Consider the following 144,179-nt stretch of genomic DNA (forward strand, 5'->3'; position numbering starts at 1 on the left):
TGATAATAAAACAGCTTCGCTTCCAGCAACAATAAAGATACTATAGTTAAAATAAACACGTAGCTGAGTAAAGAGATCTGCATCTCATTATAAATTTCAATCCTGAAATTTAATCTTAACTCTTGGGACTTAAAAACCTCAACTTCTTCTATTTAGCCTCACCAAATTCTAAAATCATCACAATGGTGATACTCAGATTAACATGTCTTGGGGCAGTTATTGATGCAAAGAAAAGAAAGCTGTTTACTCTGGCAGATACAGACGCAGAGAATGCAAATGAAAAGGGGGAGACACACATATAGAGAAAAGCAGGAGGGCAGAGATGAAAAAATGGCAACACTGGAAAAGTAAAATTCTGAGGGAATGAATGAAAGGGACACGCATACAGGGAGACAAAGGCGAGGAAGAAAGAGTTGAAAAGACAGAGAGACAGAAGCACAGCTAAAGAAAATGGAAGGAAAAGCACAGACAGAGTTAAGCCAGAAAGAAAAGTGAACAGAAGGGAACTGATGGGCAGACGAGTAATGAGGAAACGGGACTAGACAGACACAGGACAGCTAGTTGAAGAAAAGATCATGTTTACCCCAGAAGTGTTTCAAGTTGCCTATTTTTACTGCCATCCTCCCAGTGCGCCACTAAAAAGGGGTCAGACTTTTATTTCTGTAAAATGGTTAACAATATCTGATTTACTGTGAGAAGCATAATTTTTGCCATCATTAAGGTTCATACAGTGGATGTGTTAATAACTTGATGAGAGGGAATTTTACAATGTATGTAGCTATCAAATCATCACATCGTACACTTTAAGCGTCTTACAATTTTGTCAATAAAATTCCTCAGTAAAGCGAGGTAAAAGGTCATATATATAAATATACTGGGGAGAGATCCCTAATTTTACACATTGCTAGTCTTTTTTTAATGTTTCTTTATTTTTGAGAGAGAGAGGGAGAAAGAGAATCAATCCCAAGCAGGCTCTGGGCTGTCAGCAAGGAGCCCGATGCAGTGCCCGATCTCACAAATGGTGAGATCAAGACCTGAGCTTAAATCAAGAGTCAGACACTCAACTGACTGAACCACCCAGGCGCCCTGCTAATTTTTTTTAAATTTTTTTCAAAGTACAAAATGATACTACCCTAGTCAGGGCAAATTTATCCTAAGGCAAAGACCTATAGAGCCATTTATGATTACATATTATAATGGCATACAACTCCACTATCAGACTAAAAACACATTCTTAGTTGAAAATAACTTACCATTCACAGTCAAAAATCCAAAAAATTTTGTCCTGTTTCCATTATTTGCCCCTTTTGCTTCAATTGACATGTTATGCTCTATCTCTTGTCCTATGCAGAATCTCTCAGGAGCCATCGATCTGAAGAATTCCTTCTTCTGCTGCCACCTACCAGTTTATTTCTCTGCTGCAGCAGAAGGGTATATAGAAAAAGTTCTTGCTTACTATTAAGGTTAAACTGAAAAGTTCCTTTAACATTTCATATTTTCACATGTGTATAAGCTTCCTCACTGTTTCCCCAAGACCTCCCCACCAAAGTCAAAACAACAAAAGTTCCAATCACAGAAAATCAAACAAGTATGATCAATATTCATGCTAAGCTGGGAATTCTTTTTAAGTGGAAAGACTTAGATGCTCAGCAGCTGCCATCTCAAGAGCCATTTCTTTGGTTACACTTAACTTCTTCACCTCTCTCTATAATCTTATGAGTTAAGTGTGCAACTTAAAAATTAACTAGGTAGTTACAACTCCTACAAATTTTAAGTTCAGAAACTTTCAAAAGAACTGTGGAAGATGCAGCAATAAAGAAGTTTTTTAAAGTAAATTCTAGAAACTAAAGGTGTTAGGTGGTTTACCTGCATGAGTTTTCAATGTTCTGGACTGCTTATTGCCCAATGGCTCTGAATACATTAAAACACGAACACATACGCCACCTACATTTAAAATAGGGTAGCATTTGTATGCCCATATAAGCACTGGGTGTATCTTTTGCAAAAGAGTAATAAATTCATTAAGTCCTTTTAAAAGGACTAATCACAAATGCACATTTCCTAAAACTGTATACATACATAAAAAAAAATTAGGGCGAAAAAGGGAGACAGAGTGACAAATGTAATAGCAGTTGCAGAACTGGAAACTAACACAACATAAATGTTTTCTGTTTGTTAAATTCCTGAAATTCATTTCTATTCACATTTATGTCACTGAGGGTCTAGGTTGAAAGTTTATTCTGTATTAGCTACTAAAGAACAGTATCCAATAATGAACTAGTAATACTAGTAATCTATGGCTTGTTTTTTTCCCACCCTCCCACTACCTTTACCCCAAAATACAGGTTTGCCAACATAAAAAATGAAACAAACAGACATAAGCACCAAAGGCTAGTCAACAGTGGCACTGTAGCAACATCGTTTCTACGTTCTCATTCCTTCCCCCAATCTCAAACCCCACCCTTTGACCTCTGTATATGGGATGAGCCTGAGCAGAAGAGTTGGTGATGTCAGGACTGCGCCGTTCCCACGGATGCTCCTAGAGGCCTGCTGTGCTTCTGGGAACTGGGGCACAGTGATGTCTGTCTGACTGAAACCTAAAACAACAACAATTCACCCCACCCCCCATGTTCCCAAATCCCACAACAGCAGCCAGGTATATACGCTATATAAGGCCCAGCTAATAAGTTTGTATATGGTGAAATCTGAAAGCAAGATCATTCTTAACAAGTCAGTGATCTTCATGGGGATAGCAGAGTGGAGACTGTTAAATTCTCCACGTCCCATGTAATCCCATAGTCCACACATTCTAATGCTGGCCATTCTTACAGCAAGAGAACAGAGTTCTCTGGTACAAGTCTTTTTAAAGTATTTATAGATCATAAATTCCTGCAGGAGGCAGTTGAGATTCCTCTGTTAGTAAATTTCAGTTCAACAGATAAATACTTTTCCCTTAAGATGTTTAGGGGAGAGAGTGATTCTATCTTAGCATGAGTTAACTGAAGCACAAAACAGGTTAATGATTTATTTTATGCCTTCAGCTATAGAATGCATTACAAGCCAGAATTTTCCTAACAGCTAACTAGTGAGCTTAAAGCCTCTTCAGATATACGTCTAAAGCCACAGAATAAAATTACACAGAAGTATATCTTGAAAAGGTCCTGACCGCTGTCTAGTAAATGAGGATTTTCTCCCCAGTGATAATAACTCATATTCGTACTAAAACTTACGGCAAGACAAGAGAAAGGAGGAAAGGGTAGGTGGACTGGGGTAGGCAGAGAAGGGGATACTACATTAGCTACTGGGAAGGCTATTAAAATGGAGAAGTTGTATTCCTATTCCTGCACTAAGTTTGTTTTATAGCCTTGGTTAATGTGCTTAATGATTTGTGCTTCAGAAATGCCCTCCAATGTGTTCAAATCTGTAAATTTTTATTGTTTAAACCATTATGAGAACCTCAAACTGCTCATATCTATCTTTAGAACTAGCATCTTAGAAATTCTAAAATGATTAGTTCTGAGATTACACTGTTCCTAAAATAACTGAAATGCTTTCTATTACCTTTGTCTCATCACTCCTTTTCGCTTTTTATAATGATGTCACAGAAGGAGAAGCACTAAGACCAACTCAACACTATGATGAAGTTTTACCATATATATAACCTAGAACCTAATTTTTACCTTTTCAAAACTCTAGTTTTCCATACCTGGCAACTCCTAATTGATGTCTTTATACTGTGAGCTCACTGTGTATTCGGAACACCAACCCCTGAAAAAGCTTAAGCCAGAGGAGCACAATGGGAGAAACAAACAAACCCAAAACAAAAACAAAGCCAAAAAAGTCACACTCTGAAATACTTCATTATAGACACATATGCAAGGAATGGAGTTATCTAAATGGCTACAGTAAATTCCCAAAGAAAGTCCTGAGTTCATCCCAACCAACTCAAACTTTACCCCCAAAGTTCTTCTTTAATCAAATTATTTGTTAGGATACGTGTTTTCTTTTTTTAAACAAGATATTTTTTTCCTTATAAACCCACGATTGCTGTTAAAGTACACAAAGAAAATTTTTTAAAAAGAAAGTAAGGTTAGCCTTGCGATGGAAAGAAAGGAGAGTCAAATTACCTGCAAGCAGGCTGGGGCTGTGCCTGAATCCAAACCGCTGCATTTACCATTCATTATACAGCTGCATTATTGGGGGAAGGGGAGTTTACAAGGGCACTGACCCCGAAAGTTCTCAATACTTCTCACTCATCATCAGGAAGGGGGAAGAAGGAAAGTTTTTTCTCTGGGTATTTTTTTGTTTGTTTGTTTTTGTTTTTTTGGCTCCTGAAAAGGCTGGCAAAGAACAGTAACAGTGCAAGCAGTTAGAATATTTCTTTAAGAACAACTTTTAAAAATGCAAAACATTAAGGAATTTAAAACACCAAACTTTCGTTAATATAGAAAGAATTTTCACTAGAGTTAGGCAGCCACCCCAAAACAGCATGGCAAAAGGGCACTGATAAAGGAAATAAAATACCACACAAAAATCCAAAACAAAACTAAAAACATTTCAAATTAAACCTGGAAGACTAGAAGATTCCAACAGCAGATTTCTGTCCACTACTGAAACATTCCAAAATCCAAGCTTCAAAGGCGCCTAAATGTATCTTAAATGAAACTTTGTTTTTTTTTTTTTTAAGAAAAAAAAAAAAAAAGAAAGCAGTGAACCTGGTTATAAATCCTGCAATATATTACATTTTAAAATATCCTAATACAACAAAAACAAATTTTAAATGAAAGTAAACAAACAAACAAACAAATAAAAACAGTAGCAGCAGAGGTTACCTGTCTGAGCACCTACATTTTCTTAGGAGGGGATCGTGTCTCACCAGCCAAATAGCCCATAAACCTTCTCAAAAAGAGTGAGCCAGGAGAAAAATGTAACACAAGATTTGATTTCGCAACGTCTCTAAGCTCCCCCGACCCCAAACTGGGGATTCACTGAATGAAGAGAATCTGTTTTTCCACTGTTTTCTTCTTGAGAAAAAGAAGAGATGATTTTGAAAGTCAATTACTTCTTTCAATGCCTTCGATATCTTCTCAAAGTCTGATAAAGTGCTTGATGAAACCAAGTCTCTTGATGGATTTTTCTAATGTTCCAGCATATTCTCTTATTGATAGCATACACACAAAGATTTCAAAGTTCAGTGGAGTAAAAGCCAGCAGAAATAACCAATTATTAGGCACCAAAAAAAGAAAAAAACTATTAAAAATTTTAAATAGAATAGTTCATATTTGTATATTTGTGTGCATGTGTGTGTATAGTCCAGTTTTCATCACAGGTAACAGTATCAGAATTACTTTTAAAATACAATTAAGAATTAACAATTTTAACAACACATAATTTTACAATAATTCAGATTTGAGCATGATAAGAATTATACATATTTAATAAATACATTTTTACCTCTCATAATAGCAATGAAGATAATACAAAAGTTGTTAAACAATAGGAAAATATATTTAACTTTCACGTAAATATCTGGGATTTTCATTTGGGTTCTTCCAAAATGATCTGTTCATATTCTTTACCTTAATTTTTAAATGAGTTCAAGAAGATACCCATGTTTTTAAAGTCTAAGATGACCATTCCTACCCTTTTCCTTTTAACATGTGAGTGTATGATCCAGAAATAGGTCAGTAAAATTGTTTTACTATAGTGTGAATGCACAAAAGATCAATCAGTAGTGAATAAAATTAAAGGTGAAATAATCTCAGATAATTCTTATAATACAGTGGATTAGTTTGGTAAAAAATTTTTAAAGGGTATCTACATTTTTCCTAGTGACTTACCCCACCCAACACAAACCCTGAGTTTTTCAAATAGGGTGTTCTTTTTATGTTATAAAATTAATAAGTCTATAAACATGTGATATGTAAATATTTAATGTGTCATAATTTATGTGATAATCAGATGGTCTCTACACAAACATGAATAATGACTTAATTAAGCAGTTCTTTCTCTCTCATTTATTTCTCTATCCCAAATATTATGCATCCTCCAATGGTCATTCAGTGAAAGAAAGAAGTACCATGTATTTCTTTTCGTTAAAGAGACAGAGGTACTTATATATGTATGTAAGGCCCAAAATAACTCTATGTGAGTCAAATTCTTTTATAGGAGATTAGAATATCCTAAAGTAAATTAGAAAATCCTCTTATCTTTTTCTGAGGTGAAATAAGACACTGCACAGATTAGAGGTACTATTCTATTTGTCAACAATCAACCTTTCACTCAATTTTAATATTATTTAATTCTATGGAAAAAAACAAATTTTATTACATTCCTTTTTAAAACGGGGAAAAACTGTACAAGCATGATCAAACCTCTGTTAGAGCTGGTTAATACTGATCTTTATTATTGCCTCGAAGTCTCTCTAGTAGTGTCCAAGAAATTATGTTTAAGGTCCATCTGAAGGAAAAAAGCACTGGAGAGGCAAGAGAGGACTCGGGTAAAAGCTTCAGAGGGTTGTAGTAAGATGGAACTTGCTGCTTAAAAAAATTACGTTGAGCTCTGGAGCATCTCCATTTCTTAACACACTTTCCAAACCCATTATTCAGATTTACCCCTGTTTTAAAGGCTCCTATTAATATGCCATTTTGGGGATTTTATAAATTCAGAAATTAAAGGAGTATAAAGAATGGACAGTATTGAAGGCTTCAGAGTTGGGCTATAAGAGACTTAATACTGCTAAGTCCCCAAACAAAAATGTGCAGTCCACCCCACCCTCAAACCTATGACGTGAACAGGAGAAAATGCACAGCCGGAAGCATAGAAAAGCATGTAGCCTTGAATAAATCATACACTGAACAGTCTAGAACCAAAGAAAAAAACCAAACAACATACATATACATAAAAAGGCCTAAGAAGCATCTATTTTCTTTATGTCTTTAGAGAGTACCTCTACCCCACTGGAGTATAGTTATTAAAACAACTTATCTGTTTTTTAAAGTAAAAACTGTTGCCCCATCATGCTCCATTTTCTATAATCTATCCTTTTTTGATTGGTGTAAACAAAAAGCAAAACACATACACATGCATGCGTGCACACACACACATATATACTCCCTCCTAAAATGTGAAAAATGCAAATATATAACGCTGGTATTATAAATCACTTCAGCTTTATACTAAAGAACTTATAGACCCTTGATTTGCCCCCCAAAAAATATTTTTCCTTGTCCTTATACTTTAAATGCCCAACCACCAAAAGAAAAAAGGAAAAAATAAAAGGCTTTAAATGCACATGTTTCAAGTCAGTGTCTTGTTAACAAAAAAGGTAGCACTTTCTTCACTTTGGCTATTGTTAAAGATGCAGGCATAGATCAGGGAATGTTAGACTAGCATGTATTAAAAAAAAACTGCAACATTAACAGAGCATTATCTTTCAAAAAAGATTAAAACACTAACAAATACAAGTCAATGCACATATTTTAAACTAGTGTAATTTTATCTACATTGGAGTAAATGTCATCTTGTGTACCAGAATTGCAATACTGTTCATTTCCCTTTTATCATGCAGAAATGCCAATTCTGTCATTAAAAAAAAAAACCTTTATTGGGTCATATTAATATTGCCTTCCCACCCAAATTAAGGGAAAAACCAAAACACAAAAATTATAAATCCCAATAAAAGAGCTCTTCAAGATTTCATAAACTATGGACATAAAGTTGCTAGTTTACATGGTAAAGGCAGAATTTTCAGATTTGTGTGAAAAATTCCTATCATTTAGGTATCTTCCTCGCCCATCACAAATCTTTGCAACACAACGTAAAGTTATCCTATTCTAAATTTTGTAGTAACTATACAAAAACAAAAGGGACCATGAGAAAAAACTGTATGTTCTTCATGGCCTGAGAGTATACACATTTTTGAGTAACTTAACAGGTTAACTTTAAGGGCCGGACATTTTTCTGCACCTCCTCTCTTCTGCCTCTCTGCAGTATTCTTAAACAAGCCAGTAACATACCAATAGCAGAGGTCTACCTATATCCCTCATCCTCTCTCCCACCTAATCCTACTCCATTTTCTCTCATCTTCCTGAGTACCTTCCATGAACAGCATTGCAAGTTGGTGAGGAAAAAAAAAAAAAAAAAGGAAAGAAAGAAAGGGGGGAAAAGAAGGAAAAGAAAGTGAGTTTTACACGGGTTTTGTTGGTTAACTATTTCCCAGTGGAGTCACTCCACCAGGAGTTTGATCTCATTGGCTAGCAGCTGGTTCATGTTGAACAGGCCCCCTGGGAGCTTGGTGAGCAGCTCTCGCTCCGTGCTTTCAGGGTCACTGTCAACAGAGCTGGAACTTGCGCTCATGTTGTCGACAGCAGTGCTGGCTGGAGGACCCAGCTCCGGCTCACTAGTCTCACTGGCCGTGGACACCACGGAGAGCAGGGACATACGCCGGGTGAGCCGGCCAGAGGGCAGGAGGGAGGCGGCATAGTCCGCTATGATACCAGCTACATCTAGATTACAAGCCTTATCAAAGGCGATGAAACCTACATTTGCATTGGCCTCGCAGACACAGAAGGAGCCGTCATCTTTCATCAATAGGTCAATGCCACACACATCCATCCCCAGGATATTAGACACTTGGATAGCTAGCTGCTTCCCTTGTTCACTCAATGAGCACATCATCCCCACTCCGCCTGGCAAAAAAAAAACAACAACCAAAAACAAAATAAGTTACCAAAATGACACATTTCTGGAGTAAAAATAAAGCTGGCCTCTAACACACCACTTTGATGTTGTTGTTTTTTAAAATTTATTTTTGAGAGACAGAGACAGAGCATGAGTGGAGGAGGGGCAGAGAGAGGGAAACAGAATCAGAAGCAGGCTCTAGGCTCTCAGCTGTCAGCAGAGAGCCTGACAGGTGGCTTGAACCCATGAAACTCGAGATTATGACCTGAACCGAAGTCAGATATTAACCAACTGAGCCACCCAGGTGCCCGAGAGAGAATCTTAAACAGGCTCCACACTCAGTGCTCAGAGGTCAAGCTACAACACAGTATTTTAAATCAGTAGTGAAAGCAAAGTGCCATTCTACTGTAAAATTGGGACTTCAAAATCTAAATTTCCTTCATTAGAGAATCCCTGTCTAATCCAGTCTCTCAAAGAATTGATGAGTTAGTACTTTTTTGATATGCTATTTTTTTCTGAAAATGGCATTCAGCATTCACAGAAACCAATCATACTTGCAATAATATAGATAGAGGTGAAAGTATTCCACAGACTTCAGATTTTTATCAAGGCAGAGAAAAGTAGAAAATATCAGAGAAAATGGTTCTCCTATCAGAAAATATGTGTCTGATGTGAACACTGGGAAAGAGAAGTTAACTATTAATGGATGTAAAACCACAGACAAGCATCCAGACTGAGTTTGGGAACAAGGGTGGAAATGTAATTAATGGTACCTTACAAATCCACAAAAATTAGAAAAGAAAGAAGAGGAAGAAACGATTTAAATAATAAACACAAAATCAAACTGAAGGAATTAAATGAACTGTATGAGCGATAACACTAAAAACAAACTTAAATTTCCCATGGAAAAGGTGGAAACTGGTCAGACTGGACTGAAAGACAAAGTTTAACCACACTTTCTGCTGTACTAAATGAAAACATTCTGGAAAACTAAAGAGATGGACAAAGAGATAAGGGACAAAGGCAAAAACACCTGACTTCATAGCCTTGTGTCTTTTATAATTTTTTAATGTTTTTTTTTTCTTTTAAATTTATTTCTAGGAGAGAGACAGCATGAACAGGGAAGGGTCAGAGAGAGAGGGAGACACAGAATTGGAAACAGGATCCAGGCTCTGAGCTGGCTGTCAGCACAGAGCCTGACGCAGGACTCAAGCCCATGAACCGTGAGATCATGACCTAAGCGAAAGTCGGATGCTTAACCGACTAAGCCACCCAGGCGCCCCAACTGTATCTTTTAAATATAGTATATACCCATGTACATATTTTTTTCCTTTATCAAATATAATAAGCAATCATTTGTTTGCCTCAAGAAAGAACCTTAATAAATTTTAAAACAGTTTTTACAGGCAACATTCTCTGACAATAACCCAAGAAAAACAGAAATTAGAAATAAATGATTTAAGTAACCAAAAGATTTATCAAGGACTTAGAAATTGCACTGATCCCCTAAATGAAAGGAAAATGAACACATCTATAAAATCACTTCATACCAAAACTTCTATTCTGATTTAAAGAAATTACTTATAAAATAAGAAACTAAGAAGAGAGATTTAATAAAAATTGAATGAAAAGAACAGAAAAAATACAAAGGACAAAAAACCCAAATGTTACTTTTACAAGGTTATGGATGATATCAAAACAATACTGCAGACAAATAAGCAAATGCAATCATCTCATGAAACCAGCAAAAAAAAATCTGAAACCTAAAACAAATGGAAATTACCAACACCGCTCCAAGAAGAAGCAAACTTAAACAGGCCAATTATTATTATGGAAGAGACTGGGAAGGTGATAAAAGAGACTACAAAAAGAACTAAGACCAGATGGGTTCAAAGTAGAGTTTGTTTACCTATGTTACTTTACCTACAGAATAATGGAAGAGAAGGCTGAAAATTCCAATATGTCAAATGAAACCAAAATGTTATATAACCTTGATCAAAAATGATTAAGAATTTTTTTCTTTAAATTTTTTTTTCATTTATTTTGAGAGAGAGAAAGAGACAGAGCAAGTGCATGCAAGCAGGGAATGGGCAGAGGGACAGGGAGAGACGGAATCCCAAGCAGACTCCACACTGTGAGTGCAGAGCGTGACTAGGAGCTCCATCTCATGAAACATGAGATCATGACCTAAGTTGGAATCAAGAGTTAGACGCTTCGGGACCCTGGGGGGCTCAGTCGGTTAAGCACCGACTTCAGCTCAGGTCATGATCTCGCACTTTGTGAGTCTGAGCCCCGAGCCGGCTGCCCCGGGTTCTGTGACTCCCTCTCTCTGCCCCTCCCTCATTCATGCTCTGTCTCTCTCAAAAATAAATAAATTTTAAAAATCTAAATGTTTACTTACTTTTTTGAGAGAGAGACAGAGACAAAGAAAGAGTATGAGCAGAGAAAGGGTGACACAGAATCTGAAACAGGCTCTAGGCTCCATGCTGTCAGAACAGAGCCCGACTCTGGCTCAAGCTCTTGAACTGTGATGTGAGATCATGACCTGAGCCAAAGTTGGACACTAAACTGACTGAGCCACCACTCAGGTGCACCCCAAAAAATAAAATCTTAAAAAAAAAAATCAATGAAATGTTTTGTAGTCAACAAAAACTATTCATTATGGAAAAAACAAAACAGTCCTTGAAAAGAAATAGCTTGAAAGCTGATTTCCAGGAATAACCACAATTATCTAAGATATATGTATGTAATTTCACATAACTGAGATATTGTGTAACTGAGTTTATTTTATTGAGATAGTGTGTGTGAGTGAACATGAGTGAGGGAGGGGCACAGAGAGTGTGAGAGAAAATCCCAAGCAGGCTCTGCTCTGTCAGCAGAGAATCCAACCTAGGGCTCAAACTCATGAACCCTGAGATCATGACCTGGGCTGGAATCAAGAATCAGGTGCTTAACCAACTGAGCTACTCAGTCACCCCTGAGATCATATTACTGTTAAAAACACTAAGAATACGGAGGCACAGCGCTTAACAGTTTTTTTTTTTTTTTTAAATGTTTTATTTATTTCTAGGAGAGAGAGAGAAAGACAGCGTGAGCAGGGGAGGGTCAGAGAGAGAGGGAGTCACAGACTGAAACAGGCTCAAGGCTCTGAGCTGGCAGTCAGCACAGAGCCCGACGCGGGGCTCGAACCCACGAACCGCGAGATCATGACCTAAGCGAAAGTCGGACGCTTAACCGACTAAGCCACCCAGGTGCCCCTTAACAGTTTTAAAAAATGGATAAATTCATGTCCTGTACCTGAAAATCTAGATATCTGCAAAGCTTCCATGTAATTTTCCAATTCTGGAAATCAACAGATTGAAGAGTAGTTACAAGGACAACTCTGGAGCCAAACAGTATATTTGCATCCTGGCTGCACCATTATTAGATCTGTTATCTTGAGCAAGTTGCTTAACTATTCTGGGCCCTCCTCATCTGTAAAATGGGAACACTAACAATATCTAGCAATATCTAAAGAAGTTAATAGTCATAAAGCACTTACTACTGTACCAGCAATGAAGAAATGGTAGTTGCTATTACTGTTAAAACTGAATATATGAGGGGCGCCTGGGTGGCTCAGTCAGCTGAGCTTCCAACTTCGGCTCAGGTCGTGATCTCACAGTTCGTGGGTTTGAGCCCCACATCGGGCTCTGTGCTAACGTTAAGCTTAGAGCCTGGAGCCTGCTTCGGATTCTGTGTCTCCCTCTCTCTGAACCTGCCCTGTTCATTCTCCCTCTCTCTCAGAAATAAATAAAACATTTAAAAAATTTTAAAAAACCTGAATATATGAGAATATTCATATAAAAAAGGCCTCTGAACAATCTGGTTGCCAGAGGGAAGAGGATGAAGGTGGATAAAATAGGTGAAGGGGATGAAGAAGTACAACTTCCAGTTATAAAATAAAAAAAAAGTCATGAAGATGAAAAAGACAGCAGAAGGAATATAGTTAGTAACACTGTAATAACATGGTGACCAATCACTGTGTTGTACACCTAAAACTAGTATGTCCATCATACTTTAATATTAAATAAATATTTTTAAAAAGTGAGATAAACACACACAGGAATATTATTCAGCTATTAAAATACATAGATAGGGGCACCTGGGTGGCTCAGTCAGCTAGGCGTCCAATTGCTGATTTTTGGCTCAGGTCATGATCTCATGGGTTCGTGATATTGAACCTGGTGTATTGGGCTCTGTATTAACAGTACAGAGCCTGCTTGGGATTCTCTCTCTCCCTTCTTTCCTCTCTTCCACTCTCCCCCACAAATAAATAAACAAACATTTTAAAAAATTAAAAACAAACAGGGGTGCCTGCATAGCTCAGTCAGTTAAGCGTCTGGCTTCGGCTCAGGTCATGATCTCACGGTTTGTGGGTTCAAGCCCCGCGTTGGGCTCTGTGCTGACAAACAGCTCAGAGCCTGAAGCCTGTCACTGGATTCTGTGTCTCCCTCTCTTTCTGTCCCTCTCCTGCTCACGATGTCTCTCTCTCTCTCTCTCAAAACTAAATAAAACATAAAAAAAATTTTTTTTAAATTAAAAACAAACAAACATGCCTGATCCAAAACCAAGTCAGAGGCTTAACCAGCTGAGCCACCCAGGCACCCCTAGGAGAGTATTTTTTTTTTAAGTTCTCACCACTCATACACACACATACACACACATACAAAATATAAAGTAACGGATGTGTTAACTAACCTTATTGTGGTAATCACTTTGTAATATATCATATATAAAATCACTGTTGCGCATTTTTTAAAAAATGTTTGAGAGAAAGAGAGAGAGAGAGAGAGAGAAAGCGAGTGAGCCTGTGTGCACTCATGAGCAAGGGAGGGGCAGAGAGGGGGAAAGAATCCCAAGCAGGTTCCACTGGCAGAGCTTGACTCAGGGCTTAAACTTGTAAACCGTGAGATCATGACCTGAGCCAAAATCAGGAGTTGGATACTTAACCAACTGAGCCACCGAGACACCCAACTATGTTGTACATCTTACATGCACACAATGTTGTATGTCAACTTATATCTCAAAAAAGCTGGAAAAATAGGGGTGCCTGGTTTTGGCTCAGGTCATGATCTCACAGTTTCGTGACTTCAAGCCCCCCACACCGGGCTCTGTGCTAGCAGTGTGGAGCCTGCTTGGTATTCTCTCTCTGCCCCTTCCCCACTTGTGTTGTCTCTGTCTTTCTCAAATAAATAAAGTTAAAAAAAGTAACCTCGCTGGGGCACTTGGGTGGCTGAGTTGGTTAAGCGTCTGACTTCGACTCAGGTCATGATCTCACAGTTTGTGGGTTCGAGCCCCGCGTCGGGCTCTGTGCTGACAGATAGCTCAGAACCTGGAGCCTGTTTAAGATTCTGTATCACCCTCTCTCTCTGACCCTCCCCTGCTCACACACACTCTCTCTCTCAGAAATAAATAAAACATTAAAAAAAAAAAAGGAACCTGTAAAAATAAAAATCAAGCTTACCCTCCCCCCCAAAAAACCTTCCCTGAGGATATTCGATTTTGAACAATAAGGTAGAGAGGCTTTGGCTTGATCAGATATTTAAGCATAACGCTGGAGGAATTAAGATTAATATAGGTAATGAATAGTATATAACAGACCAGAGGGCCCTGAAACAGACCGATGCATTTATGGAAATTCAATACATAAAAAAGACAGCATTACAAATCAGTAATAAACAGACTCTTCAATAAATAACGCTGGGAAAACTAGTTGTTATTCATTTGGAAAAAGGAAAATGCAATCTCTATCTCAAACTTAAAAACTAAATCAATTTCAGGGAGCTTAACAACCTAAACATGGAGCACCTGGATGGCTCAGTCAGTTGAGCATCCCACTCTTGATTTTAGCTCAGGTGTGATCTCACAGTCGTAGGATCAAGCCTGCTTAAAATTCTCTCACTATCTCTCATTGTCTCTCTCCTCCTGCTTAATATGTGTGTGTATTCTCTCTAAAATAAAAAAATAAATAAAAATTAAATAAGGGAACTGGGGGGTGAAACACATTGGGAGGAGGACTTAGGAGTTCAGTTTTGGACAAGATGAAAATGTCTGTTGGGGGACGCCTGGGTTGGCTCAGTCGGTTAAGCGCCCAACTTTGGCTCAGGTCATGATTTCACAGTTCGTGGGTTCCAGCCCCGCATCAGGCTCTGTGCTGACAGCCTGGAGACTGCTTCTGATTCTGTGTCTCCCTTTCCCCCTCTCATGCTTTGTCTCTGTCTCTCAAAATAAACATTATAAAAAGAAATTAAAATGTCTGATAGACAACTACATGGAAATACTGAGTAGGCAGTTATTTATATGTACTTGGAATTCAGGAAGAAAGCCTAAATTAGAGAGAGAAATTTGAAAATCATAACATTATAGACGGTATTAAAATCTACAATCCAGATCAGAGGAATAAGAAAGTGAAGTATAAAAAAGTGAAATAGGGGCGCCTGGGTGGCTCAGTCAGTTAAACATCTGACTTCGACTCAGGTCATCATATCATAGGTCGTTGAGTTTGAACTCTACATTGGGCTCTGTGCCAAGAGCATGAGACTAAAACCTGTTTTGGATTCTGTGTCTCCCTCTCTCTCTGCCCCTCCCCTGCTTACGCTCTATCTCTCTCTTTCCAAAATAAATGAACATTTAAAAAAATCTTAAGTACTGAACCAAAACAAACATAATCTTAAAAAAAAAAGAAATAAACAGAAATAAAGAAAAAATCCAGACAAAACGCTGAGACACTTCAACAATAAGAGATCTCAAAATTTATGATTCAGAGAAATCCAATTTTACTACTAGAAAAACAACTCAAAAGTATATTTATTACAGTCAGGGTAAGTCTACTGATCATAGTTCCATGTGAAAGATAATATTTTTCAACTTATTATGTAAAAAGATCTATAATTATACATGGACACTCAGTTGGCAAGCTGTAATAATATTACATATACTAGAAAGACACATGCATTGTTTTTACCTAGTGAGCAGTTACTCTGCATCCTTCCATCAGTTGAACAACGTAACATGGTACCGACCACACGGCCTCCCACGACAATGACACGCACATCCCGTCCGTGAGACTCTTTAACATACTTCTGGAACAGGTATGGAGCTTCATGGCGAATAAGATGGCTCAAATCAGCCAAATGGTGTTTATCTCGAGCCAAGAAAACAGCTTTGCCTATGATTGAAAAAGAATAAAAAATACATTTAACAAATTGTGAGCAGTTGATGTATTACCTGCATTTTGGGTCCCAACCTGCTCTTTCAGAATCTATTAATTTTTAACGAAAGTAAGTTATGGTAGTTATTGAGACAATGCAAAAATGCAAAAGTGTCTTCTACCATTCCCTTAATTCCTACAGTAATCTAGAATATCAGTATATGTTGTGAAGTAAAAGTCCAAGATTTGTAGTCCTCCAGGTGAGCCGCTACTGCTGGCCTCATTTATTACCAAAACTTCCTTTTGTGAAAAAACATGTCTGGGTGGCTCAGTTGGTTAAGCATCAACTCTTAGTTTTGTCTCAGGTCATGATCTCACAGTTAGTGGGTTCCAGCCCCACATCAGGCTCTGTGCTGGCAGTGCAGAGCTTACTTGGGATTCTGTCTCACCCTGTCCCTTCCCTGCTCTCTCTCTGAAAATAAACTTTAAAAAAAAAAAAGTTTTTTAACCATGTCTTATAGATTATTACACAATATATACAAAATTTTGCATAGGGTAAACCAGCAATGTTACTACATACCTAGTTTTATTTCCAAGTTCACTAGTCCATTCCATTGCTCTATTTGTCAATTTTTATGTCAAAGGAAGTAGCTGTCTTTACTTATTTTTTAATGTTTGTTTCTTTTTGAGAGAGAGAGACAGAGTTGGAGCAGGCAAGGGGCAGTGAGAGAGAGTAAGTGGCAGAAACTGAAGCAGGCTCCAGGCTCTGAGATGTCAGCACACAGCTCGATACAGGGCTTAAACTCACGAACTGTGAGATCATGACCTGAGCTGAAGTCAATCGCTTAATTGACTAAGCAAGCCAAGCACCCCAAAAAAACTACACATTTCAACTGATAAGACGATTATCTAGTCAATAACTATGAGGAAATACAAAGAAAATAATAAGAGCATTGTTCAGATTAAGAAAAAAAAATCTACTTGGTATAATCACCATTATTAATTCTCAAGGGTAGTTTCAAAATGATGTACCATAGTAACAACTCATACACACACCTCTATGACCCCGTGTATTCTTCACTACCATGGGAAACTCCAGGACTTCTGCTTCATCAATCATTTTAGCAAAATTTTCATGACCACCTGGTTTGAGTAAAAAAGAAATTTAAAAAGAACAGTAACAGAGGTGTTTTGTGGTAGATGTTATCTATGCTAAAGTCAGCAACACAGGAGGTACAAGGTAAGAACCTGATGGCTAAATTCTGTTTTTCTTAGAGGAAGTAATAAATAAAAGTTGAAAGTACAGTTAAACATCAGTTTAAAACAACAGCTTTTAAAAATCAAAGTTTCCTAATTCTATACAATTTTTCATATTTTTATCCTTTATTCTTCCACTATACAAATAACAGAAGAACCAAGATCCGGTTCAGTGTATTTCCTGTTTAGACTAAGAAACTGAGGAATGAGTCTGTTTAAAAGACTCACTCAAGGAAGAAAAGATGCTACGTGTGGTCTATTCCTCTCAAAGAGAGGAAATAATCTTTCTTATCTCCATTATTAAACAGAGTTCTTTCTACACTAAGCCAGTCAGTACTCATAAGTTTTGTTCTTTACTGTTTTTACTGCCCAGGAACAAGTGATATGGTAACAAAATTAGAGCAAAAAGGAATTGTGATATCAGCTTGGTGATATAAAAAAAATTAAACCAGGAAAAAGTTCATTAAGCAACTAGAGTATCATACATTTGCAGCTTAGAGAAATTAAGATGATTCAGTCCCCAAATTTTAAACTGTGAACATTAGAACATAGGTAATATTTGTTAACTGGGCTAACACTTTTCTCCTCTCCATTCTCTTGAAATCAGAAGCATAGACCCATGATATAAGCTGTAATATTCCAAAAGCATCTGACAGAATTCTCAAACTATTCATATCGTCTCTTCTTGTGCAACTGCTAAAAACAGTAACTGTACTGACGTATGTCACACAGACTTGGGGAGTTCCCTTCTTTAAAATATTAATGGTAAGAAGAGGATTGGGATTTTTTTCACAGCTTCGTTAAGTCTCCAAGCACACTGTGGGACATTTATTTGAACAAATGTCTTCACCTCCACCAGAGCCTGGAAAAGACTCACCGCCAGCCAAGTGAACAAATGTCTTTATGAAAAATTACACTGATTTACAGCACACTTCACCCTTTCTAATCTAAAAGGACTGGACAGGCAGGAAATACATTAACATAATATTGTTTATGGCAGTGTTACTCAGAAGTGTCCAAAAACCTGTGCCTGTCTGTGACTTCTCTGCTATATGCAGCCAGGTAAATAAACAAAGACTGAACACTGGAAGCTTTTATAACATTCTGGCATTTCTCTGACATTTTTTATCGTATTTTTATAAGAGTATTGATCCACAGCATATTGGTCATTAAAAAAAAAGGATCCTTTACTTTTACCAGTTTTAGAAGCACTGGTTTTAAAGTATACCTACTATAGTTTCATTTTCTTAAAAAATAAGAAAACCAACTCCAACAAAAAAAGAAAACAATTTATGGAGAATTATCATGAAAACGCTAATAAGGATAATCAGATATTAAACAGAGAGGTCATCAGGTTGTATATTATCTTTTACCTTCGAGTCGGCAAACTAACGCCAATGAGACAGATTTGGCTCACTGCCTTTTTAAAATAACAGTTTTATTGGAACACAACCTCAATAATTTGTTTAAGCACTGTTAATAGCAGCTTTCATACTAAAACAGCATTACTGGGATCACAAGAATGAACTTATGGCCTAGAAAACCCAAAATAGCTAAAACCACTCTATCAGTATCATGGAACTAAATCTTAACACGTGATTCACAATTCTCCTGCCTAGTTTGTTAACATTGAAAATCACCTCTATAAGAAGTTCCTTTATGTTCACAAATTTCCTTATATCACATAACCCTACTAATTTAATTTGCCTTTCAAAACTATCAGTGTTGTAAAACTTAAGACTATAAATTCTTGTTAGCAAACTTACCATAAGAGAAAGTATCTGGCAGAGGAACACCATGGCCAGCCAACTCTTGAAATGTCCAGAACTTATTAACACAGTTCAGGATGGCTTGAGGTCGGTTCATCAACCGGCATCCCATCTTCTCTAGATGGCGCAAAACAGTGATGTCACTGTCACTCTGCACCCAAGGGGTGGGTACTCTCACTACCACCACCTGGGGGTAGGCAGTAATTAGTTCTCCATTGATCCGTAGACCTGAAATACACACCAATGAAGGCAAAATCATTAAAAGGGATTATACCAAAATATACTAGACCTTGGCTCACAAAACTAAATGTATCATTTTCAACAGATTTCACCAGAACAGAGATACATTCCTCCTTAAATTATATTCCTTTATAAGAAAAAAGAAAATTTAATGAAAAGAATTTCTACAGTGGTTATATAAATTATAGTATATGTCAATACAGTGAAAAACTACATACCTTTACAAAAGACTAAAAAAGTCGGTAGAACATACAACTCTTGATCTCAGGGTGGTGAGTTCAAGGCCCATGTTGGGTGGGGAGCTTACTTATTAATAAAAGTTAAAAAAAAGAATGTCATAATCTCTGTGTTCAAAGATGGAAAATAGGTCCAGATACATAATGCTGAGTTTAAAAAACAAATCAAATCTAATGTATGGAATTGTTGAATCAATTGTACACCTGAAATTAATATAACACTATATGCTAACTACACTGGAATTAAAATAAAATAAAAATAATTCTGTATTAATTATGTTTATTATGTGTTCATTTCAGATAAAGCAGGAAATAAGAAGGTTGCCTTCTTTTATATGCCCAGGCTGCCTTCTGCTTATATGTTCTACTGCCTAGGTGTTACATTTTATTAAACACCTGTTTACCTTTATTATTTTTTACAATAATTTTTGTTTTTTTAAATGTTTTTTTATTTATTTCTGAGAGAGAGAGACAGCGTGAGCAGGGGAGGGTCAGAGAGAGGGAGACATAGAATCTGAAGCAGGCTCCAGGCTCTGAGCTCGCTGTCAGAACAGAGCCTGACGCGGGGCGCGAACCCACAAACCGTGAGATCAATGACCTGAGCTGAAATTGGATGCTTAACTGACTGAGCCAGCCAAGCGCCCCTACATTTATTTTTAAGGAAAAAAAAAATCTGAAAAGTTTTATATTTATATATTCATAGAAAATGTATTGCCCAATAAATAATATAGGCAGCTTTCTCTAAGTGTGAGTGGGTGGCAGTTCAGGAAGAGAAAGGTAGAATGGGAATCTTTACATTTTGCTTCATGCAATTCTCCATCTTCTTTAATTTTTTTTCAGTGAGGACACTTATAATAAAAAAAAAATTTTTTTTTTTTTTTTAAGTTTTGGGGCACCTGGCTAGCTCAGTCGGTAGAGTATGCAACTCTCAATCTTAGGGTTGTGACTTCAAGCCCCACATTGGGTATGGAGATTGCTTAAACATAAAATCTTTAAAAAATAAATAAAATGAGAAGTGTTTTGGATTTTATACACTATCATTCTATTTAAGAGGTCCCAAATAATAAAGGACCAAAGTATGTATATGAGTTGTTCCTTAGACTCTATTTTCTTTGGGGTACCTGGCTGGCTCACCTGGTATGTAGCGTGTGATTCTTTACTTAGGGGCTGTGAGTTTGAGTCCCACATTGGGTGTAGAGATTACTTAAATATAAAAAAAGAATCTTTAAAAAAAAAAAAACTGTTAAAAATAGCATATGCTCTTCAGGGGCACCTGGGTGGCTCAGTTGGTTTAAGTGTCCAACTTTGGCTCAGGTCATGTTCTCGCAGTCTATGAATTCGAGCCCTGCACTGGGCTCTGTACTGATAGCTCAGAGCGTGGAGACTGCTTCGAATTCTGGGTCTCTGTCTCTCTCCCATGCCCCTTCTCATGCTTTCCCTCTCTCTTGAAAATAAATAATATATAAATAGTATATGCTTCTTTAAAACAAATACAAAAACATGTGATGTATTCCATTCCCATCCAACATCCTAAGTTCTCAGTGTTAACAGTATATATTTTCCCCACTGCTAAGTATGGAAAAATATTTAGATACTGTCAAACGTGGTGGAAGTTCTAATATAGAAGAGATCAGTGAGTAACAGCTGAGTTAGGGCATAAGACCTAGGAATGTGTGTATTTCAAGAAAAAAGGAAGAAAACTTCACATATAAGGAAGTTGGAGAAGTCACAGAGCAAAAGAGCAGTAAGAATAATATGTCTTTCAACTGAAATTTGTATTGGCAGAATGTAAAAGATAAAGCCGGCCACTTAACGTGTCAAACAAGCAAAGCCACAAGTTTTTATTAATATATAACTGGAATATAACACTGCATTAGGTTTAGGTGTGCAACATAATGATTTAATCTATGAAAAATACTGAGAGATGATCACTGCAATAAAGTTAACATCACCTCAGAGTTACACATTTTTTCTTGTGATGAGAACAGTTAAGATCTAGTCTCCTAGCAAATTTCAAATATACAATACAGTATTGTTAGCCACAGTCACCATGCTGCACATTACATCCCCAGGATTTATCTTATAACTTGGAAGTCTATACCTTTTGACCACCATCTCCCATTTCCCCAACCACAACTCTGTGTCCCCCCACAACTCTGGCAACCACCAAACGGTTCTATGATTTGTAACTACGAGTTCGGCCTTTTTTAATTCTACAGATAAGTAAGATCATACAGCATGTCTTTCTGTCTGACTTATTTCTCTTAGCTTAATAGCCACAATATCTACCCATAATGCCACAAACAGCAGGATTTTCTTTTTAAATGGCTGAATAATATTCAAATATATGTAAATACATCACACATTTTCTTTATTCATTCATCCATCATGAACAATTAGGTTATTTCTATATCCTATCATAAATAATGCTGCAGTGAAGCACTGGGGCAGACAGATCTTTGAGCTGGTAATTTTTTTTGCCTTCAGGTAAATTCTCAAAACTGGAACTGCTGGATCCACAAATTCTGAGCTAAAGAGTTTATATCTGTTCTGAGGAAGGGAACTGAGGGTAGGTGCCGCATACTGCCTGCTGACATTTCGTACCATCCCTATTTTTTAATCCCTCCTGTATGGCAGGATCTAGAAGCATCTCCTATAATCCTTTACCAGCAGGATTCTACTGTGAGAATCTATCACCAAGAGACAATAATATACAATTTCAAAGGTAAAAGAGATGTACTCTTCGTAATTCTCCAGGGGCAGTGGCACATAGGTATGCAGTAACCTGCACACGTGTGGTGCCAGTGGCTTCAGGCACTCTCACCATCACTCACCACGCTGCTACAGGCATCTTGAGATCAGCAGCGCTCAGGTTTCCGCAATCCCGCACTTTCCCATTTCTTACGCTTTTGCGATGACTTGCCTCTCAAATCTAAAGACTTTTTTTTTAGTCAAATAAAATCTATTGACCAAATTGGGAGTTACAAGTTTTTTATACTAGCATATGGAGAATGAAGAAGTTGAAAAGCAAAGCCATTTGAGGGCAGAAGATGCTGCATTTGGATACAGATATAAATGAATTGTGATAATATGAGGACATCAAAGTGGACCTATTCTGTAATAGCTAAACTATAGATTGAAACTATACATAAACACCGTATGTACACATAATTCATATCAGTAATATGGAGTGTGTGTACACATGTGTGTATTTATTTGTTTACTGGAATCTGCTCAAGACATAATAGCTAAAGAAACAGGGATACATAGACAGAAAAAAATAAAAGGAAAAAATGGAGAAACCCAAGACCAAGACTTGATGGGGCTCAGTAAGAGACAGAAAAGGAACTAAAAACCTGAGGAAAAATCAGTCAAAAACTAGAAAAATCTAGTTTTAAGTACTACTGCAAAAAGGTCAGTTTTATCAGGAATGATCAAATTCATTAAATAAAACAGAAGAAACAAGAAGAATGAGTTTTGAGAAGTTTGATCAATAAAGACATACTGTCACTTGTCAAGAGAAAATTCAACCATTATTACCTTTTCTTCTCATTTCCCTAAGCTGGAGACATTTTTTTGTACCTTTTAAAAAAGGTGATCAAGAAAGTAAAGGAAATGTCCCAAATGTAGTCCCATCACCAGCAGAAACCCTCAATCTGTTTCCACTGGAAACTGAGAGTATGGGAGTACATTCCCCAAATTACAGTCAGATCTGCACACTACACTATACGGGTATTATTGAGGATAGAAAGAAATTCAATACCTCCTGAAGGGAAACACTTTGTTATTTTATATAAGCAGAAGATGAACCAAGGCTAGAAAGAAGAGCAGGTACAGATGAATTTTAAGAGCAAAACAAAAATCGACATCTCTCTCAATTCTGCCTTAAGTGTTCCTGATCTCTGGGGCACTCTTAGTAAATGTTACTACTATCTTTGATGTAAAGCTTATAAATCTGAAATAATAAGTGACTGTTTGCACCTTAGATCCCTGTTATCAGTATATACATGCAAATAAATGTGTACAGAATCTTTCCCACAATTCCACTACACTTGTTGCAAACACAGGTAGTCCAGATGAATGTATTAATACCACTCAGCTTTGTTTTCAACTCTACTTTACATATATATACATATATAGTCTTTTTTACTTATCTTAAGCCTAAATTTGTGAAACTGTTCATCTAACTATATTTTGTGCTGGGGTGAAGATTTCACTGCAAATGTTATAGATTTCACATCTTAGATTAAGTATATGATCAAGTATCAACAACCAAAAGTAAGATAACCTTAGTATAGCAATGGGGTGTGGGAACAATTTTTGTTCCTATATTTTCAAGATAAAAGCATTATGGAGAAATGACAAGTGCTGGTGAATATGTGGAGAATAAGGAACACTCTTTCACTGTCGTTGGGAATGCAGACTGCTGTAGCCACTGTGGAAACAGTATGGAGCTTCCGTAAAAAAATTAAAAAGGTGGCTCAGTCGGTTAAGTGTCCAACTTTGGCTCAGGTCATGATCTCACAGTTCATGGGTTCGAGCCCCGCGTCGGAGCCTGGAGCCTGTTTTGGATTCTATGTCTCCCTCTCTCTCTGACCCTCCCATGCTGATGCTGTCGCGCTCTCTTGCTCAGGGGGAAAAAAAAAACCGCATTAAAAAAGAACTACCACAAGATCCAGTAACTGCACTACTTGGTACTTACCCAAAAACTAAAAAACATTAACGCAAAGGGATACATAACATCCCTACATATACTGCAGCACTATTTACAATAAGCAAACTATGTGTAACCATCACAACGTCCATCAGCTGATGAGCTAATAGAAATAATGTGGTATATACACACAATAAGTTATTCAGTCATTAAAAAAAAAGAATGAAATCTTCGTATTTGCAATGACACGGATGGAGCTAGAGAATATTATGGTAAGTGAAAGAAGTCAGTCAGAAAAAGATAAAAAACCACATGATCTCACTCATATATGAAATTTACGAAACAAAACAAATGAACAAAGGAAAAAAAGAGACAAACCAAGAAACAGACTCTTAAGGGGCGCCTGGGTGGCTCAGTTGGTTAAGCATCCAACCTCGGCTCAGGTCATGATCTCACGGTTTGTGGGTTCGAGCCCCGCATCAGGCTCTGTGCTAAACATTTGCTCAGAGCCTGGGGCCTGCTTCGGATTCTATGTCTCCTTCTCTCTCTGCTCCTCCTCTCCTCACACTCTGTCTCACTCTGTCTCTCAAAAATAAATAAATGTTAAAAAAAAAACACTTTTTTTTTTTAAATTTACAAAGGAAAAAAAAAAGAAACACACTCTTAACTATGAAGAACAAACTGATGGTTACCAAAAGGGGGACAGAAGAGGAGGAAATGGAGGAAACAGAAGGAGGATTAAAAAGTACACTTAACATGGTGAAAAATAAAATGATAAAAAAAAAAAAGTATTATGTATTAAAAGTCTGTTGCTGGTGTTAAGTCAGAGGGAGAAGGTGCTATGGGCCAATTATTATTCAAGTTGAGAGATTCCTTTGGGATATTAACAATCTCCTTGCCAACAATTAATTAGAGAATCTCTCGTGTAGCCCTACAGTAAATCTGTGCTTTCTGAAAGTAGAGTCTGGTTACACTGTTAAAAATAAGTACTGGGTGGGGCGCCTAGGTGGCTTAGTCGGTTAAGCGTCCGACTTTCGCTTAGGTCATGATCTCGCGGTTCGTGGGTTCGAGCCCCGCGTCAGGCTCTGTGCTGACTGCCAGCTCAGAGCCTGGAGCCTGTTTCAGCGTCTGTATCTCCCTCTCTCTCTCTGACCCTCCCCTGCTCATGCTGTCTCTCTCTGTCTCTCTCCTAGAAATAAATAAAATATTAAAAAAATTTAAAAAACAAAACAAAACAAAAAATAAGTACTGGGTGAGGCACCTGGGTGGCTCAGTCGGTTACGCATCTGATTCTTGATTTCGGCTCAGATTATGATCTCAGTTTGTGAGATAGAGCCCCACGCAAGGCTCTGCACAGATACCATGAAGCCTGCTTGGGATTCTCTATCCTCCTCTCTCTCTGCCCCTCCTAAGCTCACGATCTCTCAAAATAGTAAACAAGCATTAAAAAAAAAAAAAAAAAAAAAAGAGGGGCACCTGGGTGGTTCAGTCAGTTAAGCGTCCGGCTTCAGCTCAGGTCATGATCTCTCTTGTGGGTTCAACCCCACGTTGGGCTCTGTGCTGACAGCTCAGAGCCTAGAGCCTGCTTCGGATTCTGTGTCTTCCTCTCTCTCTGCCCTTCCCCTGTTCATGCTGTCTGTCTCTCTCTCAAAATAAACAAACATTAAAAAAAAATTTTTAATAAAAAAAGAATGTCTAGTGTTTTGGGGGGAAAAAAAGAATAAGTACTAGTGTTTTTGTCCTCAGGAAACAAGAAACTTGCAACTGATAGATTCCCTGCTGACTGGCAATAATTTTCTTCCATCTTCCAGTGTTTCAGGATTCTTCAGGATTTCTGGGATATTGAGTTTTAACTAAAAGTTTCAAATAAAAAAAACCCACATAATCTCTGTGCCAGAAATCAAGGAAGCGCTCAAAGACTAAGGGAGATATGCCACTAAAACACAGGAGAGAGTATAGGAGGGTTCCTATTAGCCAAATTTCAGATGACCTGGCCATCAAAAACAATAATTAACCAGTAACACAATGAATGTAAAACAAGTTCTTGAGTTCATAATAATTACAGAGAATGGGCAAAAAAAGTCTCATTTGCTATCACTGAAGGAAATACCACACAATTCCTTTTTCTAAAAACTAGTAAAATAATGAGGAAAAATTATATTTATCCCACCATCTGAATAGGAAATATAGTTTATCATTAGTAGGAAAAGCTTTTCTTTGGAGATAAATGTCAATTAACATAGAAGGAATAAGAAAATTTGAAAACCACTTTCTAAATCCCAATGAAATCAGTGAATGAGGCAAGAATCATCAAGATGCTAAAAGTATTATGAAAAGGTTGAAGAGATATTTGTACAGTACCAAAATATCAGAGGTTTTCTAAACCGAAAGTAAAAATAAGTTTTTGTAACAGACCATATAGACACTACTTATCTAATGATCAAATTTAGCATCACTAATAGTGGCACACACTGTCATTTTGTGCCTCCGGGTTGAATGCACTAAATGACATGTCTACCATCACCTAGGCAGTAATTTTTTGTTCAAAAGGCATAACCTGTAACTAATCATGCCAGGTCACAGGAAGCTTCAGAAAGCAGGTATCACAAGGAAACTCTTAGGCAATCCCAGAAAAAAAAAATTGTTTTGATTACTTTAAAAAGTTGATGTCACAAAAAAAAAAAAAGGTTGATGTCACTGAAGAAGTAAATATGGGAAGACTGTTAGAGTTGGGAAGACTAAGCAGACATTACATCCAATACCCTTCCATAAACCCCTGCAGAACCTGACTGGAAAATACTGACTGAAAGATCTCTCTCCGAACTCTCTGCCCCTCCCCCACTCTCTCATTCTCTCAAAATATATGAGCTTATAAAAGAGAGAATGACTGAAAGACATTTTAGAATCAACTGTGAAAGTCTGATTCTAGAGTATTCATTAAATGAATATTAAAGAGTTATTCATTTTTTAAAATGTTTATTTCTTTTTGCGACAGAGACAGGGACAGAGAATGAGCAGGGGAGGGGCAGAGAGGGAGACACAGAATCTGAAACACGCTCCAGGCTCTGAGCTGTCAGGACAGAGCCCGACGTGGGGCTTGAACCCATGAACCGGAGATAGTGACGAGCTGAAGTCGGTCGCTTAACTGACTGAGCCATTCTGGTGCCCCAAAAGTTATCATTTCTAAGGTGTGCTAGTGGTATTAAACTGTAAGGGACAGTGTCCTTACTTTTTGGCTACAGATACTAAAGTATTTGGGGGTAACAGTGACATGAAGACAGCTACCTGTTGTGAAAGTCTACTAACCCCCTCAAATGTGTAATGTATAAAATATTTATACATGTTAGGAGAAAGACACATGGAAGAACAAAAGGTTACTAGTGAACACTCCATCTAGGTGGCAAGAATATAGCTATTCATGATTCTATTCTATACTTTCAACTTATCTGTTCACTTAAAAATGTAAATACAAAGCTTGGAGAGGCAAGCAGAAACCAAGACATACCAAATTCATCTGAAGAAAACTGATGCTGGTCATTCCTACTTCAAAATCTCCAGGGTTTGTTGCTCAGCTTTTCACTCATTTTTTAATGGTCTCTCATCCTTTCGCAAATACCAAAACCCCATTTACTGTTCCACTACTATTCTACTTCCCTTGCCATTTATGTTCCAAATGTTATTACTGCAGTAAAATAATTTATTAGGTCATCTTCAAAGGAGAGAAAAGGAAAGAGTAAATACAAGCTAGAATAACTTACCGTAATCAGAGCTGTATCTAGGACCAGAATTCGAACATGTTTTTTTCTCAGTCTAGTAAGTTCTAGCTACAAAAAGGTGGCAGTACAAGAGATGAATAACTTCTGAGCTCCATACTCCCAGCCGAATTCAAGTAACAAAATTTAGTTGGTTTAGGTCAACAGTTCAGAAAAATGATTCATTACTTAATTACAAAACTATTGAAACTTCACCACCAAAAAATGGTATTTCCCACACTGCAAAATCTCAAAAGTCATATGACCAAAAAATGAATACATAATTCTGAACATTTTAAGATACTCACCCCATTATACAACTATTTCCAAATTAATCTATTCTAAAAGTTTCAGCAAGAGGGTTAGGTCACACAGAATTAATGTCTACCACAATAGGCATTACATAAATGCAAAACTGCAATTCTGTCTTTACATATATCTAACATATCAGAAATGTCCTTTTATAATTTAATTACTGGCTTGTATTCCCCGCCCGCATCCCCACCAGGTTCCAAACTAATCAAAATGAAGTAGGAAAAGTAATTACCTAAATTTTGAAGAGAACAAGTGGACAATGGGTATTTTTACAGTATCAAAGGTCAGATTATTCTCAAAAAAGTAATACAAAACACTAAAAAATATTTTTTAAGGCTGGGTAAGAATTCAAACAGCTACTACTTATGAAACACCAAAAACAAGTATAATACTAAGAATCCATTCTTGAGCTGCCTGGGTGGCTCAGTCAGTTAGGTGGTTCATGACCTCAGTTGTGGGATGGGGCTCCTCTGCACTGGGCATGGAGGCTGCTTCAGATTCCATCTCCCCCTTTTCCTCTGCCCCTCACTGGGCACGCGCTCTCGCTCGCGTGCGCACTCTCTCTCTCTCAAAAAAAAGGAAGAATCCATTCTTATAAGAATATATAAGATGCCTTTCCTATCTGCTTAGTGGCTTCTTAACAAGATATATTGTTTCCTATCAAACACCCTTCTTTAACCCCCTCAGCAACCCTTTTTCCCTCCAATTTGTTTCCAAGTCTTTTTTAGCTAGTAATCCCTGCTAGAGACAAAATGTTTTTCCTCAAAGGTGAGCCTTTTTGTGGATGATGAGGCATCAATAAAACTCCTTTCCAGATCCCTCATCAGTGGCATGGAAAGAAGCCAAAGGAAGAGTACTCTAACAGTGCGCCTCATTATCACTGAGCTCTGCTGCACTGCAGCTGACAGTCATGTGTTTTTAAAAAAAAAAAAAAAAAAAAAAAGGGTGAACTGTTTTTTTGCTGGGGTGTTTTTTTTTTTTGTTTTTTTGGTTTAAATAAATTGGTTAATATTAGTGAAAAAGTACCTGGCGCATAATAAGCACTTAAAAAACTCTTAATCATCACTGTCATTCATCATCCCCTCATGCAGCTGGGAAACTGAGAGAGAAAGTAGAAAGTAAATTTCATGAGAGTAGGATTCTATCTTCTTTGCAGCTGTATCTTATAGCACTCTCTAGCTCATAGTAAAATGTTCAATTACTATTTACTGAAATTCAAGCTATCTCACAATTTTTAAGAAGGAGAAGAGAGGTATGAACTCAGGTCTGTGTCTAAAGCTATACTGCCTAAAACAAAATTATCCCTATAAATTGCTTTAGAAAAGCCAGCAAACTCAAACTCAAAACATCGAAGATAAATCAAATCATATTAACATCCCAAAGTAGAAGGAAAAATGGGTCACAGGAGTGGCTCAGTAGGTTAAGGGACTGACTTCAGCTCAGGTCATGGTTTCACAGTCTCTAAGTCTGAGCCCAATGTTCGTAGGGCTCTGTGCTGACAGCTGAGCCCCGGAACCTGCTTCAGATTCTGTGTCTCACTGTCTCTCTGCCCCTCCCCCATTCATGCTCTCTCTCTCAAAAAATGAACAAACAGTGGGGCGCCTGGGTGGCTCAGTCGGTTAAGCGTCTGACTTCTGCTCAGGTTGTGATCTCGAGGTTCGTGGGTTAGGGTTTGAGCCCCATGTAGGGCTCTGTGCTTACAGCTAGCTCAGAGCCTGGAGTCTGCTTCTGATTCTGTGTCTCCCTCTCTCTCTGACCCTCCCCTGCTCATGCTGTCTCTCTCTCTCAGAAATAAAACATTTAAAAATTTTTAAGAAAAATTAAAAAGTAGAAGGAAAAATGTTTAAAAGAGCAGAAATTAAAGACAAGCCAAGCTAAAAGTTTGCCCCTAAAAAAGTAATAAATTTGTTAAAACCCTGATGAGAATGATCTAGAGAAGGAAAAAATAAATAAAAAAGGCAAGAATGAAAAAGGAGCTTCACCATATCCTACAGACACTGAAAAGATAACAATTTATGAACAATACATCTGAAAACTCAGATAAAATGTACCATTTTTTCTAGAAAAATATAATTTACAAAAACTGCCATAAGAAATATAGAATCACTAAGAACAAAAAACATTTAACTGAACATTTCCACAAAGAAATCTTTAGACATAAGTAGCTTTCAAAAGTGAATTCCATCATTTAAGGAAAATGTAAAAAAATATTACTACACTTTTGTCTTCCAGAAAACAGTGAGAACAGTAACAACAACAAAAAAAACCCATTTCCCAGCCCTTTGTATGAGGCCAAACACAACTTAGCAGAAACTGACCGTAACAAATTCCCAACAGGAAAAGTTATAAACCAATTTCATTCATGAACATAAATGTAAAACTCTGCAACAAAATATTAACAAATTAAACCCACCATTATAATAATAATAATAGTAACAGTCATAAGCAAGCTGGGCTTATTCTAAAATGATTAAGCTGGTTAAATTATAAAAACTGAACTAGGTAAAAATAAGTATAACCATTCAATAGATGTATAAACACTAATAAAATTCAATTCAGGATTTTAAAATATCTTTAGCATACTCAAAGAAGAAAATGTCCTTAACCTGATAAAGGATATCTTAAAAATCCTATACCCAACATAATTCTTAATGGCTTAATGAAAGCTTGAGATCAGGAATGAGACTAAAATGTTTACGATAACTGGGGCGCCCGGGTGGCTTAGTCGGTTAAGCGTCCGACTTTCGCTCAGGTCATGATCTCACGGTTTGTGGGTTCGAGCCCCGCGTCGGGCTCTGTGCTGACTGCCAGCTCAGAGCCTGGAGCCTGTTTCAGTCTGTGACTCCCTCTCTCTCTGACCCTCCCCTGCTCATGCTGTCTCTCTCTCTCTCCTAGAAATAAATAAAACATTAAAAAAAAATGTTTACTATAACTATTTAATCCAACAATTGTCCAAAGGTCCTGTTCTGTGCTGTCAAGAAAAGAGAGATATTAAGAATTAGAAATGAAGTATGAAATTGTTACTATTTGTAGATGATACAATTTGAAAAATAGGCAATCCAAAATAATCTCTCTTAAATTACTGAATAAGTAAGTTATTTGACTATCATTATATTAAACTCAACCAGCAATGAATTAGAAATGAAAAATTTTTAACTGTTATCATTTACAACAGCAGCATAAACATAAAATTCTTAAGAATAAAATGCATCTAACAAAAGATGTGCAAGATCTTGGAGGATAAAATTACAAAATGTCATTAGAGAAAGTAAAGGCAGAGAGAGAATGAGCACATGCAAATGTTTGCATATCAGAAGGTTTAATGGTATGAATGTGTCATTTCTCACCAAATTCAATATAAATTGAACATATTCAATATAAATCTATAAATTCAATATAAATTCTAATTAAAATTCCAAATGGCATTTCTGTGGAACTTGCCAAGCTGATTAGAAAATTTATGAATAAATGCAAAAGAACATGAATAACTAAACAATCTTTTTCTTTTTAATTTTTTTTTTTTTTAATTTTTGAGAGAGAGAGAGAAGAGAAGAGAAGAGAAGAGAAGAGAAGAGAAGAGAAGAGAAGAGAAGAGAAGAGAAGAGAAGAGACAGTGTGAGCAGGGGAGACACAGAATCCAAAGACAGACTCACAGACTGTGAGATCGTGACCCGAGCCGAAGGGGGACACTTCACCGACTGAGCCACCCAGGTGCCCCTTGGTAACTAGACAATCTTTAAGAGAAAGAGAAGACTTGCTCCACTGGATGTCATGACTGTAGTGATTAAGCTACTGTCATGCTGGTGAAAAGAATCACAATTAAGCAAAGGAGCAGAACAAATCACTTATGTACAAGTATTTGATTTATTATAAAGGCTTATTTACCAACTGAGCCACCCAGGCGCCCCGATTTTTTATAAAGGCAACACTGGAGAGCAGTGGGGAAAGGTCAATCTCGTTAGTAAAAGGTGCTGGGACAACCAAACACTCAAATGGAAAAAAAAACCCTGAAACTTTACCGTTACCTATCACCACACACAAATCTCAACTTTAGATGGATTATAAATCTTGACGTGAATGGGGGGCCCCTGGGGAGGCTCAGTCAGTTAAACCTCCAACTTCAGGTCATGATCAGGTCATGATCTCATGGTTCCTGAGTTCAAGCCTTGCATCAGGCTGTCAGCACAGAGGCTGCTTCGGATCTTCTGTCCCCTTCTCTCTCTGCCCCTTCCCGACTTGCTCGCTTTCTCTTTCTCTCTCTCTCTCAAAAATAAGCATAATCAATCAATCAATCGATCGATCTACATGTGAATGACAAAACTCTTTGAAGTTAACTCCAAAAACTCAAAGTAGGAAAAGATTTTTTTCATGCAGGGTACAGAAAGAAATCATCTATAAGATATCATTAAGAAGTAAAAAAGCAAGCCACAAATGAGGCATTTACCAAAGTAAAATAATCAAACAGTCAACTCAAAAGCAAATGGAGAAGAGACTTGAACAAGAAGCAGTTTACAAGTAAGGATACCCAAAAGAATATATAAAAAGATGTTCAACCTTATTAGGAAGCTGGGATATAAAGCCACAGCTGGACACCATTTCATACCCACCAGAATAGTTAAAACCAAACTGACTATAAATAAGTCTTGATGAGTATGCGGTTTAAAAAGAAACACCTCTTGGGGCGCCTGGGTGGCTCAGTTTGTCAAGTATCCAAATTCTGCTCAGGTCACGATCCCAGATTTCATGGGTTCAAGCCCCACGATGGGCTCTGTGCTGACAGCTCAGAGCCTGGAATCTGCTTCAGATTGTCTCCTTCTCTCCCTGCCCCTCCCTCACTCATGCTCTGTTTCTGTTTCAAAAAGCAAACATAGAAATATATATATAAAGAACACCTCTTTCATCTCTAGGAAGAAAAGGGAATTTCCTTAACCCTGTAAACAGTATTTGCCCCAAAAAAATTTACACTAGGTATCAGGTTTATTTACTAAAACAAAATTATAGCACTCCCTTTAAGATAAAGCCTAAGTCAAGTGCACTCATTATCATCATTTTTATTCAACATTATGTTGAAGGTCCTACCTAATCCAGTACACTAAGAAGTAACAGGCACAGAAACTAGAAAACTATCATCATTTGCAGACATTATTTGTGTAAGATATCCTGGAGAATCTAATGGAGGGAAGAAGCCGCAGACAGAATAATATATATAGTATACAGTACTATAAATATACATTTATTATTATATAGTATAGTATACTATAAACTACATAGTACAGTATTTTGTACATAGGAAAAAGGGACGAAATATGAATATATTCAGAGCTTTGAAGAAAGACTGCCTGATTCTAAATCTTGGCTCATCACTTAATAGCTTTATGATGTGGAGTAAAACATTTAACCAATTGAGGATTCCCTTTTCTCATTTGTAAAATAGAGAGCGTAACAGTACCAACCAAATGGGACTGCTGCCAGGATCAAATGAGTTAATATTTGTAATAAACTTTGAATATTGTTATATAAGTATTTATGAAAGAAATATAATTTTAAAATTTGAAATCTAAGACCTCAGACTAAATTATCGTTCTTTGCCTAACACTCAGTTTAGTGACTACACTCACTACTATTCTAAGTTCTGTGGTGACCTGTCACTTGGGCACCTCTCAGAAACTAGTCTTACGATCATCCAACTTCACAACTATCGAAGGTACTGTGCATAAGGAGCACCTGGCTGCCTCAGTCCATACAGCATGCAAATCTTTATATCAGTGTCATGAGTTCAAGTCCCAGATTTAGTGTAAAGTGTACTAAATAAATAAATAAGCAAGCAATAAAGTTTAATTTTTAAAGGACTCTGCATAAACAACAGAACATCATCAGGTTTTCCTGTCAACAATTAATAACAGCATCATTTACTGAATATTTACTATGTGTCAGATATCATACCAGGGAATTTTATACACATCTCAAGTAATTCTGAGCACAACATTACAGAACAGGCATTTTTTTCCCTCGAGTACACCTTTTTAATTTTTATTACTACTTGTTAGAAAACCTACCAACAGATTTAATTTCATAACAAGTAAATGAAACCAGACAACCGGTCTGACCAACTGCAAAGGTATCGTTTAATAAGTAGATCAGCCAGGACAATTAGGTCTAGCTAGTTCCAAAGCCCAGTCTCTTTTTTTGTGTTACATGAATTCCCTCCAAATCTCTAGCTGTGCTAATTTCCTAAGCAGCATGGTAGCTTGAAAAATTCTTTTCAGCAGGAATATACTCTAATGGTTAGGTTAGACCTATATACCCAAATACTAGAAAGCCCTGAATTCTATTATTTACCTTGAAAAGAGAACTTAGAGAGATGTGAACTCATTCGTTCCTTTGAGTTCCTCGAATGCCTTCAAAAGGCCATTCTACCCTCTTACTTTCAAATTCTCTTTCTTTCTTTTTTTAAATATTTACTTAGTTTTGAGAGAGAAAGGGAGACAGAGAATCCCAAGCAGGCCCCATGCTGCCAGCACAGAGTCCAACATGGGACTCGAACCCACAGACTGTGAGATCATGACCTAAGCCAAAAATCAAGAGTTGGAGGCTTAATTGACTGAGCCACCCAGCTGCCCCCATCCCCCTCATATTTTTAAAACAGGTTTTATCTGGCAACACCTACCATTCTCCTGAGCTTTATTCTCAAGAAGACCACGGTTCCAAGTAAATAAAGTAAATAAAGTAAATAAAGTAAAAAAAAAATTACTTAATCATCATTTTTAACATTGTGTACCACAGGTTATTAGATTACCTCTCTGGAATAGTTCTAATCTAATTGGACTTCTGTCTTACTTTTGCCAAGTAATCAATTCTCTGAAGGTCTACCATCCACAATCTGCTCTCCAGAATTAACTTCTGTATTGGTTAAGGTTATTGGATTTGTAAGCAACTAAAATATCTCTAGATAACTTGAGTAAGAAAAAAAAAATTAATGGATAGAAAAAGGATTTTGCTTAGAACTTTATTTTTTTTTTTAATTTTTTAAAAAATGTGTATTTAGGGGCGCCTGGGTGGCTTAGTCGGTTAAGCGTCCGACTTTCGCTCAGGTCATGATCTCGCGGTTCGTGGGTTCGAGCCCCGCGTCGGGCTCAGTGCTGACTGCCAGCTCAGAGNATAAATAAAACATTAAAAAAATTTAAAAAAAAAAAAAAAATGTGTATTTATTTCTGAGAGACAGCATGAGCAGGGGAGGGTCAGAGAGAGAGGGAGACACAGAATCTGTAACAGGCTCCAGGCTCTGAGTTAGCGGTCAGCACAGAGCCTGAAGCGGGGCTCAAACCCACGAACTGCGAGATCACGACCTGAGCCTAAGTCGGACGCTTAACCGACTGAGCCACCCAGGCGCCCCAGAACTTTAAAACTAAAAAGAATGATGACAAAAACAGGCTCAGAAAAAAAGACTATGGCCATTCTTGGAATCTGGGAACCAAGAAACAACGTAGAATCTCAAGGTGCCATACCAAAATTATTAAATTCCAAAGTTTTTCCTTTTATCCTTGAGTCAAACTACTCAAATTCACAGGGAGAAGAGAATTAAAGACAAACTTCCAACCCATAGCCTAGCTTGACTAACCAGGGGTAGGGCACCATAAGTAACACCCCCACCAAGACTGTACAGTGTGGAAGGAGGAATTTCTCAAAAGGAAATCAACATGCTGTTTAGTGAAGAAAGGGGATGTGGGAATGGAAATAAATATTGAAGGCAAAGAACCAGGAATGTACCACAGGCGAAGAACTGAACTAGCAACTTTATCTACATTATATTTACTCCTTGCAATTTATTAATATTTGGTAGGATAGTTTTGGTTATCTTTGATAACTATTTCAGGGGCAGAGGCCAGGGATACTCAAGGTCTTTTAATAATTCATCACTATCCCATCCTATGTCATAACCAAGGAAATTATTTTGACATGGTATTTATAGTTAAGAACGTGCTTATTTACGGACATCTGAGTGGCTCTTGATTTCCACTCAGGGTATGATCTCGTGGTTTATCAGTTCAAGCCTAACATTGGGCTCTGCATGGACAATACAGAGCCTGGTTAGGATTCCACCCCCCCTTCTCTCTCTCTCTGCCCCTCCCCTCCTGTGCTTGCTCTCTCTCTCCCAAGAAAAAATTCTAAATTAAAAAAAAAACACATCAAAATAATTAACTAGGGGCGACTGGATGGCTCAGTCGGTTAAGCGTCTGACTTCAGCTGAGGTCATGATCACATAGTCCGTGAGTGTGAGCCCCATGTCAGGCTCTGTGTTAAAAGCTCAGAACCTGAAGCCTGCTTCAGATTCTGTGTCTCCCTCTCTCTCTGCCCCTCCTCCACTCAGGCTCTCTGTCTCAAAAAACAAAACAAAAAAAAAGTATAAAAAAATTTATCTCACTTGTCTATAAATTATCACTGTAACTTTTATTCATATGAATTTTCACATATTTATATTCATATCTTAATTTATAACATTCAACATCATATATAAAAACTGCAGCAATTTCCATGAACAATTTGATCCCTAAATGCTTTAACATTTAAAGTATTAAAGGGGCAACTAATCCAACTTCCTCACTTTCCTCAACTATTTTGGAAAGGGATAGGCAGTTGCCATAAGACTGGTAAAGGCACTTGGTGGTAGACAAGATAAAATTTCATTCAATTATATCCCTTAAAGGGAGCCTGGCTAGCTCAGTAGGAAGAGCCTGTGACTCCTGATCTCAGGGTTGTGAGTTTCAGCCCGACGCTAGTTTATTAGCATACAGACTAAACATAACCAAAGCTCAATACTATTTTGATAAGGTCAGGGGCTGGGGACAAAAGGCCGGAGTTCATAAAAGAAATTTCTTTCTGATAACTGAAGACATTAAAGGTTTTTCCACTGAAAAACCAACAACTTATTTTTAAAGTTTATTTGAGAGAGAGAGCGTGTGCGCGCTCATGGGTGAGGAGCAGAGAGGAAGAGAGAGAATCCCAAGGAAGCTGTCAGCACAGAGCCTGATGCAAGGCTTGATCTCATGAACCATGAGCTCATGACCGAAGCTAAAATCAAGAGTCAAGAGACAAGCAACCTACTAAGCCAACCAAGAGTCCCTTCCTTCCTTCCTTCCTTCCCTTTCCTTTTTTCCTTCCTTCCTTCCTTCCTTCCTTCCTTCCTTCCTTCCTTCCTTCCTTCCTTCCTTCCTTCTTTCTCTCTCTCTCTCTCTCCTTCCTCCCTTCCTTCCTTCCTATCTTAGAGAGAATATCTTAAACAGGCTCCACACTCAGCACAGCACCAACACAGGGCTCGATGCCATGACTCTGGAATCATGGCCTGAGCTGAAATCAAGAGTCAGATGCTCAACTGACTTGAGCTACCCAGGGCTCCCCCAGACTGTCATTCTCACTGTCCAGCTGGGTTGGGAATTACAGACCAAGTTCCTAAAAGATTAAGCAGAAAACTGACTCAACCTGTGCCGTTCCTTGTCTAATTAACATTAAAATAAAAATATTCGCACTGGAGACAACACTGGAAAAGGACACGTTAGTACAACCTTTTTGGAGGACTGTCTGTCAAGGAACAGTGATTCCTCCTCTAGAATTTATGGCAAAGGAATACTTACTAAGTGCAATGCATAAACTCTTCCTCTCACTGTATTCATGGATAAAACCTATTTATCCTTCAGGTTTTAGTGTCACTTCTTTACAGAGGCCTTCTCTCTAACTCAATCTAAATTGGATTCCAGTTGGGGCACCAGGCTGGTTCAGTCAGTAAGCATGTGACTCTTGGTCTCAGAGTTGTATGTTCAAGTCCCACACTGGGTATAGAGATTACTTTTTTTTTGTAATTTTGAGAGACAGAGACAGAGAACAAGTGGGGGAGGGGAAGAGAGAGAGGGAGACACAGACTCCGAAGTAGGCTCTAGGCTCTGAACTGTCAGCATAGAGCCTGCCACGGGACTCGAACCCACACACTGTGAGATCATGACCTGAGCCGAAGTCAGATGCTTAACCGACAGAGCCACACAGGCGCCCCTTAAAAAATCTTAAATTAAATTCCATTAGTGTACTCTTTCATATCATACTACATGTACTTTTCCTTTATACCGTTTAGTGTATAACTATTTCTTTTGCTTGTGTATAATGTCCTTGTCTGCCAATTAGTTTTAAGCCATGAACCAGTTGGAATATGTCTATTTTGCTATAAACTCTGTATCTCCAGTACCTTGTATCTTGACAAGCAGAGGACACTCACTGATAAGTGAAAAAAAAATTGAAGGACAGTATATAAAAATTCATTTATGTGTGTGTTTAGCAGTGATAAACCTATGAATGGTAAAATTTCAAATGACATTTGCTTTCATCTTTATATTTTGGTACTGTTTGTGTCACTTTATAATTAGGAAACATATAAACCTATTACTGCTCTCAAATTTTTTCTCTTTCCTTTGCAATTAACTAAGAGGAAACTTCCAGGGGAACATTTAAGGAAAATGCTCAGAATAAATAAAATGTTTTAATTATATGAAATAAAATATAAAATATAAATAAAAATAAAATAAAATATAAAATATACCAAAAAATAACATATAAAATAATATAAACACAAAATAAAAATAAAATGTTTTAATTATATGAAACAATTAAGTGTTATTTGGGATAGGTTTATCTACTAATGCAACATGGTGGGGTGAGTGCCAAATAGTGAGGATTAGGACAATGAATAAGGACCAGCTCAGCTGTCATTAACAAAAACTATTTCAAATAATTGAATCAACTTCATGAGAGCACTATTAACATTAAATAGGGGGAGTAGGGAACAGATTATATGCCTCTAATTAAAAGTAGGTAATTGGTAAATCTAGAAATTAAAACCGAAATACCAAAGTAACATAGTATATGTAAAAGCAAACTGAATTTCCTCTTATAAAACCATTTTTAAAAAGAAAAAAAGGGGTGCCTGAATGGCTCAGTCAGTTAAGCATCAGACTCTTGATCTCGGCTCAGGTCATCATCCAAGTTTGTGGATCGAGCCCCGTACCGGGTTCTGTGTTGTCAGTGTGGAGCCTGCTTGGGAGTCTCTCTCGCCCTCCCCCACTGATGTGCTCTCTCTTCCTCTCTCTCAAAAATAAATAAAAATTAAAGAAAAAAAAAAGACTGAAATTTCCAAACTCAACAGCTTTTCAGAGACATAAAAACATGTGAAAAGGAGATTACAAATTGTTTCAGGTATGAAATAAGTTTCGGACAATATGAATCTGAGTTGTTGCCATTTCTCCCCTAAAGACAACAAAGGTCTTCCCTGGTAAGATATTAAAAAAAATCACAGGGCCCCTCTAAAAGGCTAACAAGTACATGACATAAAATTTCTGTTTTATGAAAGATACAAATATATAAATATGTATTATACATTCATAGAAACTAAACAATAAGGCCTATTATAAATCAAGTGTAATGTATGCCTTTACTCATGACCTTTTGTGATCTTTTCAAATCAATGTGTATTTTCCGGTGAATTTGCTAGAATAAAAGAGAAAGCTTTAGTTTAATTCAAGAAATGATTTTGGGAGTAACAACTTTTCATCAGGTCAAACTTTCTCTCCATTTATTTTACACCTAAAAAAATTTTTTTCATGTTTATTTCTTTTTGAGAGTAAGAGAGAGAGAGAGAGAGAGAGAGAGACAAAGAGAGGAGAGAGGGTCAGTGCAAGCAGGGGACGGGCAGAGACAGAGGGAGACAGAGAATCTGAAGTGGAGTCCAAGCTCTGAGCTGTCAGCACAGAGCCCAATCCGATCCAGGGCTTGAACACAGTGAGATCATGACCTGAGGTGAAGCCAGATGCTTAACTGACGGAGCCACCCAGGCACCCCTATTTTACATTTTTTATCATAGAAACTTCTAAACAGGAAGTATGAGAACATTACAATGAATTCAATACACTATCATCCACTTTCAAAAATTATCAACACATGGCTGACCTTGCTTTTCTCTATTTCCCCCAACCACAGATTATTTTGAGTCAGAGAAGTTTACTTCATCCCTGTCATCGTCCACCTTTTCTCTCTTCCCTAAAGGTAACCATATTTTTTAAAAAATTATGGTTTATCTATCCATTAACTAATTCTATTTTTAAAAGTTTTATTTTTTTAAGTTATCTGTACACCGAACATGGGGCTAAAACTCACAACCCCAAGATCAACAGTCACACGTTCTTCTGACATAGACAGCCAGGTGTCCCTCCATGACCTACTTATAAGCCAGCAAAGGTAGGGGCACCTGGGTGGCTCAGTTGGTTGAGCATCCGACTTCGGCTCAGGTCAGATCTCATGGTTCATGGGTTCGGGCCCCGCATCAGACTCTTTGCTGACAGCTCAGAGCCTGGAGCCTGTTTCAGATTCTGTGTCTCCCCTCTCTCTGACTCTCCTCTGCTCATGCAGTCTCACTCTCTCTCTCTCTCAGAAATAAATAAAACATTTAAAAAAACCCAACAACTTTAAACAAGCAAAGTTATAATCACATATCACTCTCCCTTGACAAAAAGATACCATATCTTATGTCCTTTTCCAACATCATAAATTCACTTAACAATGTCATATTTTATCAAGTATTTCAGTATGTATCTCAAAGAAATTCTTTAATTTACTTACTTATTTTTTATTTGAGAGAGACAGAGGGAGGGAGAGAGAGAATGTTAAACAGGCTCCAAGCTCAACGGACTGAGCCACCCAGGCGCCCCTTAAAGGAATTCTTGGCTCTATAAATATTTTTTAATAAGGACACAAAAGCACTAGCCAAAAAAATTATGAACTCTACTTAATTAAAACTGGCAACTTCCATCCACCAAAATATTCCATTAACAGAGGAAAAAAAAAAAAAAAGGCAAGCCACAGAGTGAAAGAACATATTCACAATACCTATATCTAATAAGATACTTTTTCCCACAGAAAATTACAAAACATCAGAAAAGGGAAAATCAGTGAAAAATGACCACAGAATTGATTCTGGGTAGGTGGTGGATTTGGGTGCACCAGGAATCTGTCTCCCTGCTACCACACAATAATTGCACTGGCACAATAGATCAGATAGAACTGCTTTAGAACTCCCAAGGTGGTTGAAGGACTGCAACTTTCAGGAAATGACCAAGAATGGTAAAATACAGTGAATTTTGGTCAATTTCAGCTCTTAGCACAAGTATCACTACCCATCCCCCACCCCTCAGGCACACTATGCATCTGCTCCTGGCGCAGCTAACACACCTTGTAGGAGCCAAGGTTGGCTAAAAATCCTGTCCTCTGAATACTGAGTACCTCTCTTCTGATGGCTGATTGCAGCTTCTGATCATACAATTGTAGACAAAGAGGTCAGTAGCCATTATTGTTATATTACCCTCATCCACTGTTATAAGCCCCTACCCTTCCAGGTGAAGAGTTTTCCAGGGTATTTATTTATTTATTTCCTCAAATATCATCTCTGCCCCCCTCCTCTCTCTGTCTTGCCTTTTCTCCCCTTCAGGAGCCAGACATTAAACACCAGGACATTAAAAAACATAAAATAAGTTAAAAAAAAAAAAAAAAAAAAAAACCCTGCATATTTGGGAAAACTATAAAGTACCTGTGCATGACTAGGGAATGGTTTAGAAAAGTCCTGAGAAGACATTAAATTTATACCCCCCAGCTAATCCTCAGTACAGAGAAAACCTACAACAGTCAAAGAAGCAAAAATGAAAATAGTAAACAAAAAACACAAATTCTGGGGAAGGAAGAGAATCTGATTTCCGGAGTTACCACATTAGGGGGTTCAAATATGCAGTATTCAGCAAAAACTCACAAAGCATACAAAGAAACAAGAAAGTATAGCTGTTCAAAGGAATAAATCAACAGAAACTGTTCTTGAAAAAAGAGACATTAGACTAAGATATTAAAACAACTGTCTCAAAGGGCTAAAAGAACTAAAGAAACATGAGTAGAATATCCAGAAAACCACAGGTGAGCAAAATGGAAATGCCAATAGACAGAAAACAACACAGAAAGAAACCAAGAGTAATTCTGAAGCTGAAAATAAAAAGTTAAAAAATGGAAATGAAAAATTCACTAGAGGGATTCAAAAGCAAATCTGAGCAGCCAGAAAAAAGAATCAGTAAACTCGAAGAGACATATATATTGTAGGAGTCCCAGAAATGAGGGAGAGAAACAGGGTGCACAGGATAAGGAAAGGGAGGGAAAGAAAAGGACAGAGAAAATTTGAAGAAATAATGACTAAGGGGCACCTGGGTGGCTCAGTCAGTTAAGCATCTGACTTCGGCTCAGGTCATGATCTCACAGTTTGTGGTTTGGAGCCCCGTTCTGTGCTGACAGCTCAGAGCCTGGAGCCTGCTTCGGATTCTGTGTCTCCTCTCTCTGCCCCTCCCCCGTTCGTACTCTGTCTCTCTCAAAAATAAACAAACATTAAGAAAAAAAAAAAGAATGACTGAAAACTTCACAAATCTGATGACAGACATGAATATCAACATCCAAGTTGTTCAACAATCTCCAAGTAAGATGAACTCAGACTCATGCTGAGACATACTATACTCAAGCTTTCAAAATCCAAGACAAGGAGAGAATCTGAAAAGAAGCAAGAGAGAAGCAAATCTTTATATACGAGGATCCTCAGTTGGCAGATTTCTTACCAGAAACTTTGGAGGCCAAAGACTGGGGGCCAATAAATTCAAAATGCTAAAAAATAAACTATCAACCAGCAAAATCATCCTTTAAAATGAGGGAGAAATCGAGAAAGACAGTCCCAGAAAAACAGAAGTTGAAGGAGTGCCTGACCACTAGACCTGTCCTATAAGAAATGTTCAAAGGACTCCTGCAGGTAAAAATGCAAGAACACTACCCAGTGACTCATACCATACAGAGAAATAAACCTGTCAATTAAGGCAAATACAGGAGGAATTTTAAAAGCTAGTATTACTGGTACAATAGTTTGTTACTGTACTTTTTGTTTTCTACGTTTAAGGAAAAAATAAAAAAGGTCATTAGAGTAAAAGCGAGTATTACTATAACTGGTTTGTAACTCCAATTCTACTTAACTTAGGAGACTAATGCATTTTAAAAGATTATTTATGTTTTCTAACAAAATGCATAAAGATATAATTTTGTGACATCGACATACAAAAAAAGGGACAAAGCTGTTAAGGAGCAGAATTTTTATGTTATTGAAGTTGAGCTGGCATAAATTCAAGACAGAGCACTATAACACTGAATGCTAAATATAAGTTCTATGGTAAACCCAAGGAAAATAACTGTAATATACACAAAATTAAGAAATTTAAATATTTAAAATATTTAAAAATTTAAATATTTCACTTAAAAAGATCAATTAACATAAGACGCTAATATAGGAAATAAGATACAATAAACACTATAGGGTATAAAAAAAACCCAGAACAATGACAGAAGAAATCACTCCTTAACAATGATTGCTTTCAAGGTAAATAAATTAAACTGTCCAATTAAGGGGCGCCTGGGTGGCTTAGTCGGTTGGGCGTCCGACTTTCGCTTAGGTCATGATCTCATGGTTCGTGGGTTCGAGCCCCGTGTCGGGCTCTGTGCTGACTGCCAGCTCAGAGCCTGGAGCCTGTTTCAGTCTGTGACTCCCTCTCTCTCTGACCCTCCCCTGCTCATGCTGTCTCTCTCTCTCTCCTAGAAATAAATAAAACATTTAAAAAAAAAAAAAAAGATACAATAAACTGTCCAATTAAAAGAGAGATTGGTGGGGCACCTGGATGACTCAGGGGATTAAGAGTCCAACTCTTGAACGCCTGATCTCCATTCAGGTCATGATCTCAATCGTTTGTGAGAAAGAGTCCCATGTCAGGCTCTGCACTGACAGCGGAGGTTGGGATTCTGTCTGTTTCTGCTTCTCTCCTGTTGACATGCTGGCTCTCTCTCAAAATAAACAAACTTTTTAAAAAAATTTTTTCAAAAATAAATGAAAGAGAGACTGGTAGAAGTCTTCCACAGAAAAGTAGTCCATAAAGACTGAGAGTAGTGGCTGTTTTTTCAAATGTCCAAATACCAACAAAAAATAATAAAGGCCACAGAGAAACCAGGAAACACAGTTCAACCAAAGGATCCAAATAAATCTCCAGAAATGACCTTAAAGAAACAAAGATATAACGTTACTAACGTAACATGAGAATATCAAGAAACAGAAACCATTAAAAAGAATCAAACAAATTTTACAGCTAAAGAGCACAAAAACTCAACAGAAAATACACGCAGCAGTTTACCAGCAGAACTGTTCAAAGAGAAGAAAAAAATCTGCAAACTCAAAAAGGACATCTGAATTATTTAGTCAGAAAACTTTAAAAACAGAATGAGAAAAAGAGAAGAAATCTGATACACAGTTGAAATATCAACAAACAGACCTATATAAATGTTATGGAGGCAGAGAGTTTATTTGACAAAAAAATAATGACACATAATTTTCCAAATCTGATTAAAGAAAGACATCCAAATTCAAACAGCTCAAAAGATGCTAAGTATGACGAACCTAAAGAGACTCACACAGAGACACAAAATCAAACTCAAATTTCAAAGACAAAGAATCTAGAAATCTGAAAGAGAAAGGCAACTTATTATAAACAAGGGAGATCCCATAACATCATCTAGTATTTCTCGAAGAAACCATACAGAAGAGAGTAGGAATACATTTTCAAAGTGCTGGGGGGAAAAAAACCCTGGCAATTGAGAATAATATACCTAGCAAATCTATCCTTCAAAAATGAAGGAGACATGAAGGTTTTTCCCAGATAAAGAAAAGCTGAGGAGTTCATCACAATAGCCTGGCCTGATCAGAACAGCTAAAGAGAATCCAAGTTGAAAGAATATCCAAAGGCAGTGGAGTGGGGGTACTCCTGGCTGGCCCCATCAGTGGAGTATATGACTCCTGTTCTTGGGATTGTGAGTTCAAGCCCCACATTGGATGTAAAGATTACATAAATATGAAAGCTTTTTTTAAAAATTTAAAATTAAAAAAAAAAAGAACGCTAGAACGTAATACAAAAGCATAAAAAAATAAAGCTCTTGGATAAAGTTAAATAAATAAATACATAAAGAATCCTAAAATATTCCAATGGTAGTACACAAACCAGTGTTATTCCTGGTATGGCATTTAAAATTAAAGGCATACAGGGACACCTGGCTGGGTCACTTGGTACAGCACGTGACTCTTGATTTCAGGGTCATTAAGTTCAAGCCTCATGTCGGACCTAGCGTTTACTTATTAAAAAAAAAAAAAATCGCAGTGCCTGAGTGGCTCAGTCAGTTAAGCATCTGACTCTTGATTTCAGCTCAGGTCACGATCTCACAGTGGGTGGGTTCGAGCCCTATGTGAGGTTCTGCCCTGACAGTGCAGAGCCTGCTTGGGATTCTCTCTCTCCCTCTCTCTGACCCCACCCCTCTGAAAATAAACAGGTAAAATAAACCTTAAAGAAAACTTAAAGCAGGGGCACCTGGGTGGTTCAGTTGGTTAGGTGGCCAACTTCGGCTCAGGTCATGATCTCACTGTTCATGATTTTGAGCCCAGGTTTGGCTCTGTGCTGACAGCTCAGAGCCTGAAGCCTCCTTTGGATTCTGTTTCTCCCTCTCTCTGCCTTTCCCCACTAGTGCTCTGTTTCTCTCTATCAAAGAAAAAATAACCATTTTTAAAAAAAATTTTTTTTAATGTTTTATTTATTTCTAGGAGAGAGAGAGAGAGAGAGAGAGACAGCGTGAGCAGGGGAGGGTCAGAGAGAGAGGGAGTCACAGACTGAAACAGGCTCCAGGCTCTAAGCTGGCAGTCAGCACAGAGCCCGACGTGGGGCTCGAACCCATGAACCACGGGATCATGACCTAAGCGAAAGTCGGAAGCTTAACCGACTAAGCCACCCAGGCGCCCCAAAAAATAACCATTAAAAAAATTTTTTTAAAGGTAAATGGAAGAAACACCAACAATAAAAAGATACAGAGAGATAGAAAAGATTGACAAAAAAGACCTAACTATATGCTATCAACAAGAGATTGATTTTAGATAGAAGGACACCCAAAGGCTGAAAGTAAAGCACTGACAAGATACTCCATGCAAACGGTTACCAAAAGAGAATATAGGTGGCCATATTTATGAGACAAAATAGCCTTTAAGAGAAAAAGTGTCACAAGACATAATCATCATTATAATGATAGAAGAGTCAATTCACCAAAAAGCTATAACAATTGTAAATATGCAGACACCTAACAGAGTACCCACATGTATGAAGCAAATAGTAAGAGACCAAGGAGAGAAATGGACACTAACACAATAATGAAAAATTTCAAATACCATACTTTTATGGTATGGAGCAAACAGACATAAAATCTTGTAAGGAAACAAGACTAAAAGGCACTAAAGATCAACTAGATCTAACAAACATATCAAAACACACCCCCACCCCAAACAACAACACAATCCAAGTTCTTCAAGGGCAAATGGAATTTTCTCCAAGATAGATCACATGTTAAGCCACAAAACAAATCTTAAATTTAGGAATACTGATATCATACCAAGTAGCTTTTCCGGTTTCTATGGACTAAAACTAGAAATGAATACGAAAGGGAAAATGGAAAATTTACAAATACCTTGCAATTAAATAATACACTCAAACAAATAAGACAAAAGGGGTAACAAAGGGAAATCAGAAAATAGAAGAACAGGTGCCTGGGTGGCTCAGTTAAGAAGCATCTGACTCTTGATTTCGGCTCAGGTCATGATCTCACAGTTTCAGGAATTCAATCCCCACATCATGCTCTACACTGACCCTACAGAGCCTATTTAGGATTTTCTCTCTCTGTCTGTCTCTCTTGCTCTGCCCCTCCCCAGCTCACGTTCTCTCTTAAATAAACTTCAAAAAATTATTAAAGTTTAAAAAAAGAAAAAAAAAATATTAAGACCAAAGTGAAATACAAGATACCAAAACTTATGGGATATGGTCAAAGTACTGTTAAGAGTGAAGTGTACCATGGGGCACCTGGGTGGCTTAGTCGGTTAGGCGTCCGACTTTCGCTTAGGTCATGATCTCGCGGTTCGTGGGTTCGAGCCCCGTGTCAGCTCTGTGCTGACTGCCAGCTCAGAGCCTGGAGCCTATTTCAGAGTCTGTATCTCCCTCTCTCTCTGACCCTCCCCTGCTCATGCTGTCTCTCTCTCTCTGTCTCTCTCTCTCCTAGAAAAAAATAAAAAAATAAAAGAGTGAAGTGTACAAGTATAAACACGCACATTAAAAAAAAAAAAAGAAAATCTCTGGAGTGCCTGAGGCACTCAATCACCTAAGTATCCAACAGGTGATTTCAGCTCAAGTTGTAATCTCACAGTCGTGAGATGGAACCCTACATCAGGCTTTGCACTGTGAGCACTTAGGATTCTCTCCCTCCCTCTCAAGCCCTGCATGCATTCTTTCAAGAGAAACTAATTAATTTTTTTTTAAAAATTGGAATACAAGGGGCGCCTGGGTGGCTTAGTCGGTTAAGCGTCCAACTTTCGCTTGGGTCATGATCTCGCGCTTCGTGGGTTCGAGCTCCGCGTCAGGCTCTGTGCTGACTGCCAGCTCAGAGCCTGGAGCCTGTTTCAGTCTGTGACTCCCTCTCTCTCTGACCCTCCCCTGCTCACGCTGTCTCTCTCTCTCTCTCCTAGAAATAAATAAAACATTTTAAAAAAATTAAAAAAAAAAATAAAGTAAAAAAAAAAAAAATTGGAATACAAATAACCAAAAGAGAAAAGAGAAAAAAAAATAGAAAAAAAATCAACAAAACAAACTTGGATTTTTGGAAAGGTTAACAAATTAATAAACCCTTAGTTAGACAAAAAGAGGAAAGGAAAGGAAAGGAAAGGAAAAGGAAAAGGAAAAGGAAAAGGAAGGAAAGGAAAGGAAAGGAAAGGAAAGGAAAGGAAAGGAAAGGAAAGGAAAGGAGGGAGGGAGGGAAGGAAGGAAGGAAGGAAGACTTAAATAACGAATCAGAAATACTGATTTCTGATACTGGAGACGTTACAATGGACACCAAAGAAATAAAAGGAATTGTAAGAGACAACTATGAACAATTACACACCAACAAATTGGATAACTTGGAAAAAAATAAATTCCTAGAAACCTACATACAACCTGCTAAGACTGAATCACTGAGAAATTTAAAAAAATCTGAACAGACCTACTGACTCAGTATTCCGAAGTCTCCATACAAGGAAAAGCTCAGAACCAGATGTTTTCACTGGTGAATTCTACCAAACATTGAAAGAAGAATTAACACCAATCCATCTTCAACTCTTCCAAACATATGCTGTCATTCCTCTCAGGTATATACACAGCAGTGACATGGATCCCACTCCCACAGAGCATATGGTAGCTCTATGTTTAACCTTTGGTGGAACTGCCAAACTGTCTTCCAAAGGGACTGCATTTTACACGACCATTAGTATTGTAGGAGGATTCCAATTTCTCTATATTTTTGCCAACATATGTTGTCTTATCTTTTTCATTAGAGCATCCTACTAGGTGTGAAGCAGTGTCTTACTGTTGCTCATGTGGGTAACATTTATGCTATAAAAAGTGGACATGCAAAAGTATGCTTAGTAAAACTATATATATGTTCAGAATATAAATTAATAGTATTTATGTGGTCCATATGATACAAGTAATATATAATAAAGTTTATGTACATGAAAAATTGAAAGTGCAAAATGAATACAAATATTGTATACAAAAAAAGACTACATAATTGTTAGTTGTGTTGCATAGGCATTACCCACATTGAAACTTCGGGAGATATCAGTCAGTTAAAAATTTACATGAATTGTGGTAAGACCAGGGAAGACATTCAGATGAAGTGACAAACAGTAAGAATAAGGAATACTGAGCTTCCACAGTGAACATACTGATGAAAGGCAAAGAAAAATGACTAATGGAGAGAAGGTTGGACAAATAGTCTCTTTTCACGAAGCAGCAACAGGGGCACCTGGGTGGTTCCGTCAGTTGAGTGGCTGACTTTGGCTCAGGTCATGACCTCACAGTTCATGGGTTTGAGCCTTGTGTCAAGCTCTGTGCTGACAGCTCAGAGCCTGAAGCATACTTCAGATTCTGTGTCTATCTGCCCCCTCCCCTGCTCATGTTCTGTCTCTCTCTCTCCCTCAAAAATAAACAGTAAAAAAAAAATTTCTTTTAAATAGGCTTTAAAAATAAATAGATTGAACAATGCAGGGAAATAGGTTTCTGACGGTTCTTAGAAAGATGATAATAAAACTGGTGTTTAAGGAATGAGAAAGAGCTAGAGAGGAAACACTGTAGTTAAAGATAACAGGCTATAGAAATGTTCCAGTTGTTAAAACTTGGGGACATTAACAGCTTGACTCAGGATACTGAAAAGCAGAGCAGTTGGGATTTAGAAGGAAAAAGCAACAAAATTTTGTGGCAGAAATGGCTCTTAAGAATAAAAGAGAAAGGCAGTGCATGGCCCAGTCAGTTAAGTGTCCAACTCTTGATTGTGGCTAAAGTCACAATCTCATGGTTCATGGGATAGAGCCCCGTGTCAAGCTCTGCACCGATAGCGCAGAGCCTGCTTGGGATTCTCTCCTGCTCTCTCTGCCCCTCCCCTGCTCTCACGCACTCCCTGTCCCTCTCTCTCTAAATAGAAGTAAATAAACTTAATATATCTATGTTTTAAAAAAAGATATGTTGAAGGTAATACCAGGGCAAAGGACAAAATGCAAACCGAAAAGCTGAAATTAAGAGTTTCATGGGGAAGAAGTGAGTTCAATTTTGACCTACTGGCATGAAATGACAGTTGAGGACAAAGAGTGTCCAGTAGGAAACAGAAACAAATCAAGAGTAATGGTTTTCAATCTTAGATATTTTTCTTTGTTTTAAAACATTTTTAATGTTTATTTTTGAGAGGAAAAAGAAAGACAAAGCACAAGTGGGGAAGAGGCAGAGAGAGAGGGAGACACAGAATCTGAAGCAGGCTCCAGTCTCTGAGCTGTCAGCACAGAGCCTCACACCGGGCTCGAACTTACGAACTGTGAGATCATGACCTGAGTTGAAGTGGGACACTCAACTGATCGAGCTACCCAGGTGCCCCAATCTTAGATATTTTTCAACCTATGAAAGGTGTTTGAAAAGAGATGCCCATTTCCATTTCCCACATCTTATAGTAATAGGTCCATGCGACAGAGGCTTGGTCTAATAAGGAACTGTGACTTCAGAGGACTCTTGGAATGGCAGCTTTTGGTTTTCCAACCTTTTAAAGCATAGAGACATACACCATAAGCCTGTGAAAGTGTTTAGTGAACTATGTACACTGGCATTTAAACCTCTTCTCACACATACTTCAAGAGCATGGTTCCTAACACAATGCTGTGTCCAGATTTCTGACTCCAATTTCAGCAATTGTACATGCACTTATTTTGAAAAGCTCCAAGTTATAAAGGCAGGTAATAAATTCTGAATTCTAAAGAAAAGATTTATCTTGATTTGATCAGGCTGTATCTGTCATAGCTACAGGACAGGGGGGTGCAAAGTGACATACATTCCTTTTATAATTTATCAAAGTTATAATAATTTTACAGATATGTGCAATCACTTGATCTTTATCTTGGTCTTTAGAATATAGGGACTATATCTCATTTTGCACACCATACTAATTAACTAACACCAAGTAAGTGCTCAAATTATACATATGAAAGAATGAAATGGGCTCTATCCCAAATCTTCAGAATTTGAGTAAGTGCTGGAACTAGGTATACACATTTAAAACCTGAAAATAATGTGCATCTTTCTTATAAAGGTAGTAGCTACTTAAGCACTCAAGCGAAACGATCTAGTAAGAGTTCAGTTCTTTACTAAAGAAGCTATTTCCAAAGCAACAATAACTGCTGAAAAGTAAAGCAAATGAAATAAATGTTAAAAGGACACAGAGTAAAGAGCAACTGTCTGCTAAGAGATTCTACCTACTTAAATCTACAGTATCAGGTTATTAATCAGGTAAGGCTCTGGATCTATTAACTACCCTACAAATGTAATTACCCTAATAGCAGATTTATGTTCTGAATATTGTTAATTCTCACAATAACCATCTCCCTCCATTTTATTGATGAAAACACATGTCCTCATTATGACTCTACTCACAAAGCAAGTTAAGTGATGTAAAATCTATTTTAAGTGTTTGTCTCATATCTTTACTGAATACTATCACTAAACTATGATGTCTTTTCTAAAAGTTCATCAACAATGCCACATATATGCCACCATATAATGCTCCCTAACAGAAATCACCAATTTACCTATGTGTCATAACTTTACAAAATAAAGACATAAAGATTCCTAAGTTAGTCCTAAAGAATTTCTATGTTTCTAACATATCTTCCCCTTGTGACCCTAAAACAAATATGAAATACAGTATTAGAAATACTAGACTTATCACCAGTTGAGTCAAATTATTCAGACACTTTTATCCAGTAAAAAGAAAATAACTATTATTATTACATAATATATGTATAAAATATTTTATAAGGGAAAAAAAAAAAAAAAACCAGCCTGGGTGGCTCAGTAAGTTGGGCATCCAAGTCTTGATTTCAGCTTAGGTCATAATTTCACGGTTTGTGAGACGGAGCCCGGCACTGGTCTCTGAGCTGGCAACGTGGAGCCTGCTTGGGATTCTCTCTCTCCTTTCTGCCCCTACCCCATTCACATTCTCCTCTCTCTTTCAAAATAAGTAAATAAACATGTTTTAAAAAGTAGATAATATTCTAAAGCTTTTAGAAAAAAAGAAAATAAGAATCACATGTGGAATTTGACGAATTTACTAAATTCATTACTGAATTATACCTTGAGGTACAAATTCTCTCAGGAGCACCTTATAAACAAGGTATTTTAAAATTAGAAGACAATAATAATGGGGAAATAATCAGTAAATTTTCTTTAATTTCTCTCCCAACTATTTCTTAAATAATAACTTAAGAGGTTCAATAAATACTTGTGATTCCATTTCTTCCATAAAACTTGCTACATTTTAAGATCAGATGACAGTAGCGTAAGGCTGTTAACAACTCCTTCATCCAAATTATTCCTAGAAAATTTGGATTCAACATATTCTAAGAAAAAAATCCATAAAATTACTTAGTATAGACTTACCCAGGTTTCCTTGCTCGATTGTCAGTACCACCTCATCCATCACCACAGCTCTAAAGTCCAACTCTTCCTCACAACATTTGGCCTTTAATGCTCGTAAAATCTCTTTTTGGGGATAGTCTTCCCTGATTCGACGATCTGTCAAAAACCACAACTTGGCCGCCACAGAGCTACACATCTTGATCTGCTTGTTCTTCCTTTTCCTGGATTATTTCCTCCTGACTGCCGATTCTTTCTAGACAGAAAAACCAAATACACATAGAGGGTAAATAAAGAAATCTACTTAAGGACTTTCATGTCTGTGTGGATCCTCCATACAGATGAAATTAAACTTTATTTCCTCCCATTAAAAAAAAAAAAAAGGGAAATTTATTTGAGGCACCTGGCTGACTCAGTCCCTCGTGTGTGACTCTTGATCTTAAGGTTACTTAAGGTTATGAGTTAGAGCCCCATATTAGGTGTGAAGATTACTTTAAAAAATATATAGTAAGAGGGTGCCAGGATGGCTCAGTTGGTTAAGCAACCAAAGCTTGATTTTGGCTCAGGTCATGATCCCAGAGTCATGGAATCAAGCCCGGTGTCAGACTCCAAGCTGGGCAAGGAGTCTGCTTGAGATTTTCAATCTCTCTCTCTCTCTCTCTCTCTCTCCCTCTGCCCCTTCCCCCACTCATGCACTCTATCTAAAATTAAAAAAAAATTAAAAATTTTTACACCACTAAATTTAGAGGAACTCACAACCTCCTCTGAAACAAAATTCCTCCATCTTCCACTGGGGAAGTTAGCACTGCAGTTTAATAATTACAGCAGGTCACTTAATAAAAGTGCCATTTTCAATATTATATATTCAATGACATTCCCTATAATATATATGGTCTAGAAATATACTTTAATCTGATCATCTACTTTTGACTGATTTATTGCCTCCCCTAAAATGCAAACACCTTGACATAAAATAGACGAGGCTGTAATCATTAGTGTATCCCCATATCTCCTATCATGGTAAACTCCATTTATATATGTTCATGTTTCTGTAGTTTTTATTCAATTGTCTTCCCTTGTTTTGTCATATGTATGTATATTTTCTTACCAACATATTTATAGGAATGTTTTAAATGAGACAGTGACACCTTTGTTATTATATAAGTATCAACACCGAAGTCGTTTATGTAACAACTTTAATCGAAGTAAATAGCTTGAGAATATGGAAAAAAAACTTTTAAAAGCCAAAATAAATGTTGGGGTCCATTCACTAGAATTTATTTAAGTCAGAGGACAGCATGCTCTTACTCAATGTTTTTATGCTTACTTTAAATAGAATTTTTTAAACAAACTCGGACTGTTTACAGGAATACAAAAAAGGACTTTTTTCCACAAATAGAGTGCTGCTTCTCAGAGTTTGCATCATGGGCAAGAGCTTGTATCATGAGCAAGACAAGAGCTGAAAATTATTTTCCTGAGAAGAAGCAAAAAGTTACACATTTTACTAACAAACATTAACAGGGGATTTCAACAAAAAGACTTTCTTTTTAATTGTTATTTTTATTTTTTTTATTTTAGAGAGAGAACATGGGCAAGGGAGACAGGCAGAGGAGGAGAGAAAGAATCTGAAGCAGGCTCCAAGCTCAGGACAGAAAGTGACACAAGACTCAGCTCAATCCCAGGACTCTGGGATGGTGACCTGAGCTGAAAACAAGAGTTGGAGGCTCAACCGACTGAGCCTCCCAGTCACCCCCACACAAAAAAAACACTTTTTACAAAAATAAAATTACTGGGGCATCTGGCTGGCTCAGTCAGTAGAGCATGCAAATCTTGATCTCAGGGTTGTTAAGTTCACGTCTCATGTTGGACAAGGAGCCTACTAAAAGTTTTTAAATTCCTCATATCACCCCAGATGACACAGCAAACCTAACAGAAAAAAGGGCAAGGATAAGAACTAGAGGAAGCAAAAGCCATACATAGAGCGGGCTTTCAGCATCACGGCAACTGGAAGTGGCCCCTCATGCACCATCCACACACTCTCTAAGGTCTCAGCCTGAAGGCACACAAGACTAGAGTATCATGAGCCAGCAGCACCACCACACACACCCACGTGTCCCACAGCGTGGGGTCTAAAAGGCATCAATCACAGGAAAGCAGGGAAAGAATAAAATAACATGGGACATACAAAAGTTGTGACTTGTAGCTTAGGAAAAGCAAGGTTAAGAGCTCTGTTATGGTGATGCATCAGGCCAAGACCCAAGGAACCAACAAAGGAGACGCTTGATGCCCACAACCTTCTAGCCTGCTGTGCTCTTGATCCACAGCTGTGGTCAAGAACATGCCCTCTGAGGGGCACCTGGGTGGCTCAGTCGGTTAAGCTTCCAACTTCGGCTCAGGTCATGATCTTGCCATTCGTGGGTTTGAGCCCCGCGTCAGGCTCTGTGCTGACAGCCAGCTCAGAGCCTGGAGCCTGTTTGAGAATCTGTGTTTCCCTCTCTCTCTGACCCTCCCTTGCTCACGATGTCTGTCTGTCTGTCTGTCTGTCTCTCTCTCTCTCAAATAAAACTTTAAAAATAAATGGGGCGCCTGGGTGGCTTAGTCGGTTAAGCGTCCGACTTTCGCTTAGGTCATGATCTCGCGGTTCGCGGGTTCGGACCCGCGTCGGGCTCTGTGCTGACTGCCAGCTCAGAGCCTGGAGCCTGTTTCAGTCTGTGACTCCCTCTCTCTCTGACCCTCCCCTGCTCACGCTGTCTCTCTCTCTCTCCTAGAAATAAATAAAACATTTAAAAAAAAAACAAAAAAACAACTTTAAAAATAAATAAATAAAATGAAATAAAAAATAACATGCCCTCTGAAGCCTTAGGCTAGATGTAGTAATAATTCAACTTACACAACAGGCAGATATGGTCACTAGGGAGTCTCAGAAGACAAGCTCCAAAGAAAAATCGTACCAGAGTACCTAATGTAAAAGATCCCGTTTTCTTTGAGACAGGCACTAATAAAAATGATCTTAATTAAGACTGGATAGTTTTGGAAACCTCTGTCAATGATCTCCATTATTCCAAAGCCATCTTGGTGCCTTCACTTACCCTGAATTGTTGAATGTCGTCTGTTCACCGATATGACTAAATTTCACCACATGAAATTGTACTGAATGAGTACAGCAGTTGTGGCCCCAAGAGAAATCAGGATGAGATGCTACAGCCACTGGCAACTGGGAAGCAGAACTGTTCTGCCAATACTGATATGTCAACTTGTTGAAAATGCTCAGGCCATACTAGTAAGACTATATGGTGTTTTCAACGATTCTACAATCAGATAATAAAAGCACTCCAAGCCTGCAATCTCACATAGTTGTGCAACTCCTGACAGATGGTGTATGTGAGCATCTCCATGTCTGGCTTCATAGCTGCAGCTCTGATATCCTTGCGTAATCTTTGGGTGTTTCTACACTGGTATGCAACCAACAACTGAAAGTTCAGATTAGCCTCCCTATCTCCTTTCATTCTTTTGATGAACTCCAAATCCTCTTGATCCTGGGATTCTAACAGAGAAAATGGTGCTCAGTCTCTGTCTTCATGATTTGAAAACAAGCCTAGAGAGCTCATCGTTTGCCACAACTGGACTACATCCTTTCACACGGAATACCTGCACCCCCAGATCTGGAACTGGAGGAATGTTCTCACCCTGCAGAAGACTATGAAAAAGACAGACACTCTCTTGAAAAGGTCCAACATCAATGTCAATGGTTGTGGTTCCTCAAAGTCCACACAGTGGCAGTCAATATGGCAAGACCTGGGGATCATCACCTTGTCCTGCACCAAGGTATTTTTGCTCAGATGGAATATATTTTCCTTATCAGCTTCAAAAGAGTCTTATGTTATGTCTTGCTTTTCATGGAAAGAATCACAGAGGTATGGCACACCGTGTTCCAACGCATTCTTCCTGTAGACCAAGTACATGACATCCCTTGAAAAGGGCAAGTCAGCTTAACAACCTCTAGCTTGTCACTTACTGTTTCACTGGTACTGATATTTTCAAGTGATACCTATCCAATTTTTCAACTTACACAGTATAATTTTACAGTAATCTCCAAAGTCCAGTTTACTGATAGAGAAAGAAAGAGCACAACCTCTCTTCCACCGAATGGTCCACTTCTATTTCAACAGCTCATTGAGGGGCCACTGGTGGTCCCCAGGTACCCAGGGTTGCTTGACTTCACCAGGTTGCTCCACTGGGATTCACATATAACAATAACCAGGAAACAATCAGGTAAAGATTCTCTAACCTTCAAGGTAGAAGCTTTGCATTCCCTCCCCCTTCCCAACCCCCCCACACTGGCCCTCCTGGTCTGGGAGGCCTCCAAAACCTTCCTATGGGCCAGGAGGAGACCAGTAGGCCAGGACCCCCTCCAACAAATCTACTTTCCCCATCCATAAACATCAGGGAAAAAAGAAAAAACAAAACTGCTGATAAAAAAGCGTTATGGTAAATCTACACAGTTCAGGAGACCAACAGTACACAAATGTGTAAAATGATAATCCTGAGTCCTTTAAAAAAATTTTTTTTCAGATTATATTCACTATTTTAAATGTCATAAAAGCCCAGCATTGGGCTCTGTACTGACAGTGTGGAACCTGCCTCAGATTCTCTGTCTCTCTCCCTCTCTCTGCCTTCCCTCCCCAGCACGCTAATTCTGTCAAAAAAAAAAAAAAAAACTTTAAAAAAGTTTCTTCTCCAAAAGTGTTACGATAAATACAGGATTTGCAAATGTCCACATAAGAAAAAAGAAAAAAGAAAAAGAACATTATTTCTGCACTGAGAATGTAAATTCAGATCAACTAATTCCTGTCCTCAATTTATTTCCCCCACAGTATCAAGGAAAACAATGTGCAAATATCAGATACCAAATAAATGCCACTGATTAACTATGAAAACAGGTGTGTTTCTTGTCTTTTGTTTTTAATAAGGAGACATTCAACAGTGAAAATTCAGTTTTATATGAGAGATAGTTTTCCCATGTAAACTTCTGGATATACAAACCAATTAAAAAAGTCACTGTCATCTGTCAATAATATAGTTAAGGTTAATTAAATGGGAATAAAAAATAAAGTGCTTCATTCATTTTTCTCATAAGGTCACATCCCAATGTTATTTTGCTAGGGAAAAAGCAAAAATCACAATCTACCATTTGAAGATCTTAAGGCACCTCTTACTACAAAGAAACTTACTTATTCCAGATAAGACATAGCATATGAACCTAGAATCAAAAGACTGAAAAAAAAAATAAACGTTAGATAAGAAAATATAGAGTATGTGTATATGTAATACACATACACAGAGTGTGTGTGTGTGTGTGTGTGTATATATATACATAATGTACAAATAAAAATTTACTCCATCTGGCAATTACTACAGATGTGTTTTCAATGACATAATTTCTGTCTGGGATGGGGAATACAGGAGTTAGATCAGGCATGTACAGAAAAATAATAAATTTGTAGATCTTGAGTTGTAGACACTCCTTCAGTCTACTTTTATGTGACAGCTCTCTTCTCTGTACATAATCCCCTGGGCTTCATTCTTAAACCCTTCACTCCTTTCTCTAGAAATGTCATCCTCAGTCAGGCTTTAACTATATCATTAAAATGTGAACATATCATTGACCCACCAAATATCTCTTTCCAACCTGGAGTTCTCAACTGAATTTAAGATCCTATTTCAATCTGCCTCGTGGACATCCCTAACTAAATGCCAACAACAATGCCTCAGTTGAGCAAGTAAAATTCTGAGGTATTTTTAATTCACATACCTTCTTCAACACTTGATTTCCCATTTTAATAGTTCAATATTATGCATCAACCTGGCTAAACAATGGTGCCCCAACTGTTTGGTCCAAACCCTAGTCTACATGTTGCTATGTAAGTACTTTGGAAACAGATTAAAGTCTATACCAGTCGACTCTGAATGAAGGAGATTACCCTCTATGATGTGAATGGACTTCATCCAATCTGCTGAAGGTCTGAACAGCAAAAACACGTTTCCAAGAGAAGGAGCTCTGCATCAAGACTCTAACACAGAAGTTCCTGCCTGAGTTTCTAACCTACTGGTCGGCCCTACAAATTTCATACTTGCCACAATCACACTAACCAATTCCTTAATTTCTATTTCCTTCTTTCTCTCTTTTCCCTGCTCCTCCCTCACTCCATCCATCCCTCTCCCTCCACATATATACAATTTCTTATTGGTACTCTTTCTCAGAAGAATACTGCCTGATATACTCATCCTAATTTTAGCATTTAATTCAGGAACTCTGGCATCATTCTTACTTCTATTCTTCCTTCACTACTTAAACATACAATTACAATAGTAATCCTATTTTCTAAATATCAGTTGAATTTCCTATTCATCCCTGGTATGTGCACCATTTAACACCTAAAAACACTAAAAACACCTCCAAACTAAACTTCTACCCTCTATTCTCTCTCATTTACCAATTTCCTCAACATATTGTATTTTCTCATGCTTCCTTTTGCTTAGAATATACATCCGAGGGGCGCCTGGGTGGCTCAGTCGTTAAGCTTCCAACTTCAGCTCAGGTCATAATCTCACCATTCCTGAGTTCAAGCCCCACATCGGGTTTCTATGCCGACAGCTCAGAGCCTGGAGCCTGCTTTAGATTCTGTGCCTCCCTCTCTCTCTGCCCCTCCCTTGCTCTCCCTCTCTCTCAAAAATAAACAAAAAAAAAAAAAAAAAAAAAAAAAGAATATACATCCTACTAGACCTACCTTAGTGAATACTGGGGTCACTAATACATCTGTTAGGTTTTTCTGACTTACAAAAATCATCCTAAATCTGTGAATCTACATTATCTTATTATACACATATTTTAGCAATTATCACAGTATGTTGTAATTAATTTTTTTAATACTCTGACAGTGCTATAAGATGAATTTTTAAAGGGAGTCATCTGGGTGGCTCAGTTGGTTGAGTGTCCAATTTCAGCTCAGGTCATGATCTCCCAGTTTGAGTTCAAGCCCCACATCAGGCTAAGAACCTGCTTTCCATTCTGTCTCCTTTTCTCTCTGTCCCTCCTCCATTCATTCTCTGTCTCCCACTCTCTCTCAAAAATAAATAAACATTCTCCCTCCATAGGGCTCATGGCTGCCTAGGGGAGAGACCGGATTCTACTGATTTTTAAAGACAATTTCTCTTTTATAGGGCTAACTCATAATTCAAAGGTATGTTTAAGTTGGTGTTTCTCAAACTAGGGTCCTGAAACATATTTGGGGGCTCTGAACATTTTTCCCTTTATTATAAACCTGGAAAAGTTCATGGGCCTTAATCTTACTCTTAATTATAATCTTGTTTATTAATCTGAATCTTACTGAACACAGGAGTTAAGTCTTCTTATCCTCAGAATCAAGCATTTCTAAAATACAATATGCCTGGGCACCTCGGTGGCTCAGTAGGTTAAGTACCTGACTCTTGATTTCAATTCAGGTTATGATCCTGAGCAGTTCATGGGATCAAGCCCTACATCAGCCCCACATCGGATTCAGCACTAAGACCATGGAGCGTGCTTGGAATTCTCTCCCCACTCTCTGCCTCTCATGCACTCAAATGTGCATGCTGTCTCTCAAAAATTTAAAAAATACATTAAAATCTTTAAAAAATAAAACCTTTAGAAAAAAAGAAGGATGGGGTGCCTGGGTGGCTTCAGATTCTGTGTCTCCCTCTCTGTCTCTGTCCCTCCCCTGCTCATGCTCTGTCTCTCTCTCTCTCAAAAGTAAATAAAAATTTAAATAAATTTTAAATTTTATTAATTAAAATTAATAAATTTTAAAAAAATTTAAATAAATTTTTAAATAAATAAAAATTAAAAAAAAAGAAAGAAAAAAGAAGAATGGGTGAAAAGGAAGAACCATACCATTTGGGGGTAGGAGATACAGAAAATGACTGAATGATACACTGAAAACCTCAGAAGAGTCTCAGAAACAACCAAATAATAGTCTTAGTCCAATTAGCCCATTACTCATAACATTCATCAATAAATAATCTTCAAAAAAAATGTCCCTCTGAAACCTGGGTAGTTCCTATAAAATCTCATCCTTTACCTAAGATGCCACACAAAATAAGATCACTGTTTAGGTGTTCTGAATTTATTTTAAAAACACCATTTTCTTTGCCACATTAACTTTAACGTAGACTGGAATGCTTTGAAAGTAGGAGCAGGAGGCTAGATATCATTCAAAGTAGCTATGACAGAAAAGAAATGTACAATAGCCCTCACAGTCATCTCCTTATATTCAAAAGGATATACCTCAAAGATAGAAAAAACAAATAAGTTCCTAAAGGTTACATGACATACTAATTCATACTCTCCTTTTTATAGCTTTTACCTATGATACATTTTTTTAAAGCTACATATGTGATTATGGGTGAAAAAAGAGAAAACAATGATTTTCCTATCTAAACTCAGTATGATACCTTTATCAAAAGACTGGAAAAAAAAAAGGTAAAACATGAGTGTTGAAACAGAAAAACCCATGCTTTGAAATATGTAGACAAGTGTCTACAAATTCCGTTTACTCATACAAACAAACATAGGCAGGACAATGGCAAAACAATGCACACAGATAAGGTTAAAAATAGTCTCTATTTACAGCTCATGAGACACATTCCACATATATTTCCTCATTTAATCTGCATATAATTATGTGAGGAATATAGACATATATCTTCCATTTTAAAGAAACAGCCTGCCCTTTTAAGTTGTCATTAAGTTATCAGAATAATGGAGGCATGACTAATTTTCAGGTTTTCTGATCTCTTTCTACTCTATCATACCTAAAGACACTGAAAGGAATTTGGACAAATATAAAACAAACAAACATTATACCATGTTAGGTGATTTGTTATCTTCTCATCCAATCCTTACAACCATCCTTTGATGCATTACTGTCTTCATTTGGCAGCTGAGTATCTTCTAGCAGAGATTAAGTGGTAGAGCCCAGAGTGAATTCAAATTTCACACACTCCATGGCAAAGACTGCCACTTCCTTCCCAATATCCATTTTCTAATGACTCCTTAGTAGTAAGATATCCAATATCTAGCTAAGCATAATGCCATGTAATCAAAAGACTGTATTCGCTAGGCTTTTTTTGCAACTAGATGTGATCATATAAGTAAGTTTTACTCAGTAAGAGCTCAGTGAAAGTACTGCATTGAAACTTTCAGAACACATAATTAAGAGGTACACTATTCCTTGGCCCTTCCTCCACCTTACCTGGAATGTAAGTGTTATGGCAACAGCTCAGCTCTAACAACCACCTGGACTATGAGGACAGAATTGAAAAGTCAACCATAGGAAAAACACAGCTACATGTTAGAAGCTGAATGCCTGACAACTGTGTAGTGCCGTCACCTTGGACTACCTACTACCTCTTTTGCTTATGTAAATGATATTTGGGAATTCTTTATTATAGGCCATAAAACCTTACCTAAGCAAGTATAGTCCATCATACCTTGTTCAAGTCTTATAGGAAAATATTCCCTTGACATTAAAATTTTCCTATGTTAGTAAGTACTGGTAGTGCGTATAAGACGGTGGTTCTTTTTACACTAACAAGGTCATCATCTTACATTTCATCATTTCAGTTTTACATTTATTTTCACAGCACCCCTGGAGACGTATTTCTTTATCCCTCCCTCCAAAAAGAGCAAACTGTTCAAAGTCAAAAATTAGTCATAATCTCAGATCAATTAAGAATCTAAGTACTAAAAACACTAAGTGTTCAATTAAATATATTTAACTTATACTTCAGTGCCTACTATGCACTCTACAATATCATGGTAAACAAAATAGACATACTCCCAGCCCTCACAGATCTTTTAAAAAGGATCTGATATTACAATGTCACAAGAAAAGATGCTCAACATCACTAATCATTAGGAAAATGCAAATCAAAACCCACAGAACTAACTTACACACACTGGAGGTCTACTATCAAGAAACAAAATATAACAAACGCTGGGGAGGATGTAGAGAAAATGGAAGCCTTGAAAATTGTTGGCTGGAATGTAAAATGGTGCAGCTGTTATGAAAAATAGTATGGCAGTTCCTCAAAAAATTAAAAATAGAATTACTGTATGATCCAGTAATTCTACTTTTAGGTATATAACCAAAAGAACTGAACGCAGAGTCTTCAAAGAGGTATCTGCACACACATCTTCACAGCAATGTTACAACAGCTAAGAGGTGGAAGCAACCCAAGTGTTCACTGACAGATGAGTAAGTAAGTAAGATACAGAAGATAAATACAATGCCTTAAAAAGGAGTTAAATTCCAACACACGCTGCTACATGGATAAACCTGGAGGACATTATGCACCAGCATATAACATAGTGAATTCACAGAAAGTAGAATGGTGGTTGCCACAGGCTGGGGTTTTGGGGAAATGAGGAGTTAGTTTTATGGGTCTACAGTTTCAGTTCTGCAATACATAGAGTTATAGAAATGAATATGGTAGTTGCACAAGAATAGAAATATATTTAATATCATGAACCTGTGTGCTTAAAAATGATTAAGAAGGTAATGTTACGCTGTATTTTACCACAATGAAAAGAAAACTGAAGAAAAACAAACATGATATCATAAGCATATTAACATGCAAATTTTTACACATATTCAACTAAAAGATGAGAAAAATGTTACTTTTACTTAAATTATCTGTAGCTTTGCTAATCAAAGCTTTGTTATTCAAAGCTACAGGTAATTTAACAGTCTGGTGTATAAAAATAGTCTGGTGTGGGGCGCCTGGGTGGCTTAGTCGGTTGGGCGTCCGACTTTCGCTTGGGTCATGATCTCGCGGTTTGTGGGTTCGAGCCCCGCGTCGGGCTCTGTGCTGACTGCCAGCTCAGAGCCTGGAGCCTGTTACAGAATATGAAACACACTCTCTCTCTGACCCTCCCCTGCTCACGCTGTCTCTCTCTCTCTCTCCTAGAAATAAATAAAAACCTTTTAAAAAAAATAAAAAAATAAAAATAAAAAAATAAAAATAGTCTGGTGTATAAAACTAAACTTTTAAAAAAGTTTTCTCTGAATGGCGCACCTGGCTGGCTCAGTTGGTAGAACATATGACTCTTGATCTCTGGGTTTGTAGGTTCAAGCCCCACATTGGGTATAGGGATTTCTCAAGGAGTGCCTGGGTGGCTCAGTTATGCATCTGAATCTTGATTTCAGATCTGGTCATGATCTCAGGGTTTTTGAGATAGAGCTTTGGGCTCTGTGCTGACAGTGCAGAGTCTACATGGAATTCTTTCTCCCTCTCTTTCTGTCCTTCCCGCACTTGTACTCTCTCAAAATGAATAAACTTTAAAAAGCTTTCTCACAAATAAAGTTTTCTCAGTAACCCAAATAAAATTTCTAATGATTTCACTTAATAGAGGAATGTTAAATCAATGTATCTCTTTCTGGAACATGGCGCAAAATTTGCAAAATCTTCTGAGACGCAATGCGTAGTATGGGTTACTCAAAGCTCATCATCATGTTTAGGGGCACCTGGGTAGTTCAGTCAGTAGAGCGTTCAACTCTTGATTTCGGGGTTGTAAGTTCAAGACCCACACTGGGTACAGAAATTACTTTGAAAATATAAACAAAATCTAGGGGCGCCTGGATGGCTCAGTCAGTTAAGTGTCTGACTTTTGCTCAGGTCATAATATCACACAGTTTATGTGAGTTAGAGCCCCACATAGGACACTGTGCTGACAGCTCAGAGCCTACAACCTGTTTTGGATTCTCTCTCTCTCTCTCTGTCCCCTCCTGGTTACACTCTCTCTCTCAAAAATAAACATTGGATGCTCAGTCCATTGAGTGTCCTACTTGGGCTCAGCTCATGATCTCACAGTTCATGAGTTTGAGCCCTGTATTAGGCTTGCTGGTGTCAGGGTAAAAGCCCACTTTGGATCCTCTCTCCCCCCACCCCCTCTCTGCTCATGCCCTATCTTTCTCTCTCCCTCTAAAAATAAATAAATAAAATCTTTATTAAAAAAAAGTTTATCATGTTTAACATGTTAAACATTGGGCCTTCCTTCCATATTTTCTTTCTGGACATTAACTTGAAAAGTGAGTTGGGAAGCTATTAATATATTCAAGTTGAAGGTTTTACAGATATGGCTAACTACATCACTTGTCAAAGGAATAAGCTAGCAATTAAGAGCCACAAAGAATCAGGAAAGATTTCAAAGTTCCTGTTTGGACAAACCTGGATGACTTTCCAAAATGTAGCTTTCTGATAAACTATCAAAGTCTAAAATGCTGCCAAATATGCGAGAGTGGAGCAGTAAGACAGTACTAGTGTGATCTAATATAGCAAATCCGGGGCGCCTGGGTGGCTTAGTCGGTTAAGCGTCCGACTTTCGCTTAGGTCATGATCTCGCGGTTCGTGGGTTCGAGCCCCGCGTCGGGCTCTGTGCTGACTGCCAGCTCAGAGCCTGGAGCCTGTTTCAGTCTGTGACTCCCTCTCTCTCTGACCCCTGACCCTCCCCTGCTCAGTCTCTCTCTCTCTCTCTCCTAGAAATAAATAAAACATTAAAAAAAAAAAAAATAAAAAAAAAAATAATATAGCAAATCCATGTTCTATTTAGGAGACCTTATTTCTATATTTCTAAGAACATGAAGTCAAGAGCTAGTATCAGAAAAGGCTGGGGAGGGAGAGAGGGATAGGAGAGAGAGAAAGAAATGAAAAGTAAGGAGCTGACTAGAGTAAAAACATTTAAGTAAGGGGTAGGTTTTGGATTTTTTTTTTTATTTTAATTCCAATGAGTTAATATACAGTGTTGTACCAGTTTCAGGTGTACAGTACAGTGATACAACAACTGTAAATTTTGTCTTGGTTACAACTTGGTGATATACTGCCACTTTTGAAAGAAAGGTAGTAAAAGTTAATTTAGCATATGTTTACTTTGATATTATTTTATTTGTTACTTTATCAATTCATAAATTGATACACATTTTACAAGAATCTAGCGGATCCCTCCAAACACTGCTGGAAGAACAGACTGCCAGATGAAAACAAACAAGGATCAATGAAATTAGACTGTGAACTCCATGAAGACAGAATCCTTACTTTACTCTCTATTATCTCCAGCAAGCTGTTATGTATGACAGCTAAAAGTTAAGCATTAGGGGTTAGGAATTATTTTAAAGGGGTTTGCTACATTGAATCATAAGGCAGGATCAAAAAACATAGCTATTTTCAATATTTAATAGCAGGCAAATGTGTACTCCATAAGAACTAAAAATAGCTGTCAAAAATTCCTAATTTATCTGTACAGTTTCTCATAAAAAATGAACTGACTTTGGCTCAGGTCATGATCTCATGGTTCATGAGTTCGAGCCCCACATCCAGCTGTCCCTGCCTCTCTCTGCCCCCACCCTGTGTTCTCTCTCTCTCTCTCAAAAGTAAACATTTAGGGGGGAAAAAAAAAACAAAAAACAAGCCTAATGCTACTTTTCATCACCACTATACATCTCATCCCAAAATAATTAGCTTTGTTAACAAAGTCAGAAGGAAAAAAACCTGTAATTTCAGCAAAAGGAGTTAAAAAAAAAAATAAGCAGATTGGGTCCATGCAGACCAGGCTCTATGGGAGTAAAGCTGGCTAGCTCTGTGGCTTTTGTCCACCAGGCCAATTTTGAAAGGAAAAACACACTGGAAAAGAAAACATTGAAAAAACACCATGGCATAAGTGATCATGAAGCCAGAAAGTCAGTCCTTTTCGGCAAACCTAATATGTACACAGACACATACTGTACACAAATCTAAAATACATCATGTACAGATATTTTGGGAGGGAGTATATTATTTCTTAACAACCCTTAATATGACAAGAAAAATTCCCAAATAATGAAAGATAATTTCCCCAATATCTGTACCTAATCTCTCCTACTCAACCTCTCTTGAAACAACTGTGTACACAGCCAGTACAGTTAACATTAATATATTTTGGGGTGCCTGGGTGGCTCAGTCGGTTGAGCGTCCTACTTCGACTCAGGTCATGATCTCACAGTTCGTGGGTTTGAGCCCCACGTCAGGCTCGTGCTGACAGCTCAGAGCCTGGAGCCTGTTTCAGATTCTGTGTCTTTCTCTCTCTCTGACCCTTCCCTGCTCATGCTGTCTCTATCTCTCTTTCTCTCTCTCAGAAATAAAACATTTGAAAAAAAAATTAACATATTTTTATTCTTCGTATCACAATCTACTCCCAGACTTTAAAATAACAGTATAATTTCAAAGCTCTTTTCCAATATGCTTCTGACTTAATTCCACTTGCAGATTACTTTTTGTAAACTAACCTGCCATAAACTCTCTACAAATCCACATCATTAAATTAACCTCCTAAACAGTTGTAAGCAACACACAAACTGCTTCCTTACTTAACGTTCGGTTTTCTCTCACCTTCCCATGTTGTTCTATGTACGGAGGCTCTTCCTCCACCCATTTTTACTCAGTTTAGGTCTCTGCCCAGTCCCCAGAGGAAGATGGAACTATTTCTCAACCTGTGTATCAAATGGCTCTGTTCTGTCTCCTTCCCCAAATGCCTTCCAGTGTTATGATGTCTTTCAGTTCACAGAGAGGGGAGAAGTTTTGAAAAATCAATCTAGTGACTTACCCCCATAATCCCAGGTGGAGACCAACTGAGGAAAAGAATTGGGAGATATTTTTTTTTAAAGCCATGTTTCATCCCATGCCTGCAACACACGAATGCCTGAAGTGTGGCTGGCATTCATTGGTCAGATGTTAAAAAAAAAAAAAAAAAAAAAAAGATCTCTTTAGTGTATTTCTTCATTATACAGCTAAGAAGGGATAGAGGATTTATGAAACATTGCTAGTGATTTCCTTGTAGAGAGAGAAAACGGGACTGAATGAGAAGGGAAAGGAAAAAAGGGAAATTTCCTGTTGTCACTCTTCCCTCCACCCTCAGATGCTACGGATACTCAATAATGAATCTAAGAAGGTGAAAAAGATTAAAAGCTACCCACCAGCAACTAAGTGGAATTTTAGGTGGTAGCCCAAGGTCTAAAGGTTAGCTCTACAGCTCCTTACCCCCCTGCAGGGGGAGTGGAGGAACGGAAGAAGGATCTTCACTGAGTGGAGGATTCTATGTGACTGTATTTGATGTTCTTAGCACTCTGTCGTCAGAATCAGAGTGGCCCCCTCCCCAACAAGCAGACTCCAGCACCTGGTGGGGGTATAAGAAAAGAGGCGGGGTGGAGGGGGGAGAAGTAGAAAGAGAAAGATAAAAACATCAACAGCCATCTTGCCAAACTAACAAGTAAATCTATGACATGAAAGAAGGAAATTCACTGCACTAACCAAGATGGAAAGGAATAAACAAAAGATTACCTCCAAACAAAATAGGCCTCACGCTCACCAAATAACCCACAGCAACCATTCGAAAAGAAATTTAACTATGACTGTTATTTTTCAAAATTAGAGGTTGTCATTCTAAAATAAATGTTCAATCTCCACGGCTGGAATCCAGAGTGTTTTATTCCAAATGACTATCTTAAAGGAATCTGACAATGAATTCTTTATAAGAAACAGGGGAGAGAGAGAAAAAAAAAAAAAGACGTTTAAACTGCCCAATAGTGTGTGAAATAAGTAAATAAATGTACATAGTATTTAAATTTTCACGGTTGCAGCTAATAATTAAGAAGGTTGGTAAATACAAAAAACATTAAGCCCACACACAAAAAGAGTATCTTCCATATTAGGCTGCCTCGTATACTTTCCATACAGATTTAGAATTAAACCAACTCCCCCAAAGATGTGAAGACAATGTATGCAATTAATGGGAAAATCAACAGCACGCTAACAGAATTTACACTGAAGTCACATTCAACACATACAGTGAGCTTATAATAACCTCACTCCTAGAATACAATTAACGCCCCCTCTCTATTCACACCTACAAGTGGGATGAAATACGGGGATTACAAACCAGCAATCCGAGATAAGGACACCTTAGTAACGCACATCTGAACTTATTATTTCCTAACTAATTTGGGGTATTTTTTAAGGGAGGGGTGGGGAGGCAAATTTTTGGAACACGGCCAAATGCTTTTTAAAAAAATCGATTTTTTTAAATCGCAAATAAGACAAGCGATTATTTGTTGCCCCATTCTGATTCCCAGGCCTGTCACAGGAAAAAGAGCAATGACTGTCACACTCTCTAAAATTTCACACGCAAGGAGGAAACCGTGGAATTTAAGGCACACTCAGGGCAGACCAGCGGCACAGCCGCCTCCCGCGGTCACACCACAGGAATGTGTCCGATGGAAGCGGGCGCAGGAGGCATCGCCACCCGCGGGGGGACAGGTAGGCACGACGCGCGCCTGACTCGGGCGAGCATCCCCAGGGTCACCACACCCCCTCGCGAACGCGGGGGAGACACACCTCACGCCGGAGGTCGCCGCCTGTCCCCGACAGTTCGCGCCCGTCACACGCACACGGCTCCTTCGGTCCCCCTCCCGGCACACCGACCCAACCGGGGCTCCCAACCGCCCCCGGCGGCGTTGCGACCCCCACCCCACGCGGCCTTCGCAAGCCCCGGCCGCCTCCCCGGGCCGAGCCCCTGCGGGTCGCCGAGACCCTAGGGCCGCAGTGACCATTTGGGGGAGGAGCGCGGGGGGCCAGCGCGCCTCCGCCTCTCGCCACCGCACCGGAGGAGGAAAGCGAGCGCACGGCTCACCTGGCTGCGGCGGCTCCTCCCTCGCTCTGGGCTGGCCGAGCCGGGCTGGGGCCTCCGGGAGGGACCGCGGGCTGCAGGGCGGGCTGGAAGTCCGCGGAGGAGAGGAGGGGGAGGGGGCGGGATGCCGGGAGCCGCCTCCTTTCTCCGCCGCCGCCGCCGCCGCGGCTCCCGCAGCCAGGCCGGGCACCCTCGCCCCCTCGCCCACTTTCTCGCAGCCTCGTGGTCGGTCTGGCTGACCCTCACCCCCACTCACTCACTCACTCACACACACACACACACACACACACACACACGCGCGCGCGCGCGCTCCCACCCCCACCCCCACACTCACACCGGGCCGCTCCTCGCTCCCTCACTCGCCTGTAGTGCGCGCACGCGCGCGCGCCCCCGCTCACACACAGCGCGCGCGACGCCGGCGGAGACCGCCCCGCGCTCCCCCAGACCAAGGCGCCGCGCACCGCCCGCCCGCGTGCGGAGGACCCTCGCGCGCCCCGGCCCCGCCCTCCAGGCGCGGCGGCGCGGCGGGCAGGGGGCGGTGGCCCGCGACGCAAGGGGACGGGCCCGCCGCCCGAGCCCGGCCGAGCGCATCCGGCACCTGCGGCGAGCCCCGCCCTCTGGGCTGCGCATCCCCACTCGCGGCCGGCGTCGGCCTCCCGGGTGGGAGAGAGTCGGCGGAGCGCGCGCTGGGAGGGAAACGGGAGCGCGAGGGCGCTTCGAGGACGCGCTTTCCCCACCCGCCCCCAAACCGTCCTTCCTAAGGAAGGGAAATGGGGAGGGGGAGTTGGTTTGTTTCCAACTCGAGACCGCGAGATTGATTCCTTCCGTTGTGCACCCTCCCCGCCCTCACGTTCCCTCCTCTAGCCGCATTCACGCAGTGCCTGAACCCCGGCACCAGCCCACCAAGCTCCTTGGGGGACCGTGTGCGGTCGGCGTGTCCACGCCTCTGTCTCCGGCCCCGCCCGCCCACCTCCGGCGCGGCCTTTCCGGCGTCTCGGCCCGAGCCCCCTCCAGCTCTGGTCTCTCCCCTCCCGCATTCGCAAAGATTGGGAACAAAGATCAATACCTATGAGGTCCTTATCCGTGTACGGAATAAAGACATTGCCTCTGTACATTGTAAGGCGAATTTGTAAACTACAGTACATCATATATGCTAAGGCTTTAAGCAGGTTAAAAGATACAGACAGGGTAGGTGGTACAGCAGCTCTGCCACCTGGAAAGCAATATAAACCTTGGGGCACATGAGTTTCTTAACTTCCTCCAAGCCTTTGTTATGAAAAGCTGAGAGTGAATTCCAAGGTTGCTGTGAGAATGGATATAAATATATTCAAGTGCATTACTCCAGTGTTAATTTTCCTAGGTCTTAAAGAATGAAACTACAGGTAACAGATGACCGTGCTACTGTACCTGGCAGATTCATTTCCAAATAACCTTAGTCATTCATTACCCCTAGAGATCTCATATGTGAAATACAGCAACGTCCTAACTAGTTTGCCTTCTTACAAGCCGTATTCCATCCTCAGTCACCTAAGCCAACAAATTATTTTCCCAATCATTTTGTAAAAGGCGAAAGATTTATACGATCTCAAGAGAGAGAAACCAGGGTATATTTTATCCCAATCATTTTGGTCTGCCTTTTTTGCTGATATTGCTCTGCACTTAGTCCTTTAAGAGATCCAGCAAAAAGTAGGGTGGTAAAACTTCTGGACTCCATCAGAGTTCTAGTTCCACTCACGTACCTAATTTTAACTTCATATCTGAATCTGCTCAACTAGGAAAGTTGACCATAATAGTATTTTGCAGAAAACTCAAAAGTAGTTACCTCATTGGGTTGGTATAAGGAGTGAATTAGCTAATAAGTGCATAAGACTTAATGTCTGGCACAAAGCAAGTGCTATTGTGTTCGCTGCTGTTATGTTTGGCCACAGACAGTAACCTAGGAGAGAACAGTTCTCAAAAAGGACACTTTAGGGGAACAAATGTGCTATTACTACCTTCAGAAGAAAAGGGCAGGGGGGCCGGGAGCCTACAGAACTAAAATGTTGCCATTTGTTTCCACCCTGAAATTCAGTCTCCTGAAACAAAGTTTATTCAACCTAAAGACAAAGAAGAGAAGCATTCTGTGATCACCTTGATCACAGAGATGTTAACACAATGAGAATCTGGCAAAAGATACACAGGGTGATTGACACAGGGAAAAGGTTACACGACTGGCCCCCAAGATGATCAATAATATCTAGCCTATCCTTCAGTCCTACTGTAAAGAAACCTAACTCAGGGTAACCATGCACCACCACACAGAAAAAGGAGGATGTACGGGTGCCTGGGTGGCTCAATCAGTTAAGCGTCCGACTTCGGCTCAGGTCATGATCTCAAAGCTTGAATTATGTTCTTCAATACAAAGCCAAGGATATGACCAAATTCATACTTTATATTTTTGTATGAAGTAATGAAGGGGCAGAAATTATTTTTAGCATTTCGGCAAGGGAAAGCAAGGTCCAAAAATGTTCAGATTCTTGGACCCAGTCATAATGTTTGTGCTTTTATGGTCATTATATTTAGACAGGTATGGACTCGCATCTCCTTTGGGTAATGATGTATTCTCGAAAGTATTCTGGGGCACCTGGCTGGCTCAGTCAGTACAGCATGTGATCTTGGGGGCCTGAGCTTAACCCCTAAGTTGTGGGTAGACTTTACATTTAAAAAAAAAGTATTTTGGAGCACCTTGGTAGTTCAGACTGAAGCATCTGAGTCTTGGTTTCAGCCCAGGTCATGATCTCATGATTTTTTAATTCAAGTCTGGCATCAGGCTCTATGCTCTCTGTGCAGAGCCTGCTTGGGTTTGTCTCTCTCTGTCTTTCTATGTCTTTCTCCTACTCTCTCTCTCTCTCAAAATAGATAAACTTTAAAAAAAGGTATTGAGTAGCTTATCTTGGTTTAATTATGTGCCACTCATTTTTAACCATTAAGCTAATATTCTTCAGTAGGCTCCGGGGTTGTGTGAATCCCTTGAGAAGACATTATAAGTAACCTAGAATTTTAAGTCAGGTAAATCTGATTTGAAATCCTAGCTTTATGGCTGGTGGCATGTGATTGTTGCTTAACCTCTATAAGCCTCAGTTATCTCATCCACAAAATAGAGATTGAGGTAACTCAAATATAGTGTAGTATGTAGTGTAAGTCCTCAAGAAGTATTGGCTATTGGGGCAGCTGGCAGGCTGGCTCAGTCAGTAGACCATGTGACTCTGAATCTCAGGGTTGTTAGTTTCAGCCCCATGTTGGGTATAGGGAGTATTTAAAATAAAATGTGTATACACACACACACACACACACACACACACACACACACACAGGATATATGTGTATCTATAGGTTATATCAAAACAGTCAGATATCAAAAAGAAGTTATGCAATGTTTAGCTATGTGTACTAATAGTACAAATAGTTATTGGGATCCAAGCACCAATATTTAGTAAGGCTCTCCAGGGAATTCTAACATGCAGCCAAGCTGAAACAAAGTAGATGTTAGAATTAACTATATATGACTGTATACATTATCGAGGCACATTTCAATTAATTAATGGATTACCTGATAGAATGATAGCTAGATTTGCAGCAAGAAGCTTTTTTTTTTTTTAATTGTTTTAATGTTTTATTTATTTCTGAGAGAGAGAGCATGTGCAGAGGAGGGTCAGAGAGAGAGGGAGACACAGAATCTGAAGCAGGCTCCAGGCTCTGAGCTAGCTGTCAGCACAGAGCCCAATGCGGAGCACGAACCCATGAACCGTGAGATCATAACCTGAGCCGAAGTCGGATGCTCAACTGACTGAGCCACCCAGGCATCCCAAGAAGCACTTTTTAAGTGTTTTTATTTTTGAGAAAGAGATCATGAGTGGGGGGAGGGGCAGAGAGAGAGCGCGAGAGGGAGAAATGGACAGAGGATCTCAAGTGGGCTCTGTGCTGACCGCAGAGAGCCCCATGCTGGGCTCAAACTCAAACTCAGACTCTACAGACCAAAATTGTGACCTGAGGCAAAGTGGCATGCTCAACTGACAGAGCCACCCAGGTGCCCTGCAAGAAGCACTCGTAAAATTCTTGGCAGACAATATGAAGATATTAGGTGGAAAGCACATAAACTGTAAGGAGTTGATGAAAACACAGTCTCCCCTAACAAAGTGTCCAGGTTCAGCGGACTCCCTTTCCCTGATTCAACTTGTGTTGCTTTGGCATGTCTACACCATCCAGAAAAAACATTATTCACATATTATCTAGAGTGCCCAGCAAGCAAAAATCTTTAAGTACCACATAGAGACTATCTGGCGCAAATCTTCTCTTCCTGGGTTTAGACAAGAAAACAAGCTGGGATATGATGGAAATTAAAGTCCTCCAAGTAGTAAAGAGGAGATTGTAAACAGTAACGAATCCAGGATTGCGATCAGTACCTAAAATAGTATTCTTGGCATAGATGTGGCATTCTATGGCATATCAAATGTGGTTCCTGTAAAATTCAGGTGGGTGGAGAAAAGGTAGTTGGTGTCACATCAGTGGGTGTCACTAGCAAATAAGGAACAGTCAGTAAGTCGGTCGGGGCAGCTGCAGCGGATCTAGCTCTCCCCAGGGCTTCCTCTCCCTGAACCAGCCGGCTAGAACCAGCCCGACGACAACAACAGTCTTCACAGAATAGCTAAATACTGGTCTAGCCTTTCCCCACCCACATCCCTCCTCCCTTTCCGCCACTCCATTTCTACACATTAAACTGAGCGCCTCCTCAACTATGCTAAGAAAATGTCAATGCTAGACACAAAGGAGAATGGGGGGTGGGGGGAAAGGAGTGAAGAGCGTACATTGGCTGAACCAGAAGGAAAGGGTGTAAAGAAAAATAAGACTTAGAAGGAGGAGTAATGTAGGTTTCCCCCTCCTTGTTTAATTGTATCTGGCTGTTTGGAATATTTCTTTATCTCCAGTACTCAGGAATAACTTGGACTGCATGTTCAAAATGCAGACTCCTGGTCCCTCACCTTTGATCTTCTGAATCAGCCTGTATATCTGCATTTTTGAGCCAAACTCAAAGCTTTGAGAATCAGCCCTGAGCCTGCATTTTGAATTCACATCCCAAGTAATTCTTAGACCCATGAGACCTTTGAGAATCATGTCTTTACAAAAAATCATTTGTAAAATATTCTTTATTTAAAACCTCCAACATTTTGGGGCACCTGGGTGGTTCAGTCGGTTCGGCATCCGACTTCAGCTCAGGTCATGAAATCAAGATCGGTGAGTTTGAGCCCCATATCTGGCTCTGTGTCTCCCTCTTTCTCTCCCTCTGTTCATGCTCTCTCTCTCTCTCTCAGAAATAAACATTTAAAAAAATAATAAAACCTTCAACACTTAAAAAAAAAAACCTTCAACATTTTAAAAATAATCTCTACATCCAATGTTGGGCTTGAACTCACAACTCCAACATCAAGGGTCATACGCCCCACCAGTCAAGCTAGCCAGGCACCCCAGTTAAACTCATTTTAACTTCCAGGAATTGTGTGAGGTTAAGGAACTAGTGCTAGTCCCCTCTGACAATAGGGAAAATTGTGGCAACAAGATTAATTCACTGGTGGCAATTTCCTAGTCTCCCGATTCCATGTTCACTGGAATATCTCAAAAGTATATCAGTCTAGGGGTACCCAGCTGGTTCAGTCAGTTAAGCATCTGAATTCAGCTCAGGTCATGATCTCATAGCTCATGAGTTCAAGCCCTGCATGGAGCACGGCATGGTGCAGAGCCTGCTGGAGATTCTCTCTCTACTACTCCCCCCTACACACTTTCTCTCAAAATAAATAACTTTTAAAAAATCTTAATCTGGGCAGTGCCTGGCTGGCTCTCAGGGCTGTGAGTTTGAGCCCCACATTAGTTGTAAAGATCACTTAAAAATAAAAAAAGGAAATTTTGGGGACAGCTGTGTGGCTCAGTCAGGTTCAGAGTCCAACTTCAGCTCAGGTCATGATCTCACCTGGTTTAGGGAAACATGAATGAACTAGTAAACATTTCAACCACAGAAATGCTGACATTTAAACCAGAAACGAGCTGTGTGGATCTGTCACAATTTAGGTCACCAGTAGCGCCCGGAATTATTATTAACCATTAACATATTGAATAAAAATTCTAGAAGCATCCTAACAACCTATTACCATGATTGTCCTGGTCTGTTTTGCCATCTTTTGCACCTTGAAAAAGTTATACTGGGGCACTGAGTGTCTCAGTTAATTGAGCGTCTGGCTCTTGATTTCCGCTCAGGTCATGATGTGAGGGTCGTGGTATCGAGCCCTACATCGGGCTCTGCACTGAACATGAAGCCTGCTTAAGAATCTCTCACCCTCTTGGGGCCCCTGGGTGGCTTAGTCGGTTAAGCGTCCGACTTTCACTTAGGTCATGATCTCGCGGTTCGTGGGTTCGAGCCCTGCGTCGGGCTCTGTGCTGACTGCCAGCTCAGAGCCTGGAGCCTGTTTCAGAGTCTGTGACTCCCTCTCTCTCTGACCCTCCCCTGCTCATGCTGTCTCTCTCTCTCTCCTAGAAATAAGTAAAAATTTAAAAAAATTAAAAAAAAAAAGAATCTCTCACCCTCTTGATGCTCTCCCCCTTTTGCACTCTCTCTCTAAATATTTTTGAAAATTTTATTTAATGTTTTATTTATTTCTGAGAGAGAGAGAGGCGCAGCATGAGCAGGGGAGGGTCAGAGAGAGAGGGAGACACAGAATTGAAAACAGGCTCCAGGCTCTGAGCTAGCTGTCAGCACAGAGCCTGATGTGGGGCTCGAACCCACAAACCATGAGATCATGACCTGAGCCGAAGTCGGATGTTTAACCGACTGAGACACCCAGGCACCCCTCTCTAAATAAAATTTTTTTTTAAAGTTTTAAAAAGACAAAGTTAGACTGTGGAGCCCTGTTTAAGAGTAAATTCTTGTAGCTATCCTCAGTGCAAAGAAACAGAGCAATCTATATCTATTCTGTCCAAATTGTTACCTGCTGTATTCATTTTTCTTTTTCTTTTTTCTTTTCTTTGTTTAGAGTTTACTTTTGAGGGAGACAGAGCACACACAGAAGCATATGTGGGCGGGGCAGAGAGAGAGAGAGAGAGAGAGAGAGAGAGAGAGAGAATCCCAAGCAGGCTCCATGCTGTTAACACAGAGCCCAACACAGGGCTTGAATCCACAAAAACCATGAAATCAAGACCTGATTCGAAATCAAGACCTGATTTGAAATCAAGGGTCGGACACTTAACCAGCTGAGCCACCCAGGTGCCCCTCATTTCTTTTTTAAAATCATTTTTGCTCTCTTGGCTTTTCAAACCTGTGTTGATCATTGAGTAATTTTTTGTTTTTGCTTTTTTTTTTTACTTTTCTTTGCTTTTATTTAAACTTGCTCCGTCAACTCCACCTGAATTCCCAAACTCCTTGATTTTTTTCTCTAAGTCCTTTTCAATGTGAGTTGTATCCTAACAGCACGATAAAGCCAGACGAGAAAGGAAGAGAAAGAAAAAAGGAAAAGGAGAAATCTGTGTTGAGTGACACAATGGTATTACTAGACAAATCTCTAATACCTAGGTTCCGACCCTCTTACTTGTGACCCAGAACTTCTCTGGACAATCAGAATAGACAACTTAGACTAAGATAGAGGATCTATAATACTGGCTTGCTGAGTACAGAAATAGTGAATTAAAAATGTAGGCAAGAGAAAATTACCACAGAATCAATTGAAACATATAATTATATATCTGTCCCTAGTCTCATAATAAACCTAAAATATTTTAGAACATGGAATGTCCTCAGAACATATATATATATAATATATATATATATTATATATATATAAACACTTTAATCCTCATAATAACCCTAATGGATTTCAGGATCTCTTTTTTTTTTTTTTTTTTTTTTTTACAAATGAGCAAACTGAGGCACAGAGAGGCTGAGTAACTTGTCCAAACTCACACAGCCAAGGAAGAGGCACAACCATAATTTCCATCCAAGGATCATCACAGTACATGTTCCTAATCATTTATTATAACCCCTCCAAAAGCTATGAAATTAGGGTTTTTTCTGCAGTTTCCCTCCACTTCTTAGTACAGTAGTACCCCCTTACCTGTGGGTTTGATTTCTGGGGTTTCCGTTACCCCCAGTCAAGTGAGGTCAGGAAGCAGATAATCCTATCAATACAACTTAATTTATGTCATTGTGCCCACATCATTCACCTCACTTCATCTCCTCACATTCTGTCATCTCACGTCATCACAAAGAAAAGGGGAAGACAGCACAAGATTTTTTTTCTAAATGTTTATTTATTTTTGAGAGAGAGGGAGACACACACACAGAGTGTGTGCAGGGGCAGGGGCACAGATAGAGGGAGACACAGAATCCAAAGCAGAATCCGAAGCAGGCCTTAGGTTCTGAGCTGTCAACACAGAGCTCGATGAATGGCTCAACCCACAAACTATGAGATCATGACCTGAACTGAAATTGGACACTCAACCAACTAAGCCAGAGAGATCATATAATTTTTATTACAGTATATTGTTATAATTGGTCTATTTTATTATTAGTTTTATCTCCCTACATAGTTGGCAAATTAAACACTATCATAGGAGTATATGTATAGGAAAAACACAATATATATAGGCCTCAATATTACCAGTAGTTTCTGACATCCACGGCCGGGGGTGGGGGTGGGAGGGGAGTGTCTTAGAATGTATCCCCCATGGATACGCAGGGACAACTGTAGGTAAAATTTTATTCATAGATCAATGCCTGCTACTTTGGCTTATGTCTCCAAGGTCATGTACAAAACATTTGCAAATACATATATTAGAATTGGACACAGGGCACCTGTGTGGCTCAGTCAGGTTAAGCATCTGACTGGCTCAGGTCATGGTCTCACGGTGTGTGAGTTCAAGTCCCACTTTGGTTGATTCCCACTTCTCTCTCTCTGCCCTTTGCTCACTTCCACTCTCTCGCTCTCTCTCTCAAAAGAAAAAAAAAAAAAAGAATTTGACACAAAAGAATCCATTAGCCAAGCATAACTATAAAGATTCAACAGGGGCACCTGGGTGGCTCAGTCAGTTGAGGTCCGACTTCGGTTCAGGTCATGATCTCACAGTTCGTGGGTTCGAGCCCCGCGTCGGGCTCTGTGCTGACAGCTAGCTCAGAGCATGGAGCCTGTTTCGGATTCTATGTCTCCCCTCTCTCTGACCCTCCCCTGCTCACGCTGTCTCCCCCTCTCTCAGAAATGAATAAAAACATTAAAAAAAAAACAAAAATTAATACATGTTATTTTCCAACTACAGAGACCTTCCATTTTGATTAACAGAGTACTCATCCATTTAAGTCATAAATGAATTCACGGAAGTCATAGAAGCTTTTTTGATTAGGCTTTTCCTCAAAGTTTAAATACTAAAAACAAAACTGCTGCCTCATGGGAGACCATGAAATGTTTGGAAGGCTTAAAAAGGGACCAGCTGACACACAGGGGCCAAAAGGGGTTAGCAGCAACTCAGAGGTTAGCGGAGGGTTTAGTGCCTAACAGAGAGGGCAAAAGTAGGTCAGAGTCCCAGCAGTCACAGCTGGCAGAAAGTGATGTCACCCGAGAAACGTGGTGGGGGGAGCGGAGGTGGAATTTAAGGTGGGAAAGTAGAGAGACTCTTTGGAGGGGCAGACGGTGGGACGAGAGGCGAGGAATTTACAGAGGCGAGCTTAAATCAGCATTTCATAGGCTGATTACAGAAACAGCTGAAGCACCACTTCCTCCTCCCCCTCCCAGCCCGTGTTCTCCCAGGCCTCATCCCTACCTCCCATCACCATCAGACCCCCTCTGCTGGAGACAAAGACACCAGAGAAAGGAATGAGGAGAAAGACCCGCCTGAAAAATATTTTTGACAAAGGAGAGACAGGTGAAACAAGAAGTGAAAGAGAATTTTAATCAAATCCAGGGGAACATGATGGAGAGGAGGAAATAACAAAGGAGAGAGGCAGATTTAAAAAAAATAGTAGAAAGAAAAGGAGGAAAAGATGGCTGAAGGAAACAAAAGACATTAATGAATGGAGCAAAAGTGGCATTGGAAATGTAATCATAATAATTTCCAACTACTTGGGTTTAAAGAATGACGTGAGTAAAGAGCTGTGAAAGACTTTACAATGGCTGCAGTTAGAAATCACCGAATATACGCAGTTAGAGTTTGAGCAGCAAAGCAGAACTGGGATGTTCCCAACTGAGGCTTCCCTCCCAGCCCACATCCAAGTTCAAAGTTATGATGCCTCTGTGTATCTGTTTAGATTTAGAAGTTCTTACGCCCAAGTTACATATTTCATTCCAGGTGTAAGGAGCCCCTCTTTTTTTTTTTTTTAATATTTTTATTTATTTCTAGGAGAGCGAGAGAGACAGCATGAGCAGGGGAGGGTCAGAGAGAGAGGGAGTCACAGACTGAAACAGGCTCCAGGCTCTGAGCTGGCAGTCAGCACAGAGCCCGACGCGGGGCTCGAACCCACGAACCGCGAGATCATGACCTAAGCGAAAGTCGGACGCTTAACCGACTAAGCCACCCAGGCGCCCCTAAGGAGCCCCTCTTGAATTTTGTTAACAATTGTCATGATAACAATAACCATGTTAGGATGTGTTTCAACAGCCTTGCTTTGGGACCATGTCATGCATGTCACGTTACTTTTTTAATCACCACAACGGCAATTCTCTGATCCTGTTCAATCAATCTCTGATCAAAACCGAATGTCCTTCCCTTCTGCCCAATAGCTTTCCTATCAACAAAACGAACCCTCTTTTTTCTCTTTTAAGAACTGTTAACGCTCCCATTTGGATAACTAGGTTTTAAAATAAACCCCTGGTACAACCGCAATATACCTGTAACATACGTGTCAAGATACACCGTGTCTAGAAAGAAAGGAGAGAAAAACTAGGAACTATCTCGCCAAAGTACAAGAAGAACTAGGGATATATATAATGCTTATACCTGGAAGAATGTTACTTTTCTCCCCTCCTCCCTCGCATCAAAGTTCTGTCTTTTCAGAGGAGAGAATTTCTATTGTTTACTCTTTTGCTTTCTCATTCTGCCTTTTAAAAAATCTCCCTTCTTCTCTCTTGTTGCGACAGCTCTCTTCATCCCCATCTCATGTTGCCCCCCATATTTCCTTCAAACTTTGTTGTTTCTTGGCTTAGCCAGCCAGACTTCTACTAAAAACTTTCAGAGCTGGAATCGGAACAGTGCATTTGGCAAAAAGTCAGTCCCACATACCACAGAACCACAAACAAGCACTCTGACTGCAAAATCCTTTCAACGACACATTCCCGTTTCTCGCAGTCAGCAGTTCACACAGACCCATGATCGGCAATCAGCAACACATACATTCACATGCATTCGGCATGCACATGGCCTCTGCAGTCAGCTCACAAAGACACAATATCTGCAGAAAGGTCTTTTCCACGCACCATACACAGCCAGTATATTCTCTTCCCCTTTCATAAGCTCCTCCTGACTGGCTCTTTCTCCTAGCCACCCCCTCCCCTCGCCCTGCTCCCTGCTCGGCAGCGGCTCCCCTCCTCTCCCTGCAGTTCTCCGAGTCGTTAACTGCAGTGCTATCCATCACCCTCCCCATCAGGTCCTAAGGCGATGCAATTGTTTCTTGAAGCCCTCCTTTCACCGGGCTGAGAACTTGCTCCAGCAAAGGGACCGGCAGAACAGAATCGCCTTCTGGAACACACCGTGACAGGCTGGTTCCTAGTGCCCTAACTTGTTTCTACCGAGCTTAATTTTTTTTTCCTACTGAGCTTAATTTTGACATGGAAGCCTCGGAGAGAAGGCAGGGAGGAAAGAAAAGGAAGACAAGGAAAACAGAAAAAGAGGGAACAAAGTGGAAAAGAGAGAGCCCTGGTAGAAATTTTGAGAAGGGCAACTGGGACAAAGGCAGAGAAACAGACCTAAGAAGGAAACGGGAGAGCAGAGGAGGGGGGAGAGAATGGAGCAGGTGGGAAAGTAAAAGGAAGAACAAAGAAACAAGGTAAAAGTATGGCAGATTAGCCATTTCTCGGGTGTCTTGTTACCCAGTAAGTTATTGAGGTAACCCTAGAGGGAGGAGAGATTCGAGAAGGTTAAAAAGAGAACCAGTGATAAAGAAAACTGATGAGATTATGCATTGTGAAATTTCCTAAAAAGACAAAAGAGACAGCGTCACATAGATCTGACTCAAGGAAGATTCAAACAACCGATGTGAAAGTATGCCGTGATGGGAACGCTTGGGTGACTCAGTCCGCTGAGCACCTGACTCTTAATTTTGGCTTAACTCGTGATCCCAGAGTCACGGGATGGAGACCTGTGTTGGACTCCATGCTGGGCATGGAGTCGGCTTGAGATCCTCCCCGCCCCCGTCTCACTCTCCCCTCTGTCCCACTCATGTGCTCTCTCTCTCTCTCTCAAATTAAAAAAAAATTTTTCTTAAATAATGAAAGTATTCAGCAATGGTTGGAGAAAAGGGACATTTGCATTTCAGTTAAAACAGCAGCTGAGATTTGTCACAAATAGGGGCGCCTGGGTGGCTCCGTCGGTTGGGCTTCTGATTTTGGCTCAGGTCATGATCTCACAGCTGGTGAGTTGGATGCTGACAGCTCAGAGCCTCGAGCTACTTGGGATTCGGTGTCTCGGGTTCTTCCTGCCCCTCCCCCCTGCTCATACAGGCTCTCAAAAATAAACATTAACATTTTTTTAAAGATTTCTCACAAATATTGCATTATTTGGGATGTACTAAGAATTAATCTGTTACCTATCTGAAATTCAAATTTATTTGACCATTCTATATCTTATCTAGCAATCATATCCTCAGGGGATTCTGGAAACACTCAAGTCTGAAAAATATTGGGATAAAGTAAGAAGGCCTGCATTTATTTTTTTAATCTATCTATTTATTTATGTAAAGTACACTTCACACCCAGCACGGAGCCCACATGGGGCTGAGATCAAGACCTGAGCTGAGATCTAGATTCAGATGCTTAACCAACTGGACCAGCCAGGTGCCCCACAAAAGCCTGCATTTCCTAAGTAAGACCTCCATGCAAAGTTCAAATTCTTATCCCCATCACAGACATGCGAAGTTGAAATCCCCAAAGAAGGAACACAAGCATCTTTCACGAGCACTGGATAATTTTGATGCACTAAAGTTTGATAACTACCCATTTTCTTACCATTCTTCCTTGGAGCCCTTCATAAGTCTGCATAAAATGTGAAAAATTAACTAAACAAGGGAGTCATTAGACTGAGGATTAGATTAGATTGCTTCCATAAGCAAACCAAAATCAGCCCCTAAATGTCTCAAGATTACAAAATTGAAAGCTAAGGACAGTCAATCACAAACAGCCAGATCAACTTTAAGTGACTAAACAATTAATTTCCTTATTTTGGCCTTTTCTCTGGAACAATCTCTTCCAGAGTTTCTGTGGGTAGAGTACTTTTAACCACTTCGAGTTTGGTGCTGTCCAATTCAAATTAATTTTTGTTCAAATAAACTCTTGGGACATCTGGGTAGCTCTGTCAGTTAAGCATCTGACTTTGGCTCAGGTTCTCCTGGTTATCATGGTTCGTGAGTTTTGAGTCCTGCTTCAGGTAAGCTTGAGCCCCATATCTGTCTCTCTTCCTACCTCCCTCTGTCCCTTGCTCACTTGCGCCCTCTCTCTCTCAAATATAAAATAAAATAAACTCTTAAAAATTTTAACATGCTTCACATTATCTTTTACTAGTCCTGGTGTTAGAAGAGGAAACCAAAGGAGGTCCCTGATAACCCCCAGGAGCAAAGATACCTGGTGGAGGTGCCCAGTGAGCCCAATGAGCTCATTACTTCTTCCCTGTGTCTGGAGGGTGCAGGCTGGTGCCCCTCTGAGCCTTGCTCTGGTGCTTTTTTGTGTTAGGAGCTTTCAGACTATATTTGAACATTTCTTTTTCAGGAATAGGCCAGAGCTGAAGTGGGTATGATTTTGCGTTGGGGGAGATCATCGAAAGAACATGGCCTTGGGCTGACTGGCAAGCTGGCAGTTGGAGGGCCCTCTCCCTCACCTTGGCTTTGGAACGTGCATCCGGCTTGCCTTCCTTATTCCCAGAAGCTGCTGCAAGGACACAGCTTTGAGATACAAGTGTGCTGAGACTTTCTGGACAGTAGATGAGACTAAACCCAGGCCTCTATATAAACCTCTAAGATTTGGCAAATAGGTGCACAGATCTACTCATCTTGAGGGCACCCAAGATGAGACTTTTAAGTATGTTCTCTTGCTTATAAAACCCTGCCACTTACCGATCTGGAAAGGACTACCTCTTCAGTGTCTCCCTGCCTACTACATATACGACCAATTTTGAAACCAACAATTGAAGCACCAGTGAGACCAAAGAAATGGGCCTTGGGAAAGAGGCACCTGAGTAGGAAATTCCATATTGGCCATTGACTTCTGTGCCATTGGGAGAGGTGGCTTCTATGTTTATTCTATGTTTAGAGGTTTGTAGATCATCACAGGAGTGTTGATAGGGAAAAAATCTGTTTTAAGATGACCAGCAAGACTCATAAGGAAATACCTGTCCCTGATCAAAGGCTCCCTCTTCCAGATTCTTCTTCCCACACTGCTTGTCTCATGCAGTAATGAGGAATGCGGAAGTAACAGGCTATAAATTACTCCCTCTGCTAATGCTCTGGGCTCAGACCTCTGGAGCATGATCTCCTCTGCTCTGAGCCCACTGGTATAAAATAAACCTCCTCCCTTCCAAGATCTCTGAGTGGCGCTTGGTTCTTCTGCCAGTGATCCAGACCAGATTTCCACAACAGTGTGCATATACCCTGAAAACATGGGTGGGTTTGATGTACTTATTTAAAGAACTGCCTTGTATACTGTAACAAAGACAGGGACCAAAGTCGGCCATTATGGGCTGGCCCATCCTGTACGCCGTATAGGTGGCCCCCAATACCCAACTAGAGACTGAAGCTTGAGTTAGAGTTGAAAGAAGAGTTATGGTGAGAGAAAGGCATGAAGCTTCCACTGCTCTGCTGGCTTCGGGGTTGGCTGACAAGGAGGGAGAGTAGAGTCATAATTTGGAAACCTTAGTTTCATTTATGAAATCCAGGAGGACAACGAATAGGGTCTGTGTGCCCGTGACAAAGCCTGGTTGGGATGCTAAGAGGTAGAATCCCTAAGAAAGTGATGACGACTGTGCCGAAGATGCTGTGGTGGGTCAGGGGGTGGGTTTGGGGAAGGGATGAAATGCCCCAGGCTGTCAACCCTTAAAACAAGAGGAATTTAAGTAGCAATTATTCCAAAATGCCAAGGGCACAAACTTACATTCTTTCTGTCTTTTGAAATTGTAAATCTTATCTTGTCTTTGAAATATAAACACCCAGAAGATAACCAAAACACTGCACACAGAGACTGAAGACAAAATAAGAAGGGGAAAGAAGCTTTTTAAAATACAATGCTATAAAATAAATGAATATATAAATAAATAAAATAAAATAAAATATAGTGTGATAGAAGTTCCCTTGCACCAAATCTAGCCTATAGCCTCCAAAAGATTGCAAATATCAGTAAGAAGCTTTAGCCATATGAGTGAAATAAAAGCTATCTATGTTGGGGCGCCTGAGTGGCTCAGCCGGTTAAGTGTCTGACTTCAGCTCAGATCATGATCTCACATTGTGGGTTTGAGCCCCACATCTGGCTCTGTAATGACAGCTCAGAACCTGGAGCCTGCTTTGTATCCTGTGTCTCCCTCTCTCTCTCTGCCCGTCCCCCACTTGTACTCTGTCTCTCTCTCAAAAACAAATGATAAAAAAAAATTAAAAATTTGTCTGTGTTGATGTATGTTGTATATAGGTGATTTTTTTTTTTTTAAACTCTGGAGGGTACTGCCAAAATGGATTTATGAAAGAGGTAAGGTTTGGGACATCTGAGTGGCTCGGTCGGTTAAGCTTCTGACTTCAGCTCAGGTCATGATCTCACAGCTGTAGAGTTCAAGCCTGGTGACCTAGACCCTGCTTAGGATTCTGTGTCTCACTCTTTCTCTCTCTCTGCCCCTCCCTTGTGCTTGCGCGCTCACACGGTCTCTCTCTCTCTCTCTCTCTCTCCCTCAAAAATGAATAAATATTAAAAAAAACCTCTTTAATCTAAAAAGGGATATTAAAAGTACATTGGTGCAAAATTAGAATTTGGTTTTCCTCTCTTTTAAAAGGACTTTATTTTCAATAATTTAAAAAATTTTTAATGTTTTTTATTTATTTTTGAGAGAGAGAAATAGCATGAGCAGGGGAGGATCAGAGAGTGGGAGACACAGAATCCAAAGCAGGCTCTGAGCTGGCTGTCAGCACAGAGCCCGACACGAGGCTCAAACCCACGAACTGTGAGATCATGACCTGAGCCGAAGTCGGAAGCTTAACTGACTGAGCCACCCAGGCGCCCCTCTTTATTCATTAAAAGTAATCTCTACACCCAACATCAGGCTTGTACTCATGCTCCTGAGACCAAGAGTTGCATAGTCCACCACCTGAGCCGGCCAAGCACCCTAAAAGGACATTTTCTCAGATTTTCGGTCTAATAAACTCTAAACAAAGCTTTTTCTTTATTTAATACATGAAACTTTAATGTAATCTGCCAAGAAAACAAAGATCTTGTGTTTTGTGTTTAGCAGGTTTTTGATTTCTTAAAAAATGGAGACTTCTCCATTAAAAGAACTAGGGTTTTTACTACTGTGTAATTTTTATTTTTATTTTCTAAAGTGATCTCTACAGCAAAGGTGAGGCTTTGAACTCACAACCCTGAGATAGAGTCATAGGCTCTACCAACTGAGCCAACTAGGCCCCCCAACTATGTAAGTTTTTGTGTATGTTATACTTCATGGGAAGCATGGGAAAAAGTGATGCCAAACTTTAATGTATATTTATATAAAATTCGCAAAAATCTAATGTTTTGGCAAGTGATCAGTCATAATTTAAAGTTTTTTTGTGTTATTTTATTTTTGAAAGAGAGAGAGAGAGCGAGCAGGGGCGGACAGGCTCTGAAATGTCAGAGCAAAGTCTGATGTGGGGCTCAAACTCACAAACTGCGAGATCATGACCTGAGCAGACAATAAGAGTCGGACGCTTAATGGACTGAGCCACACAAGCGCCCCCATCAGTCATAATTTTTAAATGCATGTCACAGAAATAACCAAATTCTCTTGTCAATTGCAATATAATTAACTCTTATCAAATCTTTAACCATGGCTATTTTATTTATTTATTATTTTTTAAAACATCTCTTTTTCTACCATCCCATTTTAAAATCTTGTGATTTATAGATACTTATGGTTTTACTCCAATGCTTTGGCCAAAAATGTTCCTGCAAATGTGCTTTGTCTTCGAGGAGATTAATGGAAAAGACTTTGACCAGTACAGGTTTCTGATAACCAATATTAATTTGCTTTCATGTGGGAAGGATATAATGAACATTTTTTTTTTGCTTGTTTAATTCCAGTATAGTTAGCAGTGTTATAGTAATTTCAAGCATACAGTAGAGTGATTCAACAATTGCATACATTACTTAGTGCCATAATGCACCTTTAGACAGAGACAGTGAGAGAGAGAGGGGCAGACACACAGGGAGAGAGAATCCCATGTAGGATCCTCGCTGCCAGCACAGAGCCCGACTCAAGGCTCAAACCCACAAAGCTGCAAGATCATGACCAAAGCCAAAACCAAAAGTCAGACACTTAACCGACTGAGCCACCCAGTGTCCCCCATAATGTACCTTCTAAAGGCTTCCCAAGGCTACCTGCAGAGCCCCACCACATGTTATGGGATGGTAGCCCGAGAATTCTCTATCCTCCTTCCTGACATTAGCAAAATGGACCATGACATTGATGATATACTGTGAAGCGTGTGGAGACGTTTCTGCTGCAGGACATTGTGCAAGCTTTGCTGTACCATCTGCTAGGACAAAGATGAGCAGTGAATTCATGGAAAATTCAAGGCCCAGGATCTACCATAAACTTTTTCGTGTCATTTAGTTCGGTGGATGCATGTTGTCACAGAAACTGTTTTATGAGATGCATGCCTACGCAACCCCTACGGATATAAAGGAGGTTCAAGCCTCTGCAGGGATTGGGGAGGGAGGGTGTTAGAGGATTTTACTCCTTTCCTGGTACCTCCTTCTCTTATGCCACCTGGCAAAGAAAGGGCATATGTGGGGCTGGGAACGGGAGCCGCAAGCTGCATTGAGAAGGTGAAAATACTGGGGAAGCAGATTACATCTCTAGGCATCTCCCAAGCAGGGCTACCACTTGAATATGATATATCTGTGACTTTGAAAGGTACGGCTTAGATACTGTGGCAGAGTCACCGGAAGGGGAGAGGACCCCTAGGATGTTGATCCTAGCTCTGGAATGGGGAAAATGTTGATATACCCCTAAAGGGTAAGAGTTCCCGGCAGTGTTCACATCATTAGGTGGAGCTTCTCAGGAAGGAATGAACCCCAGCCACCAATGAGTAAGAAACCTCAGGTTGCTGGCTGCTGATCACTCAGAAGCACTCGCCACAAACCCTTTGTATGGACAGTTGTGCTGCTCTAAAGAAATTAACCCTATGTGTTGGACAGCAGGACGCCAAGGATTAGATGACTCATGAGTGAGGCTTTGTGGGGAATGGATGTGTGGAGGGACATCCGTATTTGCCTGCAAGAGCCTGAGGCACTTTTTACTGCCTTCCATGTCCCGGCTCATAAGGCATTGATACCCCTGGCCATCAGGAAGGAGATGCCCTCGCTTAGGTATGAGCCCTAGCACCTGACCCTTTAGTAGATACAGCATATTGATTGGATGCATAGAAAGAGTGGCCACTGCAACCCAAGTGGGATGGGACATTGCCAAGGACTGTTCTTCAAATACAGCATCTTTGGTTAATGAAGTACAGTGACTTGGTTAATTCAGTAACAGCAGGTCACATGTGTTCTCAAGACAACCACCAAAAGGTCCGACACCACCCACTGGCGTTCCCAAATAGTGAGGGATTGACAAATTGATTATATGAGCCCCTCATTCTACCTTGTGCGGACCCTGCATCGGAACTAACCCATGCTTACCCTTGATGCTACACAAATCAGGCTGCCCCCTTTAGGGGGATTACAGAAGCAGAGGACCATGTTTGGACACCCTTGTCAGAAAGTGATAGGGAGTCACAGTGTAAAGGGCATGACATGTAAGGCTGAGCAAAAGATCATGACATTTTAATGAAGGTTCCATCTCTCCTTTAACCTGCAAGTGGCAAGGTTCATAGAAATGAAAAATGGAATATTAAAATATCAGATTATATTGCAAATATGTGGGGCACCTGGGTGGCTCAGTCGATTGAGTGGCCGACTTCAGCTCAGATCATGATCCAGGATCGTGAGTTCCAGCCCCGCATCCGGCTTTGTGCTGACGGCTCAGAGCCTGGAGTCTGCTTTGGATTCTGTCTCTCTCTCTCTGTGCCCCTCCCCCACTCACCCTCTGTCTCTCTCTCTCGCTCTCAGAAATAAATAACATCAAAAAAATTAACATGGTATGACTACAGTTAGATAAAAAGTTAAAAATACTTAAATTTTGGGGCGCCTGGGTGGCTTAGTCAGTTAAGCGTCCGACTTTCGCTTAGGTCATGATCTCGCGGTTCGTGGGTTCCAGCCCTGCGTCGGGCTCTGTGCCGACTGCCAGCTCAGGGCCTGGAGCCTGTTTCAGTCTGTGACTCCCTCTCTCTCTCTGACCCTCCCTTGCTCACGCTCTCTCTCTCTCTCCTAGAAATAAATAAAAACATTTAAAAAAAATACTTACATTTTTTTTATGTTGATTTATTTTGAGAGAGCACAAGGGAAGGGACAGAAAGAGGAGGGGAGACAGAATTCAAAGCAGGCTCCAGTCTCTGAGCTGTCAGCACAGAGCCCAACATGGAGCCTGAACTCACAGCCGTGAGATCACAATCTGAGCCGAAGCCGGACACCCAACCGACTGAGCCACCCAGGCGCCCTGAAAAAATACTTTTTAAAAAAATTAAATAAATTGCAAACAGGTAACCTTGGCTGGGAGGACTGAAGTACTGTCCTAATTTTTTTTTTTTAAATAATCTCTACACTCAACATGGGGTTTGAACTCACAATACCAAGATGAAGAGAGGTACGCTCTACCAACTGAACCAGCCAAGCACCCCTGTCCTAAGCCTTAATACACTTGGATTATCAACCAGTAAGTCTTGTTGACTCGTATGTCAGACTGGGGACCTCTGCCAAGGCACCCAATGCTGTGAAAGTGTGGAAGTTACAAGAAACAACCATCGCCCTGACTCTCACCATGGATCAAGTGCTACAGTATTGAGAACATTAAGCCTCTTCATGCCCGAGAAAGGAATCATCTACTGCAATTTGCAATGGGACATCCCACTGGGGTAAGTGACTTCCCTGGCATCCCTGGGTGAGGGGAAACTTCTCCATCTCTACTGGGATCCCACGGTCCTGCTGCAAGCCAGACCTGTTGAAACCTATCACTAACATAATACTTAACAATGAGACAGTGGACAATTTCTCCCCATGATCATGACAAGGCAGGGATATTTCATCTCATCACTGCTTTTCAACATCATACTGGAAATCTAGCTGATACAATTTAAAAAAAAGGGGATAGATGAGGTGAAAAGATTGAGAAGGGAGAAATAAAGCTGTCTTTATTCGCAGATGACTTGATCATCTATGTAGAAAATCCTGAAGAAATGACTGGGAACAAAAAAAACCCTCCTCGAACTAATATGGGATCATGGCAAGTTTGCAGAATACAAAATTATCACACAAAATTTAATCATTTTTCCATAAAGTGCAATAAACATAGGAATTTAACTTATCCATTAAAAAATTTATAGTTTAGGGGCGCCTGGGTGGCTTAGTCGGTTAAGCGTCCTACTTTCGCTTGGGTCGTGATCTCGTGGTTCGTGGGTTCGAGCCCCGCGTCCGGCTCTGTGCTGACTGCCAGCTCAGAGCCTGGAGCCTGTTTCAGTCTGTGACTCCCTCTCTCTCTGACCCTCCCCTGCTCACGCTGTCTCTCTCTCTCTCTCCTAGAAATAAATAAAAAAACATTAAAAAAATTTATAGTTTATTTTGATAGAGAGAGAGAGAGAGAGCACAAGCAGGGGAGGAACAGAGAGAGACAGAGAGAAGCCCAAGCAGGCTCTGCACTGTCAGCCCAGATACCAATGTGGGGCTTGAACTCATGAACTATGAGATTGTGACCTGAGCTGAAATCAAGAATCAACTGCTTAACAGACTGTGCCATCCAGGGCCCCTGGACAAGTGGAACTTGAAATTGAAAACATAATACCATTTACATTAGCACCTGAAAGGAAAAGCTTCTGTGTCTCCTCTGCTTGAAACACTTTCTGATACCAACTGTGTGTGTGTGGGCGGGAGAGGGGGTATTTCCTTCATTAATGAATTCTCAAACACTAGCTGGGCACCCTACAATTCCATCCAACTCTGACACTGTCTACCTGGACTCTGACACTATCAGCCTGGAGTTCATGTCCAATCCCACATGTGAGGGGCTCAGTCCCATAAGACCACCGCCATCTCAGACATCAATTGCAAATCCTGCCTCTTGTACTTCTAACAGCTATAAATCAGGGGTTCCTCCTTATGTTCAATAACTTGCTAGAATGGCTCACAGAACCCAAGCAAGTGTTGTACTTACTATTAACCATTTGTTATAAAGGCTACAGCTCTGGAGCAGCCAGCTGGTAGGACACAAAGGGCACGGATTGAGGGATGTGGGCACGGAACTTCCATGTCATCTCAGGCCATGCTACCCTCTTAGAACTTGAAGATGTTTGCTAACACAGAAGCTCTTCAAATCCCTTTGCTTAGGTTTATGGAGGTTTCATTACATGGGGGTAGTTGATTAGTTCCAGCCGTCTGATCACGTGGTTACTTCCCCTGGCACCCAGCACCCGTTCCCGAGGCTATCGTGTCATCTCATGAGCATTCGGAAAGACACTTATCAATTCCAGGGGTTTCAGGAACCATATGTGAGGTAATATAAATATTACTTACTATGTCACAGCTCACAAAAAAATGACATACTTATATATGTAAATCTGAGAATACACATGAGAACGACTACAAAACTCTGGGGAAAAAATCGAAGAATGAAATAGATGAGATAGTCTGTATTTATGGACAGGAAGATTCAATATTATCAAGATGTCAGTTCTTCCCAACTTGGTCTATGGGCTCAATGCAATCTCTCCCAGCAAGTTATTGTGCGGATATGTACAAACTGAGTCTTAAGTTCCTAGGGAGAGATGAAAGGCCCAAAATAGCCACTACAATAGCCAAAGAGAAAAACAAAGTTGGAAGACTGACACCACGTGACTTCGAAACTAACTATAAAGCTACCGTCATCAAGACAGTGTAGCATTGGCAAAAGAATTGACACATACAAAGTAACAGAATAGAGAGCTCAGAAATAGACCCATATAGATACAGTCAGCTGACCTTTGGCAAAGGAGCAAAGGCAATACAATGGATCAGACAGTCTTTTCAACAAACCATGCAGAATGGGACCTCCACATGCAAAAAAAAAAAAGAAATCTAGAAACAGAACTCACAGCCTTCTCAAAAATGAACCCAAATGTATCATAGGCCTAAAACCCAAAACTGTGAGATCCCTGGAAGATAACACATAACTGTGGGTATGTAGATGACTTTTTAGATATGACATCCGGTCATGAACCATGAAAGAAATAATAAGCTGGACCTCATTAAAATTCCAATCTTTTGCTCAGCAGAAGACAATGTCAAGAGAAAAAGAAGACAAGCCAGAGACGGGAGAAAATATTTGTAAAAGGCATATCTGATAAAGGACTGTGATCCAACGTATATAAACTCTTAAAATTCACCAAGAGAAAATGTATAACCTGATTTAAAAATAGGCACAAACCCTGGCTCTATACCCTATCAGGGAAGACATGAGGTGCTAAATAGGCATCTGAAAGAAAGCCCCACATCCTGGGTTATTACAGAGAAAGGTGAATTGGAATCCATGAGATGTCACTACGTAGCCATCAGAATGACCAAAATTCAAAACACAGATAACATGAAAGAAGGGCAATGACTGGGAGCTGTAGGAACTCTTGTTCATTGTTGGAGGGAATGCAAACAGGTTCAATTCTTGTGTACACTCTGGAGGACAATTTGGTCTTTCTTTATAAAAGTAAATAAATATACTCTTACTATATGATTTATTAATTATGCTCCTTGGTATTTACCCAAAGGAAAAACTTAGATCCACACAAAATGTTGCACACGGATGCTTAGAGCAGCTTTGTTCATAATCGCCCAAACTTTAAGGGACTTCAGTGGGTAAACAGATAATGACACTGTTTACATTCAGAAAACGGATTGTTGTTCACCACTAGAAAGAAATGAGCTATCAAGTCACAAAAATGCATGGAAGGAATCATAAAGGTATATATTACAAGTGAAAGAAGCCAATCTGAAAAGGCTACATACTTTATGATTCCGATATGTAATCTGAAAATGACAAAACTACAAGGCAGTCAAGGTCAGTTGTTAGAGATTAAAGGGGAGGGTGGGATAAATAGGCAGAGCATTTTGGGGGCACCTGGCGGGCTCAGCTGGTAAAATGTGATCTCAGGGTCATGGTTTAAGCCATAATGGATGTAAAGCTTACTTTAAAAGAGAAATAGAACGTTTATAGGATAGTGAACTAGTATGATACTCTAACATACATATCATGATACATTTGTCAAAACTCACAGAACTTTTTTTTTTTTAATGTTTTATTTATTTCTGAGAGGGAGAGAGAGCATGAGCAGGGGAGGGTCAGAGAGAGAGGGAGACACAGACTCTGAAACAGGCTCCAGGCTCTGAGCTAACTGTCAGCACAGAGTCCGACGTGGGGCTTGAACCCACAAACTGTGAGATCATGACCTGAGCTGATGTTGGACGCTTAACCGACTGAGCCACCCAGATGCCCCCAAACCCACAGAACTTAAAACAGCAAGAGTGAACCCTAACGTTAATTCCGGACTTTGGGTGATGTGTCAATGTAGATTCATCAGTTTTAACAAATGCACCACTTTGGTAGTAGAGGAGAGTGTGGGTGTGTGGGGTGGAGGGTATATAGGAATTCTCTGCACTTTTCACTCAATTTTGTTGTGAACATAAAACTGTTCATCTGAGAAAGGAAAAAAAGAAAGAGTGAAAGAGGGAGAGAAGGAGAGAGAGAAGGAGGAAGAAAGGAAGGAGGGAGGGAAGGAAGGAAGAAAGGAAGGAAGGAAGGAAGGAAGTGAAGAAAAAAGAAAAGCAGTGGGCTTACGATGGAACATGCTTGGGGTGCCTGGGTGGCTCAGTCAGTTAAGCATACAACATCGGCTCAGGTCATGATCTCATGGTTTGTGGGTTCGAGCCCCACGTTGGGCTGTGTGTTGACAGCTAGCTCGGAGCCTGGAGCCTGTTTTCGGATTCTGTGTCTCCCTCTCTCTCTGTCTCTCTGCTCACGCTGTCTCTCTCTCTCAGAAATAAATAAAACATTAAAAAAGTAATAATAATAAATAAAGGAAGCACTAAGTCCAGTGGGACTTGAACTCATGACCCTGGGTGTGTGGAGCGGGGGGTGATCTAGAATTGTATGCTCTACCCACTGGGCCCATCAAGCACCTTAATTGTTCCAGCATCTGAAGCAATCATTGCTACTGATGAAAATGGATCAGATCACTTGTTTCTTCATATGTCAGACAATAAAGTTCAGGACCACTTCTCATTCCCACTAAATTACTGATCCTTTGAATGTAGGAACTGTGACTGATTTATCCTTTTTTTTTTTTAAAGTATGTAATTTCTACACCCAACATGGGGCTCAAACTCATGACCCCAAGATCAAGAGTCACATGCTCTACTGACTGACCCGGCCAGGTGCCCTTGATTTATCTTTTTTAAAAAATGTATTTATTTTTATTGTTAGAGAGTGCAAGTAGGAGGGGACAGAGGGAAAGAGAGAATCTCAAGCAGGCTCCACACTCAGCACAGAGCCCAAGCTGGGGCTCGATCCCACAACCTTGGGACCACAACCTGAGCCAAAATCAAGAGCCAGAAGCTCAAATGACAGAGCCACTCAGGCATCCCCCCTGAACCATCTTTTTAAATTACCAGTACTTAGGGAAGTGCCTGGAGATGAGAAGCCAACCAGAATATAAATGAAGTACAGCTCTGATCATTAGGAATCTTTCACCCATCAGGCATAGTTCGAGAGTTGTGCTGCAACACCAGCAGTCACTTGTAATAATAGGAAATTGGATGCGGGGATGCCAGGAAAAGTGACAGAACTGCCTAGCTGATCTAAAGAAGTTATTTGCTGCCCTCTTGTGACCAGTTTTAGGAAATACAGCCTCACCCCTTCAAGCTCTACACTTCTTTCTGATGCACAGAAACAGTCCCTGTGCTTGCTTTAGGCCATACAACAGTACTACACTTGATCTTAGCCAAAAGGCTGAGAAGCGATGGGATACATACAACAGTAAACAAACCCTCTGTGCACATTGAGCCACTCATTGTAGTGAAGACACTCTAGAAAACAAAGGAGATAATACCCAACCTGAGTGATAGATAGATAGATAGATAGATAGATTTTTTTAATGTCTTTATTTTAAGAGACAGAGAGCGAGTGGGGGAGGGGCAGAGAGAGAGGGAGACACAGAATCTGAAGCAGGCTCCAGGCTCTGAGCTGTCAGCACAGAGCCCAATGTGGGGCTCAATCCCACGGACTGGGAGATCATGACCTGAGCCGAAGTCAGACACTCAACTGACTGAGCCACCCAGGCTGAGTTATAAAGGATGAGGAGAAATCAGCCAGCTGAACATAAAGATTGTGAGAAAGGTTATGGTGGAGGTGTGGCAAATAGAATGTAGTTTTTCAGAAGTACAAGTAATTCAGCAGGGGTAGAAACCAAAGTATGAAGGTACTGGTTGGTGGTGGGGGGGGGGGAGTTGGAGCAGTGGTGATGAGAGATTTTAAAAAATGAATAGTCACGGAGGTTCCTGGGTGGCTCAGTCGGTTAAGTGTCCAACTTCGGCTCAGGTCATGATCTCACAGTTCATGGGTTCGAGCCCCGCATTGGGGTGTGTGCTGAAAGCTCAGAGCCTGGAGCCTGTTTCAGATTCTGTGTCTCCCTCTCTCTCTGTCTCAAAAATAAATAAAACAACAACAACAACAAAAATGAACAGTCATGTATGCATACTAAGAATTCTATCTGTATACTGATATCTGTATACTGAAGATAAGGAATCTTTAAAGTCTTTAAGCCAAAAGGTGACTTAATCTAACCAGTGCTAGAAATACTACTTTTGTGTACACTTTGTGTTCTAAGGGTGGTTGGGGCCGGGGGCGGGGGGGGGGGGGGGGGGCACTGTAACTGAGAGTAACGGCTGGGCTGAACTGAACTGGTGATGGAAATAATGGACAGACTGGGTGGATTGGAAAGATCAAGGAAGATCAACAGGATTTTGACTACAAAGGGTGGGTAGGGAGGAGCCAGGATGATGGAAAAAGGAATGAGGGAGTCTGAGCATGACTCACCATATTTCAATTCAGTAGCTGGGCAGACAGTCAGGTGGGATGGGTGTGGGGACCTCGCAGGGAAGAAGATGGCACCATTTTAGACATGATGGTCATAATTGAGCTCACTCAACATTTATTCAAACCTCCTTCTTGCACGCCTTCTTGCATTAGAGGTAGGACACTAAAAGCTACATACCCTAGACTCTTCCGCAGCTGGAGTTTGAATGTTATTCAAGTTCGAGCAACCATGAGCACTGGCCTAAGACCTGTTGATGTCAAAACTCGGTGGAGTGAGGAGAGAGGCAGGGGGTGAGGGTGTGGAGTGTAGCCCCACCTGTGTGATTCTAGAGCCTGAGTGGTGACATGTCAGTTTGGAAGGAGGCCTTCGGATGGCAGGCGGAGCAATGGAGTCTCATGGTAGTCACTCCTAAAAGCTCAGCTTACAGTCTGTTCCCCAGCTTTGTCTCTTGCTGTTTAAATGATTCCATTAAAGCCTGACTGACTCAGGGTGGCTGTGGGACGTCCCAACAGAGAAGTAGAGCTCAGGAGACGGAAGTAGATTAGACTCAGGTGTGGATCTGGGAACATAAGCCAAAGGATGGAAAATAAAGATATAGGAGCAAATGTGACTCGTGAGGGATTAAATATAGTAAGACAATGGCCAGGGCAAACACCCCGAAAACTCCCAGTGAACAGAAGAAAAAGAAGTGTAAAACACATTGGATGGAGCAGAGAAAAAGAAAGATGTGGTGTCGTAGATGCCAAGGGAAGAGAATAGCTCAACAGAGCGGACTGGTCAGTTGTGCCTAATGGTAAGAAAACAAAAAAATGAGAGTAACATTCATCGAGATAATACTGAGCATCAAAGAGGACCTTGGGAGATAGCCTTCTGTGGTGTTGTGAGGACAAGGGAATTACGTTTCCAGGAAAGAGCAAAATACAAATGTTCCCTGCTTGGCACTTAACCTGGGCTTTTGACAAGACTCACTTTAACCTCAGAGATTAGACGTACTAGTAGTAGATTAGATATGGCTACACACTGTTTGCCAATCTTCCCATGAAGAGGTGGAATCTGTTGCTCCTTCCCTAAAACTGGAACTGACCCTGTAGATCTATTTTGACTGACAGAACGTAGGAGAGGGATATGGAGTAATTTCCCAGGCTAACCCTTAAGAGCGCTCCACTTCTTTGTTTCCTGGAATGCTCCGTCTCACACATGGCTGTGCTTTTGAAACCCAAACAAGTCAGGCGTAGACACTACAAGGAAGAGAACTGATGCCCACAACCCATCGCAGATTCCTGTGGGCAGCTAGCACCAGATGGCCATTGGACCGAGGCCATTCTGAATCTTCCTGGCCAACACCATGTAAAGCAGACTTACAGCCTGATCAACATACAAACTCAGGGGAAAGAATAAGTTGTTGCTTTCAATCACTAGGTTTTGGCATGGTTTGTTAGACAATACTACTAAAGGAACTGGGGAGAAGGATCTTCACGTGGAAAGCTATGAATGGTCTGTGAAAACCAATCAGTATGCAGTGTTTGAAAGAGCAGCAATGAACTCCTGCCCATCACCATCTTAAGGATGGCTCGCAGAGCCTCCTTCCCTCTTATTCCAGAAGAGCTGCAGGGCACCTTGCTGGCTCAGTTGCTAGAGCCTGTGACTCTTGATCTCAGGGTTGTGAATTCAAGCCCCATATTGGGTGTAGAGCCTACGTAAAAGTTACAGTTTCAAAAAAGGTATGGCTGACCCCACAGAACAACCATAAGCACATTCTAATTTCCCTGAGAGGAGAATCAGTTCCAATATTAATGGCCATCCAAACCATCATTTTGTTTTTAGAAATAGGTTAACTAGGTCACTAAAGAAGTCTATCCACAATGAAGGAACTTCCATAACTTTCCTTTAAAAATGTAAGCAACGTGGGGCACCTGGGTGGCTGTCGGTTAAGCGTCCGACTTTGGCTCAGGTCATGATCTCACGGTTTGTGGGTTCGAGCCCCACGTTGGGCTCTGTGCTGACAGCTAGCTCAGAGCCTGGAACCTGCTTCGGATTCTGTGTCTCCCTCTCTCTCTGACCCTCCCCTGCTCATGCTGTCTCTCTCTCTCTCTTTCTCTCCCTCTCTCTCTCTCTCTCAGAAATAAATAAAACATAAAATAAAAATAAAATAAAAAAATAAAAATGTAAGCAATGTAATAGCAAAATACTGTCCATGTTATTTCTAGCATATTTCAAATGTCTATAACAGAATGGCGGGAGTATAGAAAGTTCTCCATGTTTGCTAAATGAATAAATACATTTTATTTTTTTAAATAAATTTTTAAAGATTTTTTAAAAAGTTTTTAAATTTATTTTGAGACAGAGAGAGATAGAGAGGTGGGGGCAGGGGAAGGGGCGAAGTGAAGGAATCCCAAACAGACTCTGCACTACCTGCAGGACATGGGGCTGGATGGTTTATGAACCATGAGATCATGACCGGAGCCAAAATTGAGAATCAGACACTGAACTGACTGAGCCACCCAGGTGCCCCTTAAGATTTTATTTTTAAGTAATTTCCCTACCCAACATGGGGCTCAAACCCACAACCCTGAGATCAAGATTCAAGTGCTCTACTGACTAAGACAGCCGCCTCCAATTGTTTGATTTGTTTTTTATGGCCTACATTTCAAGTAAATTATAGTACTAATTTATGCAATTTAGTAGTGAATATTAAAGGATAATTCTGTGGTTTCCACATGAGTTCTGTTTCTTGCATCCTGTTTCTCCCTTTTTTCCTTCTTACTGTGTCTCTCCCTTCTCTTCTGTCCCCATACTTTCTTATAAATATGTTAATTTCAAAAGAAGTATAATCATACTTTTTAGCACATCACCTAGCATATGGTAAATGTTCCATAAACATAAGCCACTACTACCAGCTACTACATAATAATAGCTAATGCAGGGGTGCCTGCGTGGCTCAGTTGGTTAGTCTCAGTCAGTGTCCGACTTCAGGTCATGATCTTGTGGTTTGTGAGTTCAGCCCTGTGTTGGGCTCTGTGCTAACAGCTCGGAACCTGGACCCTGCTTCACATTCAGTCTCTGTCTCTCTCTGCCCCTCCCTGCTCAGGCTCTGTCTCTCTCTTTCTCAGAAATAAACATTTTAAAAATATTGAAAAACTAGCGAATGCATACTAATAGCTAATTTAGTCTTTATATAACCGTATCATCATTATAATACATTATTATATATTATATACATTTAGAAATATACAAATGTTATATTTATATATTAGATAAAATAGTTGTGTATTGTAGTACAGGACATATTAGTTATTTGTTTAGTAGCTTAAAACAGCAAACATTTATTTTCCCAAAGCTTATGTTGATGAGGAATACAAGAAGAGCTCAGTTGCATACCTCTGGCTCAGGGTCTCACAAGGCCATAGTCAAGGTGTTGGCTGGAGCTGCCATGTTCTCAAGGTCCAATTGAGGGACTTCCAAGTCCATTTCTATGGCTCTTACAGTTCGGAGGTTGCTAACTGTTGGCTAGAGCCATCCCTTCTTTCACAAGAGCATCTCTATAGAGTAGCTCACAGCATGGCGGCTGGCTTTGTTCAGAGCAAGTAAGGGAGCAAGAGATCAAAAGGAAGCACTAATGCTAGAAGCCAGGGTCTTAGTAATCTCATCTGGAAGATACCAGAGAGCCTTTGCTGCATTCTACTTGCTACTGGTCCCTACAGCCAGCCCACACTCAAGGGGGTAAAAAAGAATAGGAGGTGGAAATCATCACTCAGGCCATCATACAGGATGCCTAGCACACATTATCCATTATCATATATCATGTATATCATATAAATCTACCAAACTTAATTGTATTAGCTATTAATTACATACATTGAACTTTCCTGGTTTTCTGCCCATATTTGCATAGTCCTGACTTTCGACTTTTTATTTTTTAATGTTTATTTATTTGAGAGGGGGGATGGGGGAAGGGGCAGAAAGAGAGAGAGGGTGAGAGAAGTCCAAGCAGGCTCCATAGAGCAGATCCCGACATGGGGCTCAGATGTGATTATGACTTGAGCCAAAATCAAGAGTCAGATTCTTAACTGATGGAGCCACCCAGGTGCCCCCAAATTTTGACTTCTTACATGCTAATCTCTCTATCAGCCAGAGATGAGTAAGACTTCACCTCTGCAATCAAGGAACTCCCGGTCTAATTGAAAATACAGACATGCAAAAGAAAGAATAGAGCTGGTGACATGATTATAGAAGTAAATAAAAATGTAGCTCAGTAGAGAGAATGAGAAGCTCTTTGGAAGGAAGGGGTACCTGGCTGGCTCAGTCTGTAGAGCATCCAACTCTTCATCTCAGGGTCAGGAGTTAAAGCCCCACATTGGATGCAGAGCTTACTTAAAAAAAAAAAAAAATTATTCAGAAGCAGAGGAAACCAGAAAAGGTTTCTGGGAAGAGGCAGAATCTAACCTGGGCTTTGATGTACACATGAGCATTTATTTACTGGAATTGGGAGGGGATAGTTCAGAAAGAAAGGAACAGAAAGTGCAGAGACATGAAGAATTACAGCAAGTATGGGTTATTAAGAAGCGGGAAGTTGTCTGAGGACGCAGGTTTGCCAGCTTCTAACTCATGTACTGAATCCATCTTTTAAGTTGGGCTGTTACTAGGTTATTGCTTCATTCCTCCGCACATACTGCTCTCTGCCTCCTTTTTTCTCCCTCCCCACCTCGCATAACCCTCCTCTCTTCTCGCTTTCCTTTTATGGGATTTCATTTTGGCTTTTTTTTTTTTTTTTTCATGTTTTTAATTTAGTTGGATTGGACCGTAGTAATAAATTNTACTAGGTTATTGCTTCATTCCTCCGCACATACTGCTCTCTGCCTCCTTTTTTCTCCCTCCCCACCTCGCATAACCCTCCTCTCTTCTCGCTTTCTTTTTATGGGTTTTCTTTTTGTTTTTTTTTTTTTTTTTTTTTGCATTTAGGCCCTGGATTTAATTTAGTTGGATTGGACCGTAGTAATAAATTTTCTGTACATTTGCCCAGAGGCCTTCAGCTGATGGGTGTATTCTTTACAGGCCAATAAACAGATGAATAGAACCAGCGCGCCATTTCGCCTGTCTGCCTCCCTTCTCTTTCTTTGTACTTTCCCCATCAGCCATTGACTGCAGAGCCTTTCTGAAAACTAAAATTTTCCTATGTGACTCAAAAGATTAGCTAGCCTGCATTCAGTGGCTTCTGCACCTGCCAGTCCATTCCATGGAGGACTTTCCCGTTGGCTGGAGAATGTGCTCTCAGTCCACAGATCGGCCTGGGCTGGATGGGAGTGGGGAGTCCCTCCCCTGAGGCAGTGGGAACCTCAGAAAATCAGAGGCTCCCGGCTCAGGGTTGGGGGTGGGGGCAGTTGCTCATTTCTGACCACGGGTGCTGCTTGTAGTTCCCTGTAATTCGATGATAAACTGAGAGTGTAATAGAACAGAGGCTGACCAAAAATCACCTTGGGGAAAGAGAAATCGGAGGTTCTCCCAACCTGGGCTCTGAAAACAAACAGGGAATGATGCTGGAAGGACAGGGCCACCAGAGCTGCAAAACAGTCATGTTCTTGGAAGCTGTTAAGCACGGTGCACATAGATGGCGGCTCCTTCTCTCACACCATTGCTCCCGAGCTCCCTCTCCTTTCCTTCTAAGCTGCTGCTCCCTGCCTGTCTTCTCCCTCTGCCTTGCTCTGGACATTCTGTTCCATTTTCACTGCCCTAACTTCGGACTCCCTCCTACGACCGACCGACCCCAGGAGAGCACCCCCTCCCGCTGCCTGGGGAGGCTCTTCTCTGCCATGGTCTCTAGCTGGGCCAGCACATTGAGGTCATTGCTCTCCCTGCCAAATGACTGGCCTGAGTTCAGTTTGTCCATCTGTCTGAGCTTCATGGAAAACATGATTGTTGCTCTAAGCTCTCTATTATAGGTCCTGCCTTAGCTCTGCTTTGCATCTGCTTTTTTTGTTTTGATCCCCACCCCCACTTCCCTGCCTTTTCTTTCCCCCACCCGGCTCTCACCGGACCAGAATCACATCTGTTTTCCAGCCTCTGCATTCTCACTGCACAGTAGATGGGTGAAGAGCAAGTTCTCGGCGAGGCAGGTCAGGAAGAGCTGGGGTTTATACTCAGATTTGTTATAGACACTGACCAGAACCCATGTATCTCAGAGATGGGACTCCTCCATCCTTTGGAGGGGCCAAAGGTGTCATTTCCTTATTTCTGATTAGGTCCATTGCTCTCCCTTCCTCCCAAATAACTAATTTCCTTCCTTCCTCCTTCCCTCCTATGCTCTCTCCTCTCTCCCTCCTCTTTCTTACTTTTTCCTTTTCTAGTCTGTACTCTATTAACACAATCTGCTTTCTGTCTACCTATACTCTCCTCTAATTTAGCTCCTTTGCTCTCTCTATATATTGTTTATCTCCTGATGACCTAAAGGATACCTTGAAACTTGGACACTTTAAAATACATACAAGGTCAATGATTCCTCAGATTTGAGTTTCTGAAACTCAAATTTGTTCCCTCCAAAGTGGAGATATTTTTTTTTACCAGTCTAACCACTAGGTTTCTATAAATAAGAGCAAATAACAGACTTTTTTTTTTATAATTTATTTTTGAGAGAGAGGCAGAGAGTGAGAGGGGCAGAGATGGAAAGAGAATTCCAAGCAGGCTCCACACCATCCACGCAGAGCCTAACCTGGGGCTTGAACTCACAAACTGTGAGAGCATGACCTTAGCTGAAACAAAAATCAGACGCTCAACTGACTGAGCCACCCAGGCACCCCAAAGACAAAGTCTTTAAAGCTCCTGGATCAGAGAAGGGTATCTATATATTACATGAAGTGGTGAAAAGTACTGTTGGAAAATAAGGCCAGCAGAATGAACTTGGCTCCCAATTTCCTTTGGTCTCTGACAGCATTTTGTCCATAAGATTCCAGAAACCAAGATACTCAGCATAAGCTTAAACAAAGACAAAAGACAAAAGAAGGCTACCATGTCCTCTCACAGAGCTCCCTTACATTTCAAAAGGATTCAGAGAGTAGTGTGTTGTTCAACGTTTCCTAACCCTGAAACAGCCAACCCTCCCCTTGGACCAAACCTTATGCAGTATCTATCTGTTTGAATATGGAATAAATAGAATTGGGGGGGGGGGACAGGAGTGGAAGCACATTTTTGAATCCATGTGTCAAGAAAGAGGCAAAGAAAAAGAGAAATACAGGGATATAAAGTAATTTGTCAGTGTTGAAGTGATGAATGGCAAAAAAGGGGAGAGGGGAGGGTGGAAGAATAATTCAAACATGGAAGATGGCCAGAGAAGGGGCAGACTGTGCAAGGACGGGCTGGAGCTATTTAGGTAAGAAGAAACCTAAGGAAAAGTAGTTGGGGTAGAGGCTGGGGCCTGGGGCCAGACTGCAAGAGAGAAAAGAAGCTCATGGAAAAAAGGCAGAGGAGCAGGGGCCAGGCCTCCTAGGGAATGGCATATCACTCACTGGTGTGGTCATAACCTTTGGAATGAGGGTGTGAGTGACTGCAAATCCCCAGCCCCCTTCTCAGTCCAGCCCCATCATGCTCCTCTAGCCTGTCTCTCTCTCTCTCTCTCTCTCTCTCTCTCTCTCTCTCTCTCCCCCTCGCTCTCCCTCATCTCATTGTTTCAGAGTAGGCCAAATTTGAAGTCCTTCCCAGGGAGTGGCCCTGTTCATCTTATTCTCCGGCCAAAGTAGGAATAGCGCGAGGAGAGAGACACACTCAGCAGCCAAAGGACTCGGTGGAAAGAGCGGAGGAAAAGTACACAGTGAGTTGTTTGATCGTATGAAACCCTAAACAGACAGAGGGAGCGTGTGCGTGTGCGTGTGCGTGTGTGTGTGTGTGTGTGTGTTTGCTTGTTGAAACTGAAAGGCTGGAGGGGGCCATGGGGAATGCCACTGACTTAGAATTGAGTGAATATCCCAATTATCCATGGGACTCAAGAGGAGACACCAAGCTAAGCAGATGATCTGAAAAAGCCACAGGTATCAAAAAGGAAGATTAGCCACGGGGGGAGGGTGAACGAGGCCACAGAGGAGGGGCAAACATAGATCAGTGAGAACATAAAGTTTCCTCTGACTTGACAGAAAAAAGTAATGAGAATTAGAATAATGGTGAGTGATCAAAGAATAGAATTTGAAGGAGAAATAAATGTTGGATGAGAGAAAAGAGAGACGGGGCTTGAGTCACATGGGGGAGTCAGGAAAAACCCTGGGAAGACGAAGAGACAGGGGCCCTGCAGGTACCCTTGCCTGAAGCCAAAATGCTGATGTGTCCTTGAACTTTACAACCTCTACTCTCCCGACACCCTTGTTAAGATATGCTGCTCTTGGGACCCAAGGTACTTCTGTGTGTCACTGCGCTCCTCATCCCCTCTGGTGAGTCCCTACCTTTATTCTTTCCTTCCAACAATGCCAGTTCCTCAACTATACGTGTGTGTGGAGGTGGAGGTGAGCGGGCTGGATGGGGGAGGTTGAAGGAACCACGGCAGAGGTGTGCGGCTACTGAGTCCTAGAACAGCCATTAAAGAAAAGAAAAGGGGCGCCAGAGTGGCTCAGTCGGCTGAGGCTGAGCGTCTGACTGGCTCGGGTCATGATCTTGTGGTCTGTGGGTTCGAGCTCTATGTCGGGTTCTGGGCTGACAATGTGGGACCTGCTTGGGATTCTCTCTCTCTCCCTCTCTGTCTTTCCCCCACTTGGGATTCTCTCCCTCTCCCTGTCTCTCTGTCTCTCCCCCACTCATGCTTTTCTCTCTCTCAACAATAGAAAAACTGGCTATGAAAAAATGTTAAAACAAAGAAAAGAATGGATTTGTATCTGAGAAGAAAGGGCTGGGATGAGATCAGAGATGATCTCAGACTTGGGAAGAAGTTTCTTGAGAGTTTCGAACATGAAACACACACACAAATTCGTATTAACCACGAGAGGGTCACACACATAAGTGCACAAGAAAACAAACACCAAAGGAGAAAGAAATAGACACACAAGTGTGTACACAGACACACAGAGATGGCTAATAAGAAACTGGACCAAATTCAATTCATTAAGGGAAACCGTGGGAATATATATGCTCCCACCTAACCAGCATGAGCTCCTGCAGAACACAAGTATATTCACACGCACACAACGAAACATGTGCCAAACTACACAGTCAAGAAAAGTCATTGAGCTGGAAGATTGGCCACGGAAAGTGAAGCTTCAGACTTTGAAGAAATCCTACTCTATTTTATTTTCTCATTCTGTCAGGTATAGACTGTGAGAAAATCATTTTTGAGATTGTTCAGTATGATGTGGGGATAGGACTGGATACATTAGAAAGGCGGCTAGCCCCATCTGCCCAATGGGACCCCATTTATTCCCAGGAACTTATTTTTCTTCTTGAGTGTTTCCATGTCAGCACTAATGGTCTGAATAATTTTGAAGTTTTTAATTTTTGTTTTAAATGGGCTCCACGCCTAATGTGGGGCTTGAATTCACGACCTTGAGATCAAGAGTCACATGCTCTACTGACAGGGCCGGCTAGGTGCCCTTGATTTTTTGTATTGCACTCTATAGAAATCCAATGCAGAAAAATCAAGTGAATTATTTTCCCATCAAGTTCTAGTTCATCTTATAAAAGCTTTAGGGGGTGTAGGGCTGGAGTCATTTATCCCTTTTCTCTTTCCTCTGACACAGACTGGACACCACTAGGAGTCAGTGGTCAACGAGGAGGTATGTAAACCCTTGAATCTGGGCTCTTTTTAAAAAATATTTATTTAAGTAATCCATACCCCCAATGTGGGGCTCAAACTCACGATCCTGAGATCAAGAGTCACATGGTCTTCTGACTGAGCCAGCCAGGCACCCACCCATCTGCTGGGGTTCTTAACAGTATAATACAGATGAATGGTCCCAGGTAAAGAATCTGTAATATAAGAGAGAGACTCATCGCCAAATTATAGGAAATAGAATCTAACTCATCAGTTTTCAAAATCCTAATATCCTCTCAAAAAACTTATTTTTTTGACAACTGAAATACCTTCCCAAAAACCGCCTCCCTGCCTATCTCTCGTTTCTACTCTCATATATATATATATATATGAGAGATATATATATCTTATTTATATATATATCTTATTTATATATATGTATCTTATTTATATATATATCTTATTTATCTCATATCTCATATATATATCTTATTTATATATATCTCATATATATCTTATATATATATATATATCTTATTTTTCTCAGAAAACACTGCTAACAGAGAGCATTTTCTATCCATGTAACAACGGAGAAGCTAGCATGCAGACAGGATAAGAAGCCATCTCAGTATGCCAGTGAAATTCTGGCGCTGTCCCATTCATGGGACAGAACCCAAATTTGGTCTTCCAAAGGGCCACTTCCTTCAGCTGGTGAGGGAAACTCCAATTAACATCTCCACTCTGCCTCCAGACATTCAGCATAATTACAGTTTATCTCTAACTGTCTCCAACCCTTGAGAACCCATTAATGGGTCAGCAAGTCAAATTAGCAGATCACAACTGGCATTTTGTAATGAATTAGCATCAACTCAAATAAAAGTGGAGTACTTTGCAGATACATGACAAGAATAAAGTGGTCTCTTACTACTTTTGTTTCAATTTTCTATGTGTACAGTTTCTTCCTGTGCACCCTGGTACAGAGGACAAAAACAGAGAAACATGACCTTTTCCCTTTCACTGCTTTGGGTCCTTCAGTTGCCGAACCTACGACAGGGTTCAGCGTCAGCAAAACAATTCTGACTTCATTTCTCTGGGCTCATTAAGATCCAGTCCTTTTCTAGATGCTTGTGATGCTTTTCACCAGAAATAAAAGACCTGCTAAAAAGACCTACTTAAGGTTTCTTTTCAGAGAACACTCATGAACTCTAAAGAAACATTTGCACACTGTAGCTCATGGATGAGGCGGGTGATCTGAGGCTACACGGACAAACAGCACTCTATCCAGAAATTATGAGGTGACAGCAATGACACACTTTCAAGCCCTCTGCTCTCCCACTGGTTGGCTTCCATCTCTGTGAGTGGCTGGACTGGAATGCAGCAAGAGAGGAAGTGAACTGGCGGGCTGGCACTGTGTCCTGAACACAGTCCAGTCCCCTCATGGTTTTTGCAATGACTCGGGTTAGTGGTGTTTCAAACGTGCTGGGGGATTGGAACAGACTTGGATTTCTTTTACCAAAATATGTTCTGAAATAAGAAAGCTAATGTTCCTGTTATCATGTTAAAGATAAAAATCCCTGGGGCTCTGAGTGGCTCAGTTGGTTAAACGTCCGGCTTCAGCTCAGGTCATGATCTCGCGGTTCGGGGGTTTGAGCCCCGCGTCGGGCTCTGTGCTGACAGCTCAGAGCCTGGAGCCTGCTTCAGATTCTGTGTCTCCCTCTCTCTCTGACCCTCCCCTGCTCATGATGTCAATCTCTCTCTCTCTCAGAAATAAATAAAACATTTTAAAAATGTTAAATTAAAAAAAGATAAAAATTCACTTCTGTCAGATCTGATGACTTTATACTTGGATTTTTTTTTTTTTAATTTTTTTTTAAGAGGATGATGTGGGGCGCCTAGGTGGCTCAGTTGGTTGAACATCAGACTCTTGATTTCAGCTCAGGTCATGATCTCATTGTTCATGTGATTGAGTCTACCACCATCTGGTTCTGTGCTGAGCTGAGTGTGGAACCTGCTTGGGATTCTCTCTTTCTCTGTCTCTGTCTCTCTCTCTTACCTCTTGCCCCCCCTCCCCTCACCCTCTACTAGGGCTATTTCTCCCTCTCAAAATAAATTGCTTCAAAATATTTTATTTTTCTTTACCCTCTACCACAACAATCAATAGCTCTGACATGCTTTACAAAAATGTTATTCTCTCCAGATTTAACCTGACATTTAGACACTGAAGTTTAAGGCAAAAAAGTCAAAGGAAACTATGCGAATTTGCTGACCCCTGGTGGGCAAAATGGATTATACAACAAGCCATCTATAATGAAAGATAATTCTAGATGGGATATTTACTAAATATTTGGATGCCAGGGCACCTGAGTGGCTTACTCTATGAAGCATCCAACGCTTGATTTCGTCTCAGGCCGTGATCTCACATTCCGTGAGTTCAGGCCCCTGTTGAGCTGTGCTTGGCAGTGCAGAGCCTGCTTGGGAGTCTCTCTCTCTCTCCTTCTCTCTGCCCCTCCCCTGCTCACACACTCTTTCTCTCACACTAAGTAAACATTTAAGAAAAAAAAAATAACAAAAGCAGTATTAACATCTAAAAAATTTTTTTGATTAAATGGCCAACTTTGGCTCATGCTCTCCCAGTTCAAAGACTTGTGTTCGAGCCCCACATCAGGCCCTGTGCTGACAGCTCAGAGCCTGGACCCTGCTTTGGATTCTGTGTCTCCCTCTCTCTCTGCCCCTCCCCACCCCCACCTCTCTCTCATTAAAATTTTTTTTTAATATTTTTCATTTATTTTTTAAGCTTATTTATTTTGAGAGAGAGAGAAAATAAGAGTAGGGGAGGTGCAGAGGGAGGAGAGAATCCCAAGGAGCAGGCTCCATGCTCAGCCGAGCACAGAGCCAGATACGGGACTCTATCCCACAACCCATCTCAGACCACGACCTGAGCTGAAATCAAGAATCTGAACTTAACCGACTGAGCCAGACAGGTGCCCCTATTTTGCCTTTTAAAGCAGAAACAACTTGTTTTAGATAGCACTGTTATTTGTAGTTTCAATATAGTTTTCTTAATTTGTCTTAATAGATTCCACCTTAGGACCTGAACCGTTTATTTTTATTTCTCCTCCTGGCTTTACTTTCCCAGTGTTCAACTGCAAGGTACCCTCTGCCACCATTGGTGTTTCCCCTCCCCTCTCTTCACCTCACTTCTCACTGAGCATCAGAAAATCATCAACATCACCTTTTGTGGACACGCTTTATGTAAACATACCAGCAAACTGATCCAATTACCTCAAAATTGTAATGATCATAATCAGTGTCTTTGGTAAAAGACAATTTTTATTTCAAGTAAGTATTGCAAGTAGGTCGTCAACCCCTTGTCCTCACGACAAGCTATATGATCTTGGGTAAATTATTTGTCTGGTGCTCAATTTTCTCATCTGTAAAACCTGATTTAAATAGTGACTGGCACATGGTAAACCCAAATTAACTCTAGGCTTATTATCTGGTAGGACAATAAAATGATGCTACTCTTCCTTCCTATGCTTAATCTAAGTATCCATGAGAAAGGGGGTGCCTGCGGAGGATTATCTGATGGGCATATAGAGTAAAGCACACAAAGGGGAAAGGATATTCTAGCTATGACTGTATGGGGATATTCATGGAAGTGGCCAAGCGTGACATTTGTTTGGATTGTGGGGAAAGGACTTGGGCTGGGAAGCAAATGAAGACAAACAACCTTGGGATACTCGCTACGTGTTAGCAGTCGTGCTGGACAGTTTCTCTTACTGGGAGTGCAAGGATGGGAGGGGAGGGGGAACGCCCACAAAATGTTCTCTGGGGGCAGCCAAGTGGCTCAGTCAGTTAGCGCCCGACTCTTGATTTTGGCTCAGGTCGTAATCTTGCACATCGTGAGTTGAATCCCCACCTCGGTCTCAGCGCTGACAGCACAGACCCTGCTTGGGATTCTCTCCCTCTCAAAACAAATAAAGTAAAAAGAGTTTTCTAATGTTTGTGTATTCAGATGATGTGACTCCAGAAGCATTCACAGAAGATCCTAGTAAGCGACCCTTTGTATTTCTTTGCTTTCACACTGGGGCTAGAGGGACTGAGGGCGATGTCTGTGCGGAGAGAAACGAAAGTTACAAGAGGTGAGTGGGCACCCTGGGCTCGGGCAGACCCTAGTGTCTGCCTTAGGCACCACGGAGGCTGTGAACCTGCCCAAGCTTTTCTCTCCCGCCTCCGTCTCTGAGAGTCCGTCACATCGGCCCAAGAGGTCACACCCTTCACTTCGATCCTTCTTGCCTCCTTTTTGATCATCCCTTTACCCTCTTTCCCTTTGCCACTTTTCCTGCCTGCATATTTTATTCCCTGTGCTGTATCTTTGCAGATCTGGTGAACGAGCCCTCTACGGACGAAACAGGTAAGTTGTACTACAGATCTTTTAAAATGGCATGATTCTTGTTAATATTCACAACATTTATTGCAGCATTTGCAATTAAATATAAAATCCGATATTTTTATCCCGGAGAAAGGGACAGAAGGATTGCGGGTGTTTTATTCAGTGACAAGTGGGATAAAAGGAAAAACAGTCCCACTGGTTCTCTGAAAAAGATGAAACAAAGTGGATTCTTAGCTAAAATAAGGCATGTGTACTAATGTCAGTAGGCCACATATTCTCCAAAAAAATGTTCACGATTACCTCAACGAACTCTACTCCCTTGGATATAATACACAAACCCAGCCGTAGCCTTGACTTTGCCCTGATACGTCCATTTTTTCCACTCTGCCTTCCCCTTTGCCAATTCACAGCCCTCCTCACACCTGCTGTTTTGTGCCTTTTCAGTTCTGGCCGATATCGAGCCTTCCACAGATGACCTGGGTGAGTTCAGATCTGGGATCCCAGGGCCACTGGGGCCTTTCTGGGCTTTCCCCAGAGCCCATTACGGAAGGCGGTACAGCTGGTGAAGGTTCCTAAATAGCTACCACTACAGTTTGTGAAAATTCTTCCAACAGTTCAATTTAATTTTTTTAAGGTTTTATTTCTTTCTGAGAGAGAGACAGCATGAGCAGGGGAGGGTCAGAGAGAGAGGGAGACACAGAATCTGAAACAGGCTCCAGGCTCTAAGCTAGCTGTCCACATAGAGACTGACACAGGTCTCAAATCCACAAAATGTGAGATCATGACTTGAGCTGAAATCTGATGTTCAACTGACTGAGCCACCCAGGTGCCCCCCAACAATTCAATTTAAATGAGTGACATTTTTGATCCTCTCACAGGCAGGGACTGTACTAGGGGGTCTGACCTACAAAATACCAATGTGAGATCTTTCCCTCAAAGTTTCTAAGACCGGATGGCTAAAGACAAGATAAATATATACACAAATCAATGTTTGGTAAGATAAAAGGAAACTTTCTAGAAGTAATGGTTGAACCGATTCTTGAAAGAATGATTGGAGCCAGCCAGGCAGTCAAAGAGGGGACAGTATGCTCAAAGGTGTGAACACAAAATAGGGCTGGGCGCATTGGAGAAACTGAGTTTGTTTGTTTTTTTTTAAACATTTTAAAAAATGTTTTATTTATTTTTGAGAGAGAGAGACAGTGTGAGCAGGAGAGGGTCAGAGAGAGAGGGAGACACAGTATCTGAAGACAGGCTCCAGGCTCTGGGCTGTCAGCATAGAGACCGACACAGGGTTCACAGTCCACAAACTGTGAGATCATGACTTGAGCTAAAATCTGATGTTCAACTGACTGAGCCACCCAGGTGCCCCGGAGAAACTCAGTTTTTTAAATGATTAGGGTGAAATCTACAAGAAGCAAGGGGTAGGATGTGAGAAAAGGAGACAGACTAGATTATTTTAAAGAAATGGTTACTGAGAACCCTCTCCTGGGTTTACAGGAATATAAACCGGGAAACACAAAGATGAACAAAACTGATATCCTCCTACGAGATATTTTTTGTCTAATATACAAGATAAACAAATGGCAAACTTTAACTTTTTTCGGTTTCACAAAATGCCATAATCATGACGAGCAAAAGGAACTATGGAAAACTCAAAAAGAGTCCTTCGGGGGGGCGCCTGGGTGGCTTAGTCGGTTAAGCGTCCGACTTTCGCTTAGGTCATGATCTCGAGGTTCGTGGGTTCGAGCCCCGCGTCGGGCTCTGTGCTGACTGCCAGCTCAGAGCCTGGAGCCTGTTTCAGTGTGTGACTCCCTCTCTCTCTGACCCTCCCCTGCTCACGCTCTCTCTCTCCTAGAAATAAATAAAATATTAAAAAAAAAAAAAAAGAGTCCTTCGGTATATTCAGTGCTTGGGGTTAGGAAAGGCTTCCAAGCAATTGACTAAGTTGCTTCTTGAAAGACCAGTAGAAGTGAATCAAGTAAACAAGGAAAAACCTTTGGCGTAAGGAAAACACTGTGCACAATGGGTTAGGATGGAAATAAAAACCAATCCGAGAATAGTTTATACAAAGAAAGATTCTGATCAGATTTGTGAATTAGAAACCCAGCTAGAATGCTACTGCAGTAGTCCCAGTAAAAGATGATGGCATGAACTGAGGTAGAGGTAGTGAGAATTAGGTGTGAACTGTTAAGTGAGAGGCTGAGATGATGTCCAGTTTCCGGTTGGGTAGCCGGTGGTACCATTCACTGAGGAACAATCTGAATTGGTAAAAGATAAGACAGCTTAAGATGTACTGGATTTGAAGGACCTTTGAGAAATCCGCAACCTCTTCCCTAAAGTGGCAGGTAGATTTACAGGTCTGGAGCTTAGAAGAGATCTGGGCTAGAAGCAGCACTTTGAGAATTCTCAGCATAGAAGCCTGCAATCGCCAACCAGGGGATAGATTAAGTCCCCCAGCATACTTCCTATAATATCCTGTCTTTAAACAACTCCCCCAATGGCACTGGTACACGTCACTCCCATGGTTAGTATATTCCCTCAAGACTATTCCCTCCTTACTCCTTGATTTATTAATCATTCTACAAGCTAAGCCCGTATTTAACTTGACCAGAGGTCAAGCCATGGATGAGATTTTTGCTATTCTTGGCTGAATAACACTTTCATCTAAGAACCTATGATGATGTATCTGATTTATAGAGCAGAAATTTTCCTTGATGACCAAGAGCTTCTACGGGATAACAATCTTTCTTCTCCTTAGCTCCAGGATGAAGCTCTTCCGGGCATATGGCTTCTGTCCATACTAAATTTCCTCCTTGTCAACAACACAAAGCTACTCAGAATGCAATTGAATTTTCAATTCTAGAAGAGAAAGGAGAAAGGCAAAATCAGATTTCCCATCCTAACTTCTAAATCTGTTCAGTTGTGTGGATCAAACAGTCCTCTGTGGGTTTTCTTTTAGAAGATAGCATTATCAACTCATTTTTTTACTTATGGGTGCCCCATATGGGCCCCAAGTGACTTGACAGTTACGGAGGTAGTAACTTCTAGAACTGGTAATAACTGAATGAAATTTCTGCCTTCCAGCTCCAGCCAATGATAAAAATACCACAGCAGGTATGATTGCCGTTGGCATATCTTTTTCTTCAGCTTTCTTCTTGGGGAATCCTTACCGCTTTGTTCCTTGAAGGGTACTTGCTATACCTTCTAGTTCACTTCCAATTTTTCTCAGAGAATATTTTTAGTGCCCTTCATTCATGCCCTCCTGTTTTTAAAGAGCTCCTGTCCTCAAGGTCATGGGGCAAAGATGGGACCGCTGTTGGATGATCCCAAAACAGTCCCTTCCTGAGCTACCTTTGGACTTTGTGTGCTAGTTAGTGTGTTGGCAACTGACTGCAAGGCCTCAATATGACCATAGGTGTTGTGGGCAGAGTTGCTTTCTCTAATGTACTTATGATTCTGAGGTTCAGCTAGGATTGAAAACTACCGAAACAGAAACTGACCCATCTAAGAGCTCTTATTCTCTAGAATGGGGTTAGCAGCATTTCATTGCAATTTGATATTTCATACGGCCACCTGGATAACCCTAGAAAGACTTTCCTAGAAGAACTCTCAGAGATTATTTTAACTACTTCTGAGTCCAGGTAGGAAAGCACCTAAATTTTATTTTAGCCCGTTTCCTACTGTTCTGCTTTGGTGAACAGGAAGGGCATTCCCCAACTTACAATGATCCCATGTCAAGACTACTTTGTATTTTCCCCACACCTCCGTACCTTCCTCCGTCTCTTTAACCCATGGTTTATGCCTCTCCCTGTTTTTCGTGTTGGATTTCTTCAGATTGCCGGGATGAAAAATTTGCTTGCACAAGACTCTACTCTGTGCACCGGCCAGTCAAGCAATGCATTCACCAGTTATGTTTCACTAGGTAAGGCATCCCAGAAATCACCTTCCCTGGGAGTGGCTTCATGTCAGTAATGATGCAATGATCACCCACTGCAGAACTTCAGTCTTTAATGGCACAGAAATTGTGAACATGGCCCTCTTAGCTATTCCTGACCATGCCAGATAGGACCTGAAGTCTGCCTGGAGTAAATACCAAAAACAGACGGACTAGTAAGACTAGATGCTAGAAAGCAAGTGAAGTGAAGGCTGGAGAAAGGGTAGTCATGACAGAAATACCAGCACAGCCAGCCTATGACCCCCACAGAGAAAGGCTGAAGCAAAAGATTCAACGCTGAATGTCAAAAATAGTGGAGAGGAGCATTAAGCTTGACTCCAGGTGGAATGTGCATTGTAGCACTAAGAGTAATTAATGCCATTCCATCCCCTTCACTCCTCTGGGAGGGAAAAAAATCAGCCCGAAATACTTAAGGAAATCCAGAAAGGAGAACAGACAGGGGAGAGTGGGAAGTACTGGAGCTGAAGAGGCACCCTCGGCCTCAACGCCACATGCTAGAGTTCCTCCCAATGGTTTTCGGTATCTCTTTCCTCAACCATGTTACTGGGTCTACGACAGCTTGCGACGTATGTACATCATCAACAATGAGATCTGCTCTCGTCTGGTCTGTAAAGAACATGAAGTAATGAAAGGTAAGATGACGTCTAGTTGTTTCGTGGGGAGGGGCAGCGATGAGAGAGGTAAGTGGAGACATGAACCTGATGGATCCAAAGCCTGGCTTTGGAGGAGGGCTTTAGGCCACCCCCTTAACTTCCATCAGTCCCTGCACCACGAAGTTCTGCTAAATAAGCTATCTAAGTAAAGCAGTGGGCTTAATATATATATACACAACCCTAAGAAAAGTATACCTGGATCTCTTTTCAGCTAGAGTGTAACCCCCAACGTCTCCTATAGATAGAGCTTTCTGAACCTCTAGCTGTTTTGAAGATCCTTCATGGAGTTCTAGGAGAAAAGGCCAAACCAGGGGCACCTGGCTGGCTCAGTCTGGGAATTCGAGCCCCACATTGGGTGTAAAGATTACTAAACATAAATAAAAACTTAAAAAAAAAAAAAAAGGAGGGGCACCTGGTTGGCTCAGTCGGTTGGGCGTCCAACTTCGGCTCAGGTCGTGATCTCACGATTAGTGGGTTCGAGACCCGTGTCGGGCTCTGTGCTGACAGCTAGCTCAAAGCCTGGAGCCTGCTTCAGATTCTGTGTCTCCCTCTCTCTCTGACCCTCCCCTGCTCACGCTGTCTCTCTCTCCCTCTCACAGAAATAAATTTTAAAAAAACATTAAAAAAATTTTTTTTTAAAAAAGAAGGAAAGGCCAAGTCAGCCATTACAAATAACATGGGCAGCCATGTTCACAAGGGAGAAAACTTCTCTAAAGAAAAAAAAAAGCTCCACTAATTTGGAGACGTTGATGTTTGGACCGGACCTAAATAAAAACGAGACAGGACATTTAGAAGCTGGCTACCTTTGAAACAGTTGATCAATTCCAGGAAATATTTACATGATTTAGTGTAAAAATTCAGAGGTATAGGAGGGTAGAAAACCTTGACAAAAACAATGAAAAGGGTCCAACGTGCGTGGTTATACCCTGTGCATTGTGGGAATACAGATACTTCTCACCTCCTCCATGGCCAGCCCCAAACGATAAGTGTGGCTGGTGCAGGACCACAGACACATCCCCTTCTGACTCAGCAGCTGTCTTGCACCGAGCTCCTGAGTAAGAGCTGTAGTTAACTTCGCAGAAGGAAACTTGCTAGTTGCCACCATGGGCCTTGTGCAAGCCAGCTGCAAGGGAAGCACCTTAAGATTGAGGATGAGTATCTGGGACTTAGGCACTTTCAAGGGTCTCGGGGGACTGACTAAAGTTAGCCATTTGAACCCAGTACACACTTAAGCATACAGTGAATAATTGAATCTCTCTCTCTTTTTTTTTTTTTTTTTTTTTTTTTTGGCTATTGAATAAGCCCATGATTAGAAGAATTGGGAGCTAGGCGTGTAGAGGAACCTAAAACGTACCGGCCACCTGTGCTAGGTACTTTGCATACATTATTTCATTTTAATAGCCCCAACTATATGGTTGAGGCAGGTATTTCATGCTTCTTTTACTGAAAGGGATAGTGAGTTAAAAAGTTAAGTAACTTTCTAGTAAGTAACAAATAACCAGTAAACTGCAGATCTGGGGTTCTAACCCAGATCTATTTCTCTTCAACCTTTCACTACAGCACACTGCTGTCTTCTCTTTCTTTTTCCCAGAGTTTACTTATTTACTTACAGAGAGAGAGAGAGAGAGACAGAGACAGAAACAAAGACAGAGAGAAACAGAAGCAGAGAGAGAGAATGCATAAGGAAGAGTAAGAGAGAGAGAAGCCCACGTAGGCTCCACGCTGTCCGTACAGAGCGCAAGGCAAGGCTCGAACTCATGAACTGTGAGATCCTGACCTGAGCTGAAATCAAGAGTCGGACACTCAACCACCTGAACCACTCAGGCACCCCGGGTCTTCTTTCTCCTAAAACCCCAGCCCTTGTTATCTTCCTGCATTCCTATCCCATTATGTTCTGCTTCTCTTCTAGATGAACTTTGCCGTCAGATGGCTGGTTTGCCCCCAAGGCGACTCCGTCGCTCCAACTACTTCCGACTTCCTCCCTGTGAAAATGTGAATGTGCAAAGGCCCAGCGGTCTGTGATGGTCAAGAGGCAGGAAGCACATGTGGGTGGGAGGAAGAGAATGCTCTAACAAGAGGGAGCTCCTTCTTCCAACCGTTGCTAGCTAACCCATAGATATTAGCATTTCTTAAACCAATCCCTTTGCAGTCTCTAGCTTTGGACCCCACTCCCAGATTTATTACCCCGACTGATAAAGTCTATATTATTGCATGGTTTTGCCGCTTCTCAATATCATAGATGCAGTAGATCAATGATAACCATGTGGCTTATATACAAACATTCTACACACAATTTCAAAGGAAAATAAACTTCTGGTTAATATTTGTGATTGAATCTGTCTGAATGAGATCTTAGGGTGGAAGAAGGTGTCACTACTTTGGCTAGTCATAGAACTTCACTTCTTTGACTTTCAAGTGTTTCCTAGATTAAGTCCCCATTCATTTACACGGTCCTCTTTACTCTCAGGCTAACTGTTTTTGCTAGATTTGCCTGGCAGGTCTTTCTGGGAAGAGTCACGGTAATTTGTATAGTCCCAGAGAATTCTCTGAAGCCAAGGGTTACACAATCCTACCAGCGATAAAGACCCAAGGTGAGGTCTGCTAAGCTTGGAGGCTGAGGCTAACAGAGGAGGAGGCCAAGTTAGGACTTGGGAGGAACTTGGGACTCATGGTTCCCTATTCAATTTTTCATGCAGCAGTCCAACTGGCAAGTAGGGCTAGAAAGTCCTATTTGTTTACTCACTTATGGTCTTGGGGGGTGGGGGTTAGCCCACCTCCCCAAATTAGACAACTTTTATGTTGGTCTGAATTCCCTTGGCTACTCCTTTCACCTCATTATCAAACAAAATCTGCAGAGACTATTGTGCAAATGGGTTCTGGAATAGCCTGATTTGCACCTTAAGCAGGACATTCAGACTTAAACTTTCAGAGGCAGAGAAAGTTTACCTAGTGGCTTATAAGAAAGCATAAAAGAAATAATATGCAGACAACCCACATTCTTAGCCTGGCTCTAACAGTGACCAGGAAGATTCAAGATAAGCCCAGGCTTCCATATTAGGTCCTGGTTTAATTCCCCATCTTTAACATGACAAGGTTAAATTTATGTGAGTTCTAAGGTTTCTTTTAATTCTGTGATTTAAGATTTAAATGCATCATTCATATTTCTTGAGGCCTACATGCAGTCTAATTCACAACCACCTTGTCTGCTGTAGGAGGGAAGAATATCCTATGTATTAAGACAGCAGTCCACAATGTAATAGAAAAAAAATCCCATTGTAAGTGACCATAAGATTACAGATCCTTCTACCTGAAGAGCTTAGTAACTTTCCAAAAAGGCCAATGAAGTTCAAGTAGGAAACAAGAATTTGGGGCATGTTATACACCACAGAATTCCACTCAAGAGCGTTGGATTCTTTTCATATTGGAAGAAAGCTGTAAATGAGGATCAAGCTGGTGAGGTTAAGAAACAATTTAGCCTAGTGGGATTTGCTCAACCGATTAAAGAGAAAGACGAGGAAATGACCAAAGCATGTAATCTCTCCTCCGCAGCTTCCAGAAGTAAATTTGCTCATATATAGACAGACATATTGGATGCATATTGTAACCGCTGTAGAGAAATCTCAGAGGCAGAGTTTCCAAGAATCATTTAAGACTCTCTCCACAACGTGACCCCTCCTACCCAGCACTTCAATCCCAGTTTTGTGTATATTGCAAATTAAGCATTTTAAAATAAATGTTTCTCATTTCCTCCTCAGAAAAGAGTGGTCTATGATCTGTTTCTTTTTCTCTTCCATGCCTAGAACTTTATCCTCCTTGAGGACTTTATCCCCCTTGGAAAAACAGAGCAGCAGTATCGCTCTATTCCACTATTCTCTATCATGCCCTTCCTCACTCCACAGTATTGCCACTGGTTCTCCAATACTCCAATTTACCCTCTCCAGAAAAGTCCTTAATTCACCAGAAGATTCCCTTTCTTTCCTGTTCCCCGTGAAAATCTTAACCTACTCACAATCTTGCTACGTAAAGCTTCATGCTTTCCTCTCTCCTCGTTAGCACGATCATGTTCCAGTGTTTTCCATTTCTCATTGTTCTTATGTTCTCTGCCTTCTTTACTCTTGAAATCTAAACCAACATTTCTTCTTCTTTCTTTTTTAATGTTGGTTTTTGAGAGAGAGAGAGAGAGAGAGACAGACAGAGCACGAGCAGGGAAGGAGCAGAGGGAGAGCGGGAGACACAGAATCCGAAGCAGACTCCAGGCTCTGAGCTGTCAGCATAGAGCCCGACGCAGGGCTCGAACTCACAAACCATGAGATCATGACCTCAGCCAAAGTCAGAGCTTAACTGACTGAGCCACCCAAGCGCCCCATGTAAACAAACATTTCTAACTTGTTTCCCATTTTTTCTTTCCTTATGTTTATACATTGCAACTTTCCCCTAAGGATGCTCCCAGGTCAGTTTCAGGAGGTTGTTTTGATCCTTTTCTTTCCCTCTTCCCCTTGCCCACTGGCAGAATTTCTTTCACTTCCTTTTTGCTGTTTTACACTTGCCTCATTTCAGGTTCCTGATGTTCTAGTTTTCATCCTTTGACACTCCCATTAAAGGATCTGAAAGCCTTTTTCTCTTTTAGGCATTAATATGAATATGGTGAGCACAAATGACCATTTTGTAACAAGGAACTTATATTTTGATGAAAAAGAATTATTTGAAACAAAACAGTGCATCCTTAATACTGGAACTAAAGGATTTGGTGAAAGGATGTTCAGGCAATTTTTGAGATTGAATGCCTTCCTGGTACCTTGAAAAATGGCAGCTTCATCTGCCTCTCCATGAGGTCCACTCTTGTTTTCTCTTCCAAAATTGAGTTAATCTGGCTTTTTCTATAAAACTTGCTTATGAAAATTCTCCTTTCTCCTTGAATGGGAAATTCAAGTGTGCACTGTACTCTAAATATAGCTCCATGCACACTTTCGCTAAGTAGTCTTTTGACTCACAGGCAGATGGTGTAAACCCCAGCTGGCCTCCCCACTTCTGAGTCTTACTTTTGATGACATCAAGGAGTGTGTGTTGCTAGCCACAAGCTCCTCCCCACTCTGCTTCGGGGTGTTTGTGTCTAACCAGATATGTTACCCCCCGTCAGAGGTGCAAACAACTTGCAACCTCTGAGGTCCTCCTTCCCTCTGCACCGAAGCAACTGTAAGAAAGAATCCTAAGAAGAAATACAAAAGATGGAAGGGCATCAGACGGGGGGGTTAGCAGATGGGAGAGTAATGATGGGCTGACATCAGAACTGGGGACCGGGATGCCAGAAGACAGGAATTCGCTGATCTGATGAGAAAAGGGAATTTGGAAAGTGCAGTCAGTGAAGAGGTTCCGAGAGACCTGGAACTTCACGGGGTAGAACGGAAAGACATTGGGAGCACAGTAGAAGGACTGTCCGTATGGATTTGTCAACTCAGGGAGGCAAAGATGTGGTTAAAAATACAAAACTCCCAACAAAAATCAGAATCCTGTATCATTTAGCATTTTCACTAACCAAGCATCAGGGAAAGTGACTGGTTGAGGTTCTCTGCGGTAGAGAAAGGAACATGTGGCCACAGTTTTTTTTTTTTTTTTCCTTTCTTTTTTTTTTTCTCTCTAAAAACCATTCAAGCAGAGCCAGAAGCAGTAGTCAGACGACAACTTCTGGTCAGAACCTAAGATGGAAAAAGCAAATGCTGTTTATATAAATAGAGGTGCAAAGCCCGTAACTTCCTGTTGACAAATTGAGCTTCACTTCACCCCAAACCCTCAACTTTTTTTTTTTTTAGATAGTTGATAAAGGTGGGTTTTTTTTTCCCTTTCAATTTGTCCAATCACTTTCAGCAAGGTTCTGGTTTTTTCCTCAGCCAGGGGTCCTGCTTTTTTTTTTTTTTTCTCTATCTCTGGTATTTTTCTTTCCTCTCCTTTTCCTTTCTACTGTGGGATCACCTTCCCACATATCTGTACTATGTAGCTTTACAGAGTGCATTATTAAATGTACCTAATAAGCCATGAGGATTGAATTCAGGATGATCTCTTAAATTTGTATAAGATTCACCTCCTTTCCTAACTCCCATCCCAAAATAAGGAACAGATGAACTTGGAGCAAATAAGGAGATATTTAATGAAAAATAGCCAGAATGATAATTAAAGTATTGATGGGCATTGAGGTATCAATGTGTCATTATATACTATTTCCTAATATGTTGTTCTGTCCCTAAAGGTCAAAGACAAGTAGTTGTAATGAAGAATAATGAGGGTGGCACAGAAAAACATTCCTGCCATTTGTATTAATTACATCTATCTATCCATCCATTCATTTCTGAAAATTGTTGAAAGTTTGGGAGGAAGAGAAAGTTTTGGGATTTCTTTCAAGATTGTGTTTATTTAAGAAATCTCTACACCCAACACGGTGCTTGAACTCAAAACCCTGAGATCAAGAGATGTATACTCCAGGAACTGAGCCAGCCAAGTGCCCCAACAAAGTACTATTAATACAAAGAAGCTTATGAAAATGTGTAATGTTGACCTCAAAATCAACAGGTGTTGAAAACAAAAATTACTTCAAAAATGTTCATATAAAATCATGAATGACAGCTCCTTGACTGGTTACTCAGAGAAACTAGTTTGCAGGAAGGTAATCTATAACTTGATAATGTTAAACTATGTTCACATGTTACCATTATCTCACAGAAACTGGGATGGAAAGATCTGGCGCAGTGTAGTAAGTGATAAAGTACAATAATTCATAAAAAATTATAAATTGAATTTGTAAGCACAATTCATTAGAATCATAATATGTTCCAATGACAGGGGCAGGAATAATTTCTCTCTTGCCACATAGCAACTAAAAAATGTGTCATAAAGCACCAGAGTGGTTCAGTCAGTTGAGCATCTGGCTTTGGCTCAGGTTTGTGGGTTCAAGCCTCACATCCGGCTCTGTGCTGATGGCTCAGAGCCTGGAGCCTGCTTCAGATTCTGTGTCTCCCTCTCTCTCTGCCCCTCCCCCGCTCACACTCTGTCTCTTTCTCCCTCTCAAAAATAATCATTAAAAAATATATATCATCTATGCATGGGGCATTTGCACTCAAATCAAAACGGTTCTAGGTATAATAAAATGTATATTTTCTTAAGGTTTCCTTATTTTGAAAGAGAGAGAGCATGCACACACAGGGGAAGGGCAGAGAGAGGAGAGAAAGAAAGAGAGAGAGAGAGAGAGAGAGAGAGAATCCCAAGCAGGCTTCATTCTATTGGTGCCACCAGGGGTAGATCTCACCAACCATTGAGATCTTGACCTGAGTGGAAACCAAGATTCAGAAGCTCAACCAACTGAGCCACCCAAGCACCCCCATCTTATTCATTTTAACACAATGCTGTCCTAAGTGAATAATTTTTTTAAAATGTTTTATTTATTTTTGAGACAGAGAAAGAGCATGAGTGAGGGAGCGATAGAGAGAGAGGGAGACAGAGAATTCAAAGCAGGCTCCAGGCTCTGAGCTGTCAGCACAGAGCCCGACGTGGGCTGGAACTCACCAGCCATAAGATCATGACCTGAGCTGAAGTCGGATGCCCAACCAACTCAGCCACCCAGGCGCCTCTGTCCTAAGTGAATACTTGTGTGTTCCCAAGTGAATAGCTTCTCTATGTAAATTTAAGGGAGTACATCTACCTTAGGAGTGCTTCTGAGAATTAACAAGATCATATATTCAAAAGGTTTAGCACCTGTAATATACATTTAATAAAACACTAAGATTTTTTTTCCACTTAAATGCATTGCTTTCTCCGTTACGAACTGTTTTTGAGTAGGTTGACTCTTCTATTCTTTCCCTTGTAACAAAATGAGAGAACCCATCCTTGCCAGCCACTGAGCAGGCAGGTGGGGAAACCTGCAAAGAGCATAGTTTCTCTATAGTTTAAGGTTTCTAATTTTAAATTTTTGCAGCATCCAAAATCTTCTTAATAAGACCGCCGGATCTGGGGATAGAGTTTGTAACTCCTGGCGGGTCCCTCCGTCTCTGGCACGATATGCCCTTGGAATGCACTGAGGGTTCGGCGCCGCTCTGCTGGGTTGGCGGAACTCGCCCAAATGCCTGTAACCTGTTGGCCCTTTCCAGGAGGGCACCACGGCCCTTGGGGGAGTCCAGAGGCAGCTGGTCTGAGGTGAGGATCTCTCCCCGGCCTCGAGGACACCGCTCCAGGGGCAGCTGTGTGCGCACAGTGCGCACTACTATAGTTTGGGCACCTCGGGGACACGCGCCTCGTCTGTTACTGTCCCTACAACCATAGTGGTCTTGTCATCTCGGCCAGAAAGCTTCAATTTCCAATGGTCCGGGAAAGACTGAGGCGACTGATGGGGGCGACTCAAACCAACTCATTACAACTTGGTTGAAGGTGTAATTGGTTCATCCGACCAGAAACCTATCCAGCTCCCCAGCCTTCGGCAGATGCCTGGGCTCTTGGGCTCCTTGCGCTCAAGTTTTCCCAACCTGGTGGCGGATGGCGATTCGCAGGATGCCACCTTGAGTTGCAATGGTCCCAGACTAAATTTCACTTAAATTTTTTCTTATCAGGTTGTTTTCCTTCCTTCTCTTCCTTCCTTCCTTTTTGAAGATCATATTTCATTCTGAGAGCAGCCCCAAGAGGTGGATATTTAAAGGGATCGTCGCTCCTATTTTTCTGACTGGGAAACAAGACTTTGAGAAGCGGAGAGGTTCCGCCAGCTGCGTAAAATTTAGCGCCGGGGAACCACCGCCGAGCTTAAGAATTCTAAAACTTAGGTTAATGTTCGTTCCATCGCCAAAGGAAGATTCAGGGACAAAGGTGTTTAGAAAGAAAATATTTTGACTTGCCAAGGTTTGTGTAAGAGAGTCTAGACTTTAACAAAGAACTGGAATAAAAAATACGGTATATTTTAAAAAGAAAATAGGCTCCTAAGTTAACGAAATTTACTACTAGTCTGTTCCTGGTGGGAAATACACAATTTTTAAAAACATGATTATCATATTCTTAAGGGCTACCTTTAGAAATCACCATTGCCAAAGATAGGTATGCAACTCTCGTCGCTAGGGGCCAGTCATTTAGAAGACCATTCAGGAGACTGAAGGCTGTATTTATTTTAGACAGTACAACTAGATGGTACAATCCTGCTTATTTGTTTTCTTGTTTATCTCTGGGTGCAGATATTTTGCCTGCTGAGGGATATAGATGGGTGCCCCCTTACTCAAAATTGAAGCTGAAAGCAGGTGTTGCTTGCTATCACACACTACCTTTCACCACCCAAGAAACTAGGCTACACGGGAATTTTTTACATACAGCCAGTTCTTGAGAGCTCCAAATCTGGTCAGAAGAGAGAATATGGGAAATGCCAAAGAGGTTCATACTTTTTCCACTTCTCAGAGGGATAAGAGTATCCATATGTCTTCTAATCGGTGTTTTTATTATTTTTTAAATGCCATCAGGAAATATAGCAAGTGCTTCAGAACACCAACTCTGGAGTTAGACCACGTAGGTGCAAATCCTGACTCTGCCATTATGACCATAACTTTTCTGTGCCTCAGTTTCCTCATCTGTAAAGGAGAACCCCAGGGTACCTGGGTAGCACAGTCATTGAGACTCTTCATTTCAGCTCATGTCATGATCCCAAAGTCTTGGGATCCCATATTGCTTACAAGCTCTCTTTCTCTCTCTCCCTCTTACTAAAACACACACACACACACACACACACACACATATATATGTTCACTAACTTAATTTTAAAAGGGGTGGGGTGTGGGGAGAACTCAGTGATACCAAGCCCTGGATCAATGTAAGATTAAGTGAATCATATGGTTAGAAGAACTGAAACATTGAGAACTTGACTATCTGTCCCTGACACAGGGATGGGGACACAAACTTGCGTAAGACATGCCCTCTTCCCTCAATGAGATCAGAGTCGCTTCTTGGTCATGATTAGTTTCTCTCTGCTTTGAAGGATACCTTTTTTTTGCCTCCTACAGCCACATACATTTTCTTGTTTTCTTTTCAGATTTCATTTCTGATTAGATATAAACCTGCTTTAATTTACTCTGCAAATGTATTGTGTTTCCTCCTGTTGAGAAACAAAGAAGCACTTAGGTTTGTGCAGCCGTGCCCATGGCCTTCACTTTCTCATTAGCACCGGCTCCCTACGTATTGGGCAGATGAACTTGCCATTTACACCTGAGTTCTTCCCTCCTATTCCCATTACCATTCTCCTGTCCCAGGGTGTGTATAACCTTTGCCTCCCTTACTAACGGACTCTCTCCTCTGCGTATACGTATTAATGGCTAACAGCATGCATGAAGAGAGAATAGCACTGTCATCATTTTCATCCTTTCCTGGCTGCTTAGTCCCTGAAGTCTCTGAATTAAACCATGATTTTTTTACAAATGAGGCAAAATTCATATAACATAAAACTATTTTATTTTATTTAATGCTTTATTTATTTCTGAGAGAGATAGAGGCAACGTGAGCAGGGGAGGGTCAGAGAGAGAGGGAGACACAGAATCTGAAACAGGCTCCAGGCTCCGAGCTAGCTGTCAGCACAGAGTCTGAGGCAGGGCTCGAACCCATGAACCCACGAACCCACGAACCGTGAGATCATGACCTGAGCCAAAGTTGAATGCTTAACCGAGTGAGCCACCCAGGTGCCCCGACACAAAACTATTTTAAAGAGTACAATTCAGGGGTGCCTGGCTGGCTCAGTCAGAGGAGCGTGTGACTCTTGATCTCAGGGTCTTGAGTTCAAGTCCCACATTGGGTGTAGAGATTACTTAAATAATTTTTTTAAGAGTACAGGGGTGCCTGGGTGGCTCAGTTGGTTACGCTTGACTCTTAGTTTCAGCTCAGGTCATGATTTCCCAGTTCATGAGTCTGTGCCCCACATGGGGCTCTGCGATGAATATGTGGAGCCTGCTTTGGATTCTCTCTTTCCCCGTCTCTCTCTGCCCCTCCCATGTTTCTCTCTCTAAATAAATAAATAAACTTATTAAAAAAGTACAAGTCAGTGACATTTAGAACATACACTATATATATATATATATATATATATCTACTAATAAAAGTTCATCACTGCAAAAGAAAACTCTATTTCCATTACATAGTTACTCCCCTATTCTTCCTCCTTCCAGCCCCTGAGCAACCACCAATCTGCTCAGCAGTTAAGCATCTGACTTCAGCTTAGGTCATGACCTCACGGTTCAGGAGTTTGAGCCCTGCTTCGGGAGACCTCAAGCCCTGTTTTGGGTGAGCCCCGCTTCTCTCCCTCTCACTCTCATGGGATTCTCTCTCTTCTTTCTCCACCCCTTGTTCACTTGCACCCCCCCCAAAAAAAAAAAAAGGAAAAAAAGGAAGGAAGGAGAAAAGGAAAGACAAAAGAAAAGAAATTCAAAAAAAGAGATTATCTTGGGAATGCAAACTGGTGCAGCCACTCTGGAAAACAGTGTGGAGCTTCCTTTAAAAATTAAAACTAAAACTACCCCATGACCCAGCAATTGCACTACTAGGTATTTATCCAAGGGATACAGGTGTGCTGTTTCGAAGGGGCACGTGTACCCCAATGTTTATAGCAGCGCTATCGACAATAGCCAAAGTATGGAAAGAGCCCAAATGTCCATCGAGGGATGAATGGATAAAGATATGAGATACACAAACACACTGGAGTATTACTCAGCAATCAAAAAGAATGAAATATTGCCTTTTGCAACTACGTGGATGGACCTAGAGGGTATTAGGCTAAGTGATATTAGTCAGTCAGAGAAAGACAAATATCATATGACTTCACTGAGAGGAGGACTTTAAGATATAAAACAGATGAACATAAGGTAAGGGAAGCAAGAGTAATATAAAAACAGGGAGGGGGACAACACATAAGAGAGTCTTAAATATAAAGAACAGAGGGTTGCTGGAGGGGTTGTGGGGGGGGATGGGCTAAATGGGCAAGGGGCATTAAGGAATCTACTCCTGAAATCATTGTTGCACCATATGCTAACTAACTTGGATGTAAATTATAAAAAATAAATTATAGAAGGTAAAAAAAAGGATTATCTGTATGGGGCATATAGAGCTAATGACAGAGTATATTCAAGACTGTCAACAGGGAGGGCTTAGACTTTTTTTTTAATGTTTATTTATTTTTGAGAGAGAAACAGACCGCAAGCAGGGGAGGGGTGGAACGAGAGGGAGACACAGAATCACGAGCAGGCTCCAGGCTCAGAGCTGACAGCACAGAGCCCACATGGGGCCCAGACACACGAACCGTGAGATCATGACCTGAGCTGAAGTCGGACACGTAACCGCCTGAGCCATCCAGGCGCCCCAGGACTTTTCTTCTCTTTATGCTGTAGCCGTACCTCCTGTATGGAGGTCTGAAGTAACCGGGATGTGTGGGAGGCAGGAGCATGTTGAATAAATTAACCGAAGTGTTGAGTGTACCGAATGGGTTGGTGGTGCTTTTTTCTAAGACTGCTGATGTCGTTGGCTCTCCCAGTCCCCCTGGTAAAGGGAAAAGACCTTTGTTGGTGCTTTCAGCCCACGTACGGGTGAGTGGAAGAAGAGAAAAGATGTGGGGGTCACGGGGGAGGAGGACACCAGGCTACCAGAATTTGGAGCAGCTGATATCAAGTAGTATCTCAAATCTCATCAACCCTACTGAATTCAATTAAATCAAGAGGGCTGTGATTTAATTACCAGTGACAGAACGATTATTGAGAAGAAAAGGCAATGATCAGGAAAGACTCTACAAAAAAAAAAAAAAAGAGGAAGAAGAATTTGCCAGTATGGTGCCAGGACTCCTAGAGTAGAGGGTAATTTGATTTCAACTGTTAGGGACCATTTAGAGAGACATAGAGTAGAGAATGGCAATCTACAGATAATATAGGGTCCCTAAAATGCTACACTTGCTTTGGGAACTGTCTTTTATCCCTTTCAGAGCTATTTTGTCAAGATTAGAATCATCATTCCTTATATTATATCACTGAGCAAACAAATAACATGGGATTTGGTCTTTGGCATGTACCTCCCCAAAATGAGAGAAAAAGATCTGTTATTTGGAGCGTCTCTAATTTTCCCTGGCATTTCAATGGGCCAAAAAGCAACGAGGCAAACACACGCCAATTTTTCAAAACTAGATGAGGTCATACAAACAGAGCATTTTAGAGAAAAGTCATATAGACACAGAATTTTAGGGCTGGGAGGGCTGGGAGGTCTTCTAGGTCAATATTTTTCAAAGCCAGGTGCCAAACAGACCACCTGCTTTGGAATGAATGGCTGCTTCTCAGAAAGGCAGAGAGTGTGGGCTGCATTCCACACTTACTAAATCAACCCTTGAGGGATTAAACACTTGGAATCTGCAAGGTTTTACACTCACTCACACTGAAGTGTGAGAACCTCCAAACTCCTCCCTCATGTTTAATTACTGATCAGAAAACCAGGTGCTCCCATGAGGTGCTGATGATCACATTTAATATTTTTGAAGCATCTGGCCATCTAAATATATGTTTAAAATAATATATTATAAAAACAGTTCTGTACAGATCTTCCATGCATTAGGCAACATGCAGAGTCCCTCGCTTACATTATCTTTAACAACTCTGCTAGCTAGTCATTTCAACTCTGAGCCTCAGTGTGCAGGTGTGAAAATTGGGATAACAGTCCCTGCTTCTTAGATTTAAATAAGATAATACACGCAATGTGCTTAGCACAGAACCTAGTATAAACTACACGCGCTATGATTACTATTTTTTGTTCTCACTTGACACGTGGGGAAACGGAAACATACTCAGACACCCTGCTAGGAAATGGTGATTCAGGTCTTAATGCACTCAATTCCAAAACCTAACTATCCCACTGTTCTCTACCATTTTTTGTTATGTGCATGATCAGTGAAGCTTCTTTAACTATTTTTCCCAGCAAAAATAGCTCTGTTTCTTCTGCCCTTTGCCCAGCCCTTAAGCTTTTGATGAATACTTGTTTTCTTGTTCTCTCCACCTCAGTGAGTCCTGGACAGCTGCCGAGTGAGTAATTCCTGTATGTGCTTAAAGGGCCTTCCCTCCACTTCATACCCCAGAGAAATTCAGTGAGGTGTCTGGCAGCCAAATGAGAAAAACAAAAATCAGGAAATGCAGAAGTAGAAGCACTCCAAAAACCACACTTTCACCCACACGATCCCTTTTTGGGCTTTTTCAAAAACAAGAAAGTATCATATTGAACAATCTACCTGGAGTCCAGAAATAACGGCCTGGGGGAGTCATTCTCTGAGCATCTTGGCTCTCAGCCCCAGGAATGTTTGCCCTGGAGGATTCCCAGGGGACCTTTTGGCCTCACACGCCGGCCAGAATGAAACCTCACCTTGGCCTTCCCATGCCGAAGATCAGCAGTGGTGAAGTCCAGATGTCCAAAGCGTCACACAGCCACCAGTGGCACAATTTCCAAGTCATATCATGTTTGTTAAAAATAAACTGACCAGGTTGTCCTGTGGTTTTTCAAGAGAAGTTGGTGAAGGGAGAAAGTAGGTAATAAGGAAAATACGTTTTAAAAATAGCAATAATGAAACCCCCAAAATTGTTTTATTCACACTCACTCCAAATGCCCGGGAATGAAAAATGTTATTGTAATCATGAGAGTAATTTTCCTTCCTTCCTTTAAAAGAAAAACAGGGAATATAGCTTTCTGAGGGAAAAAAAATGTTACTTTCTTACGCTGGACAAATCACACTTCTTTAATACTATTTAAAAAAATTTTAATGTTTTACTGTTTATATTTTTGAGAGGGAAAGAGACAGAGTACAAGTGGGGGAACAGAATGGAGAGGGAGACACAGAATCCGAAGCAGGTTCCAGGTTCTGAGCTGTCAGCACAGAGCCAGACCTGGGGCTCAAACTCAGAGACTGTGAGATCGTGACCTGAGATGAAGTCAGAGCTTAGCTGACTGAAACGCCCAGGTGCCCCTAATTTTAGAGACACAAGGGAGAGGGGCAGAAGGAGAAGAGAGGGAATCTTAAGCAGGCTTCACACTAATTGTGGAGCCCGACATGGGGCTCAGTCCCTCAACCCTGGGATCATGACCTGAGCTGAAATCTAGAATTTTGGACACTCAACCAAATGAGCTACCCAGACACCCCTTTGATAGCTTTTTATTTACAGCCATTGTGCAAGATGCTCAACTTCATTCAAAAGTTTTCCTTGATAAGCTTAAGTGAAATATGAATAATGTCTCAGTTTTATCTGTCATCATTGTTTTGTGATGAGCTGTCACTCAAACCAAACTAAACTAAGCTACTCATTGCTGCTGAAACCTATCAGGCCCATCACACAGTCCTTTGCTCAATGGTTTCTGTTACCTGGAGACAGGATGAAAAGTTTTCATCAGGCACATTCCATATACTCCAAGCACCGTGCTTTCATATTTACACATAGTAGCTATCTGAGCTCATGGCATTAAGTAGGCGATACATGTCGTGTTACTGGAATCATACAAGCATTTGGGATGCTTTAGGATCCATGCTTTCTATAGAGAATTACAGAACCATCATTTCCCAGATGTGTCCCCCATTCAAATATCCTATAAGAGAATAAAACAAATGCTGAACATCTGAGGATATAAACCCAAACAACCCATCTTGGGCTGAAATGTCTCTAGAATCTATGTTTGATTCTTAACACTTCCATGATGCTATATTAGCAACCATACTTGTATGCCTGTCAGATATGGGCTTACTCTACATACAAGGGAGCATAATAATCTTTGAAATCTTCCATGTTTTGATGACTTGTACTTTTTACATATGGGTAAAGAGGACAATAGGGAAAAGCCATACATGTAAGGAAAATGAATGTGTATATTATATTATATTCTACTCTAAATAATTTTTAAGATAAACAAGTTAAGGCATCCGGGTGGCTCAGTCAGTTCACTGTCTGACTCTTGATCTTGGCTCAGGTCCTGATCTCACGGTTTAGGGGATCAAGCCCTGAGGCAGGCTCTGCGCTGACAGTGTGGAGCCTGCTCAGAATTCTCTCTCTCTCTCTCTCTCTTCCTCTCTCTCTGCCCCTCATCTTCTTGCATACTCTCTCACAAAATAAATAAGCTTTAAAAATAAATTAATTAAATAAAAGTGCTCTCTTCCCTTATCTTTGGCAAGCGCTTATGTTCTAGGATAGCATATCAAATTTATCCTGTGGGTTTAATCTACTTCTGAGATAGTGTCATTAATTCATATTTAGGCATATCTCCAAATATGCATATGTTATTGAGAAATACAGGGCTAGATGTACATGAAGGTTCCTTCAGCTTGAGATATTATGATTCTGTAAGCTTTAGATTTGCTTCTCATTCATATTTAACTCTTTTATATTGTCATTTAACTATTACCTATTTTTGAAGCTTAAAACAAAATTATGAATTCCTTGAAGAACTGTAATGTGCACCATCATTCCCCTTCAAAGCTCAGCCTGATGCTTTCTCATAATAGGCCTTCAATAAATATTAACTAATTGAATGAATTTCAGTTTTCAAAGATCGTGTTCATAAATTACGTATAAAAGTACTTTTTAAATTGCTCTCAAAGGAGTAGAACATCAAAACGACCACAACAAAATTTTTTTCCCCAGCACCTTCACTGTCAAGTTGAACAGATTTAAAACATTGACACATGTTGGAGAAAAGCTTCTGTATATAGTCTGTACACTGAAAAGTAAGATTTTAAAATAAAATATACAAGAATGTACACTGAGTATTCCGTGTTGTGTTAATAGATGTTGCCAACATCAAGTCTATATCACACGTAAAGTAAATATCCACAGATAACTCTGCTTCAGAAATCAATTTGGAATATTTGACTCTCCCACACCCTCTAGTCTTGTATGATTCCCGAGATACAGCATTTAATTTCCCATTAAATGCTGAGACTTGTGGCCCATATTTGAACTGAGAGATGAGAAACATTCTGGCTAAAAACATGTCCCATAGATAGTCTCTTGACAAAATAAAGGGCTCCAAAGTGCATGTTTCAATTACATTTAGATTGAATTGCTTGCTGGACATTTACATGTTTTGTCTGGGAGAGAAAAGACGTCTTACATAAGTAGTTCGTTGAATTTGCCTGACATACGCAGCCAAACTCAATTCTAAACGATAGAATAACACAGGGGGACAGCCTTCCTCTGTAGCTTGGACGTGAAGATTCCCTAACTGGTATGGTCAACGTGATTAAGGTCTGTATGATGGGTTTTACTAGTATATGACAGTATTGCCTCAACAGTATGGAAGTCCGGCTGACTTGGGTTCAGATCTCAGGTCTAGCTTTTCTACTTCCCAGCTATCGGCTGGGCTTGTTAAATCACACAAAGTGAAAACAAGAATGAAATCTCTGCCCAACCAGAGGCTGAGCAGAAAGGATTGGCCCTTGGGGTGCCTAGATCAGGCGGTGGAGAGTGCCCCTCTTGATCTGGGGGTTGTGAGTTTGAGCTCCATATTGGGTATAGAGATTACTGAAAGAAATAAATGTCTAAAAAAAAAAAAAAAGACTTCTGTGAGGAGCTCTTGGGTCTTTTTAAAATTATAATTTCAGGGGCTCCTGGGTGGCTTAGTCGGTTAAGCCGACTTTCGCTTAGGTCATGATCTCGCGGCTCGTGGGTTTGAGCCCCACGTCGGGCTCTGTGCTGACTGCCAGCTCAGAGCCTGGAGCCTGTTTCAGAGTCTGTGTCTCCCTCTCTCTGACCCTCCCCTGCTCACGCTGTCTCTCTCTCTCCTAGAAAATAAATTTTAAAAATATTTTTTAAAAAAGTTATAATTTCATAATTTCACCCATAATTTTTAAGTGTGTGTGTGTGTGTGTGTGTGTGCACATGCGTGTGTATGTGTGCGTCATTCAGAGGAAATGTCATTCAGAAGGTGACTCCACATCTAGTTTTGAAAACAAAGACTCACACTTGTACACAAATCTTCCCTGCAACACAATAACCAAAGTGTGGAAACAACTCAAGTGTCTGTCAACAGAATGAATAAGTAAAATGTGCTAGATACATACAATGGAATGCTATAAATAAATATAAACCATAAAAAGGAATGCAGTTCTGATATATACTATAACATGGATGAATCTTGAAAACGTTATACAAAGTGAAATAAACCTGGGGCGCCTGGGTGGCTCAATCGGTTAAGCGTCTGACTTCAGCTCAGGTCATGATCACACGGTTCATGGGTTCGAGCCCCACATAGGGCTCTATGCTGACAGCTCAGAGCCTGGAGCCTGATTCAGATTCTGTGTCTCCCTCTCTCTCTGCCCCTCCCCTACTCACGCTGTCTCTAACTGTCTTTCAAAAATGAATAAAACATTAAAAACTTAAAAAAACAAACAAACACAAAGCGAAATAAACCAAACACAAAAGGAAAAGCATTGTATGAGAATGTCTCGAATCAAAAAACCATAGGACCTACAAGGGGGAGGGAATGGTGACGTATTGCTTAATGGTTAAGAACTTTCTTCTTGGGATGATGGAAACATTTGGAAAGACAGTGGTGATGGCTGTGCAACATTGAGAACGTAATTAGGCCACTGAGTTGTACAATTAGAAATAATCAGAATTGCACAAAATAAAAACAGACCAAAACCAAAACCAAACAAAGAGGCATGTGGGTCAGCAACGGGCCGGTTTTCTTATTTCCAGCTGAACAAAGGGGAGTAATTTTATAAAACTTTTTAAATATTTTTGAGAGGCAGAGAGAGACAGAGCAGGGGAGGGGCAGAGAGAGACAGAGCAGGGGAGGGGCAGAGAGAGAGGGAGACCAGAATCTGAAGCAAGTTCCAGGCTCTGAGCTGTCAGCACAGAGCCTGACGTGGGGCTTGAACTCAGGAACAGTGAGGTCATGACCTGAGCCGAGGTGGGAAGCTTAACTGATGGAGCCCCCCAGGTGTCCCAAAGTGGTGTAATTTGAAGAGAGAATATACTAAGGCAACTAAAAGAGTGCATACTGTAATATCATTCAGGCAGCTAGAACATTTTTTAAATATTTTTGGATTTAGTGATACTACTGTCCCTAAGAATTAATATTTATCAGGGCGCCTGGGTGGCTCAGTCAGTTAAGCGACCGACTTCAGCTCAGGTCATGACTTCGCGGTTCGTGAGTTCGAGCCCCGTGTCGGGCTCTGTGCTGACAGCTCAGAGCCTGGAGCCTGCTTCAGATTCTGTGTCTTCCTCTCTGTCTGACCCTCCCCTGCTCATGCTCTGTCTCTCCCTCTCAAAAATAAAAACATTTTGTTAAGAATTAATATTTATCTTCTTGGAGGATGTGTGTATGTTACTCTCTGGACAACTGGATGAAAATATGGTAAAGGCCCAGTTCATATATGAGGAGACAATTTAAAGGGATCAGATCACCCATGACCATGCCCCTACCGTGATCTCTGCAGAGGAATTTAGAGTCTCCTTTCCCCTTTCCCCAGCCGTCCATTCCTTCAAATTCAGTGCTAAAGGTGACTGGCTATCATCTACTGTCTTTCTGGTGCCCTGAGAATCTTTTCCAGAAAGAAAGATTTAGAGAAATACATGTCTCCAGAGAAACATGGATCCATGGGTGAGAATAATCCCGGGAAATACAAGGCAGAGTTTCCCTGTGGAAGTGAGAAGACGAGGCTTTTGGGCAGGAGGGGACTAGAATGCCCAAGAACAAAACTAGGAATGGGGTGTGGTCATGAGCAGACCCCCGTGAAGGACCTCAGTCTTTTGAAAATCTTTCTTAAACTATAAAAAGCCATAATTAACCTATTAATTTATATGACCTCTCTCTCATGTGTCGTCATCTTAAATTTCTCCAGCAGTCAGTGCAGTCTGCTGTGGGTCCATATTTCGGTGTGGTCTACTGGAGGCAAGTGAGAGAGAGCATTGTAAAGCTCAGCAAAGCTTGCTCACATGAAATCCACTCCCTCCTTTGAGAGTCTTTGAGGGTGCACTGCCATCGATCGGGCCATCTGTGGCTGGGTACCCATGGTGAAGCAAAATTGAATTTGCAATCCATAGAATCAGGGACCATGAGCACAGTTCAGGAGCCTACTATGTGTACTTTGTCTTCAAAGGGTTTAGTGTAATGTCTAACCATAAAAAGCACTCAAAACTATTAGCTGTTATTTGAATTAGCCCACTTCAGAAATTTCCCTTAATGTTCCAGGTTTACTAGAGTGAAGAGGGGGGATAGGACAGATAGGAAAGTCTAAACTTCTATGGTTTGACAAAAGGTGTGACTAGAAAGTTTCTGGGGGACGCCTGGGTGGCTCAGTCAGTTAAGCATCTGACTTTGGCTCAGGTCATGATCTCACGGCTCGTGAGTCTGAGCCCCACGTCAGGAACTGTGCTGACAGCTCGAAGCCTGGAGCCTGCTTTGGATTCTAATGTCTCTTTCTCCCTCTCTCTCTCTGTCCCTCCTCAGCCTGTGCACGCTCTCTCTCTTTCCCTCAAAAATAAATAAACTTAAAAAGAAAAAGAAAGGTTCTGAGTCAAGGAATGGAATGTTAGGATGAAGTGGCAAATATTTCCTTTCTTCCATAACCCAACCATCAAAAAATCTCAACCTGAGAAGGGAGCTAAGACATTGGCTATTTATTACCATTTCCCAGCCAGGAATCCTCCCACTGATCACAGACGGATCAGTCTCTTGTTATTTGATGTGTACTTGTCTCTCATAGCAAATATCACAGTTTCAATGACATATTTACAGATTCAGTTACTTGATTAATGTGTCTTTCCCACTCGAATGTAAGTTCCATGAGATCCTTATTGATTCATTCATCCAACATTCATTCAGCATCTACTATATGCCAATATTGTACTAGGTACTAGGGATATCACTTTGAGGGGAAAAATAAACACAAAAATCTCTCTGCTCATAGACCTAAGATTCAATGAGGAACACAGACCACACTATATCTTAAGTGACAACTGCTAAAGAGGAATATAAATTAGAGAAAGGAGAAAGGAAATGTAAGGACAGTGGGATAGAGTTGAAATTTTCGATAGAAATCATTAGGAAAAGCCTGAAGTATAAGGAGGTATTTGAGTAAAGACATAAACAAGGAAATCAAATTGTAATACCATAACACGTGAAGCTAGTATAACATTGTATGTTAACTATACTAGACTTAAAAACTTAATTTAAAATACCCATAATGAAAATTAATTCATAATTTTTTAAAAATCCATGATGATGGACAGGGAAAGAGCACTCCAGGCAGGGGGGCCAGTAAGTGTAAATGTAGGGGCGGGGGGGGGGGTGTGTGTTCTGTGAATAAGCAAGGGAGAGAGTTGAAAGCAATTATTTATTTATTTTAAGATTTCATCTTTTTAAATAATCTCTACACCCAAAGCAGGGCTCACACTTACAACCCCTAGATCAAGAGTTGTATGTTGTCTCAGCTGAGCCAGCCAGGTGCCCCTAAAGGTGATAATTTGTAGGTGAAGCAGAGGCAGATGGGACGGGGTCATGTGAGTCATGGAAGGGTGTTGCCTATTACTGAGAGAATAGGGAACCATGGAAAGCTTTGGCAGACGAGTACTGTGATCTAAAGGGTTTTAAGACGGGGCGCCTGGGTGCCTCAGTTGGTTGAACATCCAACTTCAGCTCAGGTCATGATCTCACAGTCCGAGAGTTTGAGCCCCACTGACAGTGAGCTCAGAGCCTGGAGCCTGCTTCAGATTCTGTGTCTCCCTCTCTCTCTCTGACCCTCCTCTGCTCATGCTGTCTCTATCTTTCTCAGAAGTAAATAAAACATTAAAAAAAATTTTTTAAATAAAATAAAGTGTTTCAAAAGGATTACTCTGATTGCCATGCTGAGAATAACCTGTAATTGAAGGACATGGAAGCCAGAAGACCAGAGGGGGACAGCAATCCAAGTTGCTTGCCCTGGAGGTGGTGAGAAGTGGTCATTCCTGGATTTGTTCTGCAAGTAGAGGTCACAGGACTTGCTAATGCAATGGACTTTAAAAGGAAGAGAACAATCAAGGAAGGCTGCCAGGCTGGCCTGGGCCGTGGGAGGGACGACACTGTCACGGGGGTGGGGAAGATGGCCAAGGACCAGCTGTGTTGAAACAGAAACAGGGGCTCAGTCTGAGCATGTTGGAGATGCCCCTCAGATATATATTTTTTTAATTTAATGTTTATTTTTGAGAGAGGCAGAGACAGAGCAAGCCGGAGAGAGGCAGGGAGAGAGAGGGGGAAACACAGAATCTGAAGCAGGCTCCAGGCTCTGAGCTGTCAGCACAGAGCCTGACACGGGGCTCAAACCCACAAACTGTGAGATCATGACCTGAGCTGAAGTCCAACACCTAACAGACTGAGCCACCCAGGCGCCCCACCCCTCAAATATTTTTTTTTTAAATGTTTTTTATTTATTTCTAGGAGAGAGGAAGACAGCGTGAGCAGGGGAGGGTCAGAGAGAGAGGGAGTCACAGACTGAAACAGGCTCCAGGCTCTGAGCTGGCAGTCAGCACAGAGCCCGACGCGGGGCTCGAACCCACGAACCGCGAGATCATGACCTAAGCGAAAGTCGGACGCTTAACCGACTAAGCCACCCAGGCGCCCCAGCCCCTCAAATATTTAAATGGGGATGCGGAGGAGGCAGCTGTTTGCATCTGTCTTAAGTTCAAAGAAGTGGTCCAAGCTGGAGTGATAGACTTGGGAATCAATGCATAGATGGTAGTTAAAGCCTTGAGGCAGGAAGCGAGCAGAGGCCCCAGCTGCTTTAACCTCACTGTACCCCCAGCACCCAACGCAGCTTCTCTCATGCAGTTAGGCATTAAGTAAGTGTCTATTGAATAAAGAAATAGAAAGGATTCACACTGAGGTGGGAGGGAGAAGCAAAATCTTTAATAGACCAAACTGCACGAGGGCAGAAATTGAAAGCCTTTTGCCTGAAAAGCCCAAACTGTTCTCCAAGTTCAACGGAGTCATTTGGACGCTGATTCTGTCTGACGAAATAAACACTTTTTAATGTTTTGGGATGCTGCTGCTTCCGACTTCAAAAATACCTGGCTTGTGGAAAAAGACAGCTTTTACAAAACTTACTCTTGTGCAGCCATCTAGTCTTCTAGCAATTCTTGTAATGCAGTCAGAAAGGGAGGGAAGGAAAATCAGCGGTTTAGGGTGCCACATTTCTATTCCTAAGTCCTACATGACTGACCACATAGACTTGCTTGGCCACAAAGCAGGTGTTAGTGCTGCTCTCTACTGAGATTCAGATACTGTTTACTTAAACAACGGAATAGATGCTTTCAGCTCACTGAGAACAAGATGCTATTTCAGTGAACATTACTATTATTATTATGCTTTTAAAATTAAAGATGTTATTGGTCACCAGGGTTACAATTTCCTAAGTGTCAATGGCTACTGTTTCCTGATGTTAACTGTGGAGGAAAGACTGAACTTTTACAGCTGCAGGCCTATGGGAACCTGTACATTAAGCAGAGTGGCCCTCAATCATTTTGCACACTCGACTCTGCCAATGACAGCCCCGCCTACCTTTTTTGGACCCACACGGGAGGAAGGCTACCTGAAGGTGATGATGCCTTGGGGGGGGGGGGGGGGGGGGCCTCAGAGGGTAAGCTCAAATTTGAATGTGTGGGGCCAATGCACTGCCAGGCAGAGCCAGTGAGGCAGCAGGACTTGAGGCAAGCCTTCCTTGGCCTGAGACTAAGAAAGACACCCTGGAATCCACAATGGACAGGTAAAGCCGGCTCCTCATGGGGGCGTGGGGGGGTTGCACGGGCTTTTTCCTCAGAGCAAATCTGCCTTTGCAGACTGGTAGCTCTCTCCTCTCCTCTCACACTCTGACTCACCACTTGGTCAATCTGCACATTTACTTCTCTGCGTCTGTCACATCTGTTCAGATCTTACACGTTGTGTACCTTTTTCTCTCTGTTCTCTGTCTCTCTTCCATATTCAGAGGGACTTCTACATGCCACACATGGACTTGTCCTGAGATGCATAGTGCAGTTAGAGATTCATTTCATGAAACGTTATAGCAACACTGTACTTATTAAAAACAGTAGTGGCAATTGTCATAATAATTTTGTCAGTATTCAACTACAAAAGGGCTTGTAAACTTTACTGGGGAGACTTTACTGACAACTTTAGTTACAGGAGATTATTTTAATGCCAATATTCAAAATTACTGGTGTGAAAGTCACTACGATGGCATGTACCTATTATTACAGGGAGAAAAAAATCAGTCAAGCAAGTTATTTAATGTTCATTGTTAGGCAGCTAGTGGCATTTTTACTACCTACCTAGTCTTTATTTTATTTTTTAAGTTTATTTTATTTCTTTTGAGAGAGAAAGAGAGAGGGCAGGGGAGGGGCAGAGAGAGGAGAGACAGAATTCTAAGCAGGCTCCACACTGTCCGTGCAGAGCCCAATGTGGGGCTTGATCTCACAAACTATGAGATCACGACCTGAGCCAAAACCAAGAGTGGGACGCTTAACCAACGGAGTCACCCAGGTGCCCGTACATATATAGTCTTTCAGTTTCACTTAACTTACTTCTTAAATGTATTTTGTAAGATTTTCAGAATGTTTTCACGTGCAGCCTATGATAAGTTATTATCATAACTTAATATAACATAACTTATTTTATTCCTACTTACTACAAATGTATGAGGATCATATTCAATCCACATACTTTATCTCAATTTAACTCTTTTCCAAAAAGTTTAACCTACAAAATTAAGATTTTTAAAGCAAATTTTTTTTTTTTTACAGATTTTAAGTAATCTCTATACCCAGTGTAGGTGTTGAACTCACAATCCCAAGATCATGAGTCATGTTTCATTGACAGAGCCAGCCAGGTGCACCCAGAATTAAGGTTTTTAATGGAAGATGAAATGTTCTTCAGTAAATTTTCTTGAGGGCAAAATGTCAAACGTCTGCTCAGTTTGCAATCAGATTTTGAAAATTAATCTGAGGTAGAAAGAGGCAAAGGGTCCAATGAAAATATTTGCACATAATGAAATGCAAAGTGATGATTAAATTAATAGTTGCAATTCAAAGACAAAAAAGGAGAAAAGATGAAATTCAAGAGGAGTAAAAGGGAAATATATAATTATCATTAAGGAAAATAAGATCTGCAGAGAGCATTAGTGACGGCACAGGACTTCGTCAGGATTATTTTTAAGCCGTTTGTCTCTGGTTTGCATTGCTGGGGAGGCAGCAGTGTTCTGCCTCAGGGGACACAGCTGTCCAGAGCAGCTGTCAGCCCGTGACCTTGAAGGACTACCTCTACAAAGTCCTTTGTACCCAAAAGGGAAACCAAGAGAACAGGGTACTGGAAACAGGCTCCTAGCTACCGGTGGAGGAAAGTGCTGGACCAAGAAAGTTAACTGGCGGGTCCAAATCAAGCAACTCGCTGATGGTGACGGATCACTTCTGACAGAAACAGTAATGGACTGATGTATTGTCACGTGAGGCAGAAGGCAAAAGTCTATCTGAATTCCTTTACATCTATCATGTTCTTTCCAGAACACCTTTCTTTCCTCCTGGTGGCAGATCCCCACACTATCTCCTGCTGGGTATGATGTGGTAGCCTGTCTGCCCCTTTCTCAGCCGTATAGCCCAGGAGGGTAGATGAGCTGTTTAAAGAAATGTCTTCAGTAAGAAATGATGCTTACTCTGTTTAAAACTGAGCCCCATGGGGCAACTGGGTGGCTCAATCGGTTCAGCGACCAACTCATGATGTCGGCTCAAGTCATGATCTCACGGTTGTGGGATCGAGCCCCACATCCAGCTCAGCTCTACACAAGTAGAGCCTGCTCAAAATTCTCTCTGCCTCTGTCCCTCCTCTGCTTCCACTCACATGCATATACACATTCTTTCTCTCTTGAAAAAGAAAGGGAGGGGGGCGGCTGTGTGGCTCAGTCGGTTAAGCTGCCCACTGGCTCAGGACATGATCTCGCGATTTGTGAGTTCAAGCCCTGCATTCAGCTCTGTGCCGACAGCTCAGAACCTGGAGCCTGTTTCAGATTCTATGTCTTCCTCTCTCTGCCCCTCCCTTGCTTATGCTCTGTCTCTCTCTTCTTCAAAAATAAATAAATGTTGGGGCGCCTGGGTGGCTTAGTCGGTTAAACATCCGACTTTCGCTTAGGTCATGATCTCGCGGTTCGTGGGTTCGAGCCCCGCGTCGGGCTCTGTGCTGACTGCCAGCTCAGAGCCTGGAGCCTGTTTCAGTCTGTGACTCCCTCTCTCTCTGACCCTCCCCTGCTCACGCTGTCTCTCTCTCTCTCCTAGAAATAAATAAAACATTAAAAATTTTTTAAAAAATAAATAAATGTTAAAAAAAAAGAACTTGAGCCCCAAAGACAGATTTTTTTTCCTCTTTTACTTCAGTATTAATTAAGCACTCATCCTGTACTCAGTTTATATTCGCTAAGGATTATTACACGCTAATTATCTAACAACAGTAATAGTAATGATGGTAACTGCTATGATGATTACTATAATAAATTATTTTAAAATAAAGCCAATAATTATTAGATCTTTGTTAGCATTTGTTTCCGATGCCTGACAATTTGAATTCTAAAATAATATGATTAAGCCACTTTTAAATTGTTTGATATACAGAATGTGTATACTGGTGATAAACCTACTTCTCTGCCTCAGGATTTAAAGTGTATTTCAGTACGCTTCATGTGTGTGAAGCGAGATATTTAAATTGAAATGGCTATAAAAAGCTCATCCTTACTCACCTAAGTAATAAGGTTGACACTTGGATAGTTAACTTCTAAATTCAGGATCTATCACGTGTATTGTGTTAAAATTAATCCTCAACATAGGTCATCGCATTTACTGGGACATGTTTGTAAAAGCTTTATTCACAACAGCCTCAAAGTGGAAACAAAACACATGTCCATCTACAGGTGAATGAATAAATGGGCTATAGCCGTGCAATGGAATATTACTTTGCAAAACAAAGGACCAAAGCACTGGTACATGCAACATTACAAGTGAATTTCAAAGTGAAACAAGTCAGACACAAAGAGATAATGTAGGACTTCTATGGAATTCTAGGAAGCGGCTAGCGGTGTATGGTTACAGATAGCAGATGAGCGGTTGCCTAGGAAAGCTGGGAAGAAACTGACCGCCCACAAGGTGAATGTGGAAACTCTGGGGAGGGGTACCCTGGAAACGTTCTGTATCTTGGCTGTGGTCTGAGCTTTGGGTGTTTACATCTGTCGGTATGCATAAAACTGTACATTTTAAATGGGTGAAGTATGTAAATTACACCTCAATGTTAAAAAAAAAAAAAGGTGAAATAAGTTTCAATTCTCTTGCCAGCCAACCGTATTCAAATCCTTGCCTAGTTCTTTGCTTTTACAAGTTTACTGCAGTTTTTTGTTTTAATTCGAGAGAGAAAGAGAGGACAGGCGAGAAGGGTAGAGGTATAAAGAGACAATCCCAAGCAGGCTTCACACTCTGCACAGAGCCTGACTCAGGGCTCCATCCCAAGACTCTGGGATCATGACCAGAGCCGAAATCAAGAGTCAGACGCTCAACGGACTGAGCCACTTCAGAGGCTCCTACAAGTTCACTGCACTTCTGCACAGAACCACTAGGTGGCAGCATTATCTCCACAACCTGATAAATACATTTCTGGAAAAGACTCAGAACGAAAACCAGAGAAACCATTAGTGCTTCGGTATCGACCGTACTATACAGCTTGTGTTGCATCCACAAAAGCCCAGAAACTTAGGTTAGCAGAGAGTATTTCCACAAATTCAATTCGATTCAGTGCTTATGACAAGTAAAACACTGCGCTAGGAATAAAGAAACAAAAGCAACCGCCCCAGCATGTGAGCAATATTGTGTAATGTTTAGATGATATTGCCAGGTTTATAAAGCAGCAGAATGCAAAATTGCGTATATCAGTATAATCAAATATGACTATATGTAAATATGACTATAAAATACTACAAAAACAAAAAAACTTTAACAGTAATTGTCATTAGATACTATGTCTAATTATCATTGGATATGATCCTAAATAGTAAACAATTTTACATTTTTTATTTCTAAAATTTTAATTCTTTAATATTTTTAAATGTAATACTTAACTTCTTGCATTATGCAAGTTAACAGTCAAGTATTACTCTTACGTTAAAAAGAATTTTTTTTCTCATAAAGTGACACTTTTCTGCCTCAAAACATAAAGTCTAATTGGGGAGACAGGTCAGTGATCAACTGGTAACAGAGGATGAGGGTTTTGGTAGGGATAAACTGGAGAACCAAGGGAAATTACAGGAGGGCTTTTCTTGTTAATGTTTATTTACTCTGAAAGAGAGTGCACACATGCGCAGGGGTGAGGGTGGGGCACAGGGTGGGGGGGAGAATTCCAAGTAGGCTCAGCAGAGCCTGATGGGGGGGCTCAAATCCACAAACCCTGAGATCATGACCTGAGTTAAAATCAAGAGTCAGATGCTTAACCCCTTGAGCCACCCAGGCGCCCCAGGAGGGTTTTTTGTTGCTGTTAGTGTTTGATTTTTACCTAGAAATTTGGGGATGGTGGTAACGAGAAAAAGAGTTGAACCGCGGTTAGGCTTTGAAGGACGCGTCGGTTTTGTCCAATGGAAAAAGGTAGTAAAGTATTCCCTGGGAAGTGGGTCTGTAAAGTGACCGGAAAGAAAAGGTCTCAGGAACACACTAGTACCATAGGCACTTGAAGGTAGGGAAGGGAAGGTAAAAAGTAGTAGGAAAGGAGGCTAGAGATGTAGATTGATGACCAAATGTGAAAACTGTCCTAAACACCACATTAAAAATTTGTGGGCAGGGGCTCCTTGGTGGCTCAGTCAGTTGAGCTTCAGACTTCCGCTCAGGGCATGATCTCAAGGTTCGTGAGTTCGAATCCCACATCGGACTCACTGTTGTCAACACAGAACCTGCTTTGGATTCTCTGTCCACCCCTCTCTCTGCCCCTCCCCTGCTCGCTCTCGCTCACTCTCTCTCCCTCTCTCTCTCTCTCAGAAACAAAACATAAAAATAAAAAATAGAGTTATGGGCAGAAGAGATTCCCTGGGAGCTTTTCAGCACAGAAATGACCTGGTCAAGCCTGGGTTTTGTGAGGTCACTCCGCACAACATGGATAATGTTCTTTCAGAGGGTGTGAGGGCAGTGAGCACCTCAGTCCAGGACAGCAGGGTAACAGAAGGCAAGGGCTTCTGGCAGAAAACAGGGGGAACGATGCAGATACAAACTCATGAAATGTCTGGAGGCTTAAATACAAATATTAAAAAACAAACAAAAGAGAAGTATTTGGAGAACTGAGTCAATCTATTTAGATCATGAATTAAACATGAGGCGTGAAGGAAAAGAATCAGTGATCCCAAGCTTTTAGCCCGGTTACGTGAGATGGAACAGTAAGGAGAGACAGGGTTATCAGGATGGCAGGCCGCTCGGAAATCCTGTTTTGACCATGTTGAGTCTGAAGTACATACTGGACATTTACGTAGAGTTTGGAGGGGAACTCTGAGAAAATACTTATGAAACTCCAGGAAGAAGTGTATAATTCCAAGGTGTCAGCAGCTAAAAGACGTCTGTGGGAGGAGCCTGTCCTGTGAGTTCATATGGTTTTGGGGCTCGGGCTACCTCTCAGTAGGTCTTAAAGCTAACCACGTAGAAGGGTTTATAATGGATCCCAAGTTCAGTAGGGTCTCAGGCATCCTGAGGTCAAGGAAGTCTTCTCTGGTGTGGCCCAAGTCATTACAGACTTTTTTTTAAAAAGCTGAAGGAAAGCCAG

At 40.7% G+C, this 144,179-nt stretch overlaps 3 protein-coding genes across 7 annotated transcripts in view; 2 read left to right on the forward strand and 1 right to left on the reverse strand.

The window, feature by feature from the left end:
- Positions 1–4,690: 4,690 nt before the first annotated feature.
- On the reverse strand, positions 4,691–69,287 carry RIMKLB (ribosomal modification protein rimK like family member B). Of its 2 annotated transcripts, none has more exons than XM_039220662.1 (6): positions 69,009–69,287; positions 52,277–52,508; positions 18,895–19,125; positions 16,928–17,014; positions 15,686–15,889; positions 4,691–8,690 (listed from the first exon to the last, which is right to left on the reverse strand). In XM_039220662.1, the coding sequence occupies exons 2-6, from the start codon at positions 52,449–52,451 to the stop codon at positions 8,227–8,229; spliced, it is 1,161 nt and encodes a 386-aa protein (XP_039076593.1). In that variant the 5' UTR covers positions 52,452–52,508; positions 69,009–69,287; the 3' UTR covers positions 4,691–8,226. The 2 variants fall into 2 exon arrangements, with proteins under 2 accessions (XP_039076593.1, XP_039076592.1); XM_039220661.1 differs by lacking the exon at positions 69,009–69,287 and adding an exon at positions 55,342–55,642.
- MFAP5 (microfibril associated protein 5) lies at positions 67,269–116,727 on the forward strand. Of its 4 annotated transcripts, none has more exons than XM_039220663.1 (11): positions 67,269–68,635; positions 103,320–103,456; positions 104,007–104,066; positions 105,363–105,398; positions 109,392–109,427; positions 109,758–109,790; positions 110,214–110,249; positions 112,854–112,883; positions 113,604–113,691; positions 114,283–114,356; positions 116,287–116,727. In XM_039220663.1, exons 3-11 carry the CDS (start codon positions 104,009–104,011, stop codon positions 116,397–116,399), a joined length of 504 nt encoding a protein of 167 aa, XP_039076594.1. In that variant the 5' UTR covers positions 67,269–68,635; positions 103,320–103,456; positions 104,007–104,008; the 3' UTR covers positions 116,400–116,727. The 4 variants fall into 4 exon arrangements, with proteins under 4 accessions (XP_039076594.1, XP_039076597.1, XP_039076596.1 ...); XM_039220665.1 differs by lacking the exon at positions 67,269–68,635 and adding an exon at positions 76,528–76,570; XM_039220664.1 differs by lacking the exon at positions 67,269–68,635 and adding an exon at positions 89,166–89,460.
- A 20,366-nt stretch (positions 116,728–137,093) lies between these two features.
- AICDA (activation induced cytidine deaminase) overlaps positions 137,094–144,179 on the forward strand; it is a 10,439-nt gene continuing 3,353 nt past the window's right edge. Inside the window, exon 1 of the mRNA XM_039220637.1 lies at positions 137,094–137,200. Within this exon, the coding sequence (XP_039076568.1) occupies positions 137,094–137,200 (107 nt within the window). The remainder of the gene's footprint in view (positions 137,201–144,179) is intronic.

Source organism: Hyaena hyaena, unplaced genomic scaffold (assembly GCF_003009895.1).
Source record: "Hyaena hyaena isolate Hyena2069 unplaced genomic scaffold, ASM300989v1 scaffold_909, whole genome shotgun sequence".
Classification (NCBI taxonomy): Eukaryota; Metazoa; Chordata; class Mammalia; order Carnivora; family Hyaenidae; genus Hyaena; species Hyaena hyaena.

Bases quoted from the DNA above. Each gene is read 5' to 3' on its own strand.
- RIMKLB (XM_039220662.1), bottom strand. From the start codon at position 52,451: ATGTGTAGCTCTGTGGCGGCCAAGTTGTGGTTTTTGACAGATCGTCGA. The intron at 19,126-52,276 runs GTAAGTCTATAC...TGTGTATTTCAG, and splicing joins AATCGAGCAAGGAAACCTGG to GTCTACGGATCAATGGAGAA. The intron at 8,691-15,685 runs GTAAAAACAATG...TTTTTTTGCCAG, and splicing joins GCAGAGTAACTGCTCACTAG to GCGGAGTGGGGATGATGTGC.
- MFAP5 (XM_039220663.1), top strand. From the start codon at position 104,009: ATGCTGCTCTTGGGACCCAAGGTACTTCTGTGTGTCACTGCGCTCCTC. The intron at 105,399-109,391 runs GTATGTAAACCC...TTGTGTATTCAG, and splicing joins AGTCAGTGGTCAACGAGGAG to ATGATGTGACTCCAGAAGCA. The intron at 110,250-112,853 runs GTGAGTTCAGAT...TCTGCCTTCCAG, and splicing joins GCCTTCCACAGATGACCTGG to CTCCAGCCAATGATAAAAAT.